This window comes from Ranitomeya variabilis, chromosome 7 (genome assembly GCF_051348905.1).
Source record: "Ranitomeya variabilis isolate aRanVar5 chromosome 7, aRanVar5.hap1, whole genome shotgun sequence".
Taxonomy (NCBI): domain Eukaryota; kingdom Metazoa; phylum Chordata; class Amphibia; order Anura; family Dendrobatidae; genus Ranitomeya; species Ranitomeya variabilis.
The window spans coordinates 233,344,830-233,489,008 of NC_135238.1; the positions used below are offsets into that span (position 1 = coordinate 233,344,830).

General features: G+C 44.0%; 1 protein-coding gene across 2 annotated transcripts; it reads right to left on the minus strand.

Annotated features, from left to right (window-relative positions):
* Positions 1–35,856: 35,856 nt before the first annotated feature.
* Positions 35,857–102,936, minus strand: WNT6 (Wnt family member 6). Of its 2 annotated transcripts, none has more exons than XM_077273183.1 (4): positions 102,491–102,936; positions 63,328–63,543; positions 44,213–44,517; positions 35,857–37,818 (listed from the first exon to the last, which is right to left on the minus strand). In XM_077273183.1, exons 2-4 carry the CDS (start codon positions 63,524–63,526, stop codon positions 37,357–37,359), a joined length of 966 nt encoding a protein of 321 aa, XP_077129298.1. In that variant the 5' UTR covers positions 63,527–63,543; positions 102,491–102,936; the 3' UTR covers positions 35,857–37,356. The 2 variants fall into 2 exon arrangements, with proteins under 2 accessions (XP_077129298.1, XP_077129297.1); XM_077273182.1 differs by having other exon boundaries at positions 63,328–63,548; positions 102,491–102,932.
* Between the last annotated feature and the right edge of the window lie 41,243 nt (positions 102,937–144,179).

Here is a 144,179-nt window from a genome sequence, read left to right on the forward strand (position 1 = left end):
TTGTTGTGGCCACTAGAGGGAGAGCAGCTGCTATTTAAGACAGTGAAAGCTATGCACAGTTATGACATGATCTCCCCCTAGTGGTGGCAACAGGATGCAGATTTTTAAAAGTACAGCATTGCAGGAGAAAATTAGGAAACAATGCTTTGTACTTACAAAATAAAGCACTCCTTACTATTATATTTTCAGTTTTTTTCCTACTTGTTTGGGGTCCCAATTTTGTGGAAAGCTGGTCTTCCTCTTTGAGCTAAATACACTTTGTATTGTAGTTTGCTACAATGTATCAGGAGAGATACAATGCATCAGTGTGAAGGCCAGGTTGTTTTGTATTGCCTGGATTACATACAATTGTAACAACTGGCAATCCTGTTTTAGTAAATACTTGTGCTTCCTCTACCAAAAAAATAATTCTGGAGCATCTTATGTTCTCTTTGTGTTGTGCTATTCCTCTGTTGTTCCTCCTGTAAATGTAAATGGAATCTGTCATCAGGTTTCTATCCTATCTGAGATTATTGAGATATAGGGACATAGACCATGATTCCAGCAATGTGTCACTTACTGGGCTGCTTGCTGCAGCTTTGATAAAATCCCTGCCTTCTCTGCTGCAGAATCTGCAGGTAAAATCCGCGGTGTGGAATTGGTTTTACTTAGGCTCGTGGCTGTTAAAATTGTGAATACTTTTTATCATAATACGGATGGTGACATGTAAATGGTTTAGGAAAAGCTGCAGTATAAAGTATGGTGGATGTCATAAACAGATGATGCGTGTGCCATTGTAGGATGATTATTGCTATCACAAATTGCACATAAAAATAAGAACATAAGGACAATCTAAAAATAAGTGAACAAAGCGGGGTTCGGAGAATGTCCCCCGACCATATAAATATAGATTGCGGGACGCAGCTCAGTGTGAATGAGAATTTCAGGAGCGCAGGAATCCCTTGTGTTAAGCGCTTTGGAAATCCGCAGAAATGCGCGCGTTTCCTGCCTCCCGTGACGTCACGGCTTGTGATTGGTCGCGTCGCCCATGTGACCGCGACGCGACCAATCACAAGCCAGAACGTAATTTTAAAATCCTGAAGGACCTGAAATTACGTCACGGCTTGCTGTGATTGGTCGCGTCGCGGCCACATGGGCGGCACGCGACCAATCACAAGCCGGGACTTCACGGAAGGAAGTAAACGCGCAAATTTTAAGCAAAGAACGCTGCCGGTTCCCTCGGTGAGGTCCAGGCTGCGTCGGAGAGGTCAGTATAGCAATATTTTTTATTTTAATTCTTTCTTTTACACATTAATATGGATCCCAGGGCCTGAATGAGAGTTTCCTCTCCTTCAGACCCTGGGAACCATCAGGAATACCGTCCGATACTTGAGTCCCATTGACTTGTATTGGTATCGGGTATCGGTATCGGATTGGATCTGATACTTTGCCGGTATCGGCCGATACTTTCCGATACCGATACTTTCAAGTATCGGACGGTATCGCTCAACACTAGCCATGAGACATCTTGTCCTCTAGTGATAATCTTCTGCTGATTAAACTGTGATTGCATCAAAACTACAGCAAGCAGCTCAGTAAGAGGTACAGCTTTAAGAATATAATGATAGCTACTAGTTGGGGGTTGTGCCAAAATATGCTCCAATCAGAGCTGACGATGTCAATCCCCGCTGACATAGGAAATAGTGACGCCAGCTACGAATTTCTTTGTCATATACCTGGAGGAGCAACAGAGGAACAGCACAATGCAGAGATTTTATAAAAGAAGAGTCGGAATTTTATACAATGGAGAAAACTAGTATTTACCAACACTGACACTGCAGGAGAGATGATAGTGGCTGTGTCCATCACAATCTGCTTCTGCTTTGGATGTGACTATAGAAATCGACCTGGGATATCCTGACTATTAAATGAATGTGACATAATTGATGCATCTGCCCCTTGTGTATCTGGATGCACTTGGCAGCAGCCCCATGTAAAGTGTAAGCTGCGGTACATTATGGGATTTGTTCATGTGTTTGAAATGAGGAAACATATAATTAAAGTGATACCGTTTATTGGCTAATAACAGTCTTAAAGTGCAAGGCTTTGGTGTAATTACAGCTTCTCATCAGGCTGAGGGATGATGGGAGTACATGAGGACCACAGGGGTCACATGAAAGCTGAAGGGGGTATTAGGTAATAGGGTATAACAGGGGTTACATGAAAGGAGGGTGTTAGGTAATAGGGTATGGATGTGTCGGGGGGCTCAGATGTTAAGTCAAGGAATAGTTGTAAGTGCAATGTGCTTGATGAATGGGGTAGATATAAAGAAATACAGTATAAGGCCTGTCCCACACGTTCAGATAATTCCAATACCGGAAAAAATCCGTACCGGAGTTATCCGTGTCCGTGTGTCCGTGAGCTCACGTAGGCCATCCGCGTGGCACACGTGCGGCAGCCGTGTGCCGCCTGGGTACCACACGCACCGTGCAGGAGACAGCGCTAGAGATAAGCGCTGTCCCCCCACGTGGTGCTGAAGCCGCCATTCATATCTTCCCTGCAGCAGCGTTTGCTGTAGAGAAGATATGAATAATCCTTTTTTTTTTTTGTTTCTCGTGTTTAACATAAAGATCCCTGTCTCCAAAGTGTCCCCATAGGGGTGGAGCCACATATTCATTTCTGTAATGGGCGGCCCCACGTGACCGCATACAGTAGAAGCTGCGGCCAGGACAGGACACTGCGAGGGAGGCGGGTGAGTATTTTAATAACAGCGGGCGGGCGCACAGGGGGTGGGAGGGGGGTGGGGACAGGGATCTTTATGTTAAACACGAGAAACAAAAAAAAAAAAAAGGATTATTCATATCTTCTCTACAGCAAACGCTGCTGCAGAGAAGATATGAATGGCGGCTTCAGCACCATGTGGGGGGACAGCGCTTACTGTAGCGCTGTCTCCTGCATGGCAAACGGACTGCACACGGACAACGTCCGTGTGCGGTACGTGTTTTACACGGATCCATTGACTTTAATGGGTCTGTGTAATCCGTGTGCTCCCACGAACACTGACGTCTCCATGTTTGGCACACGGAGACACGGTCCGCAAAAAATCAATGACATCTGCACAGATGCATTGATTTTAATGGGTCTACGTGTGTCAGTGTCTCCGGTACGTGAGGAAACTGTCACCTCACGTACCGGAGCCACTGACGTGTGAAACCGGCCATAACTAAATATTGTGCGGCTTTCATTAATCATTTTTTAGAATCACCGTTTTTAAGATTTCTGCTTGGCGCCAGTCAATGGAACCTTCTTGTTTTAGTTTTCAATCTGAAAATGTAACCTGACCTGAGAGTTTTTACAGCTGAGAGAAAGCTACAATATTAGAAAACTACTCTGAAAATCAGCAGCATAAATCTCTCACTGATCCTGACCTTTTGCTACATTATATCTGTGCAGCCAAAATGTATCAATCCGGAGTCCAGAGAGTTTAAGGAGGACCGTGGACAGTTTTTGCTCTTCTTTTATTCCTGCTGCACCCGAGAAATCTGTTTTTTAAAGGGTTTTTTCTGCAAAATTTTTGTGCAATTCTGAAAAAAATCAATACTGCTAGAACATGTGTCCACTGTGACACGTCAGCTTCAATCAGGTGAATCTCTTCATCAGGATGCCCGTCGGAATACCGTTACTCGTGGATTTCAACCGAAACTCAGACGTAGCGCTCGGCAGAGAGAACTGTAATGTAAACCTAGCCTTACCTACACTGATACAGTGTAACAAATTATCAGCACGGGGAGAGATTTGTGCTACTGATGAGTTTTACAAGCGGAATGTGATGAAAATCTAAGGCTATGTGCACACGTTGCAGATCTCCTGCAGATCTGCAGCTTTTTTTTTCCGCGCAGAAACGCTGCAGATCTGCAAGTGATTAACAGTACAATGTAAATCAATGGCAAAAAAAAATGCTGTGCTAATGGTGCGGAAAAATCTGCACGGAAAACGCAGCAGATTCAAAAAAGGAGCATGTCAATTCTTTGTGCAGATCTGCTGCGTTTCTGCACCCATTCCATAATAGAAATCCGCAGGGGTAAAAAAAGGAAGAAATCTGCACAAAAATCTGCAACGTGTGCACATACCAAAAAAAGGAGCAGATTCTGACCTGCGTTTTCTGCCAAGAAATGCAGAATCTGCACAGAAAATTCCACAGTCAAATCTGCAACGTGTGCACATAGCCTTAGGCATCAAGTAATATAGGATGAATGGGAAGTTTATTCTGGATTGTAGCAAACTGTCTGCTGTGATAAATATCACATCTGTAATAAAATACTGGAAAGGTGATGAAATAAAAAATAAGACAGAAGTCAAAAAAGGTTCTGTTATATAACCAGTGATAATTTCAATAACAATCAGTTACAATTAATGGATATTTCCTATAACTATAAACAACTATATGTGGTGAGTTCGTTTTCACTGCTTTTTCACCCGATAAACCCCTGGTTTCTTTACATTTTGATGTTGGGATTTAATCAGAAAGTAAAATATGACTCGCTATATCCATTTGTTTTTAATAATGTACAAATGAAGAATATAAAAAAATAACAAAAAATAGTCACAAGCTGCAGAAAAAATACAAATCTTATTAGCAAGGAATCCCTCTAGTGGCCAGAGTAGAAACTGCATTGCAGACACAAATCAGCCATCTAATACTTGTTGTCACACATGTGGTTTTGTCACAATTGTATCCAGGGTACACACTCATGTTTGAGATCAACACATCAGCAGTACATATCTTCTTCCTATATTGATTATTGATAGTTTGTTACAATATATTGTCCAATTAAAGGTATTATCTGTGAGTTCATGCTAATGCACTTAGTAGTCACGTGGCACACATATAAGGCTGGGGTCACACATGGCGTAAGACAATACGCCACGTATTATACGTCCGTACTACGGCCGTAATATGGAGAAATGTTCCCAAAATATTGATCCGTAGTCAGGGTGTGTCAGCGTATTTTGCGCATGGCATCCTCCGTATGTAATCCGTATGGCATCCGTACTGCGAGATTTTCGCGCAGGCTTGCAAAACCGACATCTAATGGATTTATGTGCTCAAATGTTCATTAAAACATATATACAGTATATATATATATATATATATATATATATATATATATATATGTCATTGAGACACATATATATATATATTCTGTATTTAGATTTCATTCAGCGCGATATCTGTGAACAGCCGGTAATTCAATTGCCGGCTTCTCATTTCTCCTGCACAAACCCGACAGGATATGAGACATGATTACATACAGTAAACCATCTCATATCCCCTTTTTTTTGGCATATTCCACACTACTAATGTTAGTAGTGTGTATGTGCAAAATTTCAGCGCTGTAGCTGCTGAAATAAAGGGTTAAATGGCGGAAAAAATTGGCGTGGGCTCCCGCGCAATTTTCTCCGCCAGAGTGGTAAAGCCAGTGACTGAGGGCAGATATTAATAGCCAGGAGAGGGTCCATGGTTATTGGCCCCCCCTGGCTACAAACATCTGCCCCAAGCCACCCCAGAAAAGGCACATCTGGAAGATGCGCCTATTCTGGCACTTGGCCACTCTCTTCCCACTCCCTGTAGCGGTGGGATATGGGGTAATGAAGGGTTAATGCCACCTTGCTATTGTAAGGTGACATTAAGCCAGATTAATAATGGAGAGGCGTCAATTATGACACCTATCCATTATTAATCCAATTGTAGGAAAGGGTTAAAAAACACACACACACATGATTAAAAAGGATTTTAATGAAATAAACACAGCGGTTGTTGTAATAATTTATTGTTCTCGCAATCCATTTGCAAACGGTTCAAACGGTTCCTTCAAAAAGGATTTGAACCGTAACAGCCTCAACATCAGGCTCACCTACAATTTTGGTAGGGTGAATATACCTTTTCTTGATGTCATGCTGCAGATCCTGGATGATGGCTCCATAGGAACAGACGTCTTCAGAAAAGAAACCTCAGCTAATACATTGCTTCATGCCTCCTCAGCTCATAATAGCTCAACAATTGGAGCTATACCTATAGGACAATTTTTGAGAATGAGGAGGATATGTTCTACTGAGGAAGCATTTACAAAACAGTCCGTGGACCTTGGGGAGAGATTTAGATCACGTGGGTACAGCAACAGAAGTATAAAAAGAGGATTCGTTCGGGCCAAAAACCAGAAAAGATGTGATCTTCTATCACAGATACCCAAAACTAAGAAGAGGGATGGTGAGGTGGTTAGATATATATCCACATATAACCACCAATGGGGACAAATGAGGAACATCTTGAGACGACATTGGCCCATTTTAAAGACCGAACCAGTTCTGGCCAAGTGTCTCTCGGAGGAACCCCTTATGACGGCTAGGAGAGCCAAAAATCTGAGAGACATCTTGGTCAAGAGCCACTACGTTAAAAAAACTCCATCTATTTTTGGTAGTGGGAAAAGAAAATGGGGTTTTTTCCCATGTGGTGACTGCTTGGCGTGCAGAAACCACGTGAGGACATTGTCATTTGCCTCTGTGGAGGGCAGACAATTCAAAATCACAGACTACATCTCATGTAGTACCACATTTGTGATCTACATGGCCAAATGTACTTGTGGATTATCTTATGTCGGATTGACGTCACGCGAACTGAGGGTTAGAACCCGGGAACACATTAGAGACATTATGGCGGCCAAGGAGGCAACTGACGATGTTCCTCTCAAATCCATACCTAGGCACTTCAAGCAGTACCACGGGTGTAACCCTAAAGAGTTAAAAGTATTTGGAATTGATCATGTGAGGGGAGGAGTTAGGGGAGGAGATCTTAAGAAAAAACTTGCGCAATTGGAATGTCGCTGGATAAGCATATTAGGTACCATGGCCCCACACGGGCTTAATGAACAACTAAGCTTCGCTCCTTTTTTATAAATTTATAATTCTAGGTCACCAAAATCTCTTATATCTGGATTTTAATTTGTGTGTCTTTTTATCTATTTTTAGTACCTGTAATGCCTGTATCCATCTTTATTGTCTGTTCATCTGGGCCTGTATTGGACATCTGGACATCCGGACAGCTGTGTTGCCTAGAGAATTTATACACCGAAAGAGAACATCATGAGTTATGGACGATAGACCTAAATATTCCAAGAATAAATCTAGAACATCGGATGACAGCTTGGGCCAAGACCCGTATAATTGTTCTGTTTGGCTTATTACTTTTCTTTTAAATTTTCTCTTCTTCTTTTTTCTTTGGTTCTCTTAATGGGTGGTTTTTTGTTGAGGTGTTATTTGTGGACCATGACGTGAGCGGTGCTACTATAACAACATATGAACAATTAGGGGTTAGCCCCCTGCTACACACTCTTTGCTTTATTAACGGATACCGTGGATAGCGTTGCTCCGTTCACGTCGTGGTTCCGGTTGACACAAGAGATTTTATTTATTTATATTAATAATCTGCGGTTTGGTATAATCTTGCAGTATATATTTCACGATATGTGAGTATAGTCACGAATTATGCACTTTATATTCATACAAAATTCATTGAACATATTTGTGAAGAGTTACATGGCTACGCACTTTATATTTATCTATATATTAATTACGTGAGCACTAATTCTGATTATAGTGGTTAGTTGCATTAATTCCTTATTCTACTTTAGTGTTTCCCTTTTATTATTTTCTTCATCTATTTGGCACGGTCACTTTAGTTTCACTGCCATTACTAATAATACGTTACGTGTCTTGGTTGCCCTTAGCTCTTCCCGTGGGTAAAATGGCCGCTGGTGTATGCGCGCATGCGCGCCGCACTCTGGTCTGCCGACCATCATCCACCTGCGCTCCCCAGCGGCGGAACAGGAAACGACGTCTTGAGGATTTTCCTCTGCCTGTTCGCAGCGCCGTGAGCGCCGGGGATGATGGGTGCGGCGTCCCGGAGGTAACGGGGCGCATGCGCCAATCAAATAACGCTATGGCCGCAACAGCTGTAGGTGGTCCATAAAAGGCAGTCCATGATAGACACACAATCACGTCCCCCCGAGGAAGCTCACGCGAAACGCGCGTCGGGGCCGCCGGACACACACTGACACCAATGAGATTGGGGTAAGATTGGCAACGATATTTGATTAGCACTTATTCCTACTGCTGGCTTTAGAGCAGTGATATTAATGAAGGGAGTGGCACATGCCGTTTTGTTGGTAGCACTATGCACTTTAAACCATGTAACATGCTCCATTGAACTATCAATAGGCCTAGAGTAGGTAGCTGTGTTTGCCTTCTTTATACCCCAGGTGATACCTGTGGTGTGTTCTGTCCGCCGCACATGCATTATACGTACACTTTGTCTGTTATGTTTGTAATATATGTGATTTAATTATGCTTAATAAAATTTGCTAATTTTTTACTTATGATTCATTGGGTATTTATACTCCGTAGTTTCTCTATAGGATTTATGTATTAGTGGAGTTTCCCTGTTATCCTTTATGTCTTTTGCGGAGCTTACTTCCATACGGAGCTCTGCAAATGACATGCATCAGTGGTTGTTGTATTTATACACTACTAACATTAGTAGTGTGGAATATGCAAAAAAAAAGGGGATATGAGATGGTTTACTGTATGTAATCATGTCTCATATCATGTCGGGTTTGTGCAGGAGAAATGAAAAGCCGGCAATTGAATTACCGACTTTTCACTAACAGCGCTGCGTATTTCTCGCAAGTCACACTGCTGGTCCGTGTGGAATCCGTATTTTTCTCGCCCCCATAGACTTTCATTGGCGTATTATTTGCGCAGTACGCTGACAAACGCAGCATGCTGCGATTTTGTACGGCCGTAGAAAGCTGTATAATACTGAACCGTAATATACGGCTAATAGGAGCAGCCCCATTGAGAAGCATTGTGCCGTATGTAATGCGAGTTTTACGGACGTAGTTTATGCGCTCTTACGTACGTAAAACACGCATGTGTGACCCCAGCCTAAGTATCACTGTGATGCCAGGCATAGGAATGCTATTTGTGATGCCATGACTCCAGGACAGGTGGCACTATAAATTGGTTATATTTGTTATAATAATTCCTGGTCTTTGGAAACTTTCTTAAAGTCCTTGACATCACCTTTAATTCATGGGATACATTTTACCTGCACTGGTACATTGTAACAAACTATGAAGAGTTTAGTGTAACTGATATATCGCAGATGATTTAATGCTCTTAGAATATCTAATACTAAAGACGCCAGACAACGATATATTTTGTGTGAATGCTGATACTTGTAGTTCCACAGCAATTGGCCCCATAGAAGGTAGCATTAACAGATGGGGCTGGTGCCCATAACAAGTGCCTGCTCAGTGCAGGAAGTTCTGGAGGTTACATAATGTTTGCTTCGCCATCTGAGCCCTCTCTGCTCCTCTCTGGGGTCTGCGGCTGAGCAGATGCCGGGATCTGGCAGTAATTTCGCTGTCGGGGTAAAGCCGCCATGGTGTTTGAAGTCACATAATAGCAGGTTATTGATTGGCCGCTGGGCGAGAGTCTTAGAGAAAACCGAGGACTTCTTATTACAGTATCTCTGGTGAATAGGACCGAAGCCAAACTAACCCCAAATATTCCCTATATAAAAAAAATATACAAAAAAGGTTGCACTCTGTAGTGCTAAAGCATGAAAGCATGTCACGTGAAATATATGAAATATGAATAGCAATGCGGCTTCTGAATACTAGGAAAAAAGGAAATGCTTTGCACATCATTTGGCCAAATCATGCCTGCCCAGCAACCAACATCAAGGTGGTCTCAAAACTGATGGATCCCTACGTATCAATGTGAACACCTCTCTTTTAGGCCGGTTTCACACGTCAGTGGCTCCGGTACGTGAGGTGACAGTTTCCTCACGTACCGGAGACACTGACACACGTAGACCCATTAAAATCAATGCATCTGTGCAGATGTCATTGATTTTTTGCGGACCGTGTCTCCGTGTGCCAAACACGGAGACATGTCAGTGTTCGTGGGAGCGCACGGATTACACGGACCCATTAAAGTCAATGGGTCCGTGTAAAACACGGACGTTCTCTGTGTGGGGTGCAGGAGACAGCGCTACAGTAAGCGCTGTCCCCCCCACATGGTGCTGAAGCCGCGATTCATATCTTCTGTGCAGCAGCGTTTGCTGCAGAGAAGATATGAATAATAGTGTTTAAATGAAAGATCTATGTGTCCGCCGCCCCCCCACCCCCTGTGCACCCCCCCCCCCCCCCGCTGTTCAGAAAATACTCACCCGCTCCCACGTTGGCTGTCGCTGCTTCCTCTCTGCCCCGCGCCTTCTACTGTATGCGGTCACGTGGGTCCGCTCCTTTACAATCATGAATAGTCGGCTCCGCCCCTATGGGAGGTGGAGCCGCCTATTCATGACTGTAAATGAGCGGCCCCACGTGACCGCATACACTAGAAGCCGCGGCCAGACCAGGAAGGAGCGACAGCCAACGAGGGATGCGGGTGAGTATTTTCTGAACAGCGGGGGGGGGGGGGGGGGGGGCGCACAGGGGGTGGGGGGGCGGCGGACACATAGATCTGTATTTTAAACACTATTATTCATATCTTCTATGCAGCAAATGCTGCTGCACAGAAGATATGAATCTCGGCTTCAGCACGATGCAGGGGACAGCGCCGAACTTTAGCGCTGTCTCCTGCACGCTCCGTGTGGTACCCACTCGCCACACGGGCGGCACACGTGTGCCGCACGTATGGCCTACGTGAGATCACGGGCACACAGACACGGATAACTCCGGTACCGGAATTATCTGGACGTGTGGGACAGCCCTTAGGCTGATGTCTGAATTCCTGGGTGAATGTGGACACCTCTTATGGGTAGGATCTTGCTGTAATTAAAACCACCACGGAGTGCCCAGTCAGAGAGCTAACATACAAATAACAAAAGACTGACTGGCACATCCAAGCTAGTGTGAATAGGTGCATACTAGGAGCAGTTTTGAGACCACATTGACGTTGGTTGATGGGCAGACATGAATTGGCCAAATTATGTGCAAAGTGTCTAATATTCAGAAGCAGGATTGCTATTTATGCTTCACATATTTCACAGTGACATGCTTTAGTGCGACAGAGTGCAACCTTCTTCTGTATATTTTATATGGAGGTGTGCACCTATTCACACTACTCTGGATGTGCCAGTCAGTCTTTTGTTATTCCCAAATATTCCCTGTTCCTCAGATTCCTGAGCTCCAGGGTTTGTTATGTTCCCCGGTCTGGACCTGCGCCATATTAACACCATCCAGATACACGGTGACTATGAAGATGTGACCTGTGACCATTTGCAGCAGAGGAACATGAGGGATGTTACTTTTTGTGGAAACTAAAATATCTGAGTTCCCTTGATTGGTGCTAATGATACTTTAGGTTATGGTGTATCTAATCCGATCATGTGTGATACTGTGATGAGCCGTGTATCTAATCCTATCCTGTGTGATACTGTCTGCTGTAATGATGTATCTCATCCTATCGTGTGATACTATAATGAGCGGTGTATCTAATCCTATCCTGTGTGATACTATGATGAGCCGTGTATCTAATCCTATCCTGTGTGATACTACAATGAGCGGTGTATCTAATCCTATCCTGTGTGATACTGTCTGCTGTAATGATGTATCTAATCCTATCCTGTGTGATACTGTGCTGAGCTGTGTATCTAATCCTATCATGTGTGATACTATGATGAGCCGTGTATCTAACCCTATCATGTGTGATACTATATTGAGCTTTGTATCTAATCCTATCATGTGTGATACTGTCTGCTGTAATGATGTATCTAATCCTATCCTGTGTGATACTGTGCTGAGCTGTGTATCTAATCCTATCATGTGTGATACTGTGATGAGCCGTGTATCTAATCTTATCATGTGTGGTGTATCATTATTGGATTTTTCTACAAATAAGATAATTTAGTTGCTTGTTATTAATCATCTCCATGTTTTCACTCGCTGCTGGGCTGGTGCTTATACAAAGAAACCAATTGGAAGAAAAAAGCTGCAGTGTAAAGCATGGGAAAAAATCAGCAGAATAAGTATTTCTACAGGCAGAAGGTGGATGAATTTCACATTTTCTCAGATTCCATTAGAACACGGAGCCAGGCTGAAGTCAATCATTATCGCTGCCCCTCCAAAGAGCAGAGAGAAAAAACAGCACTAAAGACAAAATATCAGGGAAGAGTCACCCATGGGAATCCTAAGAGCTCCTGTCCACAGAAGTCATCAGAAGTTGTCATGAATGTCTTCATCGCATTTCTCCATGTGCGTCATTTATTTAGTCGCAGGATTTCAGCTCCACAGCTGTGTTAGTGTCTGCAGCAGATGCCCCGACCATAATTACAGGGATATCGCTGCTCACACACTTCAGCATCTGTCACCAAAACCGCTACAGTCAAAAATAACCATCAAGAATTGGGGAGAACCTTTCAGAACCACAGAGCAGAAGAAGCATGACCCGCCCAGGAGGTCTGCACTGACCGGAAGAACGTAGGCAGAAATAATATTCTATAAACACAGATGAGAACAGAAGCAGATCTACTAGTGTCATTACCCTAAGAAAATCATTACTCTGTGGGCAGAACAGAATCGCGTCCAGCTCAGTACTGGACTATATGGAAGATATCACAAGAGGAGGAAGTAAAAGTAACACTGCCCCCTATATACAAGAATATAACTACTATAATACTGCTCCTATGTACAAGAATATAACTACTATAATACTGCTCCTATGTACAAGAATATAACTACTATAATACTGCCTCTATGTACAAGAATATAACTGCTATAATACTGCCCCTATGTACAAGAATATAACTACTATAATACTGCTCCAATGTACAAGAATATAACTACTATAATACTGCCCCCTATGTACAAGAATATAACTGCTATAATACTGCCCCTATATACAAGAATATAACTACTATAATACTGCTCCTATGTACAAGAATATAACTACTATAATACTGCCCCTATGTACAAGAATATAACTACTATAATACTGCCCCCTATGTACAAGAATATAACTACTATAATACTGCCCCTATGTACAAGAATATAACTAATATAATACTGCTCCTATGTACAAGAATATAACTACTATAATACTGCTCCTATGTACAAGAATATAACTACTATAATACTGCCCCTATGTACAAGAATATAACTACTATAATACTGCTCCAATGTACAAGAATATAACTACTATAATACTGCCCTCTATGTACAAGAATATAACTACTATAATACTGCCCCTATGTACAAGAATATAACTAATATAATACTGCTCCTATGTACAAGAATATAACTACTATAATACTGCCCCTATGTACAAGAATATAACTACTATAATACTGCTCCTATGTACAAGAATATAACTACTATAATACTGCTCCTATGTACAGGAATATAACTACTATAGTACTGCTCCTATGTACAATAATATAACTACTATAATACTGCCCCTATGTACAAGAATATAACTACTATAATACTGCCCCTATGTACAAGAATATAACTACTATAATACTGCCCCTATGTCCAAGAATATAACTACTATAATACTGCTCCTATGTACAAGAATATAACTACTATAATACTGCCCCTATGTACAAGAATATAACTACTATAATACTGCCCCTATGTACAAGAATATAACTACTATAATACTGCCCCTATGTCCAAGAATATAACTACTATAATACTGCTCCTATGTACAAGAATATAACTACTATAATACTGCCCCTATGTACAAGAATATAACTACTATAATACTGCTCCTATGTACAAGAATATAACTACTATAATACTGCCCCTATGTACAAGAATATAACTACTATAATACTGCCCCTATGTACAAGAATATAACTACTATAATACTACCCCCTATGTACAAGAATATAACTACTATAATATTGCCCCTATGTACAAGAATATAACTACTATAATACTGCCCCTATGTACAGGAATATAACTACTATAATACTGCCCCTATGTACAAGAATATAACTACTATAATACTGCCCCTATGTACAAGAATATAACTACTATAATACTGCCCCTATGTACAAGAATATAACTACTATAATACTACCCCCTATGTACAAGAATATAACTACTCTAATACTGCCCCTATGTACAAGAATATAAGTACTATAATACTGCTCCTATGTACAAGAATATAGCTACTATAATACTGCCCCTATGTACAAGAATATGACTACTATAATACAGCCCCATGTACAAGAATATAACTACTATAATACTGCTCCTATGTACAAGAATATAACTACTATAATACTGCCCCCTATGTACAAGAATATAACTACTATAATACTGCCCCTATGTACAGGAATATAACTACTATAATACTGCCCCTATGTACAAGAATATAACTACTATAATACTGCCCCTATGTACAAGAATATAACTACTATAATACTGCCCCTATGTACAAGAATATAACTACTATAATACTGCCCCCTATGTACAAGAATATAACTACTATAATACTGCCCCTATGTACAAGAATATAACTACTATAATACTGCTCCTATGTACAAGAATATAACTACTATAATACTGCCCCTATGTACAAGAATATAACTACTATAATACTGCTCCTATGTACAAGAATATAACTAGTATAATACTGCCCCTATGTACAAGACTATAACTACTATAATACTGCTCCTATGTACAAGAATATAACTACTATAATACTGCCCCTATGTACAAGAATATAACTACTATAATACTGCCCCTATGTACAAGAATATAACTACTATAATACTGCCCCTATGTACAAGAATATGACTACTATAATACAGCCCCATGTACAAGAATATAACTACTATAATACTGCCCCTATGTACAAGAATATAACTACTATAATACTGCCCCTATGTACAAGAATATAACTACTATAATACTGCCCCTATGTACAAGAATATAACTACTATAATACTGCCCCCTATGTACAAGAATATAACTACTATAATACTGCCCCTATGTACAAGAATATAACTACCATAATACTGCCCCTATGTACAAGAATATAACTACTATAATACTGCCCCCTATGTACAAGAATATAACTACTATAATACTGCTCCTATGTACAAAAATATAACTACCATAATACTGCCCCTATGTACAAGAATATAACTACTAGTTTTACCATTATTTTTTGAGCAAATACTTTTACTACCTTAGCTTTCATCCTGAATTATACCTCAGAGCTGCACTCACTATTCTGCTGGTGCGGTCACTGTGTACATACAGTGGGGCAAAAAAGTATTTAGTCAGTCAGCAATAGTGCAAGTTCCACCACTTAAAAAGATGAGAGGCGTCTGTAATTTACATCATAGGTAGACCTCAACTATGGGAGACAAACTGAGAAAAAAAAATCCAGAAAATCACATTGTCTGTTTTTTTATCATTTTATTTGCATATTATGGTGGAAAATAAGTATTTGGTCAGAAACAAACAATAAAGATTTCTGGCTCTCACAGACCTGTAACTTCTTCTTTAAGAGGCTCCTCTGTCCTCCACTCATTACCTGTAGTAATGGCACCTGTTTAAACTTGTCATCAGTATAAAAAGACACCTGTGCACACCCTCAAACAGTCTGACTCCAAACTCCACTATGGTGAAGACCAAAGAGCTGTCAAAGGACACCAGAAACAAAATTGTAGCCCTGCACCAGGCTGGGAAGACTGAATCTGCAATAGCCAACCAGCTTGGAGTGAAGAAATCAACAGTGGGAGCAATAATTAGAAAATGGAAGACATTCAAGACCACTGATAATCTCCCTCGATCTGGGGCTCCACGCAAAATCCCACCCCGTGGGGTCAGAATGATCACAAGAACGGTGAGCAAAAATCCCAGAACCACGCGGGGGGACCTAGTGAATGAACTGCAGAGAGCTGGGACCAATGTAACAAGGCCTACCATAAGTAACACACTACGCCACCATGGACTCAGATCCTGCAGTGCCAGACGTGTCCCACTGCTTAAGCCAGTACATGTCCGGGCCCGTCTGAAGTTTGCTAGAGAGCATTTGGATGATCCAGAGGAGTTTTGGGAGAATGTCCTATGGTCTGATGAAACCAAACTGGAACTGTTTGGTAGAAACACAACTTGTCGTGTTTGGAGGAAAAATAATACTGAGTTGCATCCATCAAACACCATACCTACTGTAAAGCATGGTGGTGGAAACATCATGCTTTGGGGCTGTTTCTCTGCAAAGGGTCCAGGACGACTGATCCGGGTACATGAAAGAATGAATGGGGCCATGTATCGTGAGATTTTGAGTGCAAACCTCCTTCCATCAGCAAGGGCATTGAAGATGAAACATGGCTGGGTCTTTCAACATGACAATGATCCAAAGCACACCGCCAGGGCAACGAAGGAGTGGCTTCGTAAGAAGCATTTCAAGGTCCTGGAGTGGCCTAGCCAGTCTCCAGATCGCAACCCTATAGAAAACCTTTGGAGGGAGTTGAAAGTCCGTGTTGCCAAGCGAAAAGCCAAAAACATCACTGCTCTAGAGGAGATCTGCATGGAGGAATGGGCCAACATACCAACAACAGTGTGTGGCAACCTTGTGAAGACTTACAGAAAACGTTTGACCTCTGTCATTGCCAACAAAGGATATATTACAAAGTATTGAGATGAAATTTTGTTTCTGACCAAATACTTATTTTCCACCATAATATGCAAATAAAATGATAAAAAAACAGACAATGTGATTTTATGGATTTTTTTTTCTCAGTTTGTCTCCCATAGTTGAGGTCTACCTATGATGTAAATTACAGACGCCTCTCATCTTTTTAAGTGGTGGAACTTGCACTATTGCTGACTGACTAAATACTTTTTTGCCCCACTGTATATTACTTTTCCTGTCATTTGCCTGGGAGCTCCCATTGACTTCAGTGTTGGTCGGCCCTTAGTTGGCTCTGCCGGCTCTATTGTGTAAGCTTCTTCTCTGGTATTGCAGTCGCTCACTATTATATTTAATAGCGGCTGTTGCAGTCAGTCATGGGCCGGCTGTCACCGCCTGTCTCCATCGCTGGCGTAGATCTTTATTTATTGGAGAAGCTGCCGCTGTATTTCCAGCATTTGGGTTTTTAGATTAATGACACCATCCAGGATATGAATTCTTGTCAATCGGCTCAGGAGCCTTTAGCTGCCGGCAGTGCTCTGTTTTGGGGGCAGTGCAGTGGTGCACACAGGTCTCACACTCCCTCTGGTGGAGCAGAGTGGAATGGCAGGCTGGGGATGGATTTTTAGTGTTTACTTGTATTGCACAGAATATGTCCTTTGAGGAGGGTTTGAGGCCATGTGCACACGTTCAGTATTTTTCGTGTTTTTTTGCTATAAAAACGTGATAAAAACGCGAAAAAAACGCTAACATATGCCTCCTATTATTTACAGTGTATTCCGCATTTTTTGTGCAAATGTTGCATTTTTTTCTGCGAAAAAATCGCATCCCGAAAAAAAAAGCAACATGTTCATTAAAAATGCGGAATTGCGGGGATTCCGCACACCTAGGAGTGCATTGATCTGCTTACTTCCCGCACGGGGCTGTGCACACCATGCGGGAAGTAAGCAGATTATGTGCGGTTGGTACCCAGGGTGGAGGAGAGGAGACTCTCCTCCACGGACTGGGCACCATATAATTGGTCGAAAAAAAAGAATTAAAATAAAAAATAGTCCTATACTCACCCTCTGATGGCCCCCGAAGTGTTCCCGCCTCTCCGGTGCATGCTCTCTCTTCCGTTCCTATAGATGGTGTGGTTCAGGACCTGTGATGACGTCGCTGTCTTGTGATTGGTCGCGTGACCGCTCATGTGACCGCTCACGCGACCAATCACAAGCCGCGACGTCATCGAAGGTCCTGAACCACACCGGCATCTTTAGGAACGGATGCCGCTGAGGAGATTGGCTGTCTGCAGAGGGTGAGTATAACCATTTTTTTTTATTTTTTTTATTATTTTTAAACATTCTACCTTTTACTATAGATGCTGCATAGGCAGCATCTATAGTAAAAAGTTGGTCACACTTGTCAAACACTATGTTTGACAAGTGTGACCAACCTGTCAGTCAGTTTTCCAAGCGATGCTACAGATCGCTTGGAAAACTTTAGCATTCTGCAAGCTAATTCCGCTTGCAAAATGCTAAAAAAACGCGAAAAAAACGGGAAAAAAACGCCAAAAAAAATGTGGATTTCTTGCAGAAAATTTCGGGTTTTCTTCAGGAAATTTCTGCAAGAAATCCGGACGTGTGCACATACCCTAATACTTTCTGAAATGGTATCACTGCTAATAAACTTAGACGTACAAACTTTTCAGAATTTATGTGAAGTAGGATTGGAGGCAGCAGCTCTGGGCAGTATCACACATGTAAGCTTAGATAGGCTGACTCATCAGACACTACGGATACAACAGTTCAGAAGACAATATACCATGATGTTCTTAGATACAGGTGGTCATTAGACGTCTCACACAAGACAGACACATAAACGTGTGTAAAAAGTATCATACATGTTTCCTTAGATACACTGACTCATACAACAGTTTTACATGTGATAGGTTTTGATACAGACATGGATTAGACAGTATCAGACAGGACAGGATTAGTAGAAATCTGCCCCATTCCTCCTGATGAAGCTGGTTCTACAGGCGAAACATATCGGGTGGCAGAACTGACATTAGTTATTCAGTACAACTACTCATTTTTGTCAGAAGAGGAGATAAGTCCTCATCAGTCATCACTGTTACTTGTAACTTTTTTAGACCTTTAATAAACAAAAGTTACGTTTTATATGATAATTAATATAGTGGTGAGGAAAATTGGGTTGTAGTTTTCCAAAAGGCAGAACAGCGATTTACATGATAGGATCAGATCCAACTCTGTAAGGGCAGAATCTCGAAAAATTCATGGCTGATCTTGCAGTAATCACGAGGCAGCATTGAATTCCACCATGAAGATTGAGCATATTGACAGGTGCGATTTGTATGAAAACAAGTTGCTCTTTTTTTAATCTTTTGCCATTGTAACACTTTATGGTGAAACTGTACGATTTCTTTAAAAAATCATTTATGGGAAGTGATCGGTGTCTGGATTATCAGATGATCAACTAAGGTGGGGAATACTTTATAAGAATAAAATGAGACAACAAGAAAGAATCAGCCGCCATCACTTTTCATACTTGATGTCCTCCTGTTTCTGGTCCTTTGTGTTTATACGGTACTTTATCTTGTGGCCACGTACTGTAAAGAAGCAGCAGATTATTACATTTCCAGAAACGTTATGTTGTATTAAAAAAATTGAATGGTAGTACTTTGATAGTTTTATTTGGTAACTGTGGCGGTATTACTTTTTGAATGGTATATAGTATTTGGTACTAAATGGTGGCATTTGTATAACTACGCCAGTGTTATTTGGACATTGCATGGCGGTATTATTTGAGAATTGTATGCTATTATTAGTCACTAGATGGTGGCCCGATTCTAACGCATCGGGTAATCTAGAATATGCATGTAGTTTATTTATGAAGTTTTCAGAATAATGCAATTTATACACAGGATTCGGCCAGCCAGTCGCGACCAATTAGCAAAGCGTGGTTCAAATTCTGCGCCAATTCGCAGGTGGACTGCGACTGCCGCTGATTGTTCGCGGCCGGGCGTGACCAATCAGTGAAGCCAGGGCCGGCTCCAGGTTTTTGAGGGCACCGTGCGAAAGAGTCTCAGTGGGCCCCCCTCTTTAACACATACCATGATACATGATGCACAGATACAGCAGAGAAATATAGCACAGCCAAGTAGCGTATAACACAGCCCATGTAGTATATAACACAGCCCACGTAGTATATAGCACAGTCGTAGCATATAACACAGGTGTTGTGAATTCCGCTCTTGGGCTCCCTCCGGTGGTTGTAAGTGGCACTTTTGTGAGTTCTGCTCTTGGGCTCCCTCCGGTGGTTTTAAGTGGTACGGCTGCTCCTTGGATTTAGCAGTCAGCAGCTGCTTCCACTGATCATCTATTCTGGCTCGGCTATATAGCCTGGCTCTATCCTTCAGCCAGTGCCAGTTGTCAATGGTTCCTGCTTGGATTCACATCTCTGCTTGGATTTCCCTGATATTCTGACCAGTTCAGCAAAGATAAGTCCTTGCTTGTTCTTTTGCTGTCCACATATTGTGGACTTAATCGTTCTGCACATTCTATGTTTTTTCTTGTCCAGCTTGTCACTATGGATTTATTCAGTTAAGCTGGTAGCTCTGGGAAGCAGATTTACCCTCCACACCTTTAGTCAGGTGTGGAGATTTTTGTAAACTCTGTGGTGGATTTTTCTAGTTTTTAATACTGACCGCACAGTATTCTGTCCTGTTCTATCTATCTAGCAAGATGGGCCTCCTTTGCTACATCCTGGTTTCATTCTGCGTATGTCATTTCCCTCTCCACTCACAGTCAATATTTGTGGGGGGGCTGCCTATCCTTTGGGAATTTTCTCTGAGGCAAGATAGCTTTCCTGTTTCCATCTTTAGGGGTAGTTAGTCCTCCGGCTGTGACGAGGTGTCTAGGGAGTGACAGGAACATCCCACGGCTGTCATGTTCCCAATGGCAGGGAATTTAACAAATAACATGGGCAAAAACAGGTTGAGCTCTAGGGTGATGGAACCTGAGCTGACCGCGATCCTGAACCTCAACACTCAACTAACAGTAGCCGGGGAGCGTTCCTGGGGGGACTCTAGACGCCTCGCGCCAGCCGGAGATCTAGCTTCCCCTATCAGAAGAATCACAGACCTATCTTGCCTCCAGAGAAATATTCCCACAGAAATAGCAGCCCCCCACATATAATGACGGTGAAATGAGAGGAAGGCACAAACGTAGTTATGAAAATAGATTCAGCAAAATGAGGCCCGCTTTAAGCTAGATAGCAGAGAATACAAAAGGTGCACTGCGCGGTCAGCTTAAAAACCCTTCAAAATACCATCCTGAAATTACTTGAACTCATGTGCCAACTCATGGTACATGAGTGGTAATTTCAGCCCACCAGAGCAACCAGTAGCAGAGAATTACATATCTGCAAGCTGGACTAAAAACATGAAAGCAAACATGAAACAGGGAAATCAGAACTTAGCTTGTCTTGAAGGCTTTAGGAGCAGGTAACAGAGACACACTGATACATTGATAGCCGGCAAGGGAATGACAGGAAAGCCAGGTTAAATAGGAAACACCCAGCCTCTGATGGACAGGTGGAAACCAGAGACCGCCACCCACCAAAGTCACCCAGTACCAGTTGTAACCACCAGAGGGAGCCCAAAAACAGAATCCACAACAGTACCCCCCCTTGAGGAGGGGTCACCGAACCCTCACGAGAACCCCCAGGGCGATCAGGATGAGCTCTATGGAAGGCGCGGACCAAATCAGTCGCATGAACATCAGAGGCGACCACCCAGGAATTATCCTCCTGACCATAACCCTTCCACTTAACCAAATACTGGAGTTTACGTCTGGAAACACGAGAATCCAAGATCTTCTCAACAACATACTCCAATTCTCCCTCCACCAGCACCGGAGCAGGAGGCTCAACCGAAGGAACAACGGGCACCTCATACCTCCGCAATAACGACCGATGGAACACATTATGAATAGCAAACGATGCTGGGAGATCCAAACGAAAAGATACAGGGTTAAGAATCTCCAAGATCTTATAAGGACCGATGAACCGAGGCTTGAACTTAGGAGAAGAGACCTTCATAGGGACAAAACGAGAAGACAACCACACCAAGTCCCCAACACGAAGTCGGGGACCCACGCGGCGACGGCGATTAGCAAACTGCTGAGCCTTCTCCTGAGACAACTTCAAATTGTCCACCACCTGATTCCAAATCTGATGTAGCCTGTCCACCACCACATCCACTCCAGGACAATCTGAAGGCTCCACCTGACCAGAGGAAAAACGAGGATGAAACCCCAAATTACAAAAGAAAGGAGAAACCAAAGTAGCAGAACTAGCCCGATTATTAAGGGCAAATCCGGCCAGTGGCAAAAAGGCAACCCAGTCATCTTGATCAGCAGAAACAAAACACCTTAAATAAGTTTCCAAGGTCTGATTAGTTCGCTCCGTCTGGCCATTCGTCTGAGGATGGAATGCAGACGAAAAAGACAAATCAATGCCCATCTTGGCACAAAACGTCCGCCAAAATCTAGACACAAACTGGGATCCCCTGTCAGAAACGATATTCTCCGGAATCCCATGCAAACGAACCACGTTCTGAAAAAACAAAGGAACCAACTCAGAGGAGGAAGGCAACTTAGGCAAGGGTACCAAATGAACCATCTTAGAAAAGCGGTCACACACAACCCAGATAACGGACATTTTCTGTGAGACAGGGAGATCTGAAATAAAATCCATGGAAATGTGCGTCCAAGGCCTCTTCGGGATAGGCAAGTGTTGTGAATTTGCTTTTTGCTCCCTCTAGTGGTTACTAGTTTTTTGACTCTGGTTTTTCTGTCATTCCTTTTATCCGCACCTGGGTCGTTAGTTAGGGGTGTTGCTATATAAGCTCCCTGGACCTTCAGTTCAATGCCTGGCAACGTAGTTATCAGAGCTAGTCTGCTGTGCTCTTGTCTACTGATCCTGGTTCCAGTTATATCAGCTAAGTCTGCCTTTTGCTTTTTGCTATTTTGTTTTGGTTTTGTATTTTTGTCCAGCTTGTTCCATATCTATATCCTGACCTTTGCTGGAAGCTCTAGGGGACTGGTGTTCTCCCCCCGGACCGTTAGACGGTTCGGGGGTTCTTGAATTTCCAGTGTGGATTTTGATAGGGTTTTTGTTGACCATATAAGTTACCTTTCTTTATTCTGCTATCAGTAAGCGGGCCTCTCTGTGCTAAACCTGGTTCATTTCTGTGTTTGTCATTTCCTCTTACCTCACCGTCATTATTTGTGGGGGGCTTCTATCCAGCTTTGGGGTCCCCTTCTCTGGAGGCAAGAAAGGTCTTTGTTTTCCTCTACTAGGGGTAGCTAGATTCTCCGGCTGGCGCGTGTCATCTAGAATCAACGTAGGAATGATCCCCGGCTACTTCTAGTGTTGGCGTTAGGAGTAGATATATGGTCAACCCAGTTACCACTGCCCTATGAGCTGGATTTTTGTATTCTGCAGACTTCCACGTTCCTCTGAGACCCTCGCCATTGGGGTCATAACAGTTTGCCAGGCCAGTATTAAATGTTTAATGCGTTGCAGAAGAGGGATTATAAGAAAGAAGATTCTGAGTTTTTTTTTTCTTCTTCCCCTTTACCTCAGAGTGGCTATGCTTGCTGCAGACATGAATGTCCAGACCTTGATTACAAGTGTGGACCAGCTGGCTACTCGTGTGCAGGGCATACAAGACTATGTTATCAGAAATCCTAGGTCAGAACCTAAAATACCGATTCCTGAACTGTTTTCCGGAGACAGGTTTAAGTTTAGGAATTTCGTGAATAATTGTAAATTGTTTTTGTCCCTGAGACCCTGTTCATCAGGAGATTCTGCTCAGCAAGTAAAAATTGTTATTTCGTTCTTACGGGGCGACCCTCAGGATTGGGCTTTTTCGCTGGCGCCAGGAGATCCGGCATTGGCTGATCTTGATGCGTTTTTTCTGGCGCTCGGTTTACTTTATGAGGAACCCAATCTTGAGATTCAGGCAGAAAAGGCCTTGCTGTCTATGTCTCAGGGGCAGGACGAGGCTGAAGTGTATTGCCAAAAATTTCGGAAATGGTCCGTGCTGACACATTGGAACGAGTGTGCACTGGCCGCTAATTTTAGAAATGGCCTTTCTGAAGCCATTAAGAATGTTATGGTGGGTTTTCCCATTCCCACAGGTCTGAATGATACTATGGCACTGGCTATTCAAATTGACCGGCGGTTGCGGGAGCGCAAAACCGCAAATTCCCTCATGGTGTTGTCTGAACAGACACCTAATTCGGTGCAATGTGATAGAAAAACCGCAAATTCCCTCATGGTGTTGTCTGAACAGACACCTGATTTAATGCAATGTGATAGAATCCTGACTAGAAATGAGCGGAAAATTCATAGACGCCGGAATGGCTTGTGCTACTACTGTGGTGATTCTACACATGTTATCTCAGCATGCTCTAAACGTATAGCTAAGGTTGTTAGTCCTGTCACCGTTGGTAATTTGCAACCTAAATTTATTCTGTCTGTAACTTTGATTTGCTCACTGTCATCTTATCCTGTCATGGCGTTTGTAGATTCAGGTGCTGCCCTGAGTCTCATGGATCTCTCATTTGCTAAGCGCTGTGGATTTACTCTTGAACCATTAGAAAATCCTATTCCTCTTAGGGGTATTGATGCTACACCATTGGCAGCAAATAAACCGCAGTATTGGACTCAGGTTACCATGTGCATGACTCCTGAACACCGCGAGGTGATACGTTTCCTGGTTTTACATAAAATGCATGATTTGGTTGTTTTGGGGCTGCCATGGTTACAGACCCATAATCCAGTCCTGGACTGGAAGGCTATGTCAGTCTCAAGTTGGGGCTGTCGTGGTATTCATGAGGATTCCCTGCCTGTGTCTATTGCTTCTTCTACGCCTTCGGAAGTTCCGGAGTACTTGTCTGATTATCAGGATGTCTTCAGTGAGTCTGAGTCCAGTGCACTGCCTCCTCATAGGGACTGTGACTGTGCTATAGATTTGATCCCAGGCAGTAAATTTCCTAAGGGAAGACTGTTTAATCTGTCGGTACCTGAACATACCGCTATGCGTTCATATATCAAGGAGTCTCTGGAAAAAGGACATATTCGTCCGTCTTCTTCCCCTCTTGGTGCGGGATTCTTTTTTTGTGGCAAAAAAGGACGGATCTTTGAGACCTTGTATTGATTATCGGCTTTTAAATAAGATCACTGTCAAATTTCAGTATCCTTTACCGCTGTTGTCTGACTTGTTTGCCCGGATTAAGGGTGCCAAGTGGTTCACCAAGATAGACCTTCGTGGTGCGTACAACCTTGTGCGCATTAAGCAAGGTGATGAATGGAAAACCGCATTCAATACGCCCGAAGGTCATTTTGAGTACTTGGTGATGCCTTTTGGGCTCTCCAATGCGCCTTCAGTTTTTCAGTCCTTTATGCATGACATTTTCCGGAAGTATCTGGATAAATTTTTGATTGTTTATCTGGATGATATTTTGGTTTTTTCTGATAATTGGGATTCGCATGTGGAGCAGGTCAGGTTGGTCTTTAAAATTTTGCGTGAAAATTCTTTGTTTGTCAAGGGCTCAAAGTGTCTCTTTGGTGTACAGAAGGTTCCCTTTTTGGGGTTCATTTTTTCCCCTTCTGCTGTGGAGATGGACCCAGTCAAGGTCCGAGCTATTCTTGATTGGACTCAGCCCTCGTCAGTTAAGAGTCTTCAGAAGTTCTTGGGCTTCGCTAACTTCTACCGTCGTTTTATCGCTAATTTTTCTAGCATTGTGAAACCTTTGACGGATATGACCAAGAAGGGCTCCGATGTAGCTAACTGGGCTCCTGCTGCCGTGGAGGCTTTCCAGGAGTTGAAACGCCGGTTTACTTCGGCGCCTGTTTTGTGCCAGCCTGACGTCTCACTTCCCTTTCAGGTTGAGGTGGATGCTTCGGAGATTGGGGCAGGGGCCGTTTTGTCGCAGAGAGGCCCTGGTTGCTCTGTTATGAAGCCTTGTGCCTTTTTCTCTAGGAAATTTTCGCCTGCCGAGCGAAATTATGATGTGGGCAATCGGGAGTTGTTGGCCATGAAATGGGCATTTGAGGAGTGGCGTCATTGGCTCGAGGGTGCTAAGCATCGTGTGGTGGTCTTGACTGATCACAAAAATCTGATGTATCTCGAGTCTGCTAAACGCCTTAATCCGAGACAGGCCCGCTGGTCATTGTTTTTCTCCCGCTTTGATTTTGTTGTCTCGTATTTACCAGGTTCAAAGAATGTGAAGGCCGATGCTCTTTCTAGGAGCTTTGTGCCTGATGCTCCTGGAGTCGCTGATCCTGTTGGTATTCTTAAAGATGGAGTTATCTTGTCAGCTATTTCTCCGGATCTGCGACGTGTGTTGCAGAGATTTCAGGCTGATAGGCCTGAGTCTTGTCCACCTGACAGACTGTTTGTCCCGGATAAGTGGACCAGCAGAGTCATTTCCGAGGTTCATTCCTCGGTGTTGGCAGGTCACCCGGGAATTTTTGGCACCAGAGATCTGGTGGCCAGGTCCTTTTGGTGGCCTTCCTTGTCAAGGGATGTGCGGTCATTTGTGCAGTCCTGTGGGACTTGTGCTCGAGCTAAGCCTTGCTGTTCTCGTGCCAGCGGTTTGCTCTTGCCCTTGCCTGTCCCGAAGAGACCTTGGACACATATCTCCATGGATTTCATTTCTGATCTTCCGCTATCTCAGGGCATGTCCGTTATCTGGGTGATATGTGATCGCTTCTCCAAGATGGTCCATTTGGTTCCTTTGCCTAAGCTGCCTTCCTCTTCCGATCTGGTTCCTGTGTTTTTCCAGAACGTGGTTCGTTTGCACGGCATCCCTGAGAATATTGTGTCAGACAGAGGATCCCAGTTCGTTTCCAGGTTCTGGCGATCCTTTTGTAGTAGGATGGGCATTGATTTGTCGTTTTCGTCTGCTTTCCATCCTCAGACTAATGGACAGACGGAGCGAACCAATCAGACTTTGGAGGCTTATTTGAGGTGTTTTGTCTCTGCTGATCAGGACGATTGGGTGACATTCTTGCCGTTGGCTGAGTTTGCCCTTAATAATCGGGCTAGTTCCGCCACCTTGGTTTCGCCTTTTTTCTGCAACTCTGGTTTCCATCCTCGCTTTTCTTCGGGTCATGTGGAGCCTTCTGACTGTCCTGGGGTGGATTCTGTGGTGGATAGGTTGCAGCAGATCTGGAATCATGTGGTGGACAACTTGAAGTTGTCACAGGAGAAGGCTCAGCGCTTTGCCAACCGCCGCCGCGGTGTGGGTCCCCGACTACGCGTTGGGGATTTGGTGTGGCTTTCTTCCCGCTTTGTTCCTATGAAGGTCTCCTCTCCTAAATTTAAACCTCGTTTTATTGGGCCTTACAAGATATTGGAAATCCTTAATCCTGTATCTTTTCGTCTGGATCTTCCTGTGTCGTTTGCTATTCACAATGTATTTCATAGGTCCTTGTTGCGGCGGTACATTGTGCCTGTAGTTCCTTCTGCTGAGCCTCCTGCTCCGGTGTTGGTTGAGGGCGAGTTGGAGTACGTGGTGGAGAAGATCTTGGATTCTCGCCTCTCCAGGCGGAGGCTTCAGTACCTGGTCAAGTGGAAGGGCTATGGTCAGGAGGATAATTCCTGGGTGGTCGCCTCTGATGTTCATGCGGCCGATTTAGTTCGTGCCTTTCATGCCGCTCATCCTGATCGCCCTGGTGGTCGTGGTGAGGGTTCGGTGACCCCTCACTAAGGGGGGGGTACTGTTGTGAATTTGCTTTTTGCTCCCTCTAGTGGTTACTAGTTTTTTGACTCTGGTTTTTCTGTCATTCCTTTTATCCGCACCTGGGTCGTTAGTTAGGGGTGTTGCTATATAAGCTCCCTGGACCTTCAGTTCAATGCCTGGCAACGTAGTTATCAGAGCTAGTCTGCTGTGCTCTTGTCTACTGATCCTGGTTCCAGTTATATCAGCTAAGTCTGCCTTTTGCTTTTTGCTATTTGTTTTGGTTTTGTATTTTTGTCCAGCTTGTTCCAAATCTATATCCTGACCTTTGCTGGAAGCTCTAGGGGGCTGGTGTTCTCCCCCCGGACCGTTAGACGGTTCGGGGGTTCTTGAATTTCCAGTGTGGATTTTGATAGGGTTTTTGTTGACCATATAAGTTACCTTTCTTTATTCTGCTATCAGTAAGCGGGCCTCTCTGTGCTAAACCTGGTTCATTTCTGTGTTTGTCATTTCCTCTTACCTCACCGTCATTATTTGTGGGGGGCTTCTATCCAGCTTTGGGGTCCCCTTCTCTGGAGGCAAGAAAGGTCTTTGTTTTCCTCTACTAGGGGTAGCTAGATTCTCCGGCTGGCGCGTGTCATCTAGAATCAACGTAGGAATGATCCCCGGCTACTTCTAGTGTTGGCGTTAGGAGTAGATATATGGTCAACCCAGTTACCACTGCCCTATGAGCTGGATTTTTGTATTCTGCAGACTTCCACGTTCCTCTGAGACCCTCGCCATTGGGGTCATAACAGGCAAGGGTAACAACAACCCACTGGCCCGAGAACAGCAAGGCTTAGCCCGAGCACACACTTCACAAGACTGCACAAAGGTGCGCACATCCCTTGACAAGGAAGGCCACCAAAAAGACCTGGCCACCAAATCTCTAGTACCAAATATTCCAGGATGACCAGCCAACACAGAAGAATGGACCTCGGAGATGACTCTACTGGTCCAATCATCCGGAACAAACAGTCTTTCTGGTGGACAACGATCAGGTTTATCCGCCTGAAACTCCTGCAATGCACGTCGCAAGTCTGGGGAGACGGCGGACAATATTACCCCATCCCTAAGGATACCAGTAGGCCCAGAGTCTCCAGGAGAGTCAGGCACAAAACTCCTGGAAAGAGCATCCGCCTTCAAATTCTTTGAACCTGGCAGGTATGAAACCACAAAATTGAAACGAGAAAAGAATAACGACCAACGAGCCTGTCTAGGATTCAGACGCCTGGCAGACTCAAGGTAAATCAGATTTTTGTGGTCAGTCAAGACCACCACACGATGTCTAGCACCCTCAAGCCAATGACGCCACTCCTCAAATGCCCACTTCATGGCCAAAAGCTCCCGATTACCCACATCATAATTGCGCTCGGCGGGCGAGAATTTTCTAGAAAAGAACGCACATGGCTTCATCACCGAGCCATCGGAACTTCTCTGTGACAAAACCGCCCCCGCTCCAATCTCGGAAGCATCAACCTCAACCTGAAAGGGAAGTGAAACATCTGGTTGACATAACACAGGAGCAGAAGAAAACCGGCGCTTAAGTTCCTGAAAGGCCCCCACAGCCGCAGGAGACCAATTAGCAACATCAGCACCCTTTTTAGTCAAATCAGTCAAAGGTTTAACAACACTGGAAAAATTAGTAATGAACCGACGATAAAAATTAGCAAAACCCAAAAACTTCTGAAGACTCTTAACAGATGTAGGTTGTGTCCAGTCACAAATCGCCTGAACCTTGACGGGATCCATCTCAATAGTAGAAGGAGAAAAAATGTACCCCAAAAAAGAAATCTTCTGGACTCCGAAGAGACATTTTGAGCCCTTCACAAACAGAGAATTGGCCCGCAGGACTTGAAACACCTTCCTGACCTGTAGAACATGAGACTCTCAGTCATCAGAAAACACCAAAATATCATCCAAATACACAATCATAAACTTATCCAGATATTCACGGAAAATATTGTGCATAAAGGACTGAAAGACTGAAGGAGCATTAGAAAGTCCAAAAGGCATTACCAAATACTCAAAATGGCCCTCAGGCGTATTAAATGCGGTTTTCCACTCATCACCCTGCTTAATCCGCACAAGATTATACGCACCACGAAGATCTATCTTAGTGAACCACCTAGCCCCCTTAATGCGAGCAAACAAATCAGTCAATAATGGCAATGAATACTGATATTTGACTGTAATCTTATTCAGAAGGCGATAATCTATACAAGGCCTCAGGGAACCATCTTTTTTAGCCACGAAAAAAAAACCTGCTCCCAGAGGGGACGAAGATGGACGAATATGTCCCTTTTCCAAGGACTCCTTAATATAATTCCGCATAGCAGTATGCTCTGGCACTGACAGATTAAATAAACGACCCTTAGGGAACTTACTGCCAGGAATTAATTCTATAGCACAGTCACAATCCCTATGAGGAGGGAGCGAATTGAGCTTAGGCTCCTCAAAAACATCCCGATAGTCAGACAAAAACTCAGGGATCTCAGAAGGAGTAGATGAAGCTATAGAAATTGGAGGTGCATCATCATGAACCCCGTGACATCCCCAGCTTAGCACAGACATTGTTTTCCAGTCCAGGACAGGATTATGAGTTTGTAACCATGGCAGACCAAGCACTAGTACATCATGTAAATTATACAGTACAAGGAAGCGAATCACCTCCTGATGAACGGGAGTCATGCGCATGGTCACTTGTGTCCAGTACTGCGGTTTATTCATAGCCAATGGTGTAGAGTCAATTCCCTTCAAAGGAATAGGAACTTCCAGAGGCTCCAGACTAAAACCGCAGCGTTTGGCAAATGACCAATCCATAAGACTCAGGGCAGCGCCCGAATCCACATAGGCATCGACGGAAATGGATGACAGTGAACAAATCAGAGTTACAGACAAAATGAACTTAGACTGCAGAGTACTAATGGCAAAAGATTTATCAACCTTTTTTGTGCGTTTAGAGCATGCTGATATAACATGAGCTGAATCACCACAATAAAAACACAATCCATTTTTCCGCCTATAATTTTGCCGTTCACTTCTGGACTGAATTCTATCACATTGCATAGTCTCAGGTGCCTGTTCAGAAGACACCGCCAACTGGTGCACAGGTTTGCGCTCCCGTAAACGCCGATCAATCTGAATGGCCATAGCCATAGACTCATTCAGACCTGTAGGCGCAGGGAACCCCACCATAATATCCTTAATGGCCTCAGAAAGACCATCTCTGAAGTTTGCAGCCAGGGCGCACTCATTCCACTGAGTAAGCACCGACCATTTCCGAAATTTTTGACAATATACTTCCGCTTCATCTTGCCCCTGAGAGAGGGCTAACAAAGCCTTTTCAGCCTGAATCTCCAGATTAGGTTCCTCATAGAGCAATCCCAGTGCCAGAAAAAACGCATCCACACTGAGCAATGCAGGATCCCCTGGTGCCAATGCAAATGCCCAATTCTGAGGGTCGCCCCGCAGGAAAGATATTACAATCTTGACCTGCTGAGCAGGGTCTCCAGAGGAGCGAGATTTCAAAGAAAGAAACAATTTGCAATTGTTCCTGAAATTCAGGAAGGTAGATCTATCTCCAGAAAAAAACTCTGGAATAGGAATTCTAGGTTCAGACATAGGAGTGTGAACAACAAAATCCTGTATGTTTTGAACTTTTGCAGCAAGATTATTCAGGCTGGAAGCCAAACTCTGGACATCCATGTTAAACAGCTAAGGTCAGAGCCATTCAAGGGTTAAGAGGAGGTAAGAAGCAGCTAGACAGCAATTAAGGGCTAGGCAGCAAAACTCTGAGGGAAAAAAAAAATAAAAAATTACCCTTCAACACTTCTTTTCCTCCTGCTTCAGCCCAAACAATTAACACTCTGTGGGCCGGCTATACTGTCATGTTCCCAATGGCAGGGAATTTAACAAATAGCATGGGCAAAAACAGGACGAGCTCTAGGGTGATGGAACCTGAGCTGACCGCGATCCTGAACCTCAACACTCAACTAACAGTAGCCGGGGAGCGTTCCTGGGGGGACTCTAGACGCCTCGCGCCAGCCGGAGATCTAGCTTCCCCTATCAGAAGAATCACAGACCTATCTTGCCTCCAGAGAAATATTCCCACAGAAATAGCAGCCCCCCACATATAAGGACGGTGAAATGAGAGGAAGGCACAAACGTAGTTATGAAAATAGATTCAGCAAAATGAGGCCCGCTTTAAGCTAGATAGCAGAGGATACAAAAGGTGCACTGCGCGGTCAGCTTAAAAACCCTTCAAAATACCATCCTGAAATTACTTGAACTCATGTGCCAACTCATGGTACATGAGTGGTAATTTCAGCCCACCAGAGCAACCAGTAGCAGAGAATTACATATCTGCAAGCTGGACTAAAAACATGAAAGCAAACATGAAACAGGGAAATCAGAACTTAGCTTGTCTTGAAGGCTTTAGGAGCAGGTAACAGAGACACACTGATACATTGATAGCCGGCAAGGGAATGACAGGAAAGCCAGGTTAAATTGGAAACACCCAGCCTCTGATGGACAGGTGGAAACCAGAGACCGCCACCCACCAAAGTCACCCAGTACCAGTTGTAACCACCAGAGGGAGCCCAAAAACAGAATCCACAACACACGGCTACTTCTAGTGTTGTGCTAAGCTCAGGAACGGCGGTTAGTACAGGTACCACCTCCTCCAGAGCTCGTCCCATGTTGCTCCTAAACCACCAGTTCATAACAACAGGCCACATAGTATTTAACACAGGCCACATAGTATATAGCACAGCCCACATAGTATATAGCACAGCCCACATAGTATATAGCACAGAGATGTAGTATATAACAGAGCAAACATAGCATATAACACAGCCCATGCAGTATATAACACAGGCCACATAGTATATAGCACAGCCCACATAGTATATAGCACAGCCCATAGTATATAGCACAGAGATGTAGTATATAAAACAGCCCACGCAGTATCTAACACAGCCCACGTAGTATATAGCAATGTGGGCACCATATCTCTGTTAAAAAAAGAATTGAAATAAAAAAATAGTTATATACTCACCCTCCGTCGGCCCCCCGGATCCAGCCCAGGCATTTACCGATGCTCCTTGCGACACTCCGGTCCCAAGAGTGCATTGCGGTCTCGCGAGATGATGACATCATCATCTTGCGAGACCGCAATGCATGGACCGGTCACCGGAGCATCGCGAGGAGCAGGAAAGGCCTGGGCTGTAACCAGGGGGCCGACGGATGGTGAGTGTATAATGATTTTTAATTTTTTAATTATTTTTAACATTAGATCTTTTTACTATTAATGCTGCATAGGCAGCATCAATAATAAAATGTTGGTGACACAGGGTTAATAGCAGCGTTAATGGAGTGCGTCACACCGCAGTGTAATGCAGCCATTAACCCTGTGTGAGCGCTGACTGGAGGGGAGTATGGAGCGGGCACTGACTGCGGGGAGGAAGGAGCGGCCATTTCACCGCCGGACTGTGCCCGTCGCTGATTGGTCGTGGCCGTTTTGCCATGACCAATCAGCGACTTGGGATTTCCGTGACAGACAGAAAGACAGACAGAAAGACGGAAGTGACCCTTAGACAATTATATAGTAGATATTTGAGGGTGTTTTTGAGGATTACGGAAATATTATGAACACTGTCTCAGTATTGCTTGAGCACAGGATGATGGTAAGCGGCATGGCGGTATTATTTTGGTCCTGCGTGAGCAGATTCATGGAGTCTTGTTCTATGCCACTCAGGTTTAACTTACTTTTGCTTGAATGAACCCACATTCTCTTCTTGCTGCACAATGAATTGTGGAAGGCGTTGTCTTGTCCTGTCCGCAGGTGTCCTGGGTTTACATCTCATCTTTTCTTACATACAGAAAAATTGTATTCAATCAAATTGTAAAGATAAAAGATAGAGTCTGATTGGTTACTATAGGAAACTTTAGCATTAGCCTTACTTTACTAGGCATTTATACCACTGATGCCCGATTCATTACTTCCCTGAAATGCCCTCATATTAGTGCATGTGCCACAGACATGTCCATACAATGCCACACACAGATGTCACCCCTCAATATGTAACAGCAGAACTATTATAGCTATTACTTTTGTTATTATGTACATTTGCTTGCTTTTCCTTTGTTTTAGCCTTTGCCTTCATTTTTTGTATACTGTGACAGTAAATCTCCAGTCATCATTTTCAGGTATATCGATGACATTCTCATAGAAACCCATGATGATTGTGCTATATCCATTATAGGCAAATATTTATTATTGCTTATTTTACTTATCTTACACAAAGTATTTTACCACCCTGCATGGAAATTAGCAGTCACGTGACTGTGAGCAGCACTGAACTGTTTCCTGTTAATTCTGCATTCAATCTAATAGTTTCAATCTATGTGAAAAGTTGAGTAAATTTGCAACCACTTTGCACAGATTTTTAGCTGTCACTTCCCCCAATCATAACCGAAGCTGCTTTATATTTCTGTTGCTTGCTTTCAATAAGCAATTTAGCTCTTATAAGGCATTGTTCTCTGGTAACAGGGAATCGGACAAATTCTGAATGCACCTTTAGCTGTGAATAGAGAAGTTTACATCAGTTAGTAAAATTAACCATAGAAAAGCAAAATATTTGCACCCTGTCGGTTTTCTGTACTTTCTACATGATCTCATTCAGCTGTGCGAAGAACATCTTAAATAACTTTATTACTAAAAATACAAGATTATAATACACACATGTCCGGATAGCAATGACGAATCTGTACAATGACCAGAAACAGAGAATATTACAAGTAATGCAGACAGGAAATCACGGCCATTTCTGCTACTTTCCATTATACTTTGCATTCCAATTTCTAATTATTTTCGCTATTTCTCATTCCTGTCAGTGAATAGAAATATTACTGCTTACATCTTACATCCAGATTTGCCAACATTTAGTGATGAGCGATTCTGCCAAAATCTGAATCTGCCAATTTGCTCAAATTTGTCCTGGAAATTTGAATCAAATTTATGAAATGCGCATTGAATGTTCCCTATTAGACACAAAGAAAACTTGAAGATTAAAAGAATAAAAGCACAGCATACTCGTCCTCTGCTGGCTTCCCCCTGCTCAGGTCTCTTTTGCTCTCCTTTCACTCTGTCCCTTCACTTTCTGCACCGAGTGGGCCTTGGGGGGCGCATGGAGTGACATCCCAACTTCATGCCATAACAAAGTTCGTCACTCGAAACCCACTCAGGGCAACAAGTGTCAGTGGAGATTGAAGGGAGACGCAGAAATGGTCGTTGATTGCCATGAAGATCAGAATAGACCAGTGTTGGAGGAAGCCAGTAGGCTGCAGTGGTGAGACAGGTGAGCAGCGAGACCGGTGGGCGACGAGACCGGTGGGCGATGAGACAGGTGAGCGGCCAAGTGAGTATTCTCTTCCATTATCTTTTTATCCACCTGAAATCAATTCCTCCATCTCCACCACCTTTATATCCAGTATACGGCATCCTCCGGTGAGCTAAATCCATCCAATCAGAGTCTTGTTACAATGTATCATTGCAGGTAAAGTATATAAATGTATCCTCTCCTTTTGGTTGCTTAGCTCACAGTGGATTAGATAAAGTTGCAACAAACGGTAAACATATTATCTCTTTCCTCACGCTGACATTAGTTTCTGTTCTGTTCAGTTTTGTAGCATTTGGTAGGCAGCACAGTTTGGTGCAGTATTCCTTCTGTTACACAATAGATTTGTCATATCCATCAATACGCAGGTAATGAAAGAAGCAATGATGCCAACGTGACCAAAGCCAAACACCTCAATGTTGTTTAAAATCCAGGATTTAAAAAATATATATAATTTTTCCATTTTTCTTTTCACAGACAGTAAGCAGAGATCTTAAAAGTGGCAATAAATTGATGAAGGATATTAAAAAGTTGCAGAACTTTTCATTACTCATTGATCCAACTTTACAGAAAACATCACCATTGAAGCAAATGTAGCTCGTGTTGTGCAACCAGGCAGAATTTCAGAATTTTTAATTTTACAGGCAAAACATATTCAGATCTGAAGATGAGAAATGTCAGTAAAAGCAGAGACTCTTCTCTGAGCCCGACCTCTAGAATAAGTGCTGAGTATATAGTAAGGGGGCTGTGAGGTTGCAATGTATGAAGATGTTGGCTCAGTGCGGAGGATGATGGGGGGGGACCTGATGCAGCGCAGCATTTTACATTACAAAATGGGACAAGCGACTGGGACTCAGATCATGACGTAAAAAAAGAATCACAGGGACCTCTGCTCACATGTCTCTTCCGTAAGAGCAGATCTGCAAGACGTCTATGTATGACCTACTTGACCTGTAGAGACAGGAGAAGTGTCTGGCTGGCCATGGCTTCCCACGGCAAAATAATGCCTTGGCATCTCCAATATTAAAGGGCTAGCCTGTAGTAAAACAATCCCTTTAATATTAATATTTTTGAGGCCCTTATAGACCTTCCAAAGATTGGGATTCCCATGGACCCATCAAAGTGGAGGCGTTGGGTACATCGGATAACCAGGACTCCTGTGGATATGGACATATATGGACCCCCATCATGGAGGAGATAGGTACAGCTGCTCATCAGAACTCCTGTGGACCTCCAATGTAGAGGAGATCAATACACCAAGGATTGGGACATATATGGACCCCCACCATGGAGGAGTTATGTACATCTGCTCATCAGAACTTCTGAGAACCTCCACTGTAGAGGAGATCATTACACCAAGGATTGGGACATATATGGACCCAATCACGGAGAAGTTCAGTACATCTGCTCATCAGAACTTCTGAGAATCTCCACTGTAGAGGAGATCAACACACCAAGGATTGGGACATATATGGACCCCATCATAGAAGAGTTATGTACATCTGCTCATCAGAACTCCTGTGGACCTTCACTGTAGAAGAGACCAATACACAAATTGGACATATATGGACCCCATCATGGAGGAGTTATGTACATCTGCTCATCAGGATTCTGGAGAACCTCCACCGTAGAGGAGATCATTACACCAAGGATTGGGACATATATGGACCCCATCATAGAAGAGTTTGGTACATCTGCTCATCAGAACTCCTGTGGACCTTCACTGTAGAAGAGACCAATACACAAATTGGACATATATGGACCCCATCATGGAGGAGTTATGTACATCTGCTCATCAGGATTCTGGAGAACCTCCACCGTAGAGGAGATCAATACACCAAGGATTAGGACATATATGGACCCCCATCATGGAGGTGCTTTGTGCATTTGATGATCAAGGCTTGTGTGGACCCTCCACCATGGCGGACTTGGGTACATCTGCTGATCGGGACTCTGATGAACCTCCACCCTACCAAACATTAGCCCTATAACGTTCCCTTTGTTTGCTGTCCATATTGGGGTCATCCCAGATGTAGTGTCAAAGGCAGAAGGGGGTCCGGCTTAGGTACACCAAATAATATGGTATCTGTATCGGGCCCAGCTCCCAATGACCGACTCGAGGATGAATATTGTAGGATTATGTGACCGTCGCTCTGCATTTAGTGGTAATACCATAATTATGCTCCTGTAAATGTTTACATACATACATACATATATATATATATATATATATTATCTATAGAATGATACTGCTTTGTTGCCCCCTACTCAGTCATTTCTTGAGGACGCACCCACATTCATCTGCTGAGGCGCAGATATGTGACCATTGCAGTCTCAGAGCTGACAATTTTTCCCGGCTCTGTTCTTAGAGGGGGTGTCTATGCCGGGTCCTACGTCGACGTCCAGGTGCCTCCGTGTGAGCACAGGAGGGCGGATTCGGGGCTCCCTTCTCTTTGCAGTCCATCTTAGAGGCACATACTGAGCTCTTTTTTCACAGTGCATTTATTGCAGTTTACGACGCAGCACCAGTGGAAGCGGCACAGGCAGCTCTCCTCCACCACCACAGTCTCCTCCCGATACCCCCTGCCGCAGCAGAGCAGGTCGCAGCCCCCAACGTCCAGAGCGGTGCTGTTACAAACACGACCCCTTGTCCCCGGGGAACCGGTTTTTCGGTTGGCTTGACAGAAATCGGGCGAGTCAGCAGAGTAAATCAAGTCTTGTTTGTCAGGGGGTTTGATATTATGTCCGACTGGTATAATTGTTTTGCCGTCGTTTCCCCCCATAACCTTAAAGGCTCCATTGAATCTCTCAAGTAGCCGATCTCCCACCTCCCTGAAGTGCGGCATCTTCTTCCAACAAGTGCGCAGGGTGCAGGAACCGGAGAGACCGTGGCACTTACACTCCGTCCTCATGTAATTCTTCACCGCCTGCAGCAAAAGCAAAGAAACACCAGAAATGAGCAACACAAATAATATAGTGTTAATTATCACACAAAACTGTCCCGAGTAAGGGAAAATGCCAGAAGTGTCTAAGAAACAATATTCACCTAATTCTATCACCAAGATCAGTAATGCAATCTATGTACACAGTGACTGCACCAGCAGAATAGTGAGTGCAGATCTGGTGTATAATACAGGATGTAACTCAGGATCAGTAATGTATGTATGTACACAGTGACTGCACCAGCAGAATAGTGAGTGCAGCTCTGGGGTATAATACAGGATGTCACTCAGGATCAGTAATGTAATGTATGTACACAGTGACTGCACCAGCAGAATAGTGAGTGCAGCTCTGGAGTATAATACAGGATGTAACTCAGGATCAGTAATGTAATGTATGTACACAGTGACTGCACAAGCAGAATAGTGAGTGCAGCTCTTGTTATTTTTATCATCTGCATTGTTTTGAAGGTTCTCAGAGGTTTTTGGCCACATCACCGGTCCTTGAGGTGGCCACATATTAATTCCTTTTTTTGTGCCCCTCCTTGAGTGTTACCCAGTGGTCCTGAGCACAACAGGGCTCTTTTTGACCTGATTCATGAAGAATAATATCACCTCACTTCCTTCCTGGCTTCATTTCCCGGCATACTTTACTGCCATGAGATAAAGATTTGTATCTTTATCTGGAACGCTGAATCACTGCACTATATATAATATCAGTCAAACAAGTCGAAACAATTCTCAACCTACAATTATCCTGACATATAAATACTCTGCCTAAAAAAGCAACGGCCTCAAGGGGTTCGGGTACCGTGCCAAGTGCCGTTACTCAACCTCTATCTAGACAAAATAGTGTCAGGTTTGCGAGGGGACTGATGGTATATATGGGGTGATAAAATGTCTACACGCATGATAGATAGATAATAGATAGATGATAGATACATAATAGATAATAGATAGATAGATTATAATTAATTAAAAATTGATAGATAGAGAATAGATAGATAATAAATAGATAATTGATAGATAGATGGATAGAGATAGATAATAGATGGATGATAGATAATAGATGGATGGAGGGATAGAGATAGATAATAGATAATCGATCGATCGATCGATAGATAGTTGAACATTTTATAGTATCATGCAGCACTCTGATCACGGGTGGTCCGCTCGGAGGGGGGACATTTGTCCGCTGCACAGTGGCGCTGTGAATTACTGCGACGCTTATTGCTGATAGACGGTGTTAATATGTAACATCTGGAGGTGATATATCTTATCTATCTCTTTTAGAAAGTGTGGAAACTTCCAAGAGACCATATATCACCAGCGTCTTATGAGGTTTCTGACTTCAGCATTCAATACATTATGGATTCCAGCCACCGCGGATGATGAGGGTTATCATTTCCCATCGTGTAAGTGTCCTTTAATACCAATAAACAATAGGGAAATACGGTATTATTTTAGGAATTAGTAGCAGAAGCCACATGTTGGAACGGTTGTGTTCTGGACTAGCAAAGTGCTGACGGTGGGATATTACAGCAATCTGTCAGCAGTTAGACAGCTCCGCGCTGACAGCAAGTGGAGACAGCACTTCATGTGATTAGTGGATAGCAGTCTGTGCAAATGGGAAGCTAGGAAATCTGCAGAGGAACATGGAGTCAGGTGCAAAAGTGTCACATCTGGGGGCAAACTCTACCGGAAACTCCTAGCTGGGGACAGAAAGAATCTATAAAGTATCCTTGCCCCTGCTGGCCAACGTGAGACGGCAACTCCACTGATTCCCCTACTAACCATAAGGAGTACTACAAGTCCCTGACCCCCAATTCATCCCCTTACACTGACCAAGTAGGTAATAAGAAATCTCTACTGGAATTTCTTCGACCCCATTAATCAGAGGATTGCAAGTCCCCGGCCCCTACTGGCCAAACATCTATTGGAATTCCCTACACCCCTGCTGGCCAGAAGTGGTACTGCATCTTTCCTAGTTCCCTACTGTCCATAATAAGAACTGACGGACTCTGCAGAAAACAAATGTTAGCAGAGTCTGAAATATCTGGAATATATATTTACACTCATATTGGTGAGGTAGAGATCAATTTTGAGCAACTTGGGTCACATTATGCTGCGCCCATTTTTTACTGGTATTTTTTTCTACCCAATTTTTAACCCTCCATAGTTGGGAGCCAAAATGTGTAAACCATTAAAATAATGAAGGAAGAATGAGGCGGACATGAAACTTTTTTACAATTCTGGCACATGTATTTTTTACTAAATCTCTCCCAATGTTTATTACTTTAGGCTATGTGCGCACGTTCAGGAATGTCTGCAGAATTGTTCTGAACAAAACCGGACTTTTTCTGCAGGAAATCCGCATGCGTTTTTTTTTCCCGTGTTTTTATCTCGTTTTTTTTTTTCCGGATTTTTCACGTTTTGTTCCAGAGCTTCCCAATGCAATAATATGCAAAAAATCCGCAAAATTAATGAACATGCTGCGTTTTTTATCGCAATGCGTTTTGTTCGCGGAAAAAAATGCAGCATGTGCCCAAAAATTGTGGAATGCATTGAAATGATAGGATGCTTAATGTAAGCCTTTTTTTTTTTTTAATTTTTCCACGGAAAACGGCAGAAAAAATACATGAAAAATCCTGAACGTGTGCACATAGCCTTATAGTAAATCAATCAAAAGAATTAAGTAAACATTTTAAAGAACCTTCACTCTAGAAATAAAGTGTAAAAACGTGGAGTCCTGCTGCAAATCAACTACGGAATATCATACGTTTACAGCTTAAAAGCTGCTGGTGCAGAAACTGTACAGAGCGTGTTCTGTAGTGTTATTATTATTTACATTTAATGCACAATTATGGGAAGACGGAATAATTACATATAATACATATATATTATACAAGTACACTAATAATAGAGGAAGCAACTCAGGAAGGATCATTTAATGTAATTTATGTACACAGTGACTGCACCAGCAGAATAGTGAGTGCAGCTCTGGAGTATAATACAGGATGTAACTCAGGATCAGTAATGTAATGTATGTACACAGTGACTGCACCAGCAGAATAGTGAGTGCAGCTCTGGGGTATAATACAGGAGGTAACTCAGGATCAGTAATGTAATGTATGTACACAGTGACTGCACCAGCAGAATAGTGAGTGCAGCTCTGGAGTATAATACAGGATGTAACTCAGGATCAGTAATGTAATGTATGTACACAGTGACTGCACCAGCAGAATAGTGAGTGCAGCTCTGGAGTATAATACAGGATGTCACTCAGGATCAGTAATGTAATGTATGTACACAGTGACTGCACCAGCAGAATAGTGAGTGCAGCTCTGGGGTATAATACAGGATGTAACTCAGGATCAGTAATGTATGTATACAGTGACTGCACCAGCAGAATAGTGAGTACAGCTCTGGAGTATAATACAGGATGTAACTTAGGATCAGTAATGTATGTACACAGTGACTGCACCAGCAGAATAGTGAGTGCAGCTCTGGGGTATAATACAGGATGTAACTCAGGACCAGTAATGTAATGTATGTACACAGTGACTGCACCAGCAGAATAGTGAGTGCAGCTCTGGAGTATGATACAGGATGTAACTCAGGATCAGTAATGTAATGTATGTACACATTGACTGCACCAGCAGAATAGTGAGTGCAGCTCTGGAGTATAATACAGGATGTAACTCAGGATCAGTAATGTAATGTATGTATACAGTGACTGCACCAGCAGAATAGTGAGTGCAGCTCTGGAGTATAATACAGGATGTAACTCAGGATCAGTAATGTATGTACACAGTGACTGCACCAGCAGAATAGTGAGTGCAGCTATGGAGTATAATACAGGATGTAACTCAGGATCAGTAATGTAATGTATGTACACAGTGACTGTACCAGCAGAATAGTGAGTGCAGCTCTGGGGTATAATACAGGATGTAACTCAGGATCAGTAATGTAATGTATGTACACAGTGACTGCACCAGCAGAATAGTGAGTGCAGCTCTGGAGTATAATACAGGATGTAACTCAGGATCAGTAATGTAATGTATGTACACAGTGACTGTACCAGCAGAATAGTGAGTGCAGCTCTGGAGTATAATACAGGATGTAACTCAGGATCAGTAATGTAATGTATGTACACAGTGACTGTACCAGCAGAATAGTGAGTGCAGCTCTGGAGTATAATACAGGATGTAACTCAGGATCAGTAATGTAATGTATGTACACAGTGACTGCACCAGCAGAATAGTGAGTGCAGCTCTGGAGTATAATACAGGATATAACTCAGGATCAGTAATGTAATGTATGTACACAGTGACTGCACCAGCAGAATAGTGAGTGCAGCTCTGGAGTATAATACAGGATGTAACTCAGGATCAGTAATGTAATGTATGTACACAGTGACTGTACCAGCAGAATAGTGAGTGCAGCTCTGGGGTATAATACAGAATGTAACTCAGGATCAGTAATGTAATGTATGTACACAGTGACTGCACCAGCACAATAGTGAGTGCAGCTCTGACGTCAGATATCATTCCAGATTAGTAGCTGGTTGGTAATGTAATATATGTACACAGTCACTCTGGTGATTCTGTGAATCTGTTTTTTCAGTGTCTGCATACATACATATATATGCTTTACTGCACAGGAAAAGCAAATGCCAATTGAACAAATGGATAAAGCTGAAGAGACAGGAAGAAAGGGAGTGAGAGATGGAGAGGACAGAGTCAGAGGAGGAGGTGGAGAGATAGATTGGGGAGATAACACCTAAATGCTTCTCTTATGGAATGCACCTTGGATCCCCTGCAGGCAAAGCCCACCACCCCCAGGAATTCTCCATGACCACATGGCTGCTTCTGCCTCCCCAATCCATCGCTCATTGCTAATTAATTCATGATTCATGGAAGCGTCTTCCTTCTCCTGGCTCTTTAATTAAAATACTTTTCTATGATCGTAGATAGGAAACCACAGGTCTCAGAGCATGAAGCCAAAATCCATTGTCCTCGCTGCTCCTCCGTGGCTGTGAGTGACAGCAGGGAACGAGCGCAGACAGCTCTGCCCAGACTGCTCCTATAAATCACTGCATTATATCTACTTCTCTTTTTTGCTTGTTGATGCAATTAAAGAGGATATTACACAGAAAATATAGAAATGCTCTCATGGCTATTAGTGCAGCAAGTGTAAAATGACTGTATAGTGGGAGAATATAAACTGCTACCAAAGAAAGCGAAATATGGTTCTCCCTGTCAGCAGGATTGTGCTCAGGAATTACACACAGTGTCTGGTCGGCGCCGTTATACTGATTACACGGATACCTGGTGATGAAATCTGTCTTGTGGTTCTTGTGGAATCCTTATTTGTAGTTTTCAGTTAATGATATGCTCGTGCTCTGGGGTGGCATGTGGGCGAGGCTGTGGGTGGGGATGTGAACGGGGCTGTGGGTAGGACTGTGGGTGGGTTGTGGGCGGGGCTCTTGGCAGGGCTGTGGGCGGGGCTGTGGGGGGGTCTTTATGTGGTGCTCTCATTAGGTATTCACCAGTATGGCTTCTGATAGGTCACTGACCCCTCAGTGATCTGCCCCCTAATTTACATAATGAATATTCTATATATTGTAAAGAAAAATTATTAAAAAATCAGGTGCCGGCGGCGGTGCCTGCAATTCAGCCTGATCACATGTATAATCTACATTGAATTGTTTTATTTGATGATATAAGTAAATTCATGAAACAAAAAATGCCTCCTCCAAGATGGCGCAGTAGCATCTAACAGATCACCGATAGCTGCTACTACACAGGCACGGCCGGCGCCATCTTAGTGGAGACAGTTTTTTGTAATGAATTTAGTTATATCATAAAAAAAATTGAATGCATATTATACCTGCGATCAGGCTGCATTGCAGGCTCTGCCGTCTGCCTGTAGAAGGTGATTTTTTTTTACAATATATATAATATTCATTATGTAAAATAGGGGGCGGGTCACTGACGGATCACTGACCTGTCAGAAGCCATACAGATGAATATGTAAGCAGAGCACCACATAAAGCCCCACCCACATGCCCGCCCACAGCCCCGCCCACATGCCGCCCCGGAGCACGAGCATATCATTAACTCGAAACTGAAAATAAAGATTACACAAGAACCACAAGACGGATTTCATCACCAGGTATCAGTGTAATCAGTATAACGGCGCCGACCTGACACTGTCTGTAGTTACTGAGCTCAATCCTGCTGACAGGTTCCCTTAATGTGCAGGCTTGACTTCTGCCTTTGTACCCAGTAAAGCTAAGATCCAGGCAGTACACATGGGCGGAATTCGTTTATCTGAAGATGTCATTATTCTGTCTCCTCTTACTGAAAAGAATCCTTACCAGCCTTCCTGCCTCATTGTTATGAAGGTCGATCAGAGTGCGGATATCGCTTTTCCCCTTTTTCCTTTTTGCATCCATGAACTGTTTTGACTTTTCGTAGCCATATTCCACATCATCGCCGCAGCCCCCCCACTCCCATGCGGATCCATCCGCCCCCGGTCCAATGGCAAGAGGTGGCGGTGGCGCCCAGTTCCGTGTCACTTCACAGCCGCACTGCATCAGCTCCCCCATGCTGCAAGCTTGTGTCACTGCGTGGATCACGCCGGCCGCGGTTATGGCGTACACAAACGCCGTCTCCCGGATATCTGCAGAGAAGAAAACAAACCGTTAGCTCCATATCTACATCCCAATAAATTTCCTAATATTCACGGGCCGCTGACTGCAAATGACGGGAAATGATACAATTTATACAAGCTCGGAACTAAACTGTAGCAAATTGTATCTTCTCGTGTTACGCTATCGCTGCGCCGCTCTTGGCCGATGTTCATAAGTTTGTGTTTTTTGGGGTTTGCCAGAGAGGGGGCACCGCCAGTCGCCGTATACAGAGGGGGTAACGGGATACAGTCAGAGGCAATGCTAGACTTATTTCATCTCTTAATAATTGCCCCGCCGTCCCCGGGAGACAATAGGATCTGTCACATCGGTCCAAAAATGAATGAACGTTTGTGACAATTACGGCGGCTGGGTTCATGGTTTACCCCGGACATTGTATCCAGCAGCGTTTATTGCCTTCAGTTAATCACGACTTGTGCGGACGCCCAGAACATTCGTCATGGAAGCAATAAGAAGAATAATATCAAACGTCTCAGTTCACTTCTGCTTCAGTAGTTCACGGCAGAAAGCAATTGTGGATCCAAATCGAGTTCTGGATGATGGGAGTGATGATTCTGCAGCAATTGAAAAATTGGGAATTGTATCTTAAGGAACTCTTCTTACAAACCTAATACAGCAGCACAGATGTATTAATATCTACCCAAGACCAGGCAGATAAAAGAGCCAAAGTCATCGGAGATGTGCACATGGAACCATAGGAGCAAACTGCCAGACTTTACTGACTTAGTATGAGGCTGCAGTCACACTATCAGTATTTGGTCAGTATTTTACATCAGTATTTGTAGCCAAAACCAGCAGTGGGTGATAAATGCAGAAGTGGGGCAGATGTTTCTATTATACTTCTCCTCTGATTGTTCCTCTCCTGATTTTGGCTACAAATACTGATGTAAATACTGACCAAATACTGATGGTGTGACGGCAGCCTCAGGACGAGAAAGATCCACCGTCCATTGGAGTAACATGTGCCCGATTCACAAAGTGGCCACAATACATCTCTTTATAAATTTAGAGCATCTTTGAATCGAGAATTGATCTGATTTATGAACAGGGGGTCAATTTACACTCATTTTCGGCAGGTAATAATACATTTCTAGTCCAGATTGCAACCACGTGCACTGAGGATTAATCCCACCAAATGTGAAAAGCGGCAGGTGACAAATATGACATTAACTGTAATTTGTCACTTTGTTTATTGCTACAAGAGTCACAGAAATTCCCTCAAAAGAAACAGAGAACGCCTGCGTCAGGTTCTATCTCTAGATATAACACTATGTATCAGGGGAGTTTTTGGCGTCTGTTCCTTTAAAACAAAACAAAGGTAAAAAATAAAATAAAAGTCAGGAGTTAATATTGGAGCAGCCCCCCTCCTCTTCCTCCTCCTCCTTCTATTTAAGTTTTTATCTTCTTAATATATTGCAATCGTCCTATTATTGAAGAAACACGGGAGCAATAGCGCAGATAAGGTATTACCCGTGATACAAAGGATGGAAAACACAGGATGTGAGTTCACCTTGTTTTATTGCAATGTAACAACGAACACCCCTGCACAGCTGCTGCAGACCGTCGGTCATAGACCGTAAGGATAATGGAAGGAGAGAGGCGACTTTCCTGCGCTGCTGTCAATAGCCCACAAAAGATGGTAGAGAATCAATAGGATAAAAGCATCTGTTTATTCCGTGATGTGGATCTACGCATTTCTAGGTACTCCAGCCTCGTCCACAGCATGGTCCACAGCATGGATCCAGAGCTGACACCTCTTGAACTGGGCCCGGCTGTAGTTTCCTGCACAGCCATGTGACCGGGGCTCCGCTGTGCAGGGAAGGAGGATGCAGCACTAATCTGCACTGCGGCCCTTCATTCATAGAATTGGTCGGACCTTGACCAAGTGCTTTTATTTATACATGGCCCTGCAGGGCCGGCGTCAACACCCGGCCTAGCCGGGCAATTGCCGGGGCCCTGACAAGACAGGGGGGCCCACTCACACAGTCATAGAGCCATCTGGCTGCTTTAACCCTTTCTACCCTTTCAATTTGCGCTGGCACAAGCATCTTCTCACTGTCAGTGCAGGGCCAGGCACACATAGGGGTTAATTAAGGACACAGCCAGCGTGACATTGTGGGCGGAGAGTTCTCCTGCTCTGAATCTCCTGACTGTGTGCACTGCTGAACTTATGGAGGAGACAGAGCTCCTACCAGCACCTGAGTGAGTGCAATGCTATATCGCTGTATGTTCTGACAGTCTGGGACTGGGTGACCTGGGGCGGCCATGGGCTGGGCGGCTGCAGCTGATATATATATACTACAGCAGCCGCCCAGCCCAGGCCCCCAGCACAGCCTGTATAGATACAGTGTATATAATATATATACAGGACAGGTGCTGGGGGCCTGGGCTGGGCGGCTGTTGAAGTATATACACTGCACAGTACCACTCCCCTGTATATATACACTGCACAGTACCACTCCTCCTGTATATATACACTGCACAGTACCACTCCTCCTGTCCTGTATATATACACTGCACAGTACCACTCCCCTGTATATATACACTGTACAGTACCACTCCTGTCCTGTATATATACACTGCATAGCACCACTCCTCCTGTATATATACACTGCACAGTACCACTCCTCCTGTATATATACACTGCACAGTACCACTCCTCCTGTATATATACACTGCACAGTACCACTCCTCCTGTATATATACACTGCACAGTACCACTCCTCCTGTCCTGTATATATACACTGTACAGTACCACTCCTGTCCTGTATATATACACTGCATAGCACCACTCCTCCTGTATATATACACTGCACAGTACCACTCCTCCTGTCCTGTATATATACACTGCACATTACCATATCTCCTGTCCTGTATATATACACTGCACATTACCACTCCTCCTGTCCTGTATATATACACTGCACATTACCATATCTCCTGTCCTGTATATATACACTGCACAGTACCACTCCTCCTGTCCTGTATATATACACTGCACAGTACCTCTCCTCCTGTATATATACACTGTACAGTACCACTCCTCCTGTATATATACACTGCATAGCACCACTCCTCCTGTATATATACACTGTACAGTACCACTCCTCCTGTATATATACACTGCACAGTACCACTCCTCCTGTATATATACACCGCACAGTACCACTCCTCCTGTCCTGTATATAGACACTGCATAGCACCACTCCTCCTGTATATATACACTGTACAGTACCACTCCTCCTGTATATATACACTGCACAGTACCACTCCTCCTGTATATATACACTGCATAGCACCACTCCTCCTGTATATATACACTGCACAGTACCACTCCCCTGTATATATACACTGCACAGTACCACTCCTCCTGTATATATACACCGCACAGTACCACTCCTCCTGTCCTGTATATAGACACTGCACAGTACCACTCCTCCTGTATATATACACCGCACAGTACCACTCCTCCTGTATATATACACTGCACAGTACCACTCCTCCTGTATATATACACCGCACAGTACCACTCCTCCTGTATATATACACTGCACAGTACCACTCCTCCTGTATATATACACTGCACAGTACCACTCCCCTCTATATATACACCGCACAGTACCTCTCCTCCTGTATATATACACTGCACAGTACCACTCCCCTCTATATATACACCGCACAGTACCTCTCCTCCTGTATATATACACTGCACAGTACCGCTCCTCCTGTATATATACACTGCACAGTACCTCTCCCCTGTATATATACACTGCACAGTACCTCTCCCCTGTATATATACACTGCACAGTACCTCTCCTCCTGTATATATACACTGTACAGTACCTCTCCCCTGTATATATACACTGCACAGTACCTCTCCCCTGTATATATACACTGCACAGTACCTCTCCCCTGTATATATACACTGCACAGTACCGCTCCTCCTGTATATATACACTGCACAGTACCTCTCCTCCTGTATATATACACTGCACAGTACCACTCCTCCTGTATATATACACTGCACAGTACCTCTCCCCTGTATATATACACTGCAGAATTTACAATAGCTATCACTCATGTAAGAAGTGAAATCTGGCATTGTACTATACCTATATTTCTCTGCTGTATCTGGGCATCATGAATCGTGATATATTTTAAAGGGGGGGGGGCCCACTGAGACTCTTTCGCCCGGGGCCCTCAAAAACCTGGAGCCGGCCCTGTGGCCCTGTAATGAGCCTTACAGCATGACCATGGCATGACCGTCAGCGCAATGCAAGACTCATTACACGGTCACTGAGGGTAGCTGCCGCCAACAGGTGGCATTTGCAAGTTCTCTTTCATTCTAAGAAGTAATACATATTTATTTAATATCATTCAATGAACATCCTGACATTTTTAGATACAACATTCTGTGCTTATTAATATCTTAACATAAACTTTGAATTTATTAGCACTTTTTTTTCTAATACAAAGCTCCAAATTCCCTGCCCTGTATGACTTAGCTCATAAAGATAAAATGGTATTTCTCTGTAGTTACCACTAGAGGGAGCTCAGTGCATACTGTGTTATCATTGCAATGTGTACACTATGCAGTGAGTTTCTGAGCTCCCCCTAGTGGTGACTGCAGGCAGATAAACTTTTATTATTTATTTCTATGTTGATTTGTCTGTTTCACAAAACTAGAGCAGAGTCCGCTATTAGGATAAATTAATAAATAGACAAAAAGAACTAAATAGTAAATGATGGTCAACGAAGGGTGGACAGTCACTCTAAAGTTCTGTTTTCCTACTATGCTGAGAAACAAAGTAATCCACCTGCGATCGGGCGCTTGCACGACACCTCCTCTATCTACTATATTCTTTTTCTACTGTGGTCATCCACCTGAGACTTTCCAGCTGCTGCAAAGCTACAACTCCTGGCATTTCCTGACAGTCACTGACCTTCACAGCTTGCTGGGAGTTGTAGTTTATCAACAGCTTGCAAGTTACAGGTTGGCGACCAGTGTTGCCGCATTTTTCTGAAAGGTCTGCAGTCTGTGAGGGATCCTTCAGCAGGTCCCCTAAGGCGAGGTGTAGCTCAGGAATCAGACATATAGGAAGGCGTCAGGGACATTCCATTCACATCATGCTCACTTTACAAACTCACTTTTTTATGTCCATCAAATTCCCCAAAGAAAGAAAAGAAATGTTCCATGGAGACTGATTGCATCTAAATGTAGAAAGAGCAGTAAAAAAGCGTCTGCAGCACGGAAGCCATGGATCACCCTGCGATCGGAGATACTACATACAGTGACCTGACCCCAATGCAGAAAGCAAGACCACTATATAGGACAAGCGCCTCATACCGAGCCCCGATTACCCTCCACGGCAATGTAACCTGAATACTGAGGTTTTAGTTTAGGAAAACAACTCGTACATTAGCGACTTATAGAGTCTATAGGAAAGAGCTTGTAAGCGCTGAACACCAAGCCTAAGATACTAGCCACCAATTGTAGTGGAGGTCTGTTCATCAGAATGGAGAGGAGTTTTTATCAAAAGTAAAATTGCAAAGTTGTTTCTTTTTCCAACCTCTGTGCAATTGTAGCCCTATATCATATCATATATCATGATGAGAATAATCCTCTAAGTCAGAGATGTCAAACTGAAATACACAGAGGCCAAAAGTAAAAGCTTGGACAAAGTCGTGGTGGGCCAACCTGGATATTTCTTAAAAAAATGTCTACTATTAAGGAAGTTTTTCCTTATCAAATAAAACAATGAACTATTGTAATTATAGTGGAATAATATAATATGTGATGTCAGAGCAGTAAAAATCATATGAAGAAATGCCCTAATTTGTATATGTAATAATACAGGATAAAAATGTGAATATTACAGATAATAAAGTATGATGCAAACAAAAGTGCCCCCAAACACAGTATGACACCCCCACAGTATCGTCCACATGCATGGTATGACGACCCTACTGTACCCCCTCCTCAATCCCCAAAGCAAAGAATGGTGACCCCATCACAGTTTGATTCCCCACTCAGCTCTCCATCCATTACAATGGCCACATAGTCCTCTATCCAGTATAATGGCCCCACATACAGTATAACGGCTCCACATAGTTCTCCATACAGTATTATGGGCACCACATAGTGCTTCATACGGTATAATGGCCCCACATGTTCCACCATACAGTATAACGGCCCCACATAGTGCTCCGTACGGTATAATAGCCCCACATAGTCCACCATACAGTATAATGGCCCCACATAGTGCTCCATACAGTATAATGGCACCACATAGTGCTCCATAGAGTATAATGGCACCACATAGTGCTCCATACAGTATAATGGCCCCACATAGTGCTCCATACGGTATAATGGCCCCACATAGTGCTCCATATGGTATAATGGCCCCACATAGTCCACCATACAGTATAACGGCCCCACATAGTGCTCCTTACGGTATAATGGCCCCACATTGTCCACCATCCAGTATAATGGCCCCACATAGTGCTCCATACAGTATAATGGCACCACATAGTGCTCCATACAGTATAATGGCACCACATAGTGCTCCATACAGTATAATGGCCCCACATAGTCCTCCATACAGTATAACGGCCCCACATAGTCCACCATACAGTATAACGGCTCCTCATAGTCCTCCATACAGTATAATGGCCCCACATAGTGCTCCATATGGTATAATGGCCCCACATAGTGCTCCATATGGTATAATGGCCCCACATAGTCCACCATACAGTATAACGGCCCCACATAGTGCTCCTTACGGTATAATGGCCCCACATAGTCCACCATACAGTATAATGGCCCCACATAGTGCTCCATACAGTATAATGGCACCACATAGTGCTCCATACAGTATAATGGCACCACATAGTGCTCCATACAGTATAATGGCCTCACATAGTCCTCCATACAGTATATCGGCCCCACATACTGCTCCATACAGTATAATGGCCCCACATAGTGCTCCATATGGTATAATGGCCCCACATAGTGCTCCATATGGTATAATGGCCCCACATAGTCCACCATACAGTATAACGGCCCCACATAGTGCTCCTTACGGTATAATGGCCCCACATAGTCCACCATACAGTATAATGGCCCCACATAGTGCTCCATACAGTATAATGGCACCACATAGTGCTCCATACAGTATAATGGCACCACATAGTGCTCCATACAGTATAATGGCCTCACATAGTCCTCCATACAGTATATCGGCCCCACATACTGCTCCATACAGTATAATGGCCCCTCATGGTGCCTCATACAGTATAGTGGCCCCCACATATTGTTGCAAAGAGTATAATGGCCCAACATTCAATAAATAAACTACTCATCTCTGCCCATTCCCCCACTGCTCCAGACTCTTCATATATCACGGTCCTACCTGTGGGCATGCGTGTCATCTGTTCAGCAATTGCACTGCCACCACTCTCCTCCGCATGCACACATCCCCTCAACACTAGCACCACCATCCTCACCCTCCTCAGCAGGTGTGCAGCCTGGTGAGATGGTGCATGGCCTGATAGGACGTCGCACGGCCTGATGAAACTGCGCATGAGGATAGTGGCGGTGGCACTAGTGCTGAGGGAATGGCACGCATGCCCAAAGGGAGGGCTCTGCATGCCATAGGCTCGCCACCACTGCTATAGGGTCTGCCAACATCATGGCTTTAGTCAAGGAGTTGGTCCCTTTGACTTTTTTTGTGAGAGTGATACATTTATATTATACGCTGTAGCGGATGGGCAACCAGTGCAATGACTGACACAGGGTGAGGGCATCAGTGTAGCAGCTGGAGAAAAACTATGATCTTGGCTGCTGCAGTCATGATGGACTGGAGAGGGGAGAGATTAGTAGAGAGTTACAATAGTCCAGGCAAGAGTGAATCAGAGAAATAATAGGAGCTGATGCAGGTTCAAAGGTAACAAAAGGTTGAGTTCTGAAGATGTTTATGAGGAGCAGGTGACATGAGCGAGCCAGTGATCGGATGTGGGGAGGGAGGAAAGATGTCATGTGGTATAGTGCATCCAAGCAGCAAACTGAAGAATGCAGCTCTGGCTGTGAGTGGAGACTTCCCATAACACATGACTGATACAAAGTAACTGCAGAGTTACTAAATATTATGGATGGATCACAAATATAACAACTTTCTGTGCGTTACCGCTGGACACCAGGAGTTGCCGGAACTTAGAGATCTCAGGTCCTCCTGAGTTGAAATGTTGGGGGTTATTTTCCTTACCGCGTCTTTCTCGCCTGCGGGCAGGAATATGATTATTGCTACATTTTACATAAGTCCTCGGCTTTACTGCTTAGACATGTTCCCCCGGTGTTGTAATGAAGTAATTATGAATGCTCCAAGACAATGTGTGGGTTTAATAAAGAATTTACTTTACTGATACCCCGAGGAATGGTTGCAAGTATCAGACGTGTGGAGCTCCTCTCTTGTGGTCTCCTTCTTCCTCCTTGTCCCACATGACATCTCGGAGGTCACTCGGAGGCATTCATCATGGCTCCTCTTCACGATCCGTAATGCATTTATACATCACAAGCATTCATTTGGGATTTGCGGACGTCTGACGGCTAATGTCTTAATTATTGACTTCTGAGCTTGGGGGAATTAGGACATATTATAAGGTGAGATAGGATAGACCACCCTGATCCTAGGAGGTGATGTGCCCTGTACTTCTGTCCATGGCGAGTATAGTACGGCAACTTCTCTCATTCCTCCTACATGGCCCAAGTTATAGTATTACATAGTGCCGAAATAAAACCACCAAACAGTGCACAAAATATACTGCCACACAGTGCATACATAATAATACAATGTAACGGATAAGTAATACTGTCATATAGTGCATAAATAATACCATCATTGTCTAAATTATACTGCCAAAAAGTACATAAAAATGCTACAATATAATGCACTAGTAATACTGCCATATACTGTAAAAGTAATACAACCATACAGTGTACCAAATATCCATTCACTACTAATTAATGAGCAAATAATACTGTCATAAAATGCTTGATAAACACCATGTAAAGCCAAAATTATATTATCACATTATACATAAATAATACAACAATGTAACGGATAAATAATACTGTAATATAGTGCATAAATAATACCATCATTATTTGGCTATTTTCTTCCACATAGTATTTTTATGCACTACAATATAATGCACAAATAATACTGCTATATAGTGTGTAAATAATGCAACCATACAATGTACCAAATATTCTTTGACATAGTCCATTGACATCACTACTATGTAATGGACAAATAATGCTGTCATAAAGTGCTTGATAAGCACCATGTAATGCCAAAATATTATCACATGATACATAAATAATACAACACTATATGCCCAAATCATGCTACCACATAGTGTCTACATTATTTCACCAGTGTCCAAAATATACTGCCATACAGTGCATAAATTACACTACAATATAATGTCCAAATAATACTGCCATATACTGCCTAAATAATACCATCTACAGTCATACAGTGCGTAAATAATACTGCACCATAATGGACAAAAATGCTGTCCGCGAAAAACCATGGCCCAAATTTTACTGTCATTTAGTTCATAAATAACACTAAAATATAATACACAAATAAGACTGCTATATAGGGCATAAGGAATATCATCTGCAGTTTTCAAATTATTCCTCCAGACAGTGTATATATCCTACTATACTAAAAATCATATAGTGTCTAAGTAAACCCACTTCCATAAATAATATTACAATATAATAGAGAAATATTACTGCCATATAGTGCCTAAATAATACCACTATAGGGTGTTCCATACAGTGCATAAATAATTATACAATGTACTGGCCATAAATTACTGCCATACAGTGCCCACATAATACTGCTAAACAGTGCCTATATAATACTGCCATATCCTTCCCACATAAGGCGGAGATCACATCTGATTGAGGCTTCCATATATAAGAGAAGCCACAACAATCTATCATATCCATTGTATGATGGACGCTAGTAGTGCCCAACAATGGCCGCTGCCTTACAATGAGGTCGATCGGGGATCCAATGGGGAGTCTGTTGTTCTGACACTAAAAATACCGCCATATGTTGTGGTTGTAGTTTGGTTTCTGCGTGGAAGCCACAAATCAGAGCTATGGACGATGCACATTGGGGCTAGGTAGGATTTCAGCCTCTTGATGCAAGCAGTAATGTTTCCATTCATTGACAGCAAGCAGAGATCTTGCAAATGGTAAATGGTCACCTCCTTGGCCCAGCCGGACAGTGTCTTGCCTGGACAGACATCTCTCCGCTTCCTCCTTGGGTAATTTACCTTTGGTTTTTCATCCAAATCAAATCCTGTCATTGGCAAATGCTGCAGTTACTAAAAATACCCAAATTATTGTTTTTGCTGCTTGTTGTGGAGGAAGCGGAGGCAGAGAGCGCGCGGCTGCACCTGTGGATCCAGAGCACAAGCTGTCACCGGTCAGGTATGTAATTAAGCCCCCGGCCCCTGAGCTTACAGAGCATGTCCAGTCTGAATAGCATGTCCGTATCTGGAGACCCAGACGCAGACGTGAGCAGAGATTTATTTGGCAACTGCCTGTATAGTTTTATTATTTGAGCTTGATATGGCGGTAATATTTGGCCACTGTGTAGTAGTCTTATTGAGACATTATATACAGTGGGGTGAAAAAGTGTTCGCCCCCTTCCTGATTTCCTATTTTTTTGTATGTTTGTTACAAATGTTTCCGATCACCAAACAAATGTAAATATTAGACAAAGATAACACAAGTAATCACACAATGCAGTTTGTAATTGAAGGTCTTTATTATTAAGGGAAAAAGAAATCCAAACCTGCAGGGATCTGTGTGAAAAAGTGATTGCCCCCTAAACCTAATAACTGGTTGGGCAGCCATTAGCAGGAACAACTGCAATCAAGTGTTTGTGATAACTGGCAATGCGTCTTTTACAACACTCTGGAGGAATTTTGGCCACTGATCTGTGCAGAATTGCTGTAATTCGGCCATATTGTAGGGTTTCTGAGCATGAACTGTCTTTTAAGGTCATGCCACAGCATCTCAACGTTCAGGACTTTGACTAGGTCACTCCAAAGTCTTAGTTTTGTTTTTCTGAAGCCATTCAGAGATGGACTTGCTGGTGTGTTTTGGATCATTGTCCTGCTGCATAACACAAGTGCGCTTCAGCTTGAGGTGACGAACAGATGGCTGGACATTCTGCCTCAGGATTTTTGGTAGACAGCAGAATTCATGGCTCCATTTACCACAGCAAGTCTTCCAGGTCCTGAAGCAGCAAAACAGCCCCAGACCATCACACTACTACCACCATATTTTACTGTTGGTATGATGTTCCTTTTCTGAAATGCTGCGTTACTTCTACGCCAGATGTAATGTGACATAGACCTTCCAAAACGTTCAACTTTTCTCTCGTCAGTCCACAGGGTAGTCTCCCAAAAGTCTTGGGGATCATCAAGATGTTTTCTGGCAAAACTGAGACAAGCATTTATGTTCCTATTGCTCAATAGCGGTTTTTATCTTAGAGCTCTGCCATGCAGGCCATTGTTGCCCAATCTCTTTCTTATGGTGGAGTCATGATCACTGACTTTAACTGAGGTAAATGAGGCCTGCACTTATTTGGATGTTGTGAGGTCATTTGCAGGGCCGGTTTTAGGCAAAGTGGGGCCCTAGGCAAAAGTTTAAAATGGGGCCCCAAATGCTAACATATTGCACCAACAGAAACATTTTGGTTGTAGCTACATGCGCTGATTTCAGGCCACTAAACGAGCGTGATCAACAATATTGAAGTAATTCGCCACTTGTTTCCAGCCTCTTTATACTGGCTGGGGACAGAATGATCACTAGTAAATCAATCTGTCCCCATACAGTATCATCTTAGCAGAATATCTGCAGTTTTAACTGGGCGATGTGCTGATGAGAACAATGATTTTTGTTCCGGCATATACTGTACATATATACACCGTACATACACACAGATACACATACCGTACATACACAGACATACACCTTACATGCATACACACATACAGTTATATGCACAGATAGTATACACATACCGTACATATATACCATACATACACACAAATACACATACATACACCGTACGTACACACAGATACACATACAAATACAGTATATGCAAACACATACATATACCATACATACACACAGATACACATACATATACCATCATACATACACATACCGTACATGCACACATGCATATACCGTACATTCACACAAATGCCGTACACACATATACCGTACATACACACAGATACACACACACATATACCGTACATACACAGATACAGTTATATACATATAGTACACACATACCGTACATACATATAAAATACACCCAAATGCACATACCGTACATACATACATATACCGTACATGCATACACACACATATACCGAACATACAGATACACATACACGTACCGTACATACACACATACAGTATATACACATACCGTACACACATATACATACACATATACTGTATGTACTTGCACATAAACATACATATATACCATATATCCATACAAATTTATTTCACATACACAGATACACACATACTGTACATGCATACACACACAGCCATACAACTATACCATACATACACACATATACCGTACATACACAGATACACACACACGGATAGAAACATACACATAGATACACACAGATGCACACATACATATACAAGCATATACATACACACATACTAATCTTGTATAGGTGATCAGATGAGCCCTGCAGGTCAGTTCAGCTGGAGAGGGCTGCAGACCCCACTGTGGGGGATGGGGCACAGAGCAGACAGCACCTGATGATAAATTCCCAGTAAGGGAGGAAAAGACTCAAATTCAAAAAGTTCCATGACTAAAATTCTAAAGAGATAAGTTATAAAGAGCACTATAACTGCACATTACTTTTCAGGTCACTTCACAGCATACATTTTGCTGCCGTGCTGCCCCTGCAGTGAGCTCCTCCCCCATCTCTGCTCTGTGAGGAGACGCTGCAGCCTGCTCTGAACAGAACAGTGGAGGGAGCAGAAGACCCCCTGTAAGTCCTGGGAGCAGAAGACCCCCTGTAAGTCCTGCTTTTCCTCCATGATGGCTCTATGTGCTGTGCTGTGGGGCCCCTGACTGTAGGCGAGCACTCACCATTGGGACGCTCCATGCAGGGGGACAGACGGCAGCCAGTGAGCGCTCTCCTCAGTCTGGTCACTGTGAGGTAAGGAAAGCGTTCATTGGCCAGCGTCTCTCCCTGCATGACACGCCCCCTTTTTGATCTCCTGCACTTGGCGCCCCGCTCTCTCCCCGACACTCGGTGTTCCATGATTACAGGAGGGAGTGAGAGGGGCCCGATCCTGCATGATACCGGGCCTGCCTGCAGGGGCCCCCCTCCACCTCTGGGCCCTGGAGCAGTGCCATCAACAGTATGTCTGCCCCTGGCTGGGGGCCCCTAGGGCAGCGGGGGCCCCAGGCAGCTGCCTAGTCTGCCTGCCCCTAACGCCGGCCCTGGTCATTTGTGACCTCTTGGATGAGTCTTCGCTGCGCTCTTGGGGTAATTTTGGTTGGCCGGCCACTCCTGGGAAGGTTCACCACAACTCCATGTTTTCTCCATTTGTGGATAATGGCTCTCACTGTGGTTCGCTGGAGACCCAAAGATTTAGAAATGGCTTTATAACCTTTTCCAGACTGATAGATCTCAGTTACTTTGTTTCTCATTTGTTCCAAAATTTCTTTGGATCGCGGCATGATGTCTAGCTTTTGAGGACCCTTTGGCCTACCTCAATTTGTCAGGCAGGACCTAATTAATTTATTTCTTTATTGAGAATAGGTGTGGCAGTAATCAGGCCTGGATGTGACTAAGGAATGTGAATTCAGCTTCCCAAAGATGTGATAAACCACAGATAATTTATGTTTTAGGGCTGTCCCACACATCGAGATAATTCCGGTACCGGAATAAATCGGTACCGGAGTTATCCGTGTCCGTGTGCCTGGGAACTCACGGAGGCCATACGTGCGGCACACGTGTGCCGCCCGTATGGTGAGTGGGTACCACACGGAGCGTGTGGTACCCACTCTGCATGGTGCTGAAGCTGCGATTCATATCTTCCCTGCAGCAGCATTTGCTGCAGAGAAAATATGAAGAATAGTGTTTAAAATAAAGATCCATGTGTCCGCCGCCCCCCCACCCCCTGTGCGCCCCCCCGCTGGTCAGAAAATACTCACCCGCTCCCTCGCTGCTTCCTGGTCTGGCCCCATCTTCTCCTGCATGCGGTCACGTGGGGCCGATCATTTACAGTCATGAATATGTGGCTCCACCTCCCATAGGGGCGGAGCCGACTATTCATGATTGTAAATGATCGGCCCCACGTGACCGCATACAGTAGGAGGCGCGGCCAGACCAGGAAGGAGCGAGGGAGCGGGTGAGTATTTTCTGACCAGCGGGGGGGCGCACAGGGGGTGGGAGGGCGGCGGACACCTAAATCTTTATTTTTAACACTATTCTTCATATTTTCTCTACAGCAAACGCTGCTGCAGGGAAGATATGAATACCGGCTTCAGCACCATGTGGGGGGGACAGCGCTTACTGTAGCGCTGTCTCCTGCACGCACACGGACCCCAGATGGAGAATGTCCGTGTGAGGTCCGTGTTTTACGCGGACCCATTGACTCTATTGGGTCCGTGTAAAACGTGCGCTCCCACGAACACTGACATGTCTCCGTGTTTGGCACACGGAGACACGGTCCGCAAAAAATCAATGACATCTGAACAGATGCATTGATTTTTATGGGTCTACGTGTGTCAGTGTCTCCGGTACGTGAGGAAACTGTCACCTCACGTACCGGAGCCACTGACGTGTGAAACCGGCCTTAAAGGGAGGAGGTCAATCACTTTTTCACACAAAGCCCTGTAGGTTTGGATTTCTTTTTCCCTGAATAATAAAGACCTTCATTTAAAAACTGAATTTTGTGATTAGTTGGTTTATCTTTGTCTTGTATTCACATTTGTTTAGTGATCTTTTTTCTCATTACACCGTTTACCGATTGGATTAATTTATTTTATATTTTAATAGATCGGACATTTCTGAAAGCAGCGATGCCAAATATATACATTTTTTTCAATTTCTTTTATTTTCAATGGGGCAAAAGGGGGGGGGGGCATTTGAACTTTTGTTTTCTTTATTTTTTTCATATTTTTAAAAACTTTCTTTTTTTTTTTTTTTTTTTACTTTTTACTGTCTTCAGTATTCCCCTTAGAATCATCTGATCGCCTGTGCTATACATAGCAGGGCTTCAGCAGAAATCATGATCTTTTATCAACATTGGCCATGAGCCGTCGTTCACGGGAGTATCATAATGACATGCACGGGGGTGGTCTGCAAAAAAATTGTGAAGACAGATCAGGTATTATTTTCACCGGTTGATCGGAGAAGCTGAAGCAACATTTAGGAGGTTTAAAACTGGGTGAGGAACAACCAAATTCTGCTACAAAGGTGAGGTTATGGAAGATAGTTTTATGTCACATGTCTCATGTCATGGCAAGACTGAGTACAACAACAAAACAACTTGGAATCAGAACATGTCCACCAGAGCCATCAGCTCAGAACTTGTAGCGACCAGTGGGACCAGCTACAGCATCTACTGTTCAGGGAAGTCCGGCCATAAGTCGTCTTCATGGAAGAATTGCAGCCAAAATTTAGACCTTCTACATGGAAACAGGGCCAAGTGACTCACCTCTGCACGAATGTAAGGACTGTGGTGCAGAAAAACGTCAGCAGGTCTCTGGACTGAGGAGTCACAATGTGAAATATTTACCTTAAAGAGGGTCTGCAGGAGCAGCGGCGCACGGTGGAGGGTCCGGCAAGTCTGGGGCTGCATTCAGCACATGGAGTTGTGGGTTTGGTCAGTATCAATGGTGTCCTCAATGCGAGAAATCCCGGCAGACACTGACCCATCAGGTGATATCATCAGGAGGCGTCTGATTGTCTCCAAATTTGTTCTGCCGCAAAAAACGACCCCCAACATGCAGCCAGTGTTATTAATACCAAGGAGCCCTGGAGGAGATGATCCGACCCACAGACCCCTGATCTCACATTGTCCCGTCTGTCTGGGATCACACGAACAGACAGAAGATCTGCGGTCAGCTCTCCAAGATGTTTGGAGCAACCTCCTGCCGAGATCCTCCATAACCTGTGTACTAGTGATGAGAAGAAGTGATGGAGGCGACGGGCAGTCACCAGATACTGATGATGGAGGCGACGGGCCATCACCAGATACTGATGATGGAGGCGACGGGCCGTCACCAGATACTGATGATGGAGGCGACGGGCGGTCACAAGATACTGATGATGGAGGTGACCGGCGGTCACCACATACTGATGATGGAGGCGACGGGCGGTCACAAGATACTGATGATGGAGGCGACGGGCAGTCACCAGATACTGATGATGGAGGAGACAGGCAGTCACCAGATACTGATGATGGAGGCGACGGGCGGTCACCAGATACTGATGATGGAGGGGACAGGCAGTCACCAGATACTGATGATGGAGGCGACGGGCAGTCACCAGATACTGATGATGGAGGAGACGGGCGGTCACAAGATACTGATGATGGAGGCGACGGGCGGTCACCAGATACTGACGATGGAGGCGACGGGCCGTCACCAGATACTGATGATGGAGGAGACGGGCGGTCACCAGATACTGATGATGGAGGTGACCGGCAGTCACCACATACTGATGATGGAGGTGACGGGTGATCACCAGACACTGATGAAGGAGGCGACGGGCGGTCACCAGATACTGATGATGGAGGCGACGGGCGGTCACCAGATACTGATGATGGAGGCGACGGGCGATCACCAGATACTGATGATGGAGGCGACGGGCGGTCACCAGATACTGATGATGGAGGCGACGGGCGGCCACCAGATACTGATGATGGAGGCGACGGGCGGTCACTAGATACTGATGATGGAGGCGACGGGCGGTCACCAGATAATGATGGTATTTACATTTCTCTCTTGTTCATTCCTTTTGCATTTTGTTAATTTGTGAAAATAAACTATTAACACTTTTATGAAAGCTTTTTTACACACCTGCCTACTTTATGTATTACCATTATTTAGGCTTCATATAGCAGTAATATTTTATAGGCACTATATGTCAGTATTATTTTATATGCATTATATGTCAGTATTATTTTATAGCCACTATATGTCAGTATTATTTTATAGGCACTATATGGCAGTATTAGTTTATAGACACTATATGTTAGTATTATTTTATAGGCACTATATGGCAGTATTATTTTATAGGCACTATATGGCAGTATTATTTTATAGGCACTATATGGCAGTATTATTTCATAGGCACTATATGACAGTATTATTTTATAGGCACTATATGTCAGTATTATTTTATAGGCACTATATGGCAGTATTATTTGAGCATTCTATTTGTGTCAGTTGTTTCCTCTGCTCACATTTGCATTAAGGGCTGTCCCACACGTCCAGATAATTCCGGTACCGGAATAAATCGGTACCGGAGTTATCCGTGTCCGTGTGCCTGGGAACTCACGGAGGCCATACGTGCGGCACACGTGTGCCGCCCGTATGGCGAGTGGGTACCACACGGAGCGTGTGGTACCCACTCTGCATGGTGCTGAAGCTGCGATTCATATCTTCCCTGCAGCAACGTTTGCTGTAGAGAAAATATGAAGAATAGTGTTTAAAATAAAGATCCATGTGTCCGGCGCCCCCCCAACCCCTGTGCGCCCCCCCGCTGGTCAGAAAATACTTACCCGCTCCCTCGCTGCTTCCTGGTCTGGCCGCGGCTTCTCCTGCATGCGGTCACGTGGGCCCGATCATTTACAGTCATGAATATGTGGCTCCACCTCCCATAGGGGCGGAGCCGACTATTCATGATTGTAAATGATCGGCCCCACGTGACCACATACAGTAGGAGGCGCGGCCAGACCAGGAAGGAGCGAGGGAGCGAGTAAGTATTTTCTGACCAGCGGGGGGGCGCACAGGGGGTGGGGGGGCGGCGGACACATGGATCTTTATTTTTAACACTATTCTTCATATTTTCTCTATAGCAAACGCTGCTACAGGGAAGATATGAATACCGGCTTCAGCACCATGTGGGGGGGACAGCGCTTACTGTAGCGCTGTCTCCTGCACGCACACGGACCCCAGACGGAGAATGTCCGTGTGAGGTCCGTGTGTTACGCGGACCCATTGACTCTATTGGGTCCGTGTAAAACGTGCGCTCCCACGAACACTGACATGTCTCCGTGTTTGGCACACGGAGACACGGTCCGCAAAAAATCAATGACATCTGAACAGATGCATTGATTTTTATGGGTCTACGTGTGTCAGTGTCTCCGGTACGGGAGGAAACTGTCACCTCACGTACCGGAGCCACTGACGTGTGAAACCGGCCTAAGGGGACATTTGGCAAGTGTGTGTGATCTGATGGCCAGTAGGTAAGTGGGAAGTTGCAGAATTAGCCCAAGCTGAGGAGCTGCAGATTGAATATATATTGGGATGGAATTAATCACCAAATAGGCGGAGCTTAGTGGGAGGGGTGGTGCCATGTTCAGGAATCGGTGCAGATCTACCCCAGCCCATGCGAGGCGTGCTCCTCCTTATCATTGCTATTAATAGTGATCCACTATTCAGGGCAGTGTGATTGGTTACCTTGTTGCAGGATCTTTCCAAAATATTTGTTGTGACTGGTGCAGTTCCACCGCCTGGACCTGAACTGGTACTGACACTCCCGCACCGCCATCTTGGCGCCCTTCGCCACCTCGCTGACGATCTCTGGCTCCGTCTGGCACAGCTCGGCCTGTTTGCCGGCCAGGCGCTTGGTTTTCCTGCAGATGCTGTTGGGGTCCATCACCAAGGGGCTGCCAACTGCCCTGCCAAATTAGTAAAAAAAAAAAAAGAGAGAAAGAAAAAAGAGAGGAGAAAATAAGTGGAGGAGCGTGGATTGCACTGTCCATCTGGGCGCCGCGGTCACACAAAGCCCCGCTTGTTACAATGATATGACTCAATGTTCTTTACACGCCGCCCAATGTTATTCTGTCCCGGTCTTTGCCAAGGGACCTACGATCTCTGCGGCCGGAGAAACAGCACCCCCGCGGTCTATTTCCCTCCTCGCCCTGAGACACCGCCCCGCCGGTCCTCCGCAGAAGGGAAAAGCACAACAAAGCAGACAGTGCCTCGTATTATCTGGAAGCTGTGAAATAATATTAGTGAAATATCGAGAGATAAAGCAATATTTTCTCTGTCTCGGCACCGGCGAGGTGTCCAGCTATTGTTCCACGGACGTGACCACAAGAGATCCGAAATGATGAGGGAAGGGAATTTGTGGCGTGGGGCGAGAAAATCCCTAATATAGTGTCAGGACAGGAAGCGGGAGGGGATTTTGTACTGGACAATCGCTCATAGTGCAATTCCCTAATGTAATAAGGTTCACATTAATGAGGCTATCAGGGCGCAAACAGCCCCTTATTACAGGCCCTTGTGAAATATGTAGTTTATCCCTCTCATAGTGAGGGTCCGGGTGCTTAGACCCCCAAAGATCGCTGAATTTGCTTCACTTAGTGGCAGTGAGACTACGACTCCCATTATCCCCCTCACGTACTGGATTTGCTGGGACTGTCCATATTTTTCAGAAACCTTTAATGTCATAAACCTTAAAGGGGCAGGGCTTAAGCTAACCCAGCCCCCAATGTGTGGTCACTGGTGGGTTTTGGCGTGACTAAGAAATCTTTCAATTGGGAATTTCGAAATACCATCACAGGCTCAGGCTGCTAGGACATGCTGGGATTTGTAGTTCCCCAACATCTCAAATGACAGAAGTCGCTGACCTTTGTTTTTTATTTCCTAAGATGTGTTCTATTTGCAGTCATTTGATGATGGCCGTGTCTTCTTCCCATCACGTGTCTTTCTCATCTGTCCCGTGTTGTATTTAGGACTTGGCTACTAATCTGCACCACAATAGCTCCAATCAGAACTGCGGCATCATGGGACATGTAGTCTCCAGCATATTCCTGAAATTAGTGACATGTTCTTCTCCAGCGCTTAATCAGGAACACGACAGCGTGCGCCGCCAATGGTAACACCCCAGCAATAAAATGTAGCAAAAATATTGACTATTCTACATTTGTTAACACTATAAGAAGCTGTAGGTAATTTTTTTCGATGTTCGTTAAATCCCTTTAAAAAGTTTCAAAATATAATTTGCACCTATTTATGTCTAGTTTTAGGCTACGTTCCCACAATGAGTTTTTGGTAAGTTTTTTACGCTTCATATTTTTCAAAAATGCAAGTTAATTGGTGAAGAAATAGAAATGGTGAAGAAAATCTGCAACATCAAAAACTCCCCAACAGCTCATGGTGGGAACACGGCCTTGTTGTTTTACGGCGGTTTCTTTGTTTCTTCTTTTAAGTTGCACTCATTTTAGTCTATTTCCTACTTGTCCGTCAATGTTTTTTCTCACTTCGCCATTGCATACGTGGTTATTATAATCCAGAAATCTCCGGACAATTCAATTTGTTACTTTTTAAGAAGTCTAAAAAGTTTTGCACAAACTCCACTTCCCTTCCGGAATTTTTTTTTTTTTTCTTTTGTTTGTAGGACAGAATTTTTTGCAAATATGTTGAAGTTGAAAGCAAACTATTTTAATGGATCATGTGACTTTTTCTGCAAAAAAGGTAAAATGACAAAAAATGGAAACAATTGTTTCTATTTTGCATAAAATTCACAAACCCTCATATCATTTTGAAGAATTTACCAGAAACAAAGAGGTGACAAAAAATAAAAGTGACTGAAAAAAAAAACACGAAAATGATGAATGATGCACATAATTCCCACACTTTTTTTTATATAGTTGTCTTGTGAATACAAACTGTGTTCTTATGTATGTCATGTGGGGGTCCCCAGCTGCGGACCCTCAATCAGAAAGCAATTCTTGTTGTGACAGAGTTGGCCATGCATGCAAGGACTGGCTGATAACAGAGAACAGTAGATTGCAATCAACTGTATATAAAGGAAGGATAAGTTTGGCGTAGCTTTATATCCCGGGCGCTGTTAACCCTTCAGCGACCGGCGCTGTCCCCCTCTCCTGTGAGTGCTCATAGCTCACATTCCAGGAGTGTGTACAAGTTTGCAGCTTTCTGATGTCGATCTCATGTCACCTGTCCATCACAGCACAAAACTTCTACCCTCGGGGAGGTTTCTTACTCTTAAATCTTCTATCTTTCCCCACTCTTTTTCTTTTTTTTTCTCTCCTATGTCACTTTGTCTTCTGAAAAATGCAAACAAATGGTCTGCTCCCCGAGGCCGGGGCCGATCCTGATGACAGATGACAGCTCAGAGAGATGGGAACTGAAGGGTTAATGAGATTCCCGACTGCCTGGGAACGACCATAAAGACTCCTCCAGGGCACTGACTTGATCCCCCTGAAATCCACTTTATTGCTGTAATTCAGAATATATTGGACAATTGCTTATGTTGCAATTCTCAAAAGCCGTTACATGCATGTGATCGGTCTTCCAGAATACATAGAATTGATGGCCTATCCTTCACTAGTAAACCTCAGACCCAGAAAGACAGACAGTAGTTATGGCTGGAATACTCAGCACAGCGACTCCATTTGACTATGGTTGAGTCAGGTACTGCAGCTTAGGCTATTGAATGAATGAGGCTGAGCAGAAGTAAACAGGTTGACCTGTTGACCTTACATTAGGAGAGGTGATTAAAAAAAGATCAGCACCCCCTCTAATCAGCTGCTTGATCATCCAACAACCAAGGAATTGCAGATCAAATCACACTCACTTCAATGGGAGCTGAGCTGCAGTACCCACAATGGCCACTACCCAATGTATGGCGCTGTGGTGTCTGAGATTCGTACTCTGCTTTATGATGACTATAAGGGGTTAATGTCTTTAAAGAAGAAGAATACAATTTAAAAGAAAAAATAACTTGACATAATTGCAGCAATTGTACCATCTACTGCAGGCAACATCTCCTCTCCTTGGACCACCTGCAAGAACCTAATCCCACCTGCAGGGCTGACTGCCGCCACTCACCGGAGAATGAATGATGTATCAGGGTGCAAAGATTAAGTGACATCTGTGTTATTGTCTGGGGAGCGCACAGCGCCACATATTAATGGTAGAAAGTATAAACTGCACTGGAGATTGTGGAGAGATAATCATCTAGTAATACAGTATCAAGCAAGTCAAAAGGACAAAATACAACAATGAATGTGCTGATCCAGAATTACATCCTGTATTATACCCCAGAGCTGCACTGCCTATTCTGCTGGTCACTGTGTACATACATTACATTACTGATCCTGAGTTACATCCTGTATTATACTCCAGAGCTGCACTGCCTATTCTGCTGGTGCAGTCACTGTGTACATACATTACATTATTGATCCTGAGTTACTTCCTGTATTATACCCCAGAGCTGCACTCACTATTCTGCTGGTGCAGTCACTGTGTACATACATTACATTACTGACCCTGTACTGATCCTAAGTTACAGTCTGTATTATACTCCAGAGCTGCACTCATTCTTTGGCTGGTGCAGTCACAATGTACATACATTACATTACTGATCCTGTACTGATCCTAAGTTACAGTCTGTATTATACTCCAGAGCTGCACTCATTCTTCGGCTGGTGCAGTCACTGTGTACATACATTACATTACTGACCCTGTACTGATCCTAAGTTACAGTCTGTATTATACTCCAGAGCTGCACTCATTCTTCGGCTGGTGCAGTCACTATGTACATACATTACATTACTGATCCTGAGCTACATCCTGTATTATACTTCAGAGCTGCACTCACTATTCTGCTGGTGCAGTCACTGTGCACATACATTACATTACTGATCCTGAGTTACATCCCGTATTATACTCCAGAGCTGCACTCACTATTCTGCTGGTGCAGTCACTGTGTACATACATTACATTACTGATCCTGAGTTACATCCTGTATTATACTCCAGAGCTGCACTCACTATTCTGCTGGTGCAGTCACTGTGTATATACATTACTGATCCTGAGCTACATCCTGTATTATACTTCAGAGCTGCACTCACTATTCTGCTGGTGCAGTCACTGTGTACATACATTACATTATTGATCCTGAGTTACTTCCTGTATTATACCCCAGAGCTGCACTCACTATTCTGCTGGTGCAGTCACTGTGTACATACATTACATTACTGACCCTGTACTGATCCTAAGTTACAGTCTGTATTATACTCCAGAGCTGCACTCACTCTTTGGCTGGTGCAGTCACAATGTACATACATTACATTACTGATCCTGTACTGATCCTGAGCTACATCCTGTATTATACTTCAGAGCTGCACTCACTATTCTGCTGGTGCAGTCACTGTGTACATACATTACATTACTGATCCTGAGTTACATCCTGTATTATACCCCAGAGCTGCACTCACTATTCTGCTGGTGCAGTCACTGTGTACATACATTACATTACTGATCCTGAGTTACATCCTGTATTATACTCCAGAGCTGCACTCACTATTCTGCTGGTGCAGTCACTGTGTATATACATTACTGATCCTGAGTTACATCCTGTATTATACCCCAGAGCTGCACTCGCAATTCTACAAGTGCAGTCACTGTGTACATACATTACATTATTGATCCTGAGTTACTTCCTGTATTATACCCCAGAGCTGCACTCACTATTCTGCTGGTGCAGTCACTGTGTACATACATTACATTACTGACCCTGTACTGATCCTAAGTTACAGTCTGTATTATACTCCAGAGCTGCACTCACTCTTCGGCTGGTGCAGTCACAATGTACATACATTACATTACTGATCCTGTACTGATCCTGAGCTACATCCTGTATTATACTTCAGAGCTGCACTCACTATTCTGCTGGTGCAGTCACTGTGCACATACATTACATTACTGATCCTGAGTTACATTCTGTATTATGCTCCAGAGCTGCACTCACTATTCTGCTGGTGCAGTCACTGTGTACATACATTACATTACTGACCCTGTACTGATCCTAAGTTACAGTCTGTATTATACTCCAGAGCTGCACTCACTCTTCTGCTGGTGCAGTCACTATGTACATACATTACATTACTGATCCTGAGTTACATCCTGTATTATACCCCAGAGCTGCACTCACTATTCTGCTGGTGCAGTCACTATGTACATACATTACATTACTGATCCTGAGTTACATCCTGTATTATACTCCAGAGCTGCACTCACTATTCTGCTGGTGCAGTCACTGTGTACATACATTACTGATCCTGAGTTACATCCTGTATTATACCCCAGAGCTGCACTCACTATTCTGCTGGTGCAGTCACTGTGTACATACATTACATTACTGATCCTGAGTTACATCCTGTATTATACCCCAGAGCTGCACTCACTATTCTGCTGGTGCAGTCACTATGTACATACATTACATTACTGATCCTGAGTTACATCCTGTATTATACTCCAGAGCTGCACTCACTATTCTGCTGGTGCAGTCACTGTATTCAAGTATTGACAAACAAACCAATAAGATTTTGTAGCTCTTTCCTTTCAAATTACATTTTACACAGTCCAAGCCTTTATCTCTTGCCGTGGTGACTGTTCTTACTGAGACTATGATTAAATATTTTAAATTACCCAACCACTAAATATATCAATATCTACTGTACATAAAAAAACATTTTGTATGTGAAAATAAACTTGCAGCTGTACTTCTATAATTATACATCACAATATGCCCAGGTTATACCTGCATGATCCATAAAAATATGTGCAAGAATATGTATGCCTTATACTAGTATTACATATATAGTTATTTATGAAAAGATGCCCATGTTATATCAGGTGTAAATATGTAAACATATTCAGGAGATTCCAAGGTTATTCCAGCTGTACATATATAATTATATACAGAATATGCCCAGGTTATACCGGCTGTACATATATAATTATATACAAGAGATACCCAGGTTATACCAGCTGTACATATATAATTATATACAGGAGATGCCCAGGTTATACCAGCTCTACATATATAATTATATACAGGAGATGCCCAGGTTATACCTGCTGTACATATATAATTATATACAGAATATGCCCGGGTTATACCAGTCGTACATATTAAGTTACATTTTGCAGCAGACCAGCGTTCTGTACAGTAGTTGCAGTACTCCGCCTTGTCAGCAGGTGGTGTGCTATATTTAATAATAATCTTTATTTTTATATAGCGCTAACATATTCCGCAGCGCTTTACAGGTTGCACACATTATCATCACTGTCCCCGGGGCTCACAATCTAAATTCCCTATCAGTATGTCTTTGGAATGTGGGAGGAAACCGAAGTACCCACAGGAAACCCACGCAAACACGGAGAGAACATACAAACTCTTTGCAGATGTTGTTCTTAGTGGGGCTTGAACCCAGGACTCCAGCACTGCAAGGCTGCTGTGCTATCCACTGCGCCACCGTGCTGTCATACATGTGTGTATATATATCACTCCACATGACGTAGAAATGTTACTTCTTCCTATATTGAGTTTTTCTATGTTCCACAATGTTACAGACACAACTGATGTGATAACAAATCATAGATACATTATTAATGTATAATGGAGATCTACGCTCAGTAAACGCCTCTCTGGTCAGTAAAGGGTTAATAAATATCCAAAAACCCGGCACTCAACTTCAATTAAACTTGAAATTTATTGCGTAGTACAGAAAACGTTTCGGTCTCATGCGACCTTCATCAGTTACTACAATATGTACAAAATGAAATAAATAAATAAATAAACAAATAAACAAAATAAACAGCAACATAAGCATAAGTATAAAACAAAAAAACGAAACAGAAGTATATACAAAAGGTGGGATACGTCATATCTTGATTCAGATGATAGACTACATCGGGAGTACCACATAATAAACCTATACCACACTGTAAATGAATGCAGGTGAAAAAGAGAAGAAAGGAAAATGCGCTAGCGTACCGTACTTAAGGGTGATTGTGTATCACTTGATGAGCGGAATTCAGTAGATCCGGTAGGAATAACTATGGATACAGAGAGTGCCCGCTGGTTTAACAAAAGATATATTGCGTGTCCATAGATTGTAGATAAGAGATGCTGACCCACGTGCCCCAACCTGATGTATGTTACCTGGAATATGGCTGCCCTAGTCCTATGTAGGCTGGGAATATGGCTGCCCACATAGGACTAGGGCAGCCATATTCCAGGTAACATACATAAGGTTGGGGCACGTGGGTCAGCATCTCTTATCTACAATCTATGGACACGCAATATATCTTCTGTTTCGTTTTTTTGTTTTATACTTATGCTTATGTTGCTGTTTATTTTGTTTATTTATTTATTTCATTTTGTACATATTGTAGTAACTGATGAAGGTCGCATGAGACCGAAACGATTTCTGTACTACGCAATAAATTTCAAGTTTCATTGAAGTTGAGTGCCGGGTTTTTGGATATTTATGGTACTAAGGTGTGGGAACCTACCCGTGCACCCCCGTAGCAGTGCTCACGTTTTTTGTTCACCGCAGTAAAGGGTTAATGACATTGTGCAAAATCCCGTAACAACAATGACGATATAAACCCGTAGCTCGGCTCCCGCCAGAGATAAAGCGCTCCTTCTATATTAAAAACCATTTATTTTCCGGAGTTGATTCCCCTTTCTCTGAACTCTTCCTTTGTTCTTAAAATCGGCTAATAAGCGGCTGCGGGATTTAACCCTTTGCTGCACAGAGCTTAAAAACACAATATACTGTCATCTCAGTCTAAAAGCAAATCAGACAGAAATGTCTTCTCATACCAGGCAGTCGTGAAGCAATCAATGCTATTCTTGAAGGGGTTAAAAATGTATGGAATTGACGCATAGCACACAGGATGGAAGTGCTGAGGATGTTACTAAGGGATGAGCAGCAGATCTCAGACAGAGAAACAATTGCACAAATCTCATCCAGATTCTGCAAGTTCTCTGCACGGAATGTCACCTGCCTGCACTTTTTTCAACCATGTAAATTTTGTTGTCAATATTGCAAGGATTTCTTGCAGATTTTCTGCTTTAACTTGACGCAAATAACACAACGTGCTAAATTTTGTTGCGTTTTATCAGTGGGAAAGAACAACAAAAAAGTGCGGAATTCAAATTTGTTACTTTTTCTTTTTCAGATTCTGCCAGGTAAAGTCAGTAAATGCAGAACGTCCCTGCAGCTTTGCTGTGGATTATTTCCAATTCCATTGCATGTGGACTGGGTGAATTCACATGTTTAGGAAACATCTGTATCAAAATTAAGATTTCTGCATGCAGATTTTTCACGGATTTTATCCTTGGCCTTGCAGAGAGGTCAATTCATAAGAAAATACCCTCTACGAATCCACATCATAAAATGCACATTGCAGATCTGACAATCTGTGATTTGTGCAATTCTGCAGAACATTGTATTGTGATTTTTATTCCAAAAGATAATGTTTAAATTCCAACCGAAAATCGTTTACAAATCTGCCACATGTGAACTCACCTGTACAATGTATCAGAACAAATTCTGCATCTGTGTCACATACAATCATTATAGGCCTCGGTATATAAAGGTAAAAGGTCCTATTCACTGACAGCAAGCAAGATCTATTAGAAAATTGCAGTACTCATCATTTCACTATAATAAAACATGACGAACTTCACAAAAAAAAGTTAACAAATTCCCTTTAAATGAACCCTGGAATAAACCCAAGACACCAAAAGCTGCTCCCCTGTGTTTACTGCTGTATGTGACACATAACAGTACACGGAGCGCCTGCAGCAATGTCTCCAACATACTAATTCTCTCAAATTTCCAGCGAAGCAGATTCCCCGTCCTGGTCGTCCTTCTGCAGGTGGTGGCAAAGCCGTGACATACTGGAAATCACACACAGCTAATAATAATGGCTTACTTTTAAAGGGCCACCAACAGCATTCAGCTTATAATAATCCGGGCGCAATATAAGCAGAGCAGCTGATGGACGGCACACAGATGCCCAGAAAGGTTTCTGGAGAAAGGCGTAGGGAGTTTTTGGACTTTCTGTCAGTCAATCCCAAGTGTCATTCTCTCCCCAACCTGAAATGACTGATAACAGAGAACAATAATTTATATTCATCTGCACAGGTAATGGAGGTAAAGTTTAGTTTTAGTGTTGCTTCAGGCAAAAACCACTGTCATACTGTACACATAACTACTGCCGCCATATAATACATATATAATTCTGTCATACTGTACACATAACTACTGCCGCCATATAATACATATATAATTCTGTCATACTGTACACATAACTACTGCCACCATATAATACATATATAATTCTGTCATACTGTACACATAACTACTGCCACCATATAATACATATATAATTCTGTCATACTGTACACATAACTATAGCCACCATATAATACATATATACTATTGTTATATTGCAAATATAACTATTGCCACCATATCTGCTATATAATTGTCTAAGGGTCACTTCCGTCTGTCCTTATGTTTGTCTGTCTGTCACGGATATTCATTGGTCGCTGCCTCTGTCTGTCATGGAATCCAAGTCGCTAATTGGTCTCGCCAGCTGCAACGCTGCAGTGCTAACCACTGAGCCACCATACAGTGCTATCCACTGAGCCACCGTGCTGCCCATACATATATAACACTGTCTATATAACTAATGCCACCTTATAGTAGACAAATATTATCATACTGTATACATAACTACTACCACTAGACAATACATATATCATATGCCGTATACAGTATAATATACTGTTCATATAACTAATGCTCCTGTACAGCCCAAATAGAATGCTGTAATAATGTTCACATAACTAATGTTACCAAACAGTATGCAAATAATGTTGTCATAGAGTGCACATATCTATTGCCACTATACAATACACATATGCTGTCATACTGTACATAGAACTGATGCCGCCATATAGTAATTATGTTGTCATGCTGCAAATAAAACAAATTCCATATAGCACACATATAATACTATCATACTGTACACATAACTAATGCTACCATACCATAGTAGTAACAATAATAATAGTAATAATAAAAATAATATATATAGATTTTCTTTCCATGAGGTCGACATATTCTGCAGCACTTTACAATTCAGAATTTAGCTGTAGAACAAACAATATCAGACATTACAGAGTAACACAAAATTCAACAACTTGAACAAGAGGAGTGAAGGCGCAGATCATAAGAGCTTACAATCTAAAAAGAAATAGAGGAGCAGAAAAGGCAGAAGGTGCTTATCGTGCAAGATCCATCCATCAATATAACAAATCGAGAGTAAAACTGCATGAAGCGGTCATGAGTATCTGTGTATGTCCAGATACAAAGTGCTATCAAGCGCATAGAGGATGCGGGAACAGATTCTGAGAAATATTGATGAAAGGAGAACAGAGAAGAGTTATGTTATTGTGGTGATATATTAAGCCAGGATAAAGAGGCTCTTAGGGCGCACTGAAAACTGTGGATAATGGAAATTAACTGGATTGACTAAGGTGGGGCATACCAGAGAACCAATGCAGCACAAGAAAAGTCTTGGAGAATGGAGAGTAGGGGGATAGACAGAGATGAGGAGGAGATGTAGGGTGGTGCAGCACTGTGGAGAGGATGGGTAGGGAGGCAGAGATGAGGAGGAGATGTAGGGTGGTGCAGCACAGTGGAGAGGATGGGTAGGGTGTTAGAGATGAGGAGGAGATGTAGGGTGGTGCAGCACTGTGGAGAGGGCGGGTAGGAAGGTAGACAGATGAGGAGATGTAGGGTGGTGCAGCACTGTGGAGAAGAAGGGTAGGGTGGTCGACAGAGATGAGGAGGAGATGTAAGGTGGTGCAGCACTGTGGAGAGGATGGGTAGGGAGGCAGAGATGAGGAGGAGATGTAGGGTGGTGCAGCACAGTGGAGAGGACTGGTAGGAAGGTAGACATAGATGAGGAGATGTAGGGTGGTGCAGCACTGTGGAGAGGGCGGGTAGGAAGGTAGACAGATGAGGAGATGTAGGGCGGTGCAGCACTGTGGAGAAGAAGGGTAGGGTGGTTGACAGAGATGAGGAGGAGATGTAGAGTGGTGTAGCACTGTGGAGAGGGCGGGTAGGGAGGTAGGATTAGATACACTGCTTGCAGTCAGTATCACACATGATAGGCTTAGACACACAGCTCAGCAGATGGTATCACATATGATGGGATTAGAAACATGGCTCAGCAGCCAGTTTCACAGATGATGGGATTAGATACACTGCTCGCAGCCAGTATCACACATGCTGGGCTTAGATACACTGCTAGTGTCACACATGATGGGATGAGATACACTGCTCGCAGCCAGTGTCACACATTATAGGCTTAGATACACTGCCAGTGTCACGCATGCTAGGCTTAGATGCACTGCTTGCAGCCAGTATCACACATGATAGGCTTAGATACACTGCTCGCAGCCAGTATCACTCATGCTAGGCTTAGATACACTGCCAGTGTCACACATGATGGGATGAGATACTCTGCTCGCAGCCAGTGTCACACATTATAGGCTTAGATACACTGCCAGTGTCACGCATGCTAGGCTTAGATGCACTGCTTGCAGCCAGTATCACACATGCTAGGCTTAGATGCACTGCTCGCAGCTAGTGTCACACATGATAGGCTTAGATACACTGCTCGCAGCCAGTATCACACATGATAGGCTTAGATACACTGCTCGCAGCCAGTGTCACACATGATAGGCTTAGATACTCTGCTCGCAGCCAGTGTCACACATGCTGGGCTTAGATACACTGCTCGCAGCCAGTATCACACATGATAGGCTTAGATACACTGCCAGGGTCACACATGATCCTGTCGTCGGTATCTCGGGCTGTGCCCTCGTTTCTTGTCTGGTCTTATGTCGGTGATGTTGGCACAGATCTGCCCTATCAGTAGGATCCCACATAGCGGGCAGGTTGGCACGCGGCAGGAATTTCCAATCAGAGGATTATAACCTTTTCACCCCGGGTTCTCCAGTCTTGTTAATCACCACTCCCATCATCCCGGGCCATGGCCGCCCTGAGCTGCTCTTCTGATTCACTGGTGGATGAAATTCGCTCCTGCAGCAGCCTGCAGCGCTGTCAGTGAGTAATGCCGCCACATGTGTGCCCATGCAGCCGTGTGTTAGCGCTCAGTTACCCATGCTTACTGCTGGGCACCGTGCCCACTACTGAATAACAAACGCATCTGTTTTCCCGTAAGCCCAGAAGCAGCGCTCGGCGGGAACGTCAAGTCTGCCATTAACCCTTCCAGGGACATTGCACTACCACTGGCTTCAAATCAGTACCAGTATCACATTGTTCCATAGTAAAGAAGGTTCTCCTCGGTCATATCAACCAGACATGGGAAAAAGGACAAACTGTCCCCATCCAGGCACCACCACCACTCAGTCCACTTTCTATCTTCACATCTTCTTCCTTCACATCTTACCCAAGTGGTCACTGTCACTTCAACAAACTTTACATAAATCAATAATACAAGGAAATATAAGAAACTGTATAATACATCTCATCAGAGAAATCTGCTGCTTTCTCCACTTATAAGCCCCTTCTCCTCCTCACTGCCTCCTGAACTCATCATTCAGCCTGAAAACTGTTAAAATGGATCAACCCAAAAGTATGGCCAGCGCTGCTATGAATCAGATTTATGGCTGCCTCCTCTATGGGAGGAGCAGAATACAAGAGGCAGAGAAACACATACAGACTGCAGAGCAGTACTCACAGCTACACTGCTCAGTTCTGCTGTAAAATGTCCACTATATAGATGCTTTTCTAGTAACTGTTTATCTCACCCAAGTGCTGGTCACCCAGCTACATTATCGAATAGTGCCTCCATTCTGCCGGTGCTTTCTAGTAAATGTTTATTGCACTCCACAGCTGGATTCCCAGCTACAATGTACAATACTGCTGTATGATGTCCTCGATGATGCTGCTTTTTAGAGACTGTTTTATCTCACCCATGTGTTGGAATCCAAGCTACATTGCTCAGTACTGCTGGATAATGATCTGCATGCTGTCGCTTTCAAGTAAGATTTTACCTCTCCCCAGTGCTAAATCACAGTTACACTGCTCAGTACTGCTGCTGTTGCTTCTGTACATGTGTTACATAGAGATGGGTATTGCTGTGTATGGGAGACATTGTAGCAGCTACTCTACACCCACTAGCTCAGAGACAGGTGAAAATCCAATACAGCGCATGCAAATGTAGAGAAAAATGCAGGATACAAGTCATAAAATACCAAGAAATAGTGTTACCCTCCATGTATACAGTCACAGGAAACAACAGATTTCCATCATGATGCGGTATTATATGGCCATACTCGCACTGTTAGCCATGATTTTATGTTGTATAACACTATCCTGTATGGCACAATCATGCATTCTGTACTTCTACATATTCACTACTAGATTGTGTCCCGATTCTAACGCATCGGGTATTCTAGAATATGCATGTCCCCGTAGTATATGGACAATGATGATTCCAGAATTCGCGGCAGACTGTGCCCGTCGCTGATTGGTCAAGGCAACCTTTATGACATCATCGTCGCCACGGCAACCATTATGACATCTACGTCGATACTGTGCCTGTCGCTGATTGGTCGAGGCCGCCTGGGCCTCGACCAATCAGAGACGCAGGATTTCCAGGACAGACAGACAGACAGAAAAACCCTTAGACAATTATATATATAGATATGGCATTATTATGTTGTAAGTGTATGTAATTATTATCTAGACTCTGTTGCACTATTCTGGGTCACTGCATGGCACTGTTGGGCAGATACTATTTGTAATTACTTTTTTATACTATGTATTATTTTATGTGCACACTGAATGGTACTAAACCACGGCTAATAAATGCCTTAGTGTAGGCGATGTAGGCACCAATATTTCCTTACTCTATAGTATTATTATGGCATTATTAGGTTGACCTTGTATGAGCCTATTGTTTGGCATTAGGGCACACTATACTACATGGAGGACTATGGAAGGCACATTACACTATGTGGAGGACTATGGGGTGCATTATACTATACAGAGAACTATGGGATGCAATATACTATATGGAGGACTATGGGTAGTGTATTATACTATATGTTGGACTTTGGGCTGTGCATTATACTATATGGAGAACTATAAAGGGTGCGTTACACTATCTGGAGGAATATGGGGTGCATTATACTATATGGAGGACTATGGGTAGTGTATTACACTATATGGAGGACTATAAAGGGTGTGTTACACTATGTGGAGGTCTATGGGGGGTGCATTATACTATACAGAGAACTATGGAGTGGATTATACTATATGGAGGACTATGGGCTGTGCATTATACTATATGGAGAACTATAAAGGGTGTGTTACACTATATGGAGGTCTATGGGGGGTGCATTATACTATATGGAGAACTATGGGGTGCATTATACTATATGGAGGACTATGGATAGTGTATTATACTATATGGAGGACTATGGGCTGTGCATTATACTATATGGAGAGCTATAAAGGGTGCGTTACACTATATGGAGGACTAGGGGGGTGCCTCATACTATATGAAGGACTATGGGGTGCATTATACTATATGGAAAGCAATGTGGGGCCCATTACACTATATGCAAGGCCATTATAATATTTGGAAGGCTATGTGGAGGACATTATAATATTTGGAGGGATATGTGGGGACCAGTATAATATTTGGAGGGCTATGTGGAGGACATTATAATATTTGGAGGGCTATGTGGGGACCAGTATAATATTTGGAGGGCTATGTGGGGACCAGTATAATATTTGGAGGGCTATGTGGGGACCAGCCTGAACTCAGCGCATGTAAATACAACCGAAATGTTTCTGTGTGATGGTGCAATATGTCAACATTTGGGGCCCCACTTTAAACTTTTGCCCAGGGCCCCACTTTGTCTATAACCAGCCTGGTCATTATACAAGTATTAATATGCAGACACCATGTGATATTACTATGGGGGCACTATATGGCATTACTGCGCAGGCACTGTTCAGCACTCCTATGCATTTACTGTATGGCACTATTATATAGATGTGCGGTATTATCTAAGCATTGTACAAGCACTAACATGTGGACACTGCGCGGCATTACTATGGGGGCACTGTATGGCAATACTACATGGGCACAGCATGGCACTATTATGTAAGTACTGTACGGCATTAAGAGTAGCATTGAGGGGCCCATCTTAATGAAAATTACATACAAACATCACATAATTTGTACATTGAAAAGTAGAGAAAAAGGGTAAAAAAAAAAAAGTTTCATGATCATTTTGCACAAGAAATTGTCCAGATGGAGCCTGCGTCTTCCATAGAAGGAGCCTAAGAGATCGCTATACACAGCTGCTCCTCTACATTATTTTCTCTAGGATCTTTGAGGAGCTGTGCCTGTGCTCATGAATAGCAGCCATTCTGAATATGCAGCGCTGCAGTGTAAAGCATGGGGGGGAGAAAAAGCCTGAACCACTAACAGGACAGACTCCAGACTACTTCTAACCCCAACAGGCAAAGCATCTACCCTGGAGTCACTGCCCGGTGCTGCGTCCTAAGTAAGTCAGTAATCGGTAATGTAACGCTGATTTCCGAGTTCCGTGTGTATATACCGTATCCGTCACTGTTTGTCTGAGCCGCGCGTGTCGTTAGTATATTTGTGTGCACAGGGAGGTGGGAGCAGGGGCAGAGCAGCTGCCAACTTCTGCCTTTCTACCAGTAGTTTAGGGTCTGTCGGAGCTTGTTCTATCTGACACAATTTTAGGAATCATCCAAAATCTATAATTATCATGACAAGCCTGTTTCAACGCCTCCCTCCCTGGGCCTTTCCATTCCTGTAATCTGGATTTAACCCCTCATGCGAGACAGGTGTCCCGGCCATGACTTCTGGTATTACCTGCAGAGAAAAACTTTTTTCCTTACTGGGGGGGGGGGGGAAGTTTAAACCATAAACCATGGCCCCAGAATATATCCAGCAGAGTTCAGGCATAAAACTGCTCGAAATGTTGCAAACTCGAAGTTGTGCAAACATTGGGCAAACTTTTTTCGAATCCCGGACAATTTTTCGAAATGTGGGTGGAATTTGGACAGGACGGGACATGGACAAATGTGACCCAAAAAAGTGGCTTTAATGATGGCGGAAATGTTCTCCAGCCTCTGCAGGTGTATAGATCTACAGTTGAAAATCCTGCCAAATTCATACAAGAGGCTCATGCTCTGAAAGACTTTGGCGCATCTTACTGCATCGCTCCCTTCATTATGGCTCGGGTACAAAACTCCAATCTTAATAAATCGGGTCCTGTATTCCAGCGAGTTTTTATAATATAGACTTTAATAAAAATTAACAAAATATTAGCAGTTTCGTAGTTAAGCATCAGTGAGTGAAATACATAATGGTCGCGATCACAGTGCGGACGTCCAACATTGCTGGAAAAAAGAATAGGAAATCTGCGGAAATAGAGGATGACTGGTTCCAAGTTTATGTGGGTCGATGGGCAATAAAGTCCCGATGGGACTATCTCTGTTTTAAGAAAAAAAATGTTTTTCCTCCTCGCCTTCCAGGATCTAAACTTTTATATTTTACAGTCGTTACAGTTGTATCAGTGCTTATTTTTTGTGGTACAAGCTGTAGATTTTATCATTTTAAGGTCCATATAACTTTTTGATCTTTTTTTTTTTTTAAGGCAGGTTGAGGGGAATTAAAGTGACCAAAAACAACAATTGTGCCATTTTTTTTTTTTACATTTTGGCATTCACTATATGAGATAAATATTATGATATTTTATTAGGTTGCACAGTCACCCATGCATAAATATCAAAATTTTTTTTATATTAAATTTATAGATTTTATTTATGTTAATTATTTAAATTACATTTATTTCATGGGAAATTGGAGCATTATAAACTTTTTGCAAAATATTGTTTATTTTTTTTACATTTTTTGTTGGTTTCCTTAGGGTTGTTGAACCTGTGAACACTTGTGCAGTACACTACAATACTTTAATATTCTTTCCAATTCATTGTAAAATTACCAATGTACAGTTATGGCTAAAAATTTTGAGAGTGACACAAATTTTGATTTTCACATTTTGCCTCTTCAGCGTTTCCAAGATGGGAACTGGGTGTGGACAAGTTGGGAAAATGGAATGGACAAGATGGGAAAGACCAGTGGACAGGTTGGGAACGGGGTGTAGACAAGATGAGAATGGGATGTGGACAAGTTAGGAAACGGGAGTGGACAAGTTGGGAACGAGGCTTTAGAAAAGATGTTGAGACAAACTTTTCCACACAAAGCAAATGCTCCTCAAAGACACTTGACCCATCAAAATCTCAAACACTTGGTGATAGCTAAGGAGAGTTTTACACATTTCATTTTGGGGCCCAGGAGTCTTCTGCACAGAGCTTTCGGGGTGACAAAAAAATGATACACACTCTGTTTCTCTATACAGGATCATATTACTGAGGCATTATCACCAAGGAAAAATGCAGAATATAAATGTACTGGCTTAAACCATCCAAAAATCACACACTGAATGCTCAGCTGACTGAAGCAAACAATGTAGCAGGAGTTGTACAAATTGCAGCATTCCACTGGGCGTAACGCACAGGGAAATGTCCTCCGAGGTGAACAGAATGAAATAAAATCATAGAACTTTCTCATAACATCCCGACCATAGCGAAGGTCACCGCCACCAATAATCATTATTTACACATCAGATGAATCACATCCTCGTGTTTGTCTTATACGTTGTGTCATTGTTGGCTCCAATGATGAGTTCTAGCATTTGGGACAGATGCAGAATAAGAAGCCGATGGAGACATTGTCTGTAAATCCTGGATTGCTACATAGATGTGAGATCAATTATAATTTCATCAGTAAGAAAGCGCATTAAAAGTCACAATACATAGATCTTTAACATTTCAGCTACTATAATACTGCCTCTTATGTACAAGAATATACTATAATACTGTCTTACATGTACAAGAATACAACTACCATAATACTGCTCCTATGTACAAGAATATAACTACTATAATACTGCCCCTATGTACAAGACTATAACTACTATAATACTGCCCCTATGTACAAGAATATAACTACTATAATACTGCCCCTATGTACAAGAATATAACTACTATAATACTGCCCCTTATGTACAAGAATATAACTACTATAATACTGCCCCTATGTACAAGAACAGAACTACTATAATACTGCCCCTTGTGTACAAGAATATAACTACTATAATACTGCCCCTATGTACAAGAATATAACTACTATAATACTGCTCCTATATACAAGAATGGAACTACTATAATACTGTTCCTATGTACAAGAATATAACTACTATAATACTGCTCCTATGTACAAGAATATAACTACTATAATACTGCCCCTATGTACAAGAACAGAACTACTATAATACTGCCCCTTGTGTACAAGAATATAACTACTATAATACTGCCCCTATGTACAAGAATATAACTACTATAATACTGCTCCTATATACAAGAATGGAACTACTATAATACTGCCCCTATGTACAAGAATATAACTACTATAATACTGCCCCTATGTACAAGAATATAACTACTTTAATACTGCCCCCTATGTACAAGAATATAACTACTATAATACTGCCCCTATGTACAAGAATATAACTACTATAATACTGCCCCTATGTAAAGAACAGAACTACTATAATACTGCCCCCTATGTACAAGAATATAACTAGTATAATACTGCTCCTATGTACAAGAATATAACTACTATAATACTGCCCCTATGTACAAGAATATATCTACTATAATACTGCCCCCTATGTACAAGAATAAAACTACTATAATACTACCCCCTATGTACAAGAATATATCTACTATAATACTGCTCCTATGTACAAGAATATAACTACTATAATACTGCCCCTATGTACAAGAATATAACTACTATAATACTGCCCCTATATACAACAATGGAACTACTATAATACTGCCCCTATGTACAAGAATATAACTACTATAATACTGCTCCTATGTACAAGAATATAACTACTATAATACTGCCCCTATGTACAAGAATATAACTACTATAATACTGCTCCTATGTACAAGAATATAGCCTCTGGTATCTGAGTCTCATCAGGATCACCTCCACCCTTGGTGGTTAACGTCTGGTGACACGGGTATGAATTTTACTCAGACCCTACTTCATCCGGACCCGGATCCAACATGAAAAAATTTTGGTCCTTGGTGCAGATTAGTGATGAGCGAGTATACTCGTTGCTCGTGTTTTCCTGAGCACGCTCTGGTGGTCTCAGAGTATTTGTTAGTGTTCAAAGATTTTGTTTTCATTGCCTCAGCTGCATGATTTACAGCTGCTAGCCAGGTTGAATACATGTGGGAATTCTCTAGCAACTAGGCATTCCTCACATATATTCAGCCTGGCTAGCAGCCGTAAATCATGCAGCTGAGGCTTTGAAAATGAAATCTCTGAACACTAACAAATACTCGGAGACCACCAGAGCGTGCTTGGGAAAACACGAGCAACGAGTATACTCGCTCATCACTAGTGCAGATTCTGTGATTCATCGGAGCAGACCCCTGGTGCCCATGGCATAGAATGTGTGAACATCTCTGCAGAATGCCCCATCTGAGGTTCCACAGTCAGTTGGGCGTTTGGAAATTTTTGATACGGGAGGAAACAAGGGTGATTGGGGAGCCACCTCTGAGGATTATACTGTGTGTGATGTTAAGGTGGAGGAAGAGGAGGAGAGGCCACTTGATACAGCGCTTGCCATCCACTGTAGCACATGTTCTTTCTGAGCCTCATCTAGAAGAGTGCAGCTGACAAAGAAAGGGAGTCGAGTAGCCCGTCCAGTAACAGGTCTTGTCAGTGGTCTTTGGATAGGACAAGATGGTGTTTGTTCAGTTGGGCCTTCATTCACATTAACACCAAGCCTATTCTCCCTTCCACCACAACCTTGCTTTTTCCCACTCATGTTGTATGATCTCCTCCCCTCTTGTACCTCGCTGTTTCACAACCTTAGGTCCACAGCTGTCAGTCACCTGTCACTGAATGATTTGGATTAGCTAATTGAGCCTCCTGGCTGCACCCCAATATTAGGCCTAATGATTTTTAAGTGGAAATCTGGCCTTCTGATCGGTCTATGAAGCACAGTTTAAGACAAAAGATTTGGATTATATAATGGGGCCCATAGCTCCCAACTGTCCCTCATTCTGCGGGACTGTCCCGGTTTTGAGCCTTTGCCCCGCACTCCCGCACGGGATGCTCTTCTGCCTGCAGACAGCAGGAGAAGCAGCCGACACGCCCCCATGTGTTAAGCCACGCCCCTTACCCTTCCGTATGCAGTGCAGTACGTATCAGCCACATATTGGCTGCTCTGTGCGCACAGGACCTGTGATGAGGTCACAGGAGGGGAGGAGTCACATGATCGGGACCTCCGTGGATTGCAGGACTCGGCTGTGGTGCTGGTTGCCAACTTGCCATGGTGCTGCTGGATGAGATAAGTAAGCTGCCTTGTGTGGGGTCAGGAGGTGTTTACAGTGTGGATGTAGCAGACAGTGTGTACAAGGTTAGGTGTATGGAGCGGAGCCGTGTGTGTATGAGGTGTATGGAGCGGAGCCGTGTGTGTATGAGGTGTAAGGAGCGGAGCCATGTGTGTACAAGGTGTATGGAGCGGAGCTGAATGTGTACGAGGTGCATGTGTGGGGCCATTGTACAGTATGGAGCATCATGTGTGGCCATTATACAGTATGGAGCATCATGTGTAGTCATTATACAGTATGGAGCATCATGTGCGGTCATTATACGGTATGGAGCATCATGTGTGGCCATTATACAGTATGGAGCATCATGTGGGGTCATTATACAGTATGGAGCATCATGTGTGGCCATTATACAGTATGGAGCATCATGTGGGGCCATTGTACAGTATGGAGCATCATGTGTGGTCATTATACAGTATGGAGCATCATGTGGGGCCATTGTACAGTATGGAGCTTCATGTGTGGTCATTATACAGTATGGAGCATCATGTGTGGCCATTATACAGTATGGTGCATTGTGGGGCCATTATACAGTATGGAGCACTGTGTGGCCATTATACAGTATGGAGCGTCATGTGTGGCCATTATATAGTATGGAGCGTCATGTGTCACCATTATACAGTATGGAGCATCATGTGTGGCCATTATACAGTATGGAGCGTCATGTGTCGCCATTATACAGTATGGAGCATTGTGGGGCCATCATACAGTATGGAGCATCATGTGTGGTCATTATACAGTACGGAGCATCATGTGGGGCCATTATACAGTATGGAGCACTGTGTGGCCAGTTTTTTTGTTTATAATTATTCTTTATGAAACAGTGTGATCAGCAGTGCTAAATGGGTGTGGTTGGGACGTGGATATGGGTGTGACTAGTTATGAATGGGTGTGGTCAGAGGCGTGGCCTAAAATTTGCCCTCTTTCCCATCTTCAAAAGTTGGGAGGTATGATGGGGCCTCCGGAGATGGCCACACAATTTTTGAACAATCTACTTCGATGCTGGAAGAACGATTTCACACAGGACAGGATCCTATGTAGCTAACAGACAAGTTCACTTTCAGCACGAGCGACCTCTCTGCACTGTGACACTGAGACAATGGCGCCAGCATAACAAGATGGCCGCTTTTTATATGGCATGTGACTTCGGCAGCCAATCAGAGAAGACCTTGTGTCATGATGTTGTGGATGGAATCACCGGTCTTGGAGGATGTTCATTCAGTTGTTTAATTTTGTAGAAAAAAATCAGATCACAGACATGGCGCAAAGCTAAAGTAATTTCAAATGGCAACTTTGTGGCTTTAAGAAACACTAAAAGAAATCAAGAACAAAAAATGTGGGAGTCAGTAATGGTTACTTTTTTTAGAACAAGCTGAGGGGAAAAATTATGGAATCACTAAATTATGTGGGAAAAAAATATGGAATCATGAAAAACAAAAAAACACTCCAAAATATCACTAGTATTTTGTTGCCCCACCTCTGGTTTTTATAACAGCTTGCAGTCGCTGAGGTCTGGACTTACTGAGGGTCACACAGGACTCTTCATCAATCTGGCTCCAGCTTTTTCTGATTGCTGTTGCCAGATCAGCTTTGCAGGTTGGAGCCTTGTCATGGACCATTTTCTTCAACTTCCACCAAAGATTTTCAATTGGATTGAGATCCGGACTATTTCCAGGCCATGACATTGACCTTATGTGTCTTTTTGCACAGTTTTTGCTCTATGGCAGGATGCATTATCATCTGGAAAAATGATTTCATCATCCCCAAACATCCTTTCAATTGATGGGATAAGAAAAGTGTCCAAAATATCAACATAAACTTGTGCATTTATTGAAGATGTAATGACAGCCATCTCCCCAGTGCCTTTACCTGACATGCAGCCCCATATCATCAATGACTGGGGAAATTTGCATGTTCTCTTCAGGCAGACATCTTTATAAATCTCATTGGAACGGCACCAAACCAAAGTTCCAGCATCATCACCTTGCCCAATGCAGATTCGCGATTCATCACTGAATATGACTTTCATCCAGTCATCCACAGTCCACGATTGCTTTTCCTTAGCCCATTGTAACCTTGTTTTTTTCTGTTTAGGTGTTAATGATGGATTTTGTTTAGCTTTTCTGTATGTAAATCCCATTTCCTTTAGGTGGTTTCTTACAGTTCGGTCACAGACGTTGACTCCATTTACCTCCCTTTCGTTCCTCATTTGTTTTGTTGTGCATTTCCTGTTTTGGAGACATATTGCTTTAAGTTTCCGGTCTTGATGCTTTGATGTCTTCCTTGGTCTACCAGTATGTTTACCTTTAACAACCTTCCCATGTTGTTTGTGTTTGGTCCAGATTTTAGACACAGCTGACTGTGAACAACCAACATCTTTGGCAACATTGTGTGATGATTTACCCTCTTTTAAGAGTTTGATAATCCCATCCTTTGTTTCAATTGACATCTCTCATGTTGGAGCCATGATTCATGTCAGTCCACTTGGTGCAACAGCTCTCCAAGGTGTGATCACTCCTTTTTAGATGCAGATCAAATTTGATGCAAGTGATAGTTTGCGGAATTGAAATTTAGAGGGTGCATTTTTTCCCACATAATTGAATGTGTCCATAATTTTTCCCCTCAGCGTGTTCTAAAAAAGTAACCATTACTGACTACCACATTTGTGTTCTTGATTTCTTTTAGTGTTTCTTAAAGCCAGAAAGTTGCCATTTGAAATGACGTTAGTTTTGTGCCATGTCTGTGATCTGATTTTTTACTACAAAATTAAACAACTGAATGAACATCCTCCAAGGCCGGTGATTCCATCATTTTTGCCAATGGTTGTATAGTCATAGTTACAAACGTGCCTTGTTTTGAGGATCATTGCGGGTCTCATTGGTCGGACCCCACCGATCAACAAGTTATCACCTATCCTGTATATAAACAACATCTTGTTTTAGCCAGACAACCCCTGTAAGGAAATGGTCCTTCAAGACTAAAAAAACCCTCTGCTTTGGTTAAAGAGAAGAGTTCCTGTTATCTTTATCTTTAGTCATGGCCTCTTCTAGTCGCTTTTCACTTTTGATATCTCTTGGTTTCATGACTGCGCCTCTGCCAGCGACACCTGTATTTGTGGCATTTAACAAATCATTTTGGGATAAGAGCCATCGAGGAGGTTTAGATGAGGCTGCATTTGGCAGAGGAGTTTGGAGGGGGAGGATGGATCACCTTAGATAATAAATTGTGTACAATTGCAGGTTGTGGCTAGAATAGCACTTACTTTGGAAGGATGTATAAAATTCTTACTAGATTTAAAAGTTCATGTTTCGACAGATTCTCGTTTATCGAGCCTCGATATACCTTTTATGACCCATGTAACGAAACTCCCTCCTATCCGGACGTCCCGGACATGGTGGAGCTGAGCAGCTACTAAAAAAATGTAAAAATTCACACATTTTCTGGATGATTTTTTTGGTTACAATTTGTACAATTTTAAAGCATAGCAGTTTTCTTCCGCAAACAGCGCCATTCCTGTCCACAGGTTGAGCGCGGCATTACAGCTCAGCCTTATTCACTTCTATGGAGACCAGCTGCAGTTCCAGAGTGCACCCATGGAGCGGTGTGGTGCGGTTTCCTGGTGAAAGCAGCCATTTTTTTTTTCTGCTTTGGAAAAACCCCTTTAAATTAAAATTGCAACACTTACATTAAATTTTCAGTTTGTAGAGATCTCTTTGTTAGAAGGTTCCCCAGCAATAAACACACAGATTCCCATTGCTATCAGCTGTTATTTTGGGGGGAATCTAGCATTAGGTGTTCAATTTCCCTGCGGGACCACCACAAAGGAAATGAAGCGTTACACAGATCCTACTGAAATCGTTGGGGTGTCTGTGTAATTGGGTCTTCTAGAGAATGAGAAAGACACGCCGGTAATAACTCTCTCCCCCAATTTGCCAGAAAATCAACTCACAGCACAAGTGCCCCGGATAAAGGGGGACTCCGCTTCCCACTCGTCCACTCACTTATCTCAATAAGCTAACAATGAGCTTAGCGCACCCCACACACGGTCCCCAAATCCACACCACACATTACCCTGCCATCACTCGCCGTATTACCAGACCGACAAGATGCCTGCACCCATCAACACTCCGATACACATGCACACCCAGCTTTCCCAAGCTCCTGAATGGTTCACTACTTGCACTCCGGCTACAAGGTAACACAACCAGCTATTTTCTGTCCTCGAGACCGTGGGAATATTAGAGCAATGAGGGACAATTGTATTACAGTTTTTTTAACATATAAAAGGAGTAGAGTGCTTAAAAATGCTACAAAAGGCGAGATAACAAAAATACAGGAAAAAAAACAGTACAAAATAAAAGGGATGAAATACAGATACAGATATGTCTTATGTATTGGAGCCATAAGTCCTTCTGCTGGAAGATAACACTGCGGGAAATATGGGCAGAACTGTCATACACATTGGTCTGACACGAATATATGGATGAAACTAGAATATTAAGTTAAAAAAAAACAATAATATTGTTTTACCTTGTGCTGTCTATACAGTAAAGACAGAGCGGTTACACAAAGTGAAAGCATTGATGCCCCTGTGTCAGTGGGTTCGTACAGGACCCCTCGGCTGCCCAGATGGTTCTCCAACATAGACAGCTGCCCGTTAGTTACTCTGTGTACAGACTCCAGGTCTGCTCTCCATCAGATAACCTGCTTCAATTACCTGCTCAAAGCAGGGGCTGCTGGCAGTGATCTAACGCCCCCAGCCGTGGATCTGTATAACTCATAACACCGATGATAAGAATATCTGAGGAGCAAATTTTAGTAGCTCAAATCCCATATGCAAGAGTGGTCTGGCGTCCCCTGGGCGTTCCCCTAACAGCAAAGAGTCCCAACCTCTCCTCCCAAAACCCTTCCCCTAAAATCGATTGCTGTTGCTTGCAGTTTCCAGCATCCATAACTTGTCCATGCAACACAGAACAGGAACCAGGCACATGCACAGTACCTTCCCTCCTTCCTACAACTTTGAGTGGTATTGGCCTCAAATGTAGCACAGCATTGAAATCTTTGATACATTTCCAACCCAGAGATGTGCTAGTGACTGGATCTCCCGGAATTACCCCTGATGTAGCTGACGGCATGTATGTATATATAGTAATCATGAGGTTGCTCCTGTTCGCACAGGGTAATAAAATGTTACATATACTGATAATAGTCCATGTATAGAGATATAAAGAGATTATTGAAACCTCCCATCCTACAGCGATGTCCGGACTCATCCATCTGTGTCACAAATGTTAATGACTGAACTCTTTAAGCAACTTATCAAATTTCCAATATGGTTCCTAATTAATCACAGATAGATGAATTCATCGCTGCTACATCTGTATATTAACTCTTTAACCCGACATCATGAATGCATTGTAAAGAATGTAAATACCTTCTGTAGGAAGAAAGTATCAAATACAGATTATTTTTACCCTTTGCAGAATAAAAGAAATCTATTGTTATATGGAAACCGTCAACAAGCTGGTGAGCTGCTGTGAAAAGATCTTTATCTTACTATAGACTTATTCTTAACATGGTTCTTATGAATATTTAGAATATCACACGACCATCCAAACATTACCTAATACGTGGTTTAAAGGGGAGGTCTACAAGGGCTGTTAGGGATTAAAGAGTTAATCGCAAGCAACTCAAGTGCAATGGGACTTTCTTTTGTGGTCAGGATACAAATCATACAAGCATAATACGATAGTTTCCTGACAGTTCTAATAGTTTAATTAAAACAAATATACAATAGTTAAGCCTCATCTTGTAGTTCTATGTACACTATCAGCTCTGCTACATCTGTAAACAGCTCTAGGTGTGAACCCTCATATACCGCCTATAGTGTGACATGTTTCCAGATTCCCCCACCTGTATTATGACTCAGGTATGGTGGACCTTCTTCTTCTGCACAGTCCACAATGACGCAGAGAACCATGACCTCTTCATGGGTCACATTCCTGATCTGACCTGGACGCTGCTCAAGGTCTCGGTGACTGACAGCTAATCCGTTTATCCTTATCCTGCCGCTACCTGTTCCAGCTCCTCTGCTTATCCTGCAGCAACAGCGTCCTCCCTCCCCAAAACTGGTCCGGATTTATTCCTATCACCAGTTCTGCTCCTGAGCTCAACTCCATTCTGATTCTATCATCAGTGAACATCAGTGTATATAGATAACATTACTGATCCTGAGTTACATCCTGTACTCCAGAGCTGCACTCACTATTCTGCTGGTGCAGTCACTGTGTACATACATTACATTACTGATCCTGAGTTACATCCTGTATTATACTCCAGAGCTGCACTATTCTGCTGGTGCAGTCACTGTGTACATACATTACATTACTGATCCTGAGTTACCTCCTGTATTATACTCCAGAGCTGCACTCACTATTCTGCTGGTGCAGTCACTGTGTACATACATTACATTACTGATCCTGAGTAACCTCCTGTATTATACCCCAGAGCTGCACTCACTATTCTGCTGGTGCAGTCACTGTGTACATGCATTACATTACTGATCCTGAGTTACCTCCTGTATTATACTCCAGAGCTGCACTCACTATTCTGCTGGTGCAGTCACTGTGTACATGCATTACATTACTGATCCTGAGTTACCTCCTGTATTATACTCCAGAGCTGCACTCACTATTCTGCTGGTGCAGTCACTGTGTACATGCATTACATTACTGATCCTGAGTTACCTCCTGTATTATACTCCAGAGCTGCACTCACTATTCTGCTGGTGCAGTCACTGTGTACATACATTACATTACTGATCCTGAGTTACCTCCTGTATTATACTCCAGAGCTGCACTCACTATTCTGCTGGTGCAGTCACTGTGTACATACATTACATTACTGATCCTGAGTTACCTCCTGTATTATACTCCAGAGCTGCACTCACTATTCTGCTGGTGCAGTCACTGTGTACATACATTACATTACTGATCCTGAGTTACATCCTGTATTATACTCCAGAGCTGCACTCACTATTCTGCTGATGCAGATGTTTGCTCAGAATTAAATAAGTCAGGCAGCAGCAGGGGGCGCCGTAACAAGAGATGTCTGAGAAATGTCGTTTTTTGTTAGACCACCCTGTTTAAGTCTGCAAGTATAAGGGTTTGTGCACACGTCCGGATTTCTTGCAGAAATTTCCTGAAGAAAACCGGAAATTTTCTGCAAGAAATCCGCATTTTTTTTTTTGCGTTTTTTTTCGCGCTATTTTAGCATTCTGCAAGCGTAATTAGCTTGCAGAATGCTAAAGTTTTCCAAGCGATCTGTAGCATCGCTTGGAAAACTGACTGACAGGTTGGTCACACTTGTCAAACATAGTGTTTGACAAGTGTGACCATCTTTTTACTATAGATGCAGCTTATGCAGCATCTATAGTAAAAGATAGAATGTTTAAAAATAATAAAAAAAAAAAAAAATGCTTATACTCACCCTCTGCAGACAGCCGATCTCCTCAGCGGCGTCCGTTCCTATAGATGGTGTGTGCGCGCAGGACCTTCCATGACGTCGCGGTCACGTGAGCAGTCACATGACCGCTCACGACCAATCACAGGACCGTGACGTCATCGCAGGTCCTTCACCGCACACCAGCTATAGAAACCGAAGCGGCAGCGTGCAGCGGAGAGGCGGGAAGACATCAAGGGTGAGTATAGGACTATTTTTTATTTTGATTCTTTTTTTTTGACCAATTATATGGTGCCCAGTCCGTGGAGGAGAGTCTCCTCTCCTCCACCCTGGGTACCAACCACACATAATCTGCTTACTTCCCGCATGGTGTGCACAGCCCCGTGCGGGAAGTAAGCAGATCAATGCACTCCTAGGTGTGCAGAATCCCCTGCAATTCCACATTTTAATGAACATGTTGCTTTTTTTTCCGCGATGCAATTTTTTTCGCGGAAAAAAAGGCTACATTTGCACAAAAAATGTGGAATACACTGAAAATAATGGGAGGCATATGTTAGCGTTTTTTTTCGCGTTTTTATCACGTTTTTATAGCGAAAAAACGCGAAAAATACTGAACGTGTGCACATGGCCTTACAGACCACTATGGTGGTTTTTCTGTTTGTTTGCTTGTTTGTTTGTTTTTTTGCATGAAGCCATCTTCTGCAATCAAGTGATCATGACAGTACAAAAAGAAGGCTTTATCAGGGAAGGGGGGACATTTAAGGGTAAGGTCCACATTGAAAGGGGATGTCTACAGTTATGGACAATTTTTTGCTAAAAATCATTTTGCCAATTTGGACTTATTAAAAATGTTGCACCTTCTATGGTCTCTGTGTTGAAGGCTTTTGCAGGATGCAGAATGAGATAACTGAAAATGTGAGTCGCTATGATGGTCTGACAGTAGAGTTTGTTATCTCAGCGTTGAAATCTCATCTCTCGAGGTTTTGGTGCCGAGACCTCCATCTGTGCATGCGCCGCCCCAGGCCGGCAGCCATTTTCCCGAAGTCCAATCCACCGCATAGGAAACTATGTCACTGATGGGGATCTAGGCTTTCACAAGATGTCAGCAGAGCCCCCGCATCACCGGACACCCGCAGCACCGGACACCCGCAGTGGCGCACCACACATCCGAACACCCCCCTCATCCCAGCCTGAGGCCGGTAAGGTATATCCGCATTATAAGACGCACCCCCATTTCTCCCCAAATTTTGGGGAAAAAAGTGCATCTTATAATCCGAAAAATACGGATTATACAGGACTGGGCTACATTTTTAGGCAGGTGTAGAAAAAATGGAAAACTAAATGCTGCAAAATGGAAATATTTTCATAACTAGAAATGTTAATAGTTTATTTTTATCAATTAACAAAGTGCAAAGTGAATGAAAAAATGTCACGTTGTGACTGTTCCTGATTAGAGAAAGGGGCCTTGAACCATCCCTAGGACTGATGCCCTATCGCTGCTCCCAAAGGTACCTCTAAAGGTGAGGAGGTTTGGGCCACATTACTAATTGTTCTCCTGTTATTCCCTAAGGTGCTCCCTCCCCCAGGAGGTCTGGGACAAAAATGCTAGTGTATCAACACGTAAGACAGACAGGGATAACAGAAATAAACAAATATACAAACACTCACCAAAGGTAGAAAGGTATATAGGGAAATATAGGAATGCACCAATCAAGTGGTAATAGGACAATGAGGAAAGCACACACCAAAAACAGCAAGCAACAATCTCCAGTAGCTACAACGATCTCCAATTCAGCACAGCATCTTCAAGGAGCTAGGAAGCAAAGCTTTCACTGGCAAGGAAGAGAAGGTCTGGCCAGGATTTATAGGGGGAGGAAATGACCACATCATAAGCAGCTGAAATGGAGCTGCATGTTTCTGACCAGCTTACGAAGGGTCGTTAACCTTTTCAGCACCAAGGGAAACCAAATCCACTTAATATTGGACACAAACAATCTAAATGAAAGATCTGCGATTCACAATATGCAGTGATCTTCTAACCCCAGATTTCGCAGAAGGATGTGACATAACCGTGACAACACATGAGGAAAGTAAATTCCATCAGTATTTGATGACCGCACTTTGCCTTCATCACTTTTTATTGATACACTTGCACAAATTCTGTGATTTTGTAGGATTATAGCATGGTGTATGAGTAACCAATTATGTCAAACAGTGATCATCATTTTCACTTATAGGCTGAAATACAATAATCAACTGAAACAGGAGCAGCAAAACTCTGCTACAAAGGTGAGGTTGTGGAAGACAGTTTCATGTCACAGGTCATACATTATGGCAAGTCTGAGCACAGCAATAAGATACAAGGTAGTTATACTACATCAGCAAGGTCTCTGCTAGGCAAAGATTTCACAGCAGATGGGGTTTTTGAGATGTGCTATTCAAGCTCTTTTCAAGAAGTGCCAAGAAAGGGGCAATGTTGAGGACCATAGATGAAGTTGTCCAAGGAAACTTAGTGCAGCAGATGAGACACATCATGCTGCTTTCCTTATAAATTAGAAAATGTCCAGCAGTTCCATCAGCTCAGAACTGGCAGCAACTAGTGTAACCCAGGCACAATCATATATTTTCTGGAGAAATCTGGCCAGAAATGGTCTTCATGGAAGAATTGCAGTCACAAATTACACCTTATATATTTAAACAAGCGACTCAACTGTGCACGAAAATATGAGAATAGGGGTGGAGAAGAATGGAAACAGGTGGTGCAGACTAAGGAGTCAAAATGTGAAGTATTCGACTGTAAAGAGTAGAAGATTGTTCCCAAAGAGTTGGAGAGCAGCAGAATAATGAGGCCTGCAGGAGTAGTGGCGCACGGTGGAGGGTCCGGAACGTTTGAAGCTACATTTCAGCAAAAACTGTGGGTTTTGTCAGGATTAATGGTGTCCTCAATGCTGAGAAATCCCAACAGACACTTACTCATCACGTAATATCATCAGGAGGCGTCTGATCAGCTCCAAATGTATTCTGCAGCCGGACAACGACCCCCAACATCCAGCCAGTGTCATTAAGAATGAGAAGTCCTGGAGGTGATGATCCGGCCCGGCAGCCCTGATCATCCAGTCTGTCTGGGATTACATGAAGAGACAGAAGGATCCGCACAAGAATCATACACAGAAGATCTGGGGTCAGCTCTCCAAGATGTTTGGCACAACCTCCTGCTGAGTTACTTCAAAGACTGTAAGGCTATGTGCACACGCTGCGGATTTTGCTGCAGATCCGCAACGTTTCCGCAGCTACGGATCCGCAGCAGTTTCCCATGTGTTTACAGTACAATGTAAACCTATGGGAAACGCAATCCGCAGTGCACATGCTGCGGAAAAAAACAGGTGGAAACGCAGCGGTTTACATTCCGCAGCATAACAATTCTTTGTGCGGATTCCGCAGCGGTTTTACACCTGCTCCATAATAGAAAACCGCAGGTATAAAACCGCAGTGGAATCCGCACAAAAACCGGGGTAAATCCGCAATAAATCCGCAGGAAAAAAGCAGTGCTTTTACCCTGCGGATTTATCAAATCCGCTGCGGAAAAATCCACAGTGGACCATTCTACGTGTGCACATACCCTAAAGGTTTAACTAAAAGAACTGACGGGTGATCACCAAATATTTACGGGATTTAGATTTTTTTTTTGATCATTCACCTTTTATTTTGTTAATTGATAAAATAAACTATTATATTTTTGAAAGCTTCTTACTCTGCAGCATTTTTTCCACACCTGCCTAACACTTTTGCACCATACTGTTTGTCCATACGCTCTATATTGTGATTATCTGGGGCTCTCTTGGCTTCGCCCACATTTTACAATACGTTACAATATCATTGCTCGTCTCCCGGGCACCTGGTCAAGGTCACTTCTACTCCCTTCTGCAGACTATGTACAAGATAGGCACAGCTGCAGAAGATCTGTCATCATGACCACTGATATTGAGGTATCTAAGCCTATTATGTGTGATACTCTCAGCAAAGCTTATGTATCTAATACCACCCCATGTGTGATACTGTGTACTTAGTGCTGAATCTAACCCTGTCATGTATAATTCTGTGCTAATGAGCTAGTATATCTAAGAGTAGCTTGTCATACTGTATCTGAGCCACTGTATCTAAGCCTATCATGTGTGATTTTATTTAGCAGTTCGATATATATAAGTGTATCATTCATTTAAACTTTTTAAATGTGTCATGCTATCTGTAAAGCATCTGTCTAAAAACTATCCTGTGTGATACTGTCTGATGACCGATGTATCTAAGCTTAGTGTGTGATTCTGTGTTAATGGGCTAGTGTTTCTCAGTTAGCCATAAGATACTCTCATTGATCCACTGTACCTAAGCCTATCATGCATGATTCTGATTGTTGAGCCAATATATCTAAGCCATAATGCATGAAACTGTGCTAAAATGTTGCTGTACCTAAGCCTTTTATTTGGGGTACTGTCTTCTGACAGAACACTGTATCTAAGCCTATGGTGTGTGATACTATTTGCCGAGTGGATGTATCTTTGCTGTTATGTGTTGTCTGCTGAGCCCTTGTACATAAACCTACCATTTGTGATACTGTCTGTTGAGTCATTTATTCGAAGACTATAATGTGTGATAGTTTGGTGTATCTAATTCTGTCATCTGGTATACTGTCTGCTGAGCTCTGTATCTAATCCTATCATGTGTGATACTGTCTGCAGGGCTGTGTATCTAATCCTATCCTGTGTGATACTGTCTGCTGAGCTGAGTATCTAATCCTATCCTGTGTGATACTGTCTGCTGAGCTGAGTATCTAATCCTATCCTGTGTGATACTGTCTGCTGAGCTGAGTATCTAATCCTATCCTGTATGATACTGTCTGCTGAGCATCTAATCCTATCCTGTGTGATACTGTCTGCTGAGCCGTGTATCTAATCCTATCCTGTGTGATACTGTCTGCTGAGCTGAGTATCTAATCCTATCCTGTGTGATACTGTCTGCTGAGCTGCTGCATCTAATCATTTAATGTGTGATGCAATTTGCAGAGATGTGTATCTAATCCTATCATGTGTTATATTATCTCCCAGAGATGTGTATCTAATCCTATCATGTGTAATATTATCTCCTGAGATGTGTATCTAATCCTATCATGTGTGATACCATCTCAGAGGACCACACAGTACTACTCCCCCCATCATGTAATGTGCAGTCCCTGTGACTCAGGCGATGTCAGCTCTCGCTGTGTCCCGGAATCACGTCCTGCCATAATCCGGCCCATGTGTGACTATTTCATTTTTCACATGTGCTTCCAGAAAAGCCGGAGATGCAGAAATTCCGGGATGTGACATTTCCCAGCAATCTCTTTGGTATCAATTAAAAAAGTGACAGAATCTCATGGCGTCCACACAACATACCGCTCTCATTACTCACATCTGGACCTATTGGAAAGAGGTGGCCTCCATGTGATCACCGCCAGTGATGGGCTCCTATCGGCTGAGATATGTAGCGCCCACATTATATATACACTGTGGGGGGCACAGTCTGTGTACATGGCATCATATATGTGCAGGATGGTACACAGGTCACTATGGATGTATGGCTGCAGTATGGACGGAGCAAGAAACTAAGAACCCAGCAAGGCATGAACAACACAACGGGGCCCATCTATGGCCTACCGGGCCAACGCCTCTACATCTATGGCCTCTACATCTATGGCCTCTACACCATCCACACACTCACAGAATTGGCTGAGAAATAAATCTACCACAAAACCCACACTTAGGGCTGTCCCACACGTCCAGATAATTCCGGTACCGGAATAAATCGGTACCGGAGTTATCCGTGTCCGTGTGCCTGGGAACTCACGGAGGCCATACCTGCGGCACACGTGTGCCGCCCGTATGGCGAGTGGGTACCACACGGAGCGTGTGGTACCCACTCTGCATGGTGCTGAAGCTGCGATTCATATCATCCCTGCAGCAACGTTTGCTGCAGGGAAAATATGAAGAATAGTGTTTAAAATAAAGATCCATGTGTCCGCCGCCCCCCCACCCCCTGTGCGCCCCCCCCCGCTGGTCAGAAAATACTCACCCGGATCCCCCGTCGGCAGTCGCTCCTTCCTGGTCTGGCCGCGGCTTACTGTATGCGGTCACGTGGGGCCGCTCATTTACACTCATGAATAGGCGGCTCCGCCCCTATTGGAGGTGGAGCCACATATTCATGAGTGTAATCGGCCGCATACAGTAGGAGGCGCGGCCAGACCAGGAAGGAGCGACTGCCGACGGGGGACCCGGATAAGTATTTTCTGACCAGCGGGGGGGCGCACAGGGGGTGGGGGGGCGGCGGACACATGGATCTTTAGTTTAAACACTATCATTCATATTTTCTCTGTAGCAAACGGTGCTACAGGGAACATATGAATGGCGGCTTCAGCACCATGTGGGGGGGACAGCGCTTACTGTAGCGCTGTCTCCGGCACGCCACACGGACCCCAGACGGAGAATGTCCGTGTGAGGTGCGTGTTTTACACGGACCCATTGACTCTATTGGGTCCGTGTAATCCGTGCGCTCCCACGAACACTGACATGTCTCCGTGTTTGGCACACGGAGACACGGTCCGCACACGGTCCGCACAAAATCAATGACATCTGAACAGATGCATTGATTTTTATGGGTCTACGTGTGTCAGTGTCTCCGGTACGGGAGGAAACTGTCACCTCACGTACCGGAGCCACTGACGTGTGAAACCGGCCTTAGATGTTGTTAAAATACATTTTTCTGCATTAATACATTGCAGATTTCTAATGCTCTTTGTACCTAATATCCGTCTATTCATTATCTAATGACCTATTATATATTATCTATCTATTATCTCTCTATATCTGATCTATCTATATATCTCTGTCATATCTATCTATTATCTATCTATTATATTATATATTATATCTATCTATTATCTACCCACCTATATATCTTTGTCATATCTATCTATTATCTATTTTTATCCAATTATATATCTCTACATATCTGATATTCTCACATCCATCAGTCGGTCAGTGTATCGGTTATCAATCTATATATCTTACTCATATCTATATATTATCTATCTCACATCTATCTACTATAAATGTATGTATCAATTGTCAACATATCTTATCTCTCTACTATAAGGCTACATATCCATATGTATCTATTCATCTATTATATATTATCTATAGTATCTATTATCTTATCTATCTATTATCTATCAATCTTTTATCTATCTATGCATTATTTACCTATCTATCTATCATCTCTCTATCTCTCTTTGCTTTGCAGGGTATTTTATGTAGTCAGCTTCCTAATATAATATCATTTTTAAACTTACAACAAAGTACACAATGGATGGAGGACACTTTTACATCTGATACATTTTTTCTAGTTTCTTCCAGATTCACTGCTTCATTTTCTGCATTTTGTGTCCACAAGGATTAATTCTAATAAGTGCACAATGCTCAGGAGTTGCCATTCAAGCAATTCCTTAATATACTGCACCATGTATGCAGTCATGTATCAGAACTATAGTGTAGCATTTTGTCCTCACAGCTCTCTGCAGTGAACTATGGAGCAATCTCACTAATCTGTGCAGGTCCACCAGTTTACCATCCATCCTCCACCATTTTATTATAACTACAAGATATTAATTTCTGGAATCTTCATTTACTCCTAGTCTGGGATGTAGTCAGTGACTAAGTCTCTTTATGACAGTAACAGCAGCAGCCAGCGACCCCTACAGGTTCCTAGCAGGACCCCTACATATAGAGCATAAAGAGGGGGCAAATCACACTTTTGACACTGGCAATGTCAACAGACTGCTAGGAGATTCTGATACCTGTAGTTCCAGTAGTTTAATAAATGAACAGCTGGTGTCATAATAAAATCATGCAAGGGACTAATGGATTCAGTTATGTTACTTGTACTACCTTATTTTCAAGTCATAATATTTGAATTTTAACATTTGTAGTAAATATTGTAATAGAATATGATGTATCAATTATGATGATGAGGATAATAAATAATATTAATAATAACAACAACAACACAAAACAGAGATGCTGATGTGTAACCTGGAAATTAGCTCCTGGGAAGCAATAGAATAAGAACCGATTAGTAAATGCACCACAAACAGTTAATAAAATCAATCTATTAATCAGGTTGATAATTTTGTATATCTTCGGTTGCTAATTGCAACTGCTTCACTTTAGGCTGCCGTCACACTAGCAGTATTTGGTCAGTATTTCACATCAGTATTTGTAGCCAAAACCAGGAGTGGGTGATAAATACAGAAGTGGTGCAGATGTTTCTGTTATACTTTTCCTCTAATTGTTCCACTCCTGGTTTTGGCTACAAATACTGATGTAAGATACTGACCGAATACTGCTAGTGTGACGGCAGCCTTAGAGATTTCAGTTTTGACACATTGCCCAGGTGAGCAGTCTCCAACCTGTGCCTGACCAGGTGTGGCAATACTGCAACTCCTACAATTTAGCTTTCCAGGGCATGCTAGGAGTTGTAGTTCTGCAGTAGACAGAGAGTCACCATTCTAGTAAGCTGCAAATGATTAATTATGGACAGTATAGACTTGTCACACATTAGATCATTTGTGTGGGTGAAAACCTCCCAACTATGTGTAAGCCAGGTGCACATGAATATTCCCATCATGGACATGTGCACATTAATAAGCATTTCTAGCATTTGTCGCACAGAATGTACATGAGCCGATAATTAGAAAAACAAATGTTAACAATCTGGGGGTTCATATATCTCTAGTGGGCAGAACAAGCGGGTAACAGTGTATTTCCTATTCTTGGCATCTAGAGGTCCAGGCAGGAATCACAGGGGCACATTAGGGTCAGTAGAGCAATGCCTCCAGGGGGCACAACCTGACTGCAAGCTCTTGGGGGCTGGAGATTTGGGACCCGCACCCCTACCATGTTATAAGGTGAGTGTCATGATCAATATGTGCAGACCCCAGACAACACTCCCACCCCCTTTAAATGAGGACCCGCTGATTGAGAGAGACCCCTCTCCAGGGTCACACTATCTTTTCTGTGCAAATATTTAACCCATCCTCTGCCAGATCCTGCTCCAAAGCTGTTTAACCCGATTACTTCCCGAGCTGTGGCTCCTGCCTGAACTTGCCTGCGAGATAAAATAACTTTTATAAACTTTCCGGGTAATAATTAATTTAGATCTAGATTAAGAACCCCCCCCCCCCCCCCGAATTACAGTTTGTGCTCCTAGGGGTAGCTGCAAGAATGGAGTACAGCAGCATTAGGCAACCTGTGGCTGCTCACCTGCTCCACCTCCCTCCCAGACGTAGACATGCTGGGACTTGTAGTCCTACAGAGAGTAGCAAACGGTCATGGCACAGCATTGTAATAGAGAACCATCACTGGCGTTCACGTTCTAATGGAACTATAAGTCCCAGCATAACCTGACATGCTTAGACTTGTAGTGCAACCTCTCCATACAAAGGTGCAATCTGTAGACGCCTTATCTATCAGCCCCAGTCTCTCTTGGTATAATGGGGGTTCTCTTTCAGAAATGATATTTATCTACAATCTAAGCGCTTTGTTAAGTGATGAGTTTTTTTTATTTTTTTATGCAGCAGATTTTCGAAAAATTGTGGAAAATCTGCTACACCATAAACTCATGGTGGGAATGTAGCCTTAGTACAAGTAATCCCACCATGTTGAGAGTTATACTTCCACTCCCATTCTGTTTCCCCAGTGCTCAGTGCCATACAAGTATCCAACAAGAGTTCCTGGGACTTGTAGTGTCACATTTCCCACGTCAGGAACAGCTTTCAGTTCATTGTATTGTGCTGAGAAAGTGTGCGATCTATAGCTTCCTAGAAGAACTACAACCCCCAGTATGACGACAAGGCTTAGCTTATTAGTCCAGAGCTGACACTTTATTACTACCGTTTTTTATTCTAACCCTTGTGCCACCTGCGCTGGAGCTGCAGATCCCAGCCTCACCTGAGACTTGTGGTTCCTTACTAAGACAAGCCACAACTCTCTCCAGCAGAAGCACTACAACTCCCAGCAGGGTGTATTACAGAACCAAAGAAAGAGCCACAAGTTTCCTGCTTTGATCTACGCCCTATAAAACCATGAGGCTCCTCAAGGAATCTACTCTTTTTTTTCTTTATTTGCGGTGCGCAGATCTTTGGCTGTGGATACTTAGGTGAGCTTAACCCTTCAATCCCCATCCGCCGGCTATTACTCCAGGGCTGTCACAGCAGGCTAGCCTCTGCAGAGCATTGCAGCATTTCCATCAGCCGCAGAGAGTAGTTGTTATTTTTAGCAATCATATGTAATCCCGAGGCTGTCAGAGCCACAGAGCATTGCCCCCCAGTCTTTCAACAGCTCCACTGTCTGAGTCCTTCGCATTATGTCACTGATCTCTAGCAGCAGCCAGTTAAGTTGACTTGACAAGCTCCTAGACATCTCCTCACTGTGCTCCTGACAAAACATTGAGGACTATCCCCAAACAGATCTCTGGATAACCTTCATCAAATATCCTGGGCATGTGGAGAAGGGCAAGTGGGAGCTTGTGGGACAAGTCAGCCAGGGTTATCATCATCATCATCATCATCATCATCATCATTCTAGCATCAATGCCTGCTGGGTTCTACTCACCACCACAGTCCTATGATGTTTGCAGGACACAGGAGTATGAAGAAGAGACCCAGCTGAGTCCTGGACAGGGGCATCATGGTGGCTTTGATAAAATTTGAGGGAGACAATTTCACAAGACAGATGAATATATAGCTCCTTCTGCTTCTTCCTCAGTGCAATCAAGGGGAGGCAGCCAAGAACTCACAAGGAGCTACATCAACAAGTAGAAAACTCCTAGGAATGCCTGGATTGTTCACTTTTTCTCCCTTTGGGGATGGAGAAGAGGTGGGAGGACAGTAGCAGCACTCAGCATGTGCTGGAGCTCTGGGGACATGGGGCTAGAAGATCCAGGTAGCTCCAATGCGCAATCACTGGCCATAGACTGTCCTGCAAGCTGAAGGCAAAGAAAGGGGAGCAAGTTTTGGGAGGAACACACAAGGGTCGTGGGTGGAGAGATGAAAGACAAGGAGGAGGGAAGGAGGGAATAGATAGAGGGAGGTGAATAAGAATTATTAATTATGCATTACCCTACAGGGTGGGAAGGGGGGCAGACAGTTATGCCATTCCACAATGCATGAAATGGTCACTGTACAGGTAGGACAAGGTGTGGCAGTCACCTTAGCTACTGGCTCTAGTACAGGGTGGCATAGCAGGGTGGCACAGGTGAAATGCACTCCTCTTAAGCCACTATCTACTCCCTCCAGACCATAAATCTCCCCTGTCAGTCAGAAGTTTGCAGAAGAATGCAGCGAAGACTTGGCAGTGTCTTGCCTCTGCAGGGAGGAGAGAATGGGAGGATTAAATAAAATAATATAAATACATAAAAAAATGCAAGAGATAATAAATGGACAAAGAGGGGGGGGGGGGGTATTGCTACATTGTAACAACCCCCATTAATGTGGAGATGAGAAGAGGAAGCGGAGGGGCCTGACTGCAGCGCAGAAGTCTCAGGAATGAAGTCCCTGCAGGTGGCAGCTCCTGGGCAGAGGTTATCTACTGATGGAAGAGGAGAAGAGGAGATAACAGCACCAGGTCAGGACAAGGCTCAGACATGGGAAGACTGGAGATGACTTTCTGAGACAAAAGCACATGGGGAGGGGGGTGTCTTTTGGCTTTAAAGGAATTTAGCTAAAGTATCAAGAAGGAATAAGATCTTTAATTGTGAATATTGAACTGGCTTGACTATCTGCCATGTATCTGACCAGTAACTAACTGGACAGTCATCATTCTGCTGACAGATCTTGCAGAACAGCTTGGAAGGTTTATTGCTCATCTGCAAAGTGGGAAAGGTGGGGATCAGTAGTATAATATTGGGAAATTATATTAAAAGCTATGTACACAATTACTTTTATGTATATTAGTTATTTTTAATCTTCCAGCAGTGCCTGCTTTTCCAGTGTCTGCATAAAACGTTCTCTTATAAATTTTATTCACATAGAAGAAAAACCTAAGGTTGGAAAATGGTTTCCCGGAGTTATGTGAACAGAAGGTGTGTTTTGGGGACAGGATTGCTGAATGTTTTCAACCATCAGCAGAATTGTTGTTTTTTTCCAGAATTGCAATACAAGTTGTACATATTATCCATGAAGTGCGTGCAATATTTTATGTTCTATAATATAAGTCACCAGATGTCAACAGGTCACATATGCAATACATTAATGAAGGGTTATCCAAAAAATGAAATGTTACAGATTTATATTGGAAGCTGAGATAAGCTGGGGTCCTGGAATCAAATCCCACCAAGGAGTTTGTATGCTCTTCCCATATTTGCCTGGGTTTCCTCCCACACTCTAAAGACATACTGATAGGGAATGTAGATTGTGAGTCCCAATGGGGACAGTGATGGTGATGTCTGTGAAGCTTCATAATTAATGGCGCTATATAAGTGAGTAAAATAAATAAATACAAATATTCTGTTCAGGGAGTGTTTGCACTTGTTCAATACAGGACTTATTATTGCACATTATGCACCTAAAAAGATAGATAGATGGATGGATCGATGGATGGATAGATTGATAGATAATAGATTGATAGATAATAGATAGATAGTTAGTTAGATAGATAGATAGATAGATAGAAGGAATGAGATACATAGATAATAGATAATAGATAGAAGGAATGAGATAGATAGATAATAGATAGATGGATAGATAATAGATAGATAATAGATAGAAGGAATGAGATAGATAGATAGATAGATAGATAGATAGATAGATAGATAGATAGATAGATAATGAGAAAGAAATCCCAGCATCCTGCAATTTGACTGTGAAATCTGATGGGTGTGAGAAAACGACTGGATGTCATACGGACCATCAGTATAACATCCGATTTTCACGCATACAGCTGTGTACACACATTGCGCAGATATTTCGCAAAACCTGAAAAGTTTCCTGATGCAGCAAAGTGATTGAGAATCTTAAAGTCTCATGCACAGGTTGCTTATTTGTGACTTGCAGGTCTGGTGCAGATTCAGATCTACAGCATATCAATTCTTTCAGCGGTTTTGCTGCATTTTTTTCACCCATAGACTTCAATGAAATCAGTCAAAAGGGCTATAAAAACGCAGGTTTAAAAATGATTGCGGATTTGCTCCATTTTTGTAGCGTTTTTAGACAGCAGAGAATTCTATAGAGATAGATAATAGCTATATAGATAAACAGATAGACATATAGACATAGTCACAGACATATAGAAATATAAATTGCACCCTGTGAAGCTTATTGGCATTTTATGATTACGTAAATTTAAAAAAACAACGTGGTCTCTACCATATTTCTGATTATCGGCCAAGGTAAAGCTGACAGCTGGGGACTTATATTATCAGGCCGGCAAGGTTTATTGTTATTGGTCCCTTCCCAGCCTAAAAACACCAGCCTGCAGCCACCCCAGAAGTGGGGCATCACATTAGATGTGCCAATTCTAGCACTAAGCCTTGGCTCTTCCCGGTAGCCCTGGTGCGGTGGCAATTGGGGTAATGGGACTAGGGGTTGATGTCAGCTGTGATTTGTCCAAAAACACAGCTGACATCAAGCCCTGGTGTTAGTAATGGAGAGGCATCTATCAAACACCCCCATTACTAGCCATTTAATAAAAAAGAAAAACACAAAAATACTTTATTGAAATAATCACTCCCCAACACTATCCCTCATTCATCAATTTATTAAAAAAAAGTTCCCAGGCAGGTCCGCTGTAGTCCCCCAAATCTGACGTAGTTCACGAATGTCTATCTATCTATCTATCTATCTATCTATCTATCTATCTATCTATCTATCTATCTATCTATCTATCTACATTGCCTTGCAAAAGTATTCGGCCCCCTGGAACTTTTCAACCTTTTCCCACATATCATTCTTCAAACATAAAGATACCAAATGTAAATTTTTGGTGAAGAATCAACAACAAGTGGAACACAATTGTGAAGTTGAACAAAATGTATTGGTTATTTTAAACTTTTGTGGAAATTCAAAAACTGAAAAATCAGAGAAAAGAGGGAGACACAAAAGCGCAAATAGGGTCTTATCAAACGTTACACAAAGTTGCCCACCAAGAGAACTACTCACCTGGTGAGACTGAAGGAAGGACATATATTAAAGTCGGCTGCTGCAGATCCACAGGTCAGTACAAGACCTGATTGAAACATACACTTAGGTAGGAAAAAAGGATCATCCCCGCGCTGCCGCAAGAAGAATTCCAAAAATTGTAGAGGTTTCAACGTGGTTTATTCTACGCATTTCAGGGTTCAGGTGACCCCTTCATCAGGACATACTACAAATAGTGGTATGTCCTGATGAAGGGGTCACCTGAACCCTGAAATGCGTAGAATAAACCACATCGAAACCTCTACAATTTTTGGAATTATTCTTGCGGCAGCGCAGGGATGATCCTTTTTTCCTACCTAAGTGTATATAAAAACTGAAAAGTGGGGCGTGCAATATTATTCTGCCCCTTTAACTTAATACTTTGTTGCGCCGCCTTTTGCTGCGATTACAAGTCTCTTGGGGTATGTCTCTATCAGTTTTGTACATGGAGAGACTGAACTTCTCGCCCATTCTTCCTTGGCAAACAGCCCGAGCTCAGTGAGGTTTGATGGAGATCGTTTGTGAACAGCAGTTTTCAGCTCTTTCCACAGATTCTCCATTGGATTGAGGTCTGGACGTTGACTTAGCCATTCTAACACCTGGATACGTTTATTTGTGAACCATTCCATTGTAGATTTTGCTTTATGTTTGGGATCATTGTCTTGTTGGAAGACAAATCTCCGTCCCAGTCTCAGGTCTTTTGCAGACCAACAGGTTTTCTTCAAGAATGGTCCTGTATTTGGCTCCATCCATCTTCCCATCAATTTTAACCATCTTCCCTGTCCCTGCTGAAGTAAAGCAGGCCCAAACCATGATGCTGCCACCACCATGTTTGACAGTGGGGATGGTGTGTTCAGGGTGATGAGCTGTGTTGCTTTTACGCTCAACATATCGTTTGGCATTGTTGCCAAAAAGTTCGATTTTGGTTTCATCTGACCAGAGCACCTTCTTCCACATGTTTGGTGTCTCCCAGGTGGCTTGTTGCAAACTTTAAACGACACTTTTTATGGATATCTTTGAGAAATGGCTTTCTTCTTGCCACTCTTCCATAAAGGCCAGATTTGTGCAGTGTACGACTGATTGTTGTCCTATGGACAGGCTGTCCCACCTCAGCTGTAGATCTCTGCAGGTCATCCACAGTGATCATGGGCCTCTTGGCTGCATCTCTGATCAGTCTTCTCCTTGTGTGAGATGAAAGTTTAGAGGGACGGCCGGGTCTTGGCAGATTTGCAGTGGTATGATACTCCTTCCATTTCAATATGATCGCTTGCACAGTGCTCCTTGGGATGTTTAAAGTTTTGGAAATCATTTTGTATCCAAATCCGGCTTTAAACGTCTCCACAACAGTATCACGGACCTGCCTGTTGTGTTCCTTGGTCTTCATGATGCTCTCTGTGCTTCACATAGAACCCTGAGACTATCACAGAGCAGGTGCATTTATACGGAGACTTGATTACACACAGGTGGATTATATTTATCATTGCGGCGCCCCCACTGCCGCAGGGCCGAGGGGTACCCGGTACAGGGCCTCTCTGTCGCAGTTCTGGGGTTGTCACGGTGGCTAGACCCGGTCCGTGACCCTGCTGAGGGGCGCAAAATGAAAGGTGGTGGTATGGTGCTGATGTTATGGTGCGGTGTAGTGCCGGTCGCGGTCAATAACGAGGACACCAGGTTGCAGTCTCTTTACCTCTTTACTGAAGGCTTCTGAGTCCTCAATCCGGAATACGGTTAACCGGGCTGCGCAAGTCCGGCCGGTCCGATGGCACCTCCAGAGTTCCCTTTGCAGGTGGAAATCTGTGCCTTCCTTCTAGCGCCTGTGTGTTGTGGTCCTCCCCTGCTGTGCTTACGGACAGTCCCCACAACTGTTGTGTCTGTTTCTCGTGTTCCCTCACAACTCGATTCTGATGTTCTCCCTCTACGTCCCCCTGATCTTACGGTTAGGACGCACCCGTATGACGGGGAGGCTCGGAGCTCTTCCGGGACTCCAGCGTCGCCCCACTCCTGTTGTTACCCCGCTGTGTCTTCCTGGGTCTGGGTGAGACAGCCCGCCTGTAACTGACTGTCCTGCCGTAGTTTTGAAGTTTGGCCTGGAGCCTAATACTTCCTCGGCGTTCCGGCCACCGGTTACGCGCCTCAATAGGATGTTGCCTCGTCTTACAGCACGACTCCTACTGGTATTCTCCTTGTTGCGTTGATCTCGTTTCTCACTCAGCACAATAAACTTCGCTTCTTATCCTTTCTTAGGGTACCGCCGCTATATCGTGCAGGCACGGTCCCGTAACGTTCTCTCTGGTTGCTAGGCCTCTGTCAGGATCCCACCCCTGACAGGGACCCCTCTGAGTCTCTCCCTGCAACACCCTCTGCCACAGGGTGTTGCCTGTTCGATTCCCAGTCAGCTTTCTCATCTAACTTCCTGCCTAACCCCCAGTTTTACCAGATTGTGAGGAGTGGCCTAATAAATAGAACCCTTAGCTCCCCCTGGAGGCCAGACTGTGAAATGTATTGGTGTCTGTGATACCTGGTCAGATGAACTCCTTCAGTGCCATCAGACGTACCATAGCCCCCCTTAGCGGCGGAGCTACAGTACTGCAACGACCAGGACTCTGGGGCGCTGCATCATCATTAGGCATTTAGGACAACATTGGATCATTCAGAGATCCACAATGAACTTCTGGAGGGAGTTTGCTGCACTGAAGTAAAGGGGCCGAATAATATTGCACGCCCCACTTTTCAGTTTTTGAATTTCCACAAAAATTTAAAATAACCAATACATTTCGTTCAACTTCACAATTGTGTTCCACTTGTTGTTGATTCTTCACCAAAAATTTACATTTGATATCTTTAATGTTTGAAGCATGATATGTGGGAAAAGGTTGAAAAGTTCCAGGGGGCCGAATACTTTCGCAAGGTACTGTATGTATCTATTATCTATCTAAATTATCTATATCTACAGCATTCATTGCTGTCCAAAAACACACTAAAAATGAAGCAAAAATGCTTGTTTTCCTGCTAACTGATGCAGAAATTTGTGCATCCAAATACTCAACATGTGTTTATTGCATATGGGCAGCACATGGATGACAAGTCAGAAGCAAATCATACCACTCTCCTGGTTGAAAATGGGACTGATTTTTTTTTATACCTGTGTGACCCTAGCCTAAGAATATTTACCTAGAGAGTTTAGGCTGGGGGAACATAGCAAAGTGTCACATGACAGCAAGTTTTAAAAACGTGACCATTTGTGTACCGTAATTGGTTTGCACGATTATGTTTTTGAGCTGCTCTTTGACTGCAATGAAAACAAAGAGTAATCCTAACAATGTTGCAGAGGAGTCTCAGTTGCATATTACTTTTATTGAAATCTATAGGGACAAGAGTTGCATATGGCTTGTGACCTGCAATCAAAAACCTAACAAGCTTGGACTTTATGATATGGTCCTACTGAGGTCGTAACAGGTCACAACACACCACTATGGACAATCATTAGATGAACTGTTGCAATGATCTTCATGTTACCTAACATTTATCGCCATGAAACTTCAGTTTAAGGGTATGTGCACACGCTGCGGAAAGGTGTGCGGATTTTTGCCCACTGATTTTGGTAAATCCGTAGGAAAACCGCACTGCGGATTTACTGCGGAATTACCACGGATTTACTGCGGTTTTTGTGAGCTTTTTGTGAGGATTCCACCTGCGGTTTTACACCTGTGGATTCCCATTGAGGAGCAGGTGTAAACCGCTGCGGAATCCGCACAAAGAATTGACATGCTGCGGAATGTAAACCGCTGCGTTTCCGCGCATTTTTTTCCGCTGCATGTGCACTGTGGATTTTGTTTTCCATGGGTTTACATTGTACTGTAAACTCATGGAAAACTGCTGCGAATCTGCAGCGGCCAATCCACTGCAGATCCGCAGCAAAATCCGCAGTGTGTGCACATGCCCTAAAAGTTGCAGGAGCAAGTAACAATGTCAATAATTCCATGATACAAACTTACCTTCAAAAAGGAAACAATCAGGTAGATTGGCATTTGTGATTGGAAGCATCCATGATGTTTCTGTCCAGCGAGCAGAGGCTGAAATGTGACTGCTGAGAGCAGAGGTCATTCTATGAAAATGTCAATCATTTCCTGTGTCTGTCTAATAAAAAATGAGTTTTGCTGCATGCCGCCTGTCAGTAATTCTCCTGCAGCCCCGGGCTGGAATCTTGTACATGGAGGGGGAGAAGTGCAGCAATTTGCTTTTCTGAAATGAGATCTGAAAAATGGATTTTTGATCCCTGTTCCATAACTCACTGTCCTCTCCCAGTATATGTGAGATTGGTTCTGGACATGCGTGACTCTATCTGTGGTGCATTAGCTTACATTTTGAGTGTGGACAGGCACAAATGCAGTGGCTTGCAGAAGTTTATAATAACTGCGCAGCGGAGCAGAATCTGTCCTTGAACTCGTGGTTGAGTTGAGTTACCTTCATTTTGATATAACTTGACACTTATTAAATAAACTCTGCTACATTTGTACATAGGGAAGCGCATGGGTTGTCCCATGTTCAGCAGGTACTGCCCCTTTGACCTCCTGCTTGCTGGGAGCGGTGTACTGTTGCTTGATTGACAGTTCAGACCAGCACTATGGTTACGCTGCTCTACAGATGTCTGCAGACTTTGATGCTGTTGTATAAGTTGTTTTACCTGCAGTATAGAAGGAGCACATTGGCTCTAAAACTGACTGGGATCAGGAGCCACCAGCGGCCAGCTTCAGAGCAGTACTTACAAGCTCTATTGAAAAGACATTGGAAGCGCTGCGCATGTTTGGCCACTGCCAATAGACTGCAGAGGTAGAGATTTTATAACAAGTGAATTAAAACTTTGTCCGTTTTTACTGGCCCTTTGCAATTTTACCCATGAAAGAATGTGGGAAAAAATGTTTAAGGGGTTACAAGGATAAATGGATGAAACCAATCAATGACAAATCCAGGCCTGCTGCTTTGGTGCACTATAATAGTAATTTAGGTTTATAAGCAGTCCTATGTAAATCAATACATAACATATCCTGATCATATGATATTTAACTACAAACTACATTAGTATGTGAGAAAGTGTATTCAAGGATGAATCAATGCTCAGGGGGTTGGTTACAATAGTATCTGTCTAAGTCTAGACAAACCACTGAGAGCTAAACATCCTGGACTCCAGACTGATATATTTTACCTGCAGTGATACATTGTAGCAAACTACCAGAACAAGGGAGAGATGTGAGCTCTTGATGTGCTTAGCTTAGGCCTGTATAACACCACGCTTTTGCGTTGTACTTGACTTATCCGCTTGTACTGTAAATAAATCATAATGAAATGGATAAAATACAATAGGACAAATAATAGGAAAAATGTGTTTGTGCACATAGACATTTCAATCCATTTTCTGCAACGTGCAGAAAAGCAGTCTTCCATTTTTTTTCATAAAAGGATGCAACATATATGATACTTTCAAATGTATGCTTTATCATCCGTTTTTACAACAGAACATTCTTTTCTCACAATGTTAAAATGTGCAGCTTTAAAAAGTTGCAGAACCTGATGTGAAGCAGGCTGGATGCACAGATACACTCTCAGCTGTGAGAAGTAGAATGTAAGATCAATTTCTCAGCCTGGGCTCATAAACGATGATATAATCTTCCAAGGACAGCCAGCACTGATCTTGAACATGGTGGGAAATTGAAACTCAAAGCATATAAAGAAGTTACCAAACTTTTCATTGTACATCGTACCCGAGTAGAATCCCCCTTTAAGGTCCCTCAGATTGGATACAACGCAGAATTTCACAATTCTCAACCTGTTGAGATTCCACTTTCTGTTTAAATCCGTTTAGAAAATAGAATTTTATGCGTCTCCCTTTACACAAACACTGACTCTCAGCGCATAGAATAGAATAAATTCTAACCCGCGAGGGCACATTTTCTTTCTCCAGCCTGAGAGATTTATGGAGCTCGGCCGAGGATTACGAAATATTAATCTAAATGTTTATTTCTCCTATTCACGTTTCGTGGTCAGCGTATACTTTATGATCTGTGAAAGTCCCATTGTTTCTTCAGTGTAGTGCAGGGTGAGAGCGGCATTTGTGCCAAGAGCTAGCAATTTAATCAGATGACTGTGAAGAGATGCTGCTCAGTTACACCTATGGTCCCTCCATCCCTCACTCAGTAAAGACATTAAAGGCATGTTCTATGGGAAGACAAAAAATGTGACAACTAATGCAGGTGCTACACTAAGGTGTCAAGGAGGAGTTACAAAGAAGGGACAAACTGGTGAAGAAGTGGTAAGGTGCCTGGGTACACATCGTGCGGGGACCCACCAGCCCACCAGGGCATTGTACTTTCCTAAAAATGCAGGTGACAGTGACCAGATTGGACTATATTCCAAAGACAAAAATAATAAACAATTTCCTCTGTCTGATGGACCCGTTCCTGATTGCTGCAATGTTCCAGAACAGGATCGAGACCCAGGAGACATCACAAGTGACAAATGAATAGAATGACAGCTGCACGGTTGTCTGTGATCAAGTAGGTACAGACTGGTATATATGAGTTCTCAGACACACAGAATGCAGATATAAGGGATTCCTGCTCTCCTGTCTCTATTTAGCACATTTTCAGTAACTGCAGCAGAATGGAGGACAATATACAGCATTACTGAGCAGTGTAGCTGTGAATCCAGCTCTGTGGTGAGCTAAAACACTCACTAGAAAGCAGCAGCAAAGTTTGTAGGTGTCTCACTCTGCTACTCCCTTCTTCCCTTCCTCTGCATAGACTTCAAAAAGCAGCTGTGTTTGATCACCCATTGAGCTGATAGTCCCAGTTGTTTTGAGCAAGACAGATTTTAGCAACTTTTCATGGAAAATTAGTTCAGGAGGCAAGGAAGGAAAAGTGGCTCATTAATGGAGAAAGAAGCAGATTATTTTATAGGGTATTACAATGTTCTTATATTCAGTTTTACTAGTATAAGAACATTGGGGAGGCAATGGTAAAACCTGGTATTACGTGCCGGCCATTTAAATTAATTAACTATTTAACTCAACTGACAAGATAAGAGGGTTATGAGCAGGTTCTCTTATATGAAATCCATGTGCTTTCAGTGATCATATAGGCTGGAAATTCAAAGAATAGTCTGTAGGCATCAGAGAGGTGAACCCTTCTCTGCCCTTCAGGAAAAAAAAATGGTCGGAAAAAAGAATTCTTTGCCAAAAGGGCTGTACAAGGAAGGAGAGATCTTAATAAAAACAAGATCACATGACTGGGACATCCGAACACATTCATTTCCTTTTTTCCATTCATTTTCAACAGTTTTCCAATATATTTTTTCTTAGAAACCGGCATCCATCATCCCACATTCCAAATGTATTTAGATTGACATACAGGGGCTTCTCACAAAATTAGAATATCATCAAAAAGTGAATTTATTTCAGTTCTTCAATACAAAAAGTGAATCTCATATATTATATAGAGTCATTACACACAGAGTGATTTATTTCACGTGTTTATTTCTGTTAATGTTGATGATTATGGCTTACAGCCAATGAAAACCCAAAAGTCATTATCTCAGTAAATTAGAATACTTTATAACACCAGCTTGAAAAATGATTTTAAAATCCGAAATGTTCCCTACTAAAATGTCTGATCACTAAATGCCCTCAATACTTGGTTGGGCTCCTTTCCATCAAGTACTGCATCAATGCGGTGTGGCATGGAGGCGAGGGCATGGAGGCGATCAGCTTGTGGCACTGCTGAGGGGTTATGGAGGCCCAGGTTGCTTTGATAGCAGCCTTCAGCTCGTCTGCATTGTTGGGTCTGGTGTCTCTCATCTTCCTCTTGACAATTCTCCATAGATTTTCTATGGGGTTAAGGTCAGGCGAGTTTGCTGCCAATCAAGCCCAGTGATACTGTTGTTTTTACACCAGGTATTGGTACTTTTGGCAGTATGGACAGGGGCCAAGTCCTGCTGGTGAATGACATTTCCATCTCCAGAAAGCTTGTCGGCAGAGGGAAGCATGAAGAGCTCTAAAATGTCCTGGTAGACGGCTGCTCTGACTTTGGTCTTGATAACACACAGTGGACCTACACCAGCAGATGACATGGCTCCCCAAACCATCACTGATTGTGGAGACTTCACACCAGACCTCCAGCAGCTTGGATTGTGGCCTCTCCACTCTTCCTCCAGACTCTGGGACCTTGATTTCCAAATGAAATGTGAAATTTACTTTCCTCTGAACACAACACCTTGCACCACTGACAACAGTCCGGTTCTTCTTCTCCTTGGCCCAGGTAAGACTCTTCTGGCGTTGTCTATTGGTCATGAGTGGCTGACACAAGGAATGTGACACTTGTAGCCCATGTCCTGGAGACGTCTGTGTGTGGTGAAGCAATGACTCCAGCAGCAGTCCACTCCTTGTGAATCTCCCCCACATTATTGAATGGCCTTTTCTTAACAATCCTTTTCAGGCTGCGGTTATCCCGGTTGCTTGTGCACCTTTTTCTACCACACTTTTTCCTTCCACTCAACTTTTCATTAATCTGCTTGGATACAGCACTGTGTGAACAGCCGGCTTCTTTAGCAATGACCTTCTGTGGCTTCCCCTCCTTGTGGAGTGTGTCAGTGACGCCTTCTGGACATCTGTCAGGTCAGCAGTCTTCCCCATGATTGTGGAGCTACTGAAACAGAATAAGGACCTTTATAAACAGTTAGGAGCCTTTGTGGGTGTTTTTGTTAATTATTCTAATTTACTGAGATAATGACTTTTGGGTTTTCATTGGCTGTAAGCCATAATCATCAACATTACCAGAAATAAACACGAGAAATAGATCACTCTGTGTGTAATGACTCTATAGAATATAGGAGATTCACTTTTTGTATTCAAGAACTGAAATAAATTCACTTTTTGATGATATTCTAATTTTGTGAGAAGCCCCTGTATATAATTAAAGGGCAGTTCCACTTTGAAGACGCATTCACAAACGGCCCCTACAGCTTCATAATATGGAATTGTTGGGACTCTATGGAGCAATTAATCAGTTTGCCCCATAATTCTTGCATAAAACTGTACTAAAAGTTCCAATCTTTTTGAGCAACTAATTTAGCAACTTTTAGACTTTTTACAGAACTTTTTAAAAAGTGGGCAAAGCTCAGCTGGGAAAGGACATGATCCAACAAATGTATCGTCATTTATGCTACAAAAATAGTATAAATTATATTATAACCTATGAGTACTCTAGTCCCTGACTCCAGTGTTCCAGTCCATGACTAGAGTAACAATTCTATCTCTGGCAAACAGCAGATGAAGGATGAGCCCAAACATTTTTTTTAAAGTAATAATTTTTTTTGCTAAATTAATTAAAGGGAACCTGTCACCACGTTTTTGGAAGATGGGATAAAAATAGCGTTAAATAGGGGCAGAGGTGGGCGTTACATTAGTGTGTGTGTTATGCGTTTATTACCCACCTAAGTTGCCGAAATAACTTTGCAAAGTCTCCGTTTTCGCCTGTCAATCAGGCTGGTCAGGTCACATGGGCGTGGTGTCTTCACCCAGATTTGGCGTAGTTTTCCGTTGGTGGCGTAGTGGTGTGCGCATGCCCAAAGTCCGGAATCCTCTTCCAGGGGATTTAAAATAGCGCGGTGTTCGTTATTGCATTGGTGATCGGTGGGCGCGGCCATCTTCCTTTGGCCGCGCGTGCGCAGAAGCGGCGCTCTGCTGGCCGCGGCTTCAGGAAAATGGCCGCGGGATGCCGCGCGTGCGCAGATGGATATCGCGGCGGCCATTTTCCTGAAGCCGCGGCCAGCAGAGCGCCGCTTCTGCGCACGCGCGGCCAAAGGAAGATGGCCGCGCCCACCGATCACCAATGCAATAACGAACACCGCGCTATTTTAAATCCCCTGGAAGAGGATTCCGGACTTTGGGCATGCGCACACCACTACGCCACCAACGGAAAACTACGCCAAATCTGGGGGAAGACAACGCCCATGCGACCTGACCAGCCTGATTGACAGGCGAAAACGGAGACTTTGCAAAGTTATTTCGGCAACTTAGGTGGGTAATAAACGCATAACACACACACTAATGTAACGCCCACCTCTGCCCCTATTTAACGCTATTTTTATCCCATCTTCCAAAAACATGGTGACAGGTTCCCTTTAAGTGAAAAACACAAAATTGTATCTTTTTTTCTTGTTTAATAAAAAGGGCAACATTGTTATTAACATTTAATGTAAAAACTTATTGGTCATTTTTTTTCTTTTGCCCCTATGGCACTCATGGGATGACTGCATTGGGAAAGTCATTAACCCTTCTTGTTCTGGCCCCGCGGGCTCCTCGGGAGTTGGGGCGGTGCGATGTGTCCGCTGTGAGCGGGCGTCTAGGAATCTCTTTGTGTGGTTGTTGTTGTTTGTGTTGTGGTGTAAGGTTAGATGCCATTTTCCTGCTTCCTAATGACCATCAGAAGAAACCTAAAAATCTGCAGGGCAAAGGTCCTCTTCCTGGTCAGGTGTCCACCGACAGACAAGCGCTTCTGGGCCTCCATAGCTTTTTATGTGCTAGACAAAACACCTGCGCCCAAATCCAGCTGTGCATAGCAGGGGACGTGCGGAGGGGCGGCGGAGCACTGCCACGAAGAAGCTGCTGATAGGACCTCTTGTCCATATTAATAAAATGGCTGCTACACAGTTTAGCCCTGGAACAATCATGTATTTGAAGGCTACGGGTGGGCTCATTGTGCACCTGAAGAGCGATCTGTCCTCAGTTGGGAGATAACCCTGACATGGAGCGACGGCAGCCAGTGCTGAAATCCCAGGATCTTCTGCTGCGGAGGAGGAGGAGGGCGGCTCGCATCCCCCCTTATGGTGAATGGTGTGGCCACAGACAGGAGGACAGGTGTAAATGGTTATCAGATCTGCAGGCGAGCAGTTGGGACAAATGAAATAATCCCTTTGATTTTCGGCACTGGGATTTTATACTGGGAGGGGCTGGGAATGCAGAACCGTGAATCATCTTAGCAGGTGCATGAGCCCCCGACTGACAGATACTCATCATGGTTCATTCACAGACTCTCATCACTGGAGTCATCACAGATCGGCCGGTGGTGCGGAGCTCTCTGATGCCAGCGGGCTCCTGTAATATCCGTCCATGACATTTCTTCCTCCTGGAGCTTCCCCCATCACCTGTGAGTGATATTATTGAGAAGTAGAAAGAAAAGCAGCAACTCGGCCACGAAGTGGAGACCCCGTAATGTTACAGAGTGGGGGCCGAGTGCTGAGGAGGAGAGGGCAGAAGAATCGCCACCGCTCTGCTGGCCCCATAACTGCAGAGTCCAGACCTCCTCTGGTACCAGCACAAACCCTGCGCCCCCCCACCAGGAGCTTCATGGCCGAGCAGCTGCATGCAGCCGTACATCACCAAGCACAATGCTGAGCGTCGGATGGAGCGGTGTAAAGCCGCCACTGGACGAGACGTGTTCTGTGCAGTGACGGATCGCACTTCTCTGCATCTGATGGAGGAGTCTGGGTTTGGTGATTCCAGGAGGACGTTACCCCCTGACTGCATTGTGCCCCCTGTACAGATGGTGGAGGATAATGCTATGGGCTGTTATCAGGGGGCGGCCTCAGACCCTCAGCTCCAGTGATGGGAAATCTTCATCTTCAGCACAAGAGATTGTGGACAATTGTAGCTTCAGCCTTGTGGGAACAGTTTGGCGAATACCCTCACCTGCCCCCCATGACTGCGCCCAGTGCACAAGGTCCATACAGACATGGATGGGAGAACATGACCTCCGCCCCATCCAACACCTATAATGGAGATTGTGAGCCTTCACCCCCCCCCCAACATCAGGGTCTAACCCCACAAATGCTCTTCCGGATGAAGGGGCAGATAATAGATAGATAAAATATTTTTAAATAGATAATAGGTAACATATAGATAGATAGATAGATAGATAGATAGATAGATAGATAGATAGATAGATAGACCAGATAAACTTTTCTGTACTTTCCTTCTGCTGACACTAGAGGGGGCCAGAGAACCTGTATATTTATCGGGGCCACATCTGGACAGCGTTTCTGGCAGGATACAGGTTTCCAATATACCTTTATCCTGAGTCTACACAAGGAAATAAATTGCAGAGCTCCATCAGATGTCCTATATCGGACTCTCATAGATTTCTCCGCTTTTGGAGTATGCGCTTATCTTGGGTTTTACTCCTGGCTGTAGGGTATAAGTTACGAAATTAATCAGATAGAAGCCGTCTCCTGCTTTCTAGATGTCTGATAACAGGAGGATAATTCTGGCTGAGAAAGTAAAGAAGATAATGAAATGTCATTCCTGTGATGTGATGTCAATGAACGTTGGAAAAAAACATAGAAAGGAGATTGACATCCACTGGTTCTATTAGGTATATATGTGTTTATGTGTTTGTTTGTTATTCAGATATATATCATGTTATACATCACTACAGTATGTTATATAGTCTTACAGATTTTGCACTCTATATTTTACGACACATAATGTTACAATGTTACATGATCACTTTTCTGTCGTTTATTATTATATTTGGGAAAATATATGATTACATAATATCAGGCATTATTATATCTCGATTTTTAATTTTGTATTTTACAGTTTTACATTCCATTATTGCATTTTATTATGTTTTATAATATCAAAATAAATCTTACTCAGAGTAGTTTTATGTTACTTATGTTTTTTCTTTATGATGAGAGATCTACTTTTCATCCATAAGGTTTGCAACGCTCGATGGTCTTTACAGATTACATTTTGAAGGGGCATCTATGCATATTGTTATGTATGACATTTGCTAAATGTGGCTACATAATATGTATAACTTGTTTGTAATGTTTTTATTATTATTTTTTGAAAATTCAAATAAATATTTAAAAATAAATAATCTGACTTAGTGTCATTATCATCATATTGTTGGGATATTATTGATTGCATTGATACAGAGTAGCATTTATTCCATGTTTTTGGCTATTGTGTTGCATATTCTATATACGGTATATGAATGCACATAAAAAGGCAATTATGGGAACGTGTGGATATTACACACCAGAATCTAAACAATAGGGAGAATTCTGGATTAATGTCAGGAACCGAAATAAAATCGAGGATCCAAGCTAAACACTAGAGTAAAACAAATGTGCTGCCAGGTCCTAATGACACCTGCCGTGCTGCTTACATTATCCTGCCACCCGGCCAGCTCGCCACGTGAGTGACAGATCCCACGTCTGAGCGGGGAGACAAAAGTAATTGGGGGGACAGACAAAAATAAGTGGATAGTCGCATAGATCAGATGTGCCAGGGGGTGCAAAATATAAGATAGGCTTCAAAGAAACTGTAATGTAACCAAATTTAAAGGGGCAGTTATATCTTTGCTAGTTTTCTTTGTGGGAAAGCTGGATGACAACTTAGGCCGGTTTCACACGTCAGTGGCTCCGGTACGTGAGGTGACAGTTTCCTCACGTACCGGAGACACTGACACACGTAGACCCATAAAAATCAATGCATCTGTTCAGATGTCATTGATTTTTTGCGGACCGTGTCTCCGTGTGCCAAACACGGAGACATGTCAGTGTTCGTGGGAGCGCACGTTTTACACGGACCCAATAGAGTCAATGGGTCCGCGTAAAACACGGACCTCACACGGACATTCTCCGTCTGGGGTCCGTGTGCGTGCAGGAGACAGCGCTACAGTAAGCGCTGTCCCCCCCCCACATGGTGCTGAAGCCGCGATTCATATCTTCCCTGCAGCAGCGTTTGCTGTAGAGAAAATATGAAGAATAGTGTTAAAAATAAAGATTTAGGTGTCCGCCGCCCCCCCACCCCCTGTGCGCCCCCCCCGCTGGTCAGAAAATACTTACCCGCTCCCTCGCTCCTTCCTGGTCTGGCCGCGCCTGCTACTGTATGCGGTCACGTGGGGCCGATCATTTACAATCATGAATAGTCGGCTCCGCCCCTATGGGAGGTGGAGCCACATATTCATGACTGTAAATGATCGGCCCCACGTGACCGCATGCAGAAGCCGCGGCCAGACCAGGAAGCAGCGAGGGAGGCGGGTAAGTATTTTCTGACCAGCGGGGGGGCGCACAGGGGGTGGGGGGGGGCGGCGGACACATGGATCTTTATTTTAAACACTATTCTTCATATTTTCTCTCCAGCAAATGCTGCTGCAGGGAAGATATGAATCGCAGCTTCAGCACCATGCAGAGTGGGTACCACACGCTCCGTGTGGTACCCACTCGCCATACGGGCGGCACACGTGTGCCGCAGGTATGGCCTCCGTGAGTTCCCAGGCACACGGACACGGATAACTCCGGTACCGATTTATTCCGGTACCGGAATTATCTGGACGTGTGGGACAGCCCTTATATGGACTTTATGGGATAGAGATGTTCTTATAGTTCTATAATAATTATTACGCACAATGTATAATTCAGTAGGGGCTACAGACAGAAAATGGCCCCTGTGCATGGACGATATATGGGCCCCTTGTAGGACAGTAGTTCTGTAGAGTAGTTGCGTGCTGCTTTGGAGGTGGTAGTGGCCCCTTTACATCTTGGGCCCCTGTGCGGCTGCACCAATGATATTTGTGCCCCCAGTATAATTATTCGGTACCCCCCTTAGAATTTGCAGAGGACCTTCTTACAACAAGGCAAGCCTTGGTTCTGCGCAGTGGCGCTGATCGCCTTCTGTGTGTAGGTATGTGTCACCGTCTTTGCTTTGCAGAGATGTTTGCAGTTCTCCTGTTTTCTGGACGGGGGCGCTGCATGTTATCCTTTACCTTCCGCTGCCAAGTTGCACACATAGACTCTCCCCTCTCAGCCATGACGACTGGTAGCTCCTGCAGAGTCCGAACGTCTCCTGTTTCCAGAATTAGAAAAACATGGCTACTCTTTTGCAAAAACAGCGCCACACCTGTCTCCAAGTTTGAGTGTGGTATTGCAGGTTAACCCCATTTATTTTAATGGAGATGAGATGCAATACCGTAGAAAACCTATAGCTAGGGGAGGCAATCTTCTTCTTTTTTATCTCCACACGTTACTGAAGTAAAACCTAACATTGTATTAAAGCAGCAGTAGTCAACTGGTTCTCAAACTGTTAGGGAACTACAACTCCCAGCATGCCATGACCGGCTATGGCTTTCAGAGCAGGCTGGGACCTGTAGATTCCCTATAACTAGTCAACCACTGTTTTATTGTACAGTCCAGCCCAATTCAGTGATTGACAGGTAGGCCAGATTCTGGAGATGACTGCTGGTGGTGCGGACAGCCCTATGCAGATGACCCCTCATTTTGGGGGGTTCGCGGCTCCCTTCTATCCAGACTCTTCTTCCTTTTGTTACGTTGTTGTTATAAATTATAAAGCCATTATTTCCTCCTCGCTGCATTCTTCAGTCCAGTGGAAGAATTTTAATGTATTTATGTTTGAGGACTGGAGGGTGAGCAGGAGGGTCGCCGCCAAGTCCCACTGAAGAGCTGCTGAAACATGGTGATAAGAAAACTCCTGTCATCCTAATTTACAGGCCCAGCGACAGGGGGTCCACTGCTGCAGCCATGATAGTCTTACTAATCACTTCACTCCCCCAGCAAAGCCACTTCTGCATATGATTACAATACCTGGGAACTTGCAGGCCAAGCCGACCCCGCTGACCCTTCTAGAATTAACCCTCACTGTGCGCTACCTGAAGTGGCACGCTGCCCATTTATCCTGTATTATTATGTAGTGCACTAAAAAATAACCATAGACCCCCCAAATAAAAATAAGCCTAGACCGGACACCTCAGAGATAAAAATGACAAGAGACCGAATCCAGGACACCAAATAAAAAATAAAAATCCCAAAAAACTAATAGACCCGCTCTGGACCAGACCCCCTTAATAAATACATAAAGAACCCAGAGGGCATCCCCAATGTAATTCATGCAGTATACTGAACACCTAAATATAGACCCTAGAGCAGACCCTAAAATAAATACAGCCCCCAGAGCACACCCATAAATAAACACCCCAGAGCAGACCCTTAAATAAATAAAGACCCCAGAGCAGACCCTTAAATAACTACAGCCCCCAGAGCACACCCATAAATAAAGACCCCAGAGCAGACCCTTAAATAAATACAGACCCCAGAGCAGACCCTTAAATAAATACAGCCCCCAGAGCACACCCATACATAAAGACCCCAGAGCAGACCCTTAAATAAATACAGACCCCAGAGCAGACCCTTAAATAAATACAGACCCCAGAGCAGACCCTTAAATAACTACAGACCCCAGAGCAGACCCTTAAATAAATACAGATACAGATCCCAGAGCAGACCCTTAAATAAATACAGACCCCAGAGCAGACCCTTAAATACAGACCCCAGAGCAGACCCTTAAACACAGATCCCAGAGCAGACCCTTAAATAAATAGACCCCAGAGCAGACCTGTAAATAAATACAGATCCCATAGTAGACCCTTAAATAAATACAAATCCCAGAGCAGACCCATAAATAAAGACCCCAGAACAGACCGTTAAATAAATAGACCCCAGAGCAGACCCACAAATACAGACCCCAGAGTAGACCCTTAAATAAAGACCCCAGAGCAGACCCTTAAATTAATACAGATCCCAGAACAGACCTGTAAATAAATACAGATCCCAGAGCAGACCCTTAAATACAGACCCCAGAGCAGACCTGTAAATAAATACAGACCCCAGAGCAGACCCTTAAATACAGACCCCAGAGCAGACCCTTAAATACAGATCCCAGAGCAGACCCTTAAATAAATACAAATCCCAGAGCAGACCCATAAATAAAGACCCCAGAACAGACCGTTAAATAAATAGACCCCAGAGCAGACCCACAAATACAGACCCCAGAGCAGACCCTCAAATAAATACAGACCCCAGAGCAGACCTGTAAACAAATACAGATTCCAGAGCAGACCCTCAAATAAATACAGACCCCAGAGCAGACCTGTAAACAAATACAGATTCCAGAGCAGACCCTCAAATAAATAGACCCCAGAGCAGACCCTTAAGTAAATACAGACCCCAGAGCAGACCCTTAAATAAATACAGACCCCAGAGCAGACCCTCAAATAAATACAGACCCCAGAGCAGACCTGTAAACAAATACAGATTCCAGAGCAGACCCTCAAATAAATAGACCCCAGAGCAGACCCTTAAATAAATACAGACCCCAGAGCAGACCCTTAAATAAATACAGACCCCACAGCAGACCTGTAAATACAGACCTCAGAGAAGACCACTAAATTAATAAAGACCCCGGAGCAGACCTGTAAATACAGACCTCAGAGAAGACCACTAAATAAATACAGACCCCAGAGCAGACCTGTAAATACAGACCTCAGAACAGACCATTAAATAAATACAGGCTCCAGAGCAGACCCTTAAATAAATATAGATGCCAGAGAAGACCATTAAATAAATACAGGCTCCAGATCAGACCCTCTAAGTTCCCAGACCACCTGAAGTATACTTGTCATATTTTTGGAGGTTGGGATCTGAGAGTCGGTCTCAGTGTGAAGCTGGTAATTATGGGCCACAGACATCACACACTCTGCCAATGGGTCACACTTCAATGTATTAGACCCCTCTACTTGAGAAGCGGGTGGCACAAGGAAGTTCCCTTATCTAGATCATTTATTAAAATGTTGAACAACAAACACTAGGGCTAGGACAGAGCTTTGTGGTACCCCACCGGAAACACTTTTGCAATTGGATGTGCAACCATTTATTACCAATCTTTGAGTACGATCACTGAGCCAGTTATGAATCCACCTATGCGTAGCCTTGTCAATCCCATACTTGGTCATTTTTTCAATGAGCATAGTATGAAATACTTTATCAAATGCTTTGTTGAAGTCGAGATATACTATATCTACCGCATTTCCCTGATCCACCCAGTCAGTGATTCCATGATAGAAGGAAATTAAAATAGTCTGGCATGACTTGTTTGCTACAAACCCATGCTGGCTCTGGTTAATTACTGTATTTTTATCCAAGTACTTACATACTTGCTGTTTAAGGATTTGTTCAGAGATCTTTCGTGTTATAGAAGTAAGGCTCACTGGCCTGTAATTTCCTGGCTCCATCTTCTTTCCTTTTTTGAAGTTAGGGAAAACATTTGCTCTTCTCCATTCTTCTGGGACTTCTCCTGTTTTCCAGGATTTTTCAAAGATTCTTTCCAGTGGTTCTGAAATTTCCTCTGCTATCTCTTTCAGTATCCTAGGATGTAATTCACACTGAGGCAGATCATTTGACCTTGCAAGATGATCTGGGTCAGTATGTCCTGTGTTTGCCAAGGGTGTGATAAACAGAAGTCTACAGTCAATTTGTGTCTATTCCTGACTATTAAGAGGGGGGTCCCCATCAGTGGATTAACTATGGTAGGTGCAGGGGTTGCATTTGAAGCTTAGGAGGCTCAATAGATCCTATATGACAAGATCAACACTATTAAAGACCTGTGATAGTTGGGGACCCTGTTGGAGATTTTGCATTGAGCGTCAAGTTATTCCACCAGTCCCCATTTTGCTTCTCCTTAGGGGGAGCAGGGTCCTCCATGCCCCCCACAATGTGCCCTTTCTCAACACCTGTCACAGGCGCAGAATTCCTGTGTATATGATGCCGCCTTCGCCAGCTGCAGACAATTGTGTACAATCACCTTCAGGCTGTAAAGGCTGGAGCATTATCAGAGGTGAGAGGTCTTTTGATGTTAAGCCCCCGTGAGGCAGAGGAGAGCAGCTCATCCTCAGAATTCCCAAGATCCTGGCAGATTCAATATCAGTGGGACATGCGAGGGGCTTCTCCTGACCTCCACGAGCCCCGGGGGTAAGCAACTTATTGCATCGCATACTGACAGATGCCCAAGTATGCAGCTCCAATTATTTCTGCTGGGGCCGCAGACACTGCCGGCATTTACTCAATCCACAGCATTTCCCCTTCCATAGCTGGGATTTACATCTGAGTCTAGAGGGAGAGGAGAGTAACATTCACATGTGTGTGATACATTGTATCCCTGCAGAAGGCCAAGACTGTATCACACCCATTAGATAGCAACAGAAATCCCATATACATATTTGAGAAACAGGGGTAGCGGCACAGATTGTCTGCAGCCCCTGTTCAAACAACCTCAGCTCCAATAAACATCAGACAAAAATAGGAGAAAAAGGAGCAAACTGATTACATCCGGTAAAAATAGTCATATAACTTTATTAATTTGTAGAAAAGATAAAACATCTCAACAGTACATAAAGAGCCATAAACAATGCAGATTGCTATATACTCCATCCCCACCTATCACCACCTCACATTGCACATGAGTCCCTGAAAAAATAACATAAAGGCCAAAGACCATAACCCTGAGGGAGCAGTGCATCCAAAAGTGGACACCTGGAGGTCCGCATGCATCCAGAAAGTGACTAAGGATAAAGTAACACCTGTCTATCTTTCATATGAAGTGCGGAAGTAACTAGCAAAAGGTGCAATGCTTACCAGCAGATGAGTGGGAACAAGGAGGGTCGGATGGAAGATCCCGATGCATGTTTCGCGGCTACTTGGGGCCACTTTCTCAAGGGAGTATACCTCAGGCCCTTACAGGACCTTCAAATAACCCGGTGAACTTGGTCACATGACCAAATGTGGCCAATCAGGATGGCTTTAGTCGGCACATGCGCACTGCGGCCGCCAGATCCTGGAGTGCGGGTAAGGCGTCATGGAAAGTGCGCACGCGCCGGGGAAAGATCTGTAGCGCCCCCACCGCCGCAGGGCCGAGGGGTACCCGGTACCGGGCCTGTGAGTCTCTGCTCTGGGGTTGTCACGGTGGCTAGGCCCGGTCCGTGACCCTGCTGAGGGGCGTACAGTAATAGATGTGGATAGTGGTGGTGGTGCGGTGCAGTAAATAACGAGGACACCAGGTTGCAGTCTCTTTACCTCTTTACTGAAGATCTCTGAGTCCTCAGTCCGGAATACGGTTCACCAGGCTGCGCAAGTCCGGCCGGTCCAATGGCACCTCCAGAGTTCTCTTTGCAGGTGGAAATCTGTGCCTTCCTGCTAGCGCTATGTGTTGTGGTCCTCCCCTGCTATGCTTACGGAAAGTCCCCACAACTGTTGTGTCTGTTTCTCGTGTTCCCTCACAACTCGATTAGATGATGTTCTGCTAATCCTCCGTCCCTCCCTGATGTTACGGTTGGGACGCACCCGTATGACGGGTAGGCTCGGAGCTCTTCCGGGACCCTAGAGTCGCCCCTCTCCACAGGTTGCCCCCTATGTCTGCGTAGGTGATTTAGGTGAGACAGCCCGCCTGTGACTGACTGTCCTGCCGTTGGTTTGAAGTATTGCTTGGAGCTATATATAGTAATACTTCCTCGGCGTTCCGGCCGCCGGTTGTGCGCCTCAGTAGGATGTTGCCTCGGTCTTACAGCACGACTCCTACTGGTATTCTCCTTCTTGCTTTGATCTCGTTTCTCACTCAGCACAATATATCTCGCTTCTGATCCTTTCTTAGGGCACCGCCGCTATGCTGAGCAGGCACGGTCCCGTGATGTTCTCTCTGTTTGCCAGGCCTCTGTCAGGGTCCCAAACCTGACAGGGACCCTACCGAATCTTCCCCCACAACACCCTCTGCCACAAGGTGTTGCCTGGTTCCAACCCAGTCAGCTTTCTGTCTAACTTCCTGCCTGACCCCCAGTTTACCCACACGGTGAGGAGTGGCCTAATAAATAGCACCCTTAGCTCCCCCAGGAGGCCCGGCTGTGAAATGTATTGGTGTATGTGATACCTGGTCAGATGAACTCCTTCAGTGCCATCAGACGTACCATAGCCCCCCTTAGCGGCGGAGCCACAGTACTGCAACGACCAGGACTCTGGGGCGCTGCACTCCCCCCCGGTTAAATCCAGTACTCCTGGACTGGGAAGAAAACAACAATACATGTCAGCAAAAAGACATACAATTTTTGTGAGTGCGATAACAATAAGCATATTTGAACAGAGCTTCCCTTCATGGGAGGTGAGGACACTTAAACGTTACAAACATGGTTAAATACTTTTAAATAACTTTTCTTACCCAACCGGGTATTCTACTAAGTGCAAAATTTTGAAACATTAATTCAACATTGCCTTTAAGGATGTACACTCTGAATCCACTAAAGACCTTCTTATAACACATTATAAGGCTTAAGCAACTGTGCTACATTCTCCTACTTTACGTCTGCAGGACCGCCTGTCCTAAACGCTCCAGACCTACTGCCTCTCCTTTCTATTACAGGACCGCTCCTTTCCGCTCGAGCCTACTGTCCTTCCACTACTATACACAGTATAGAACATATTTTTCTTTCAGTTTGAGATCACCGAGCCATCTCTATATGGCTCCTAAGAGGACTCACCACTAACCCCTACGGGTTCACTTCCTGTCCTCATTCTGCTATTAACATTATTGAACATTTCTTACAATCAACTAGTTGGTTACATTTAACTTTCACATATCAACATCATCAATACTTTCTTTTCAGGACATTATTGCCATTCAACCATCTTAAGGCAACACTGTTCATAAGTGCAGGATGCGAACATCCCCTTTAAGAGGGGACCAAGTCTCTATGAGGTAGTGCAACTTTTCAAGCTCCAAGTCCGTATGCAGCAAGGACTCCAGTACAAGTTCCAAGAACCGTATCTTCGCAAAGAGTCCGTCTTTTACATAAAACCAGTAGAGAGCACCTTTAAGAAGGTGCAAACTATATACAAGAAGTTTGTATCATGCATTGTTCATGATTCAGCAGTTCTGGATAACTTGTGCAAAAAAAAAGTAGAAAACAAACAAAAACAATAGGGATCCCGGATCAACAAAGGGATCCCTTTAAGAGTTAACGCTGGACGGGTTTAGCAGCAACGTAGAAGAAAACAAAAAGTTTGAAGAACTATTTACATATTCAGAGTTTTAAGATCTTACTCTTGTGGTGCAGAAGGTGGTATCCTGTCCCTGGCCGATGCAATATCAGCACCGGTGGTTGGTCCCTCAGGTGCTGTCAGATCACCCGGTGTCTGGATTTGAAGGCTAACCCTACTTGCAAGTTCAGTAGCCGCTACAAGGCGTACGGTGGTGATAGTAACAAGATCTGGCAAATCTGGATCAGACATGATCGGGGCAACAGGTGGCGCTCTCTCAGGCTCACACCGTCGAACGTTCCGGGCGCACCATCCTTGTGCATTCCGATGACGGGTGTAGGTCACCTGATCCCCTTTTTGCAATGGATCCCCATCTCGGCTGCAGCAGGGAGTTTTCACGTTGTAACTAGTAACAAAGACATCAGTTGGTAGCCCTGGTTCCTGTATGGAGCCCCATCCCCTCTTCGGGTGGTAGGCCAGCACAGTTCCCCGCTTTACCACGTCTTTCCTGCCGTGCGCAGACTTTCTACGTTGTGTATCATGCTGTTCGGTCTCGTCTCGATCTTTCCAGTGTTGGATTAGACATTGCTTATACTGTTCCCAGGTAAGTACCGCAAGGGTGAGGCTCTCCCCCGGAGCTCCATACGGCTCGTTCCAGGGGGTGTCCCACTGGAGGATCACCCCGTCCGGGCCTACATCTATAGGTTCCCCCATCTTGGTCGGTAGTGGAGGTACCAGCTTCCCCATCATGTTGGGGGGGAGGATCACCCGTTCCACGGTGAATAGGCGGTTACTGTTGTGGGGAGGATCGGTCGCGGGAGTGGGATCGGGCGGGAGAGCAGGGGCGCCTTCCATACCTGCGCCTGACGTGATTCCACCGATGTCGCTCCGGTCCGTTGACGAGGACGCTGGAATCGGCTGCAGCCCGGACCGTGGCTCCTCTTCGGCAGCCTCCGGATGCGGCTCCGCTCTCCATGGCTCCTCCTCTGCTAGTTCCGAGGCTGGGATAGGTAGATTCGGCTCCTCCGCCGCCGGCTCCAAGGAGTTCAGATCCTTCCGCGGCGGTGGGCACTGGTCCGCTACTGGCGGGCGAGGGCAAGTCGGAACCGCTCCTTCTACGCCCGGGCACTTGCTGATCATCATCGCTGTCCGACATTCGGTGGCAATGCATGCATCTGGCTCCGCCATTTCTCCAGGGTCGAGCTCCTCCGTCACCTGGTTCCCGCCGTTGGAAGTCAGGGGGCTGTCCTCTGCTTTGAGGCAGGTCATCGCTTTGCAGCAAGAGGCGCAGGGGGCGGTCGCCGCTTCTGGCGCCACTTTGATAGTCTCCTCCCATGGCACGCCCTCCTTCTTCTTTGGCGCAGCAATGGCGGCGGTTTTGGCGGGAACTTCTGGCGGCAAGCGGCAATACACAGTCCTTCTAATAAAGTACAGTCCAAGCACTATAAATCACAGTTCCAAGGCACACATGACCTCATTCTTCAGGCTTAAGTAGATCCTGTTCGTGACGCCAAGTTGTAGCGCCCCCACCGCCGCAGGGCCGAGGGGTACCCGGTACCGGGCCTCTGAGTCTCTGCTCTGGGGTTGTCACGGTGGCTAGACCCGGTCCGTGACCCTGCTGAGGGGCGTACAGTAATAGATGTGGATAGTGGTGGTGGTGCGGTGCAGTAAATAACGAGGACACCAGGTTGCAGTCTCTTTACCTCTTTACTGAAGATCTCTGGGTCCTCAGTCCGGAATACGGTTCACCAGGCTGCGCAAGTCCGGCCGGCCCAATGGCACCTCCAGAGTTCTCTTTGCAGGTGGAAATCTGTGCCTTCCTGCTTGCGCTATGTGTTGTGGTCCTCCCCTGCTGTGCTTACGGAAAGTCCCCACAACTGTTGTGTCTGTTTCTCGTGTTCCCTCACAACTCGATTAGATGATGTTCTGGTAATCCGTCCCTCCCGGTGTTATGGTTGGACGCACCCGTATGACGGGTAGGCTCGGAGCTCTTCCGGGACCCTAGAGTCGCCCCTCTCCACAGGTTGCCCCCTATGTCTTCTTAGGTGATTTAGGTGAGACAGCCCGCCTGAGACTGACTGTCCTGCCGTTGGTTTGAAGTATTGCTTGGAGCTATATATAGTAATACTTCCTCGGCGTTCCGGCCGCCGGTTGTGCGCCTCAGTAGGATGTTGCTCCGGTCTTACAGCACGACTCCTACTGGTATTTCTCCTTCTTGCTTTGATCTCGTTTCTCACTCAGCACAATATATCTCGCTTCTACTCCTTTCTTAGGGCACCGCCGCTATGCTGAGCAGGCACGGTCCCGTGACGTTCTCTCTGTTTGCGAGAGAAACCCTGACAGGGACCCTACCGAATCTTCCCCCACAACACCCCCTGCCACAAGGTGTTGCCTGGTTCCAACCTAGTCAGCTTTCTGTCTAACTTCCTGCCTGACCCCCAGTTTACCCACACGGTGAGGAGTGGCCTAATGAATAGAACCCTTAGCTCCCCCTGGAGGCCCGACTGTGAAATGTATTGGTGTCTGTGATACCTGGTCAGATGAACTCCTTCAGTGCCATCAGACGTACCATAGCCCCCCTTAGCGGCGGAGCCACAGTACTGCAACGACCAGGACTCTGGGGCGCTGCAGATCCACGGAGCGATGCGCACACCATAAAGACGCCCACCCGCAGACAGGAAACGGCAGGTCACAGCGCGATGCGCACAACCATCCAAACATACAAGTGAGCAACAGCCAGAATGGCAAACAGAGGAACCACCACACATGATATGGCATCACAGATAACATTCACAGATGGCAAATATTCAGTTCATCCGCAATCGCTGTGGTGGCTGTGCTTTTCCCATATAACGTAATGGAAGTCCAGGGTCATTTTCTGGTCCAAAGGAAGGGCCGGATAAAGAAGTATAAGAAAGCGCTATAGATCAGCAGAGTCACAACCACTAGATAAACAAAAAGACAATCATATTAAAATGAAATTAAAAACACAAAAACACATCCGCGGGCGGGGTTAATAGACATGGGGGCATGTGGGAACAGGAGGCTGAAGAGCCAAGAGATTAGATGTAGCAGCTCAGCAGACAGCATCACACATGATGGGCTCAGCGGACAGTATAAGACACGATAGGATTAGATACACAGCTCTGCAGACAGTATCGCACATAATAGACTTAGATACCTCGGTGCAGAAGACAGTATCAAACATGATCGTCTTGAATTCACTAGTTTAGCAGACAGCATCACACAAGAGAGGGAGCGATACCAGCTCCACAGACAGTATCACATATAAGAGGCTCAGATACAGAGGCTCAGCAGCACTTTTACCCTCAAGATCTTTTTAATATTAATTTCACTGACTCTGAGCTATTGTTCAGGTATCATTTTGCAGGTTATTCTGAGTACGCTCCATTCTATGTGAGCGCTATGAGCCATTGGCGTGTGATTTGGCCACACACCGAGGAGGACAGGTCAGGTGAGGTCCAGGCTTCAGCCCCTCAGGCTCAGGCGCAAAACCATTTCTGACATTCCTGGGGCCTGGTAAGTAGTTACAAACCAAAAAATATTATGTCTTATCAAAGAAAGAAAATATTACATATTTAGTTCTTTCTGTATTTCAGGAGAACATTTATAGTAAATTTCACTGTGCATTCACCAAAGTGCTGCAGAAGTGACTTTGTCACGTACCAGAACACGTAATACCGTACTATTATCTGTAGTTTAATATCAAATGCTAATTTACATCAGTCTCTTACTGCAAAAGAAGCAAATGACAAAGTCAGCTCTGCTATATCTGTATTTCTCCTAAAATATGTGTCCTCATTTACCGCTTGTTGACATGGCTGCCATCTTGATGGCTACTGACACTCAACATTCTTCATTTATTGCCATCTACAGGCCAAAATTGGAAAAATTGAGTTTGCATTAAAGGGGTGGCCTGAAACTAACAATATAAATGTGTGTCTGTTTAGTGTCATAAATAATATAATCCCTTGTCTAATATACTTTAATTTAATAATTCCTCTCGTTCCTTCACCATGCTAACTGCTTTATGTTTTTTACCTACTTCTCTTTGATGACGCTTCATTTGAGAGTCCCCAGTGCAGCCTGGGATACTAAACCATTGTGCTTTACAGTGCAGCTTCCCATCATCAGAGGACCAAAGGCTGCTGGCGTCACCTATGAGGCATTGCACGGTAGCTCTGGCCAGAAAACACCAGTAGTATAATCCGATACATCACTGCCTGAATTACATATTGCAAGCCTCTTATGTGCCCGGCTGTCATACCCACCCAAGCATTAGTGCCCAGGTGCCATGCAAGCCCTACCTTCAATGCTTATTCTTTATTTTGCATCTGCAAAGGCAGAAGTGGACACTGAGGGAAGAGGGCACTGTGCAGGAACAATATATGAAAATGTTTAGAATTGAGCGTCCTCAGTGGTTGATACCTTTTAATGACTAACTGAAAAGATGGTAACAAATTGCAGCTTTCGAGACTACACATGTCTCTTCATCAGGCAAAGACTAATACAAATTCTGAAGAATCACATATTTAAGCACAACATAGTATAGAGGAAAAAAAACATGGATAACACAGTAGCGTGGCTACTGGGGAGTCAGAGGGGGCCATCGCCCCGGGCCCTGTCAAATGAAGGGGCCCACTGGGAGCCAGGGCCACTTCTGTGACAAGGCAGAACACAGCATAGGAGCAGAGCAGTATAATGTCTGCTCCCGTCTGACGGAGACTCTGCACGCTGCTAGCACAGTGGCCGGCTGCAGTCTCCCCCCTGCAGTGAATGGTTTCGCCCGTCTGACCTGATCCTGAAGCTTTTCCTGGCTGCAGTTTTTCTTCACTCTGTGCACGCTGGGATTGGCTCAGGCACGCTGGGTCCTAGTGCCCACACCCTGCATTTCACTGACACTTCCTGGTCCTGCCTGCAGTGCAAACGTTATCAGTAAGTGGGGATGGAGCTTGTAAGGTTTGTTAAATTCAGGTATGTCTCTGTGAGACCGTTGGGGTATTGTGGGGGCTGAAAGAGAGGGGGGACAGGGTACTGGGGGGTGGGGGGGTGAATGTGAGACCATGGGGGTATTGTGGGGGAGGGGAGACAGGACACTGGGGGCTGCATGTAAGACCATTTGGGTGTTGTGAGGGCAGAAGGTGGGTGAGGTGGGACAGGTCACTGAGGGGGTGGATGTGAGATGATGGAGATGATGGGGGTATTGAAGTGGGGGAGGGGGGACAGGTCACTGGGGGCTGAATATTATAATGTTTAGTTATGATATTATATGTACTCCATCACGTAATATTTGCTGTCTGAGGAGGCTGGAGATGGGGGGGGGGGGGAGGGCAGGGGGCTTTTGATCCGTACCACCTGGGTCGTTTATGAGTGTTAGTATAAGGAGCCGCATATAGTAACCAAGAGCTGCATCACATTTACAGCACCACTCCGGCATTATTTTTTATTTCATTGCTGGAGCGGTGCTGAAAATTCATGTCCCCTGCCCCCTGTCTCATACTTGCCTTTTGGCGTTTTCATCTGTTTTAGGGTATTTGCACACGTATTGTGGAGGACTGCGGATTTTTCCGCAGCGGATTTGATAAATTCGCAGGGCAAAACAGCTGCGTTTTTTCCTGCGGATTTATCGCGGTTTCTATTGCGGATTGCGCTGCGGGTTTACACCTGCAGTTTTCTATTGGAGCAGGTGTAAACCCGCAGCGGAATCCGCACAAAGAATTGACATGCTGCGGAATGTAAACCGCTGCGCTTCCGGCTTTTGTTCCGCAGCATGTGCACTGCGGATTTCGTTTCCCATAGGTTTACATTGTAATGTAAACGCATGGGAAACTGCTGCGGATCCGCAGCGTGTGCACATACCCTAAGTCTCCGCTCGGCTCTGTCTCCTTCAGTTCGTGGCCTGTCAGCGGTTCCAGTGTTTCATGGAGCAGCGCAGAGGTCACCAATCAATGTGAGTCTATGGGAGCCTCGTTCTGGCCTCTTTCTCACTCTCAGGCCATGTGCACATGTTGTGGATTGGCCGCTGCGGATCTGCAGCAGTTTTCCATCTGGTTTACAGTGCCATGTAAACCTATGGAAAACCAAATCCGCAGTGCACATGGTGCGGAAAATACCGTGCAGAAACGCTGCGTTGTATTTTCCGCAGCATGTCAATTCTTTTTGCGGATTCCGCAGCATTTTACACCTGCTCCTCTATAGGATTCCGCAGGTGGTAAAACGCAGGTGAAATCTGCACAAAAAACACAGGAAATCCGCGGTAAATCCGCACACGAATCCGCAACAAGTGCACATAGCCTCATAGTCTTACATTGAGCGCTTGTGACAGCTTCTAACTTCTGGCCTGTCAGAAGATGCGCTCACAGGTTTGACCAGCAGCACTGCAGCAGTGCCACAAAATAGTGAATGCACGGGAGGATGAGTAAATGACCGGGGCATCCAAATCATGACAGGGAGCTGTGAGTCCATCATACTGTGTATACGGGAGCTGCGGGCCAATCATACTGTGTATATGGGAGCTGCGGGACAATCATACTATGTATAAGGGAGCTGTGGGCCCATCATACTGTGTATAAGGGAGCTGTGGGCCCATCATACTGTGTATAAGGGAGCTGCGAGTCCATCATACTGTGTACAGGGGAACTGTGGGGTCCATCATACTGTGTATAAGGGAGCTGCGGGCCCATCATACTGTGTATAAGGGAGCTGCGGGCCCATCATACTGTGTATAAGGGAGCTGCGGGCCCATCATACTGTGTATAAGGAAGCTGCGGGCCCATCATACTGTGTATAAGGGAGCTGCGGGCCCATCATACTGTGTATAAGGGAGCTGCGGGCCCATCATACTGTGTATAAGGGAGCTGCGGGCCCATCATACTGTGTATAAGGGAGCTGCGAGTCCATCATACTGTGTACAGGGGAACTGTGGGGGACATCATACTGTGTATAAGGGAGCTGTGAGTCCATCATACTGTGTATATGGGAGCTGTGAGTCCATCATACTGTGTATATGGGAGCTGTGAGTCCATCATACTGTGTACAGGGGAACTGTGGGGGACATCATACTGTGTATAAGGGAGCTACGGGCCCATCATACTGTGTATACGGGAGCTGTGAGTCCATCATACTGTGTATAAGGGAGCTGCGGGCCCATCATACTGTGTATAAGGGAGCTGCGGGCCCATCATACTGTGTATAAGGGAGCTGCGGGCCCATCATACTGTGATAAGGGAGCTATGGCTCATCATACTGTGTATAAGGGAGCTGCGGGCCCATCATACTGTGTATAAGGGAGCTGTGGACCCATCATACTGTGTATAAGGGAGCTGCGGACCCATCATACTGTGTATAAGGGAGCTGCGGGCCCATCATACTGTGTATAAGGGAGCTGCGGGCCCATCATACTGTGTATAAGGGAGCTGCGGGCCCATCATACTGTGTATAAGGGAGCTGCGGGCCCATCATACTGTGTATAAGGGAGCTGCGGGCCCATCATACTGTGTATAAGGGAGCTGCGGGCCCATCATACTGTGTATAAGGAAGCTGCGGGCCCATCATACTGTGTATAAGGGAGCTGCGGGACCATCATTCTGTGTATAAGGAAGTTGTGGGACCATCCTACTGTGTATAAAAGAGCTGTGGGCCCATCATACTGTGTATAAGGAAGCTGTGGGCCCATCATACTGTGTATAAGGAAGCTGTGGGCCCATCATACTGTGTACAGGGAAACTGTGAGGGACATCATACTGTGTATAGGGAACTGTGAAGGCATATTGTGCATATGGGAGCTGTTGGCCCATTACACTGTATATAGGGGAGCTCTGGGGGGCATTATACTTTCTATAGTGGAGTTCTGTCAGCATTATACTGTGTATAGGGGAGCATTGGGCTCATACTATCTATAGGGGAGCAGTGGTATACTGTGTAGAGGGGAGCAGTGAGAACATCATACTGTGTATAGGGGAGTTATAGAACCATCATACTGTGTATAGGGGAGCTGGGGGGCCTTAGACTGTGTATAGGGAAGCTTTAAGCTCACGATACTGTGTATAATGGAGCAGTACATGGGGAACTTAGGGGACATTATTATTGTGCATATGGTCCAATATGGCGGTAAAGTCAATGTTCGTTTTTGTATATAGATTTATTTTCAATAACAGTAGGGTCACATTCTGAGGTTCCCCTATATTCACAATAAGAGTGCGCAACCGTAGCTGTAATCAGGGTTAGCTGGTTAGGGGCCCACTCAGATGTTTCGCCCCCCCTAAGTTGAATCCCTAGCTACGCCTCTGATAAGACAGGTGGCATGAAGCAGAATCCACCTGTCTTATCCATGTTTTTTTTTTCTATGCTGTTGTGCTTAAATATGTGATTCTTCAGAATTTGTTTTAGTCTTTGCCTGATGAAGAGACCTGTGTAGTCTCGAAAGCTTGCAATTTGTTACCATCTTTTCAGTTAGTCATTAAAAGGTATTAACCACTGAGGACTCTCAATTCTAAACATTTTTCTATTTACTGGCTAACATGGTACCAAGATATATATCTTTCCTGGAACAATATATGGGCACTTTGCAGACTAAAAGCTCAGCAAAATGCACTGCTTCACCTGCTTTGGAGGTGTTAGTGACCCCCTTACCTCTTGGACCCCTGTGCCGCTGCACATGTTGCACCAATGGTACGTATGCCCTTGTGCAAAGGTGCCCAAAGGGGGTCAATGGCATCTGAAGAAGGCACTGTTGCTCCATAAAGGAACTGAACAATACCAATGGCACCTTTAACCCTAAGTCTACCATTCTGTGGCAGCTCGGTCAGGTATGCACATCACCCTCATCATCCAGACATCTGGGTACTTAGGCAGCCATGTGTCTGATAGCCGGGGCGGTGTGCTGACGTGTGCTGGGTGACCGTCCCTTCCTGCTAACAGCCTGACACTCGCCTGACACCGTCTCCAAGAGTGCGATCCCTGCTCTCTCGATAACCTCCAAGCCCTCGCCATCCCAAGCCAACGGTGCCAGGGGCTGAGAGGCTGTTAACCCCTGGCAGATATGCTGGCAGGCAGCACCATTTACCCACGCACGTCTTATCTGACCCTCGAGCGCCTTGTTTTCACATACCGTATTTAGCGTAACCATAACTTATAGCGCTGCAGCTGAGCGCGCCTGCAGAGCATCAACGTAAGCACGTTTACCTATAAATAATAATGTAACAAGGGCGGCTGAAAGGCCCAGGTGCAAATTACTGTAAATATCGGGATTTATGGCCCGGGACGCGGAGTCAGACTGAAACTGCACATTTCTATATGACAATGTGCTAAATCTGGGAATTCGCCCCCATTATTTGCCCCTCGCCACCACGTCCGCACTGGCAGGCTGAGCGCACTTTTTGCTTTTTTTTTCAAAATCAGTGGAAGTTGTTGGCTTTTCCACAATTAAAAGCAGATGTTCCGGGTCATAAATTACCTCTAGAAGAGGAGATCTTGTCTGCACCACTAATATATCAGTGAGAGGAAGTCAGAAAGATGGAGGTGATCTGTCTGACAACTAGATAGTAGGAGACGAGCCAGTCAGGACTGTAGATGTGAACATATATATAAGAAAAGAGAACGTGAAGTTGCCCCAGTCTTGCAAAATGTGGGCAATGTCCTCCAATGTGGGTGCGATCTGTGAATTTGGAGGCAGTGGCCAGGGGCATAACGAACGAGGTCACAGAGGTCGTGACCACAACCAGGTCCAGCGGGTGAGGGGCCTGCGGATACCAGTAGAAGCTTCAACTGGATGTGTGTTCTAGAACGCACATCCAGTTGGGGTATTGCGGTGCACAGACCCGTCAGCTCCTTGCACAGCAATACACGTTGCTGGCCAATCAGAGGCCAACAGCTGACGTCGGCGTGCATCGTGGCCCATCGGACTCTAGTTACGCCACTCGCCGTGGTCTATGGCAGCAGATTTGGGGGGGGTAAAGGAATCATCACCTGCACTAATAACATACCTACATCAATGGTGGGGAAATAGGCATGTGTAGGGGCCACCCTTAGGGTATGTGCACACGTCAAAATTTCTTGCAGAAAGTTTCCTGACAAAATCCGGACATTTCTGCCAGAAATCCGCATGCGTTTTTTTGCGCGTTTTTTACACGTTTTTTGTGCGTTTTTTTTGCGGATTTTATGCTGATTTTTTGCGTTTTTTTCCAGACACTCCAATTTCATGGGAAATCCGCAAAAAATCGGCAAAAATAATGAACATGTTGCTTCTTTTTCCGGAATGCGTTTTTTTTTTGCGGAAAAAAACGCAACATTTGCACAAAAAATACGGAATGCATTCTAAATGATAGGATGCATAATGTATGCGTTTTTTATGCGGTATTATAGCGTTTTTATTGGGGAAATCCACAAAAAAAACCGCAAAAATTCCTGAAGAAATCCTGACGTGTGCACATACCCTCAGTCTTACCCAAGAGTACTTACTTTTGGTTGAGGCCTGGGTTACACTAACTCTGTTCCTGTTTGTGACAGTCCTGACAAATCCGGGACCCTCTTGCTTAAGGGTATGTGCACACAGAGTTTTTTAGGAGTTTTTGGGAGCAGATCCTTCAAAAACTATTAAAAAAAACCTTGAAAAACTCTTCCAAGATTAATTTTTTAGATGTATTTGGAGCAGAACCTGAGTGGAAACTGAGTGGAAATGGGGTGGAAACTCTCCAAATCGTCCTGAAAAAATGTAAATCGCCTCATAAACAGAATCTGACAATCTGTCTCGACTTAGTCCTTCCATTCGGCAGCTGTTTTTTTTTTCGTATTTTTATTTTTTTTTTTAGCAAAAATGACATTTTTTTCCATCCATTTCTAGTTTTAGCAAAAGATATAAGCAGTATTGATGTATTATGGAGCCTTGAATACAGACCATGGCCAGGAGCAGAGGCGAAATTGGGGGACTTTTAGTGCAAATTATATGACTGTAAATTAGACAGACATCATGACAAACTGCAGGACCTAATAGTACGGGGGCCATGATCAGAAATTTGGGGACCATCTGAGGTGAATGCTGTACTTTATTATCAGTAGTTTAGTGTAATGGCTGTGATTCAGGCTTCATGCATGCCTGTTGCCCATAGCAACCAATCACGGCGCAGCTTTTATTTTGATGTCTGCTGTTTAAAAATGAAAGCTGCGCTGTGATTGGTTGCTATGGACAACACCGAATGTTTCTCGGTTAGACAGTCTGTATGTGGCTGGTGACATTGGGCTCATCATGGAGGCTGTTTTGCTATAAGAAGTGTAAATGTGGGAACAGACAGGAAGGACACTCACTCATATCCTCCATGATGATGCTTCTCTGTGAAGAACCTTATCAGCACTTGTCAGGACGATGTCCGGGCCCATCCCGCTGCCAGTGCCAGCTTTTATCTGTCTTCCGCCTCTAATCCCTCATTCTCTATAGAAAGCGAAAATCTCCATATGAGAACACAGACTACAGGCGAAAGGCAGCACCCAATAATGATGGCAGCCACAGCCCCCAATGCACTGACTACCAGAGGACCCTAATACTGACTCACAGGGGGACACCAATACTGTGACAACCAGGGGACCCCAACACTGACACAATTGGGGATCCTAATACAGTGACAACCAGAGGACCCTAATACTGACTCACAGGAGGACACCAATACAGTGACAACCAGGGGACCCCAACACTGACACAATGGGGGATCCCAATACAGTGACAACCAGAGGACCCTAATACTGACTCACAGGGGGACACCAATACAGTGACAACCAGGGGACCCCAACACTGACACAATTGGGGATCCTAATACAGTGACAACCAGAGGACCCTAATACTGACTCACAGGAGGACACCAATACAGTGACAACCAGGGGACCCCAACACTGACACAATGGGGGATCCCAATACAGTGACAACCAGAGGACCCTAATACTGACTCACAGGGGGACACCAATACAGTGACAACCAGGGGACCCCAACACTGACACAATTGGGGATCCTAATACAGTGACAACCAGAGGACCCTAATACTGACTCACAGGAGGACACCAATACAGTGACAACCAGGGGACCCCAACACTGACACAATGGGGGATCCCAATACAGTGACAACCAGAGGACCCTAATACTGACTCACAGGGGGACACCAATACAGTGACAACCAGGGGACCCCAACACTGACACAATTGGGGATCCTAATACAGTGACAACCAGAGGACCCTAATACTGACTCACAGGGGGACACCAATACAGTGACAACCAGGGGACCCCAGTACTGACACAATTGGGGATCCTAATACAGTGACAACCAGAGGACCCTAATACTGACTCACAGGAGGACACCAATACAGTGACAACCAGGGGACCCCAACACTGACACAATTGGGGATCCTAATACAGTGACAACCAGAGGACCCTAATACTGACTCACAGGAGGACACCAATACAGTGACAACCAGGGGACCCCAACACTGACACAATGGGGGATCCCAATACAGTGACAACCAGAGGACCCTAATACTGACTCACAGGGGGACACCAATACAGTGACAACCAGGGGACCCCAACACTGACACAATTGGGGATCCTAATACAGTGACAACCAGAGGACCCTAATACTGACTCACAGGAGGACACCAATACAGTGACAACCAGGGGACCCCAACACTGACACAATGGGGGATCCCAATACAGTGACAACCAGAGGACCCTAATACTGACTCACAGGGGGACACCAATACAGTGACAACCAGGGGACCCCAACACTGACACAATTGGGGATCCTAATACAGTGACAACCAGAGGACCCTAATACTGACTCACAGGGGGACACCAATACAGTGACAACCAGGGGACCCCAGTACTGACACAATTGGGGATCCTAATACAGTGACAACCAGAGGACCCTAATACTGACTCACAGGAGGACACCAATACAGTGACAACCAGGGGACCCCAACACTGACACAATGGGGGATCCCAATACAGTGACAACCAGAGGACCCTAATACTGACTCACAGGGGGACACCAATACAGTGACAACCAGGGGACCCCAACACTGACACAATTGGGGATCCTAATACAGTGACAACCAGAGGACCCTAATATATACATATACACAGGAAAACCCTAATATAGTAACAATCATTGGACACCAATACTGACACACGGGGCCCCTAATACAGTGGCTGACTAGGGACCCCAATACTGATACACAAAAGGGACCTCAATACAGTCACAGACAGGTGACCCCAATACTGATTCACAGTGGGACCTTTATACAGTGGTTGATAGGGAAACCCCAACACTGATGGACTGGGGGACCCCAATAGTGACACAAGGGGGACCCTAATACAGTGACAACCAGGGAACCCCAATACTGACACATGGGGGATCCTGATACAGTGACAACCAGGGGACCCCAATATATACATATACACACAGGGAATCCCCAATATAGTAACAAGCATTGGACACCAATACTGACAGAGGGGGACCCTAATACACTGACCCTAATTCTGAAACTCAGGGGGACTCCAATAATGACACGCAGGGGAACCCCAATACTGACACACAGGAGCCCCTAATACAGTGGAAGACCAGAGACCCCAATACTGATACACAGAGAGGACCCCAATACAGTCACAGTCAGGTGGACCTCAATGCAGTGACAGACAGGGGACCCCAATATTGATTCATAGTGGGACCTTTATACAGTGGTTGATAGGGAGACCCCAACACTGATGAACTGGGGGACCCCAATAGTGACACAAGGGGGACCCTAATACAGTGACAACTAGGGAACCCCAATACTGACACATGAGGGGGATCCAAATACTGATGAACAAGGGGCTCCAATATTGTGACAGGTATGGAGCCCCAATATTGAAACTTAGGGGAACCCCAATAATGACACCCCGGGGGACAACAATACAATGAAAGACTAGGGACCCCAATACTGGTACACGGGGGGAACTCCTTTACAGTGACAGACGGGGACTCCAATATAGTGACAGAAAGGGGACCCCAATACTGATACATAGTGGGACTTTCATATAGTGATTGATAGGGGGACCCCAATACTGATGAACTGTAGAACCCCAATAGTGACACTCACAGTGGTCCCCAAAACTGACACACAGGGGTTCCCAATGCAGTGACAGATAAGGGTCACAGAAAATAAAGATACAAAACATTTTTTTTTTAAATCACTAAACTATAAAGAAAAACGATACAAGTTTGTTGTCGCCGTCATCGTACTGACCAGGGGAATCATTTTACTTTACTTATTTTTGGAATTCAGTAGCGCTGCTAGTTATTCACTATGCAGTATCACTTTTTACAGAGTATGGTGTTGGCGGCACTAAGAAGCATCACATTGAGACAACTAGTTTGAAGTGTTATTTGAGCACTGTATGGCAGTATTTACTTAGGCACTATACATAATATTAGGTTTGCAGTGTATGGCGGTAGTAATAATAATCTTTATATAGCGCTAACATATTCCGCCGCGTTTTACACACATTATCATCGCTGTCCCCAATGGGGCTCACAATCTAAACTCCCTATCAGTATGTTTTTGGAATGTGGGAAAAAAACAGAGTATCCGGAGGAAACCCACGCAAACACGGGAAGAACATACAAACTCCTTGCAGATGTTGTCCTTGGTGGGATTTGAACCCAGGACTCCAGCGCTGCAGTGCTAACCACTGAGCCACCGTGCTGCTATAGTACTGTATAGCATTGCTATTTAGACAGTTGTAGAGGAGTATTAGTTGAGCAATGTGTGGCACTTTTTTGGGCACCGCCTGTATGAAGTTGGTATGGTAGCATTATATGGAATAGTTCTGTATATACAGTATGACATGTAAAGGTGGGTACCACAAGGTGCAGCATCTCACGTATAGTAACCCTTTCACCCACCGCGAACATTCTGCACCATAATACAAGATCCACACTGGAAATGTCTTTAATAACATCATTACTTCTGCAGACCTGATAAATATTTCCCCAGTCACAGTGTATAAAGCCTGAGAGAATGATGGGAGCGATGGGGCCGTGTTGATGTCACTGCCTCCATGCTGGGACTCTGAGCACTGATTTCCCCTCTCAATATCGACCTTCCTCGCCACCACAATCCGAGGCCTATCTGGGTGACCTTGGAGCTCCTGGTGGGAAGAAGTGTGTAGAGGAGCTGGGGGCCGGAGGGTTCCGTCTTCCCATGGACTCTGGCTGGGATCAGTACATGAAAATTAACTCTTTATGACCAGAAGGTGAGAGGTCATGGTGCAACAATGTAGTCCCAATATCGTAACACTGGAAATGAAGCACTGATCCACATCTACTCCAGAAAACAGAGCCATCCACAGCTTTGTGCCCTTATTCTCCGTACATCCAGTAACCCAAGGATGTCGTCGTATCGGAATTCTTCATACATTATCTTCTCTATATTCCATTCTTGCAAGATTTTGGAGTTGGATTTTGAATCTAAAGGAAATGCTGGATCATTGGATAGCAGGTGGCAGGAAGATTTGGGGGATTAGCGATGTGTTGTGTCTTACGCTGTTTTCATTTTTTTCTATTTTGAGTCCGATCCTAAACTATCATGGGCCCCTGGCTAGTCTGGAGGACAGTAGCACCAGTGTTGCCAACTTGACTTCTTTTTTTTCTGTACAGCTTATCAAAAAATTACAGTCAGACAATATTTTTTTATGGACACATTGTAAAACCATCATAAATCATTATGATTATAAGCAGTAAATGTTTACAGCCAATGATCCTGATAAGAAGACTTCAGTTGCATTCACTGTAAAATGAGGATGATTATTGTCAAAATAATGTCTTCAGCTTCAAAAACAATTACAGAAGCCTTTAATTTTTTTTTTGTGGACAGGGCAAAAAAGTTCCCTATTTTTATGCACTGTCCTGGAATTTCTGGATAGTTGGCAATCCTGAGCAGCATTTATGGGTAAGCATGAGTGGACCCATGGACATTCGGGTTCTGGTACCCAACCTTTATTCCAAATTTCGGTTTGGGTACCAGAACTGTGCCTGAATTTGAACCAAAACCCAAACCCTCATTGAAAACAATGCAGAGCAGAACTTTTGGATCTGGAAAAATAATTTATTTCCCTCTCAATGGACTTCCCCCATAACTTCCGGGAGTAGTTTGTGTTC

Excerpts from the sequence above, each read along its gene's own strand:
- WNT6 (XM_077273182.1), bottom strand. The coding sequence starts at position 102,567 with ATGATGCCCCTGTCCAGGACTCAGCTGGGTCTCTTCTTCATACTCCTG. Across the intron at positions 63,549-102,490 it reads AACATCATAGGACTGTGGTG|GGCAGTTGGCAGCCCCTTGG; the intron begins GTGAGTAGAACC and ends CTAATTTGGCAG. Across the intron at positions 44,518-63,327 it reads TGGAAAGATCCTGCAACAAG|ATATCCGGGAGACGGCGTTT; the intron begins GTAACCAATCAC and ends TCTTCTCTGCAG.